This window comes from Coregonus lavaretus (genome assembly GCF_964263955.1).
Source record: "Coregonus lavaretus genome assembly, chromosome: 18".
NCBI classification, from domain to species: domain Eukaryota; kingdom Metazoa; phylum Chordata; class Actinopteri; order Salmoniformes; family Salmonidae; genus Coregonus; species Coregonus lavaretus.
In genome coordinates, this window is record NC_140005.1 from 24110924 (window position 1) to 24255102 (window position 144179).

At 42.6% G+C, this 144179-nt stretch overlaps 5 protein-coding genes across 18 annotated transcripts in view; 1 reads left to right on the forward strand and 4 right to left on the reverse strand.

The window, feature by feature from the left end:
* Positions 1-5153: 5153 nt before the first annotated feature.
* On the reverse strand, positions 5154-66783 carry LOC311145843 (E3 ubiquitin-protein ligase pellino homolog 2-like). Of its 2 annotated transcripts, XM_084182175.1 has the most exons (7): positions 66461-66783; positions 25341-25470; positions 15687-15704; positions 14267-14368; positions 10625-10822; positions 10059-10247; positions 5154-8243 (listed from the first exon to the last, which is right to left on the reverse strand). In XM_084182175.1, exons 1-7 carry the CDS (start codon positions 66535-66537, stop codon positions 7665-7667), a joined length of 1293 nt encoding a protein of 430 aa, XP_084038301.1. In that variant the 5' UTR covers positions 66538-66783; the 3' UTR covers positions 5154-7664. The 2 variants fall into 2 exon arrangements, with proteins under 2 accessions (XP_084038301.1, XP_084038302.1); XM_084182176.1 differs by lacking the exon at positions 15687-15704.
* A 7597-nt stretch (positions 66784-74380) lies between these two features.
* On the reverse strand, positions 74381-109951 carry ktn1 (kinectin 1). Of its 10 annotated transcripts, XM_084182252.1 has the most exons (35): positions 109846-109947; positions 96948-97579; positions 96477-96635; positions 96172-96270; positions 95770-96005; positions 95501-95632; positions 95219-95325; positions 93715-93859; positions 93162-93258; positions 92799-92977; positions 92401-92469; positions 92253-92290; positions 92004-92094; positions 91535-91594; positions 91384-91421; positions 91045-91135; positions 90855-90923; positions 90712-90749; positions 90510-90600; positions 90135-90244; positions 89948-90047; positions 89816-89856; positions 89597-89687; positions 88171-88257; positions 85278-85367; positions 83084-83203; positions 82890-82979; positions 82386-82478; positions 82202-82270; positions 81994-82077; positions 81294-81377; positions 79877-79960; positions 78430-78519; positions 78056-78166; positions 74381-75393 (listed from the first exon to the last, which is right to left on the reverse strand). In XM_084182252.1, exons 2-35 carry the CDS (start codon positions 97576-97578, stop codon positions 75364-75366), a joined length of 3744 nt encoding a protein of 1247 aa, XP_084038378.1. In that variant the 5' UTR covers position 97579; positions 109846-109947; the 3' UTR covers positions 74381-75363. The 10 variants fall into 10 exon arrangements, with proteins under 10 accessions (XP_084038378.1, XP_084038380.1, XP_084038381.1 ...); XM_084182254.1 differs by lacking the exon at positions 88171-88257 and having other exon boundaries at positions 109846-109951; XM_084182255.1 differs by lacking the exon at positions 88171-88257 and having other exon boundaries at positions 89816-89853.
* A 3247-nt stretch (positions 109952-113198) lies between these two features.
* Positions 113199-114709, reverse strand: LOC311145562 (mutS protein homolog 4-like). Its single transcript, XM_084181829.1, has 4 exons — positions 114522-114709; positions 114287-114402; positions 114093-114179; positions 113199-113963 (listed from the first exon to the last, which is right to left on the reverse strand). Exons 1-3 carry the CDS (start codon positions 114640-114642, stop codon positions 114174-114176), a joined length of 243 nt encoding a protein of 80 aa, XP_084037955.1. The 5' UTR covers positions 114643-114709; the 3' UTR covers positions 113199-113963; positions 114093-114173.
* A 9788-nt stretch (positions 114710-124497) lies between these two features.
* On the forward strand, positions 124498-128461 carry vcpkmt (valosin containing protein lysine (K) methyltransferase). Of its 4 annotated transcripts, none has more exons than XM_084182321.1 (6): positions 124498-124796; positions 125028-125141; positions 125328-125400; positions 125623-125742; positions 125889-126001; positions 126744-128461. In XM_084182321.1, exons 1-5 carry the CDS (start codon positions 124504-124506, stop codon positions 125991-125993), a joined length of 705 nt encoding a protein of 234 aa, XP_084038447.1. In that variant the 5' UTR covers positions 124498-124503; the 3' UTR covers positions 125994-126001; positions 126744-128461. The 4 variants fall into 4 exon arrangements, with proteins under 4 accessions (XP_084038447.1, XP_084038448.1, XP_084038446.1 ...); XM_084182322.1 differs by having other exon boundaries at positions 126749-126767; XM_084182320.1 differs by lacking the exon at positions 126744-128461 and having other exon boundaries at positions 125889-126552.
* A 14358-nt stretch (positions 128462-142819) lies between these two features.
* Positions 142820-144179, reverse strand: part of LOC311145221 (ADP-ribosylation factor 6-like) — a 3266-nt gene continuing 1906 nt past the window's right edge. The window contains exon 1 of the mRNA XM_084181446.1: positions 142820-144179. This exon is cut by the window's right edge and continues 1906 nt beyond it. The gene's annotated coding sequence lies outside the window, so the exon portion shown is untranslated.

Consider the following 144179-nt stretch of genomic DNA (forward strand, 5'->3'; position numbering starts at 1 on the left):
GGAGAACCCTATCTCTTATTTACAGACGATGATCTGCATATCATTTGCCTCGGTTACACGCTGGGAGAGAGGTAAATATCACAGCCTCCAAGTCGCCAGCTAAGGTGTCCTATTGATAGCTTGGCGTGCAGCCTCCAGCCACCTGTGGCATTTCGCATGCCAGTTCACCGGGTCTTGGACAGAAAATAGATGAGAGAAAGATAAACGAGGGTTACACCATTCAGACACAGCAAGAGAGATGCCATCTCCTGCTAGGATAATATGGTTTACAAGACAACATAGTTGAATGGCAATACATTGCATATTGCATACTCTGTCCCTCACCATGCCACATGGTCATCTTCTAAACCATTTTCAAGTAAGGCCTAGCATTTTTCCCACTCTCCCCTACTATTTGATTATTGTCCACCAGCACCTATTTTCCTCCTAAATATGTAGCTGTGGCATCAATTGATATCTTGTTTACTCACATTTTTCTATAATAAAATGGATATTATCAATTTAATTTGAGTGCTTTTGTAATGGACTGCAAATGATAATTTATGATACCCCCACCATCCTCACCCACCATTCACTGAGGTTGACTTCTTCTTCTGATCTCCTCTCAAAACTGCCCCACCCTCCTCACCTACTGCCAGCTTCCCATCTACACACCTGTCCAACAGCTGTTAAAACACACAACTCCCTACTCATCAAACACTGTTCATCTCATTACTTCAAAATATATTTTGGTGCAACATAAAATGGAGGAGTGATGTAGTCAAGGTTATCAGAAGGGAGAGGACACAGACTCGGATGTCTGTTCTGGGTTCAATCTCCTTCCTTGGGCGCCTGTATCTCCCCTTCCTTGGGTGCCTGTATCTCTGGCTGATAGGACGTGATGTATCCTGCCTCTGTCTTTGATCCTGCAGGTACGGGCCTCTGGTGAAGGCAGGCATCCTGACAGTCTGTCAGTGGGCTGAAATAATCACACACATTGTATGCCTACCTTTCTCTGTTTGTGGCGCACTCTTGATGGACCGCTCAGCAACAGCATACAGACTGTGAAGCCTCCACAGCACAGTAGCACCACACTTCCAGAGTGTCAGTCTACTAATGGGTTACATATAATTATGTCCATCTTGATGGGAAATGCTTCAACATTGTATCATCACTCCCACCCAAAATTCTGCTGTATTACTAGCTAAAGACTATACCATAGCAATGCTGTTTAGGTGAATAATGGTAGTCATTGTGACATTTAGCATGCACAAAAAAATGAAAAATAAAGTTATTTTCATGCTTTAGTCATGCCTGCAGCCTGATCGCTTTAATGTGCTGCTGCAGCAGTTCACCTGCAATAAGGTTCATATGCACTTGAATTTGTGAAGTTAACATTAAAATAGAGTATATGAACTAAGAGAAGGTCACATTCACTGCTCTTGAAGTTCTCCATGTTTTTAACATTTTTCTTTCCTGTGTCAAGGGCTGTTTATATCACTCTATTAACAATAGTAAATGTGTAATAAAGTCACATTCACATTTAGAAACTGGCACTGTGCCAGTGTCATTTATTTGCATAACCCTGCCCCACTTAAAGCAGGGCAGCCAACCAGTGATCTCCAAATTAACATTCTGTCACCGTCAGTGTCTTCTCTGTCATTCAGGAAAACAGGTGAGGGTGCAGACACATTAACCCCTCTGAACATCGATGGGATTAATGTTAATTAGGAGGCGTGGCATCCCACTGCTCTATCCTCCTCCGCAAACGGACTAAATGACATGTTATCTATTTAAATCCTTTCATGTGCCCTTAGTTTAGAGGGGAGCAAGTTATATGTGTATGATGGAAAATGTCGCTGTCATTGTACATGTTTCTACATGAATACATACACTAAAGTATGTGGACACCCCTTCAAATTAGTGGATTTGGCTATTTCAGCCACACCCGTTGCTGACAAGTGTATAAAATCGAGCACACAGCCATGCAATCTCCATAGACAAACATTGGCAGTAGAATGGCCCATACTAAAGAGCTCAATGACTTTCAATGTGGCACCTTTCCAACAAGTCAGTTCGTCAAATTTCTGCCCTGCTAGAGCTGCCCAAGTCAACTGTAAGTGCTATTATTGTGAAGTGGAAACGTCTAGGAGCAACAACGACTCAGCCGCGAAGTGGTAGGCCACACAAGCTCACAGAACATGACTGCAGAGTGCTGAAACGCGTAAAAACGTCTGTCCTCGGTTGCTACACTTACTACCATGTTCCAAACTGCCTCTGGAAGCAACGTCAGCACAAGAACTGTTCATCGGGAGCGTCATGAAATGGGTTTCCATGCCCGAGCAGGCTCACACAAGCCTAAGATCACCATGCACAATGGCAAGAGTCGGCTGGAGTGGTGTAAAGCTCGCCGCCATTGAACTCTGGAGCAGTGGAAACGCGCTCTCTGAAGTGATGAATCACGCTTCACCATCTGGCAGTCCGACGGACGAATCTGGGTTTGGTGGATGTCAGGAGACCGCTACCTGCCCCAATGCATAGTGCCAACTGTAAAGTTTCGTGGAGGAGGAATAATGGTCTGAGGCTGTTTTTCATGGTTCGGGCTAGGCCTCTTAGTTCCAGTGAAGGGAAATCTTAACGCTACAGCATACAATGACATTCTAGACGATTCTGTGCTTCCAACTTTGTGGCAACAGTTTGGGGAAGACCCTTTACGGTTTCAACATGACAATGCCCCCATGCAAAAAGCACAGTCCATACAGATATGGTTGTCGAGATTGGTGTGGAAGAACTTGACTGGCCTGCACAGAGCCCTGACCTCAACCCCATCGAACACCTTTGGGATGAATTGGAACGCCGACTGCGTGCCAGGCCTAATCGCCCAACATCAGTGCCCGACCTCACTAATGCTTGTGGCTGAATGGAAGGAGGTCCCTGCAGCAATGTTCCAACATCTAGTGGAAAGCCTTCCCAGAAGTGTGGAGGCTGTTAGAGCAGTAAAGGGGGGACCAACTTGGAATGAGATGTTTGATGAGCAGGTGTTCACATACTTTTGGTCATGTAGTGCAGCTAGCCATATAGAAATTGATGGTGTTACTTGAAGCCATTTTTAGGTGTAATGCAGTTGATTGGTGACTATGACATGAACATGTATTGGTTTGACATCCATACAAGCACATACGTTTGGCCATGTAGTGTAATTATTCTACAAAGTCAAGAAAACTGAATGACATGAGTCCCTAATTTTCACTGGTATAGCTAAATGGAACAATGGTCATTTTAATAATGTTTACATACTGTTTTACTCATTTCATATTCTACAGATATACTAAATATTATATCCACATATTGTCCATAATGTCTATACATTGTTGCTGGACCCCAGGAAGAGTAGCTGCTGCCTTCGGGATCCTTAATAAATACACCAACCAACCATATCGGCAATTTAGGAGAAAGCATGGCATCAAAATATGATTTTGATGTGCCTTCTGTGTCATAAATGTTATTCATAATGTAATAAATGTCTGCCTTTATTACATTTACATTTTAGTCATTTAGCAGACGCTCTTATCCAGAGCGACTTATAGTTAGTGAGTGCATACATTTTTCTTTTATCAAATGTTCGTACGTCTCACATATTGATATCGGCAATTTAGGAGAAAGCATGGCATCAATATATGATTTTAATGTGCCTTCTGTGTCATGTTATTCATAATGTAATAAATGTCTGCCTTTATTACATTTACATTTTAGTAATTTAGCAGACGCTCTTATCCAGAGCGACTTACAGTTAGTGAGTGCATACATTTTTCTTTTATCAAGTGTTTATTCCGTCCCTTTCATCGGTCATCTACTGCTGCCAGGTTTCCACTAGATAGCACAACCACAAAGTAAAAATTGGCTATATTGTAAACTAAAATTAGCTTTTCATGAAAACTAAAATGAGCTTTTTGGTTTTAATTTAAGGTTAGGTTAGCCCTAAGGTTAAGGTTAAGCTTGAATTAAAATCACATTTTAATTAGATAAACTGTAGAAATAGGCAAGGGTTATGACTTTGTGGCTGTGGTAACTAGTGACGACCTGCTGCCATGTGTCGTGGCACCCTGAAGCAATATGCCCATAGTTGAGGAAATAGTGTCCTCTATTGGTTTACATTTACATTTACATTTACATTTTAGTCATTTAGCAGACGCTCTTATCCAGAGCGACTTACAGGAGGTTTGTAAGGTGACCTGCACAAACAGGGGAAACAAAGATAAAGGGTCAGAATTTCCCATTATTTACAGTAAAAGCGAGGCATGTTGAAACAAGGATAGTATCAGAAAATGTTGCTGAATGGCCTTTATGTTTGCTAAAATGTAGAGTGGGCTGCCACTGATTAGGTGACATGTAAAAAGTTACCAGATTTATAAAATTAAAAAATTAAAAAATGGTGTCTAAAATTGTGCCTTTGATAGAGCCAACTCTATCAACATTTGTTGAATTAAGATTGGGAACGTTTGTAATGAGGAATGATGCAACATGTCAGCAACTATGATGAAAGAGAGCCTCAGAGAGGTGCAGTAATACCTGTTATCCTGTGGGGGAGCCAGAGACTCTCAGCCAGGGCATCTCAGGCTACTGATGTCCAAAATAAACCTTGGCCTGCTGTCACTCAGAACTGGAACCTCCTTCCACTAGTGTTTTAACATGGTCACCATTCTGTAAAAATACATCTGCTTACCTTCGCAAAGACTGTCCTAACGTAGACGTGTTCCTGAGTATTAGCGTTCAAAAGGCTTTAGGAGCCTTAATGTAAGCTTAACCCTTTACAGTAGAAGTGATTTTGATAGATATAGGCAATATACATCTAATAACCTTTACACATGATTATCAGTTCGCTCATATTGTTGTAGAAATACTAATGTATACTTACCTGACAGGGGAGACACCTTAATCATGAGGTTCACCCAGTTATGCCCGGCCATTGCACTCCGGCCATGCTGACCCCTGCGAATTCCCCAAATGTGGTAGTGAGGAACTTACAATTACCACATAATTTGTCGTAGTGAGGAACTACAGCTGCCTCTCCCTTGAAAAAAATGGGGGAAAAGTAGAATAAAAAAGATATACTAATGTGTGGCGAGTTCCTACACAGAACTGAAACCAAACAAAGACAAGCAACACTTGTTTTTAAACAAATTGTTTATTTTTGCAAGTAGGTATTGGGAGCATCAGTGCGAGCTATGACCTGTGTACAGCGTTAGGAGACAAAATGCACTGAACAGGTCCTTGGGTAAACAACAGGACCCCTCCCAAATGTTCAAGGAAGAATGTTTGTGTCAGGCAGGTACATTACAGCTGTTCCAGAGCATGGTCTATCAACGTACTGTCAGCACTGACTGGGCACTGTAGGAGGAATGCTACTGTAAGACTCCCCTCCTTTACCCTGCTACTCATTGCTTATTGGAAATTACAAACAAAGCCATTGAATAACCACCTGTTATGGTCTCACCACATCTGTCCTACTGCTTTTGGCTTCATACTACCAAGGTCTTGTCTTTACCCTCCACAGAGCAGACCTCACATCTGGAGGGTGACCTCTGCAGTCCACCAACAAAGAAGAGAACAGGACACACCACTTCTGTAGTGTTCCTGTGTGCATAGTAGACATGTGACTGTATTATTTGGCTTCTCAGTGTAACTGAAAATAATAGCTTGTGACCATCTCTTCAAACTTGTTCATTCGTTATGCAACTTGTACATAGCTATGGTAAGAACATTGCTAACAACATGTCAGTATCGTGATGCTCACTATCATAACCATTAAGCTACGATGGTTGTTTGTATATAGTGTTGAGCTTCACTCAACATATGGGCACAGTCAAACTAGCCAGCATCTAAGAGTACACACACTTGTTTCTAATTATTCAGGTTCAACTTATTTGCACCTCGTTGTCCAACATTAAAGTCTGATTTTATCTACACATAAGTATTTGACCAACTTGATCCATCTCCACAATTTGATTTGATAAATTGGGCATTGCACATGATAATATACTTATTATCTTTGTGAGATTGAGTTTAACCAAACAGCTTTGACTGTCATCCAGAACTAGACATGTTTTTTATTCTACAATAGCAGTTTGGTTTTTAATTTGTTAACAGTAACATGTTGGGTTGCAGGAAGCAGATGTTACATCATGGAGAAAACTCCTTTTATATTTGGTAATTGGTATAATCCATGCTGCAGTGACTGTGCCCTGGTTTGGGAGCGTACAAATTATTGGATAAAACCCAGCATTAGATAAAGCTACAAATTCAAAAGTGCACATTGAACACAGTATCTGTGAGTGTGGGGCAAGACCAAAGACAGCTCGCAGGTGTGAGTGGATGTGTGACTGAGTGAGTTACACTTCCAAAAGCTCATCACTTTCACTGGAGATGAAGGCCTTACTGATATGAGACACCCAGGTTTTACAGTACATTTAAAAAGGAACAGACCTAGCCATTCAGTAAAGCAATGGCATAATTTAGGCTGAAGCACCAATGGTGAGGACAATATGTATTTGAATACATTCATTGTCATGGCCCACAAGGTTGATGCCAGTGGCCTGTTGTTGCCTTTTGGTGTCTCAGTATGAGCCGGTGTCGGCACATTCAAGCACATCCGCGTGATCCAGCCCACATGCACACAATAGTTACAATAGAGAAAAATATATTAACATTTTCATTAGAAAACTGTACACAGGCCTCAGTGTAGTAAAATACTTCTTAAGAAAGAATAAAAAGGTGGAAAATAATCTATGTGGGTTATATTTCTTTATACTTTACTGTATGCAAAATGCTCTCCCTCCCTTAACCCCTCAGCAAAATTGCTTTTTTCCATCTAGTAAAAATATTCCCTGGGTTTTAATGGGAGCCCCAGGCACTGGAATACATCTCTGTACAAGAGGAGAGAAAAACACGTGTTTTCTTTTAAAGATCTGTTCCCTGAATTCATGAGCAGAGTTCAGCTCACCTCTGGAAAGGCTAAATGTTCTGGATGCCATTGCAGATCAGATCAGGGCTGAGGAGCCAATGGGGAGCACTTAACTAGTTACCCATGAACCTCGCTGGCTGGCTCGGTCCTCCTCCCAGCCAACAGTCCAGCTGTCTTGGCTCTGTGGAAATCATGCACCTCAGACCTACCGGGAATCAGACCGTGAACCCCCACCCAACAGACCCTAACTACACCTGCTCTTTGTAATCCGTTTGGAGTTTATGATCGATAACATGGGGACAAAACGTACTCCAGTTACCTGTTTTGTAGCCCTTTTACTTGAAATCTGCAGCCATTTCAGCTTGCACAGTCCAGAGTGTTAGCTCAGTTGAAAGCTGATGGCTGGCAGCTGAAGAGTATGTTGGTTTCTGTGGTTGTGCCTTAGGTCCACTGTGCTCCACGTCTCCACCATGCCACAGTCACATCACCACGCCACAGTGGCCATCCACAGGACCAGAAGCCCAAACCAAACACTGTGTGATGGACCACTGCCTTCAGGCCAATCTCCACGGAAATTAGGAACACACTTGCAGTACACCATCAGCTTTGTGATCTTTACAGTCCGGTGATTTAAAAACTGAAAAAAGCACTAAATAGTCTGAACAGTTTCACAGCATGTTGGCCCTCCTGCTTCAACCCTTCCCCCAGCCCAAGATCCCCCAGCTTAGTCGATGGGGCCCTGGAAGATGAGCTTGGCATAGCCCTGAGCAAGGCTGAGCTGGGTGGCACAGAATGGGCATGCGGCGTGGAAGGCGTGGGTGCCATGGGGCAGAGGGATCTCGGCCCAGTACTTCGCCGACTTCTCCGAGCACACGTGTCCGCACGGCACAAAGGCGTGTGTGGGGGCGCCCACGTCCACGTAGAAGGCGGGCTCGCAGCCCAGCCAAAGCGGCACGTAGGGGCCAACGGTCCGGCACATGGGGCACTCCCGCTGGGCATTGGGCTCCTGCTCCGAGCGATGGCCCCAGTTGTGGTAGCCGTGCACGTGGCCACAGGCCAGGTAGACCCAGGGCTGCTTGTCCTCCAGGGAGGAGAGGGCACGGCTGCGCTGCATACTGGGGAAGGCCAGGGTGTTGAGGCCCACAGGGCACTGGGGCCGTGCTGCGTTGATTTCCTGCCGCAGGGCCTCCAGGTGCTTCTGGGTAGGCGTGTGAAAGAGGCCGTCGGCCGTGCGCCACAGCAGGGTGGCTCCACACAGGTCTACCAAGGATCCGTCCTGCAGCACGTTGCTCTCACACTCCACCTGCAGGGGGCAACACAGCACACACACAGCTCTAAACTGAGTGTACAAGACATTAAGAACGCTTGCTCTTTTCATGACGGACTGACCAGGTGAAAACTATGACCCCTTCTTGATGTCACCTGTTAAATCCACTTCAAATCAGTGTAGATGAAGGGGAGGAGACAGGCTATAGAAGGATTTTTAAGCCTTGAGACATGGATTGTGTATGTATGCCATTAAGAGGGTGAATGGGCAAGAAAATATTTAAGTGCCTTTGAATGGGGTATGGTAATAGGTTCCAGGCACACCGGTTTGAGTGTGTCAAGAACTGCAACGCTGCTGGGTTTTTCACGCTCAACAGTTTCCTGTGTGTATCAAGAATGGTCCTACCACCCAAAGGACATTCAGCAAACTTGATAACTGTGGGAAGCATTGGAGTCAACATGGGCCAGCATCTCTGTGGAACGCTTTCGACACCTTGTAGAGTCCATGCCCTGACGAATTGAGGCTTTTCTGAAGGCAAAAGGGGTGCAACAATATTAGGAAGGTGTTCCTAATGTTTTGTACACTCAGTGTATTCAGTTACAAGGGGAGAGACTGGGCTCAACACTAGGGATTAATATTTTCCCAAAAATCTACCAAGTTTCAATAGCGGGAATAATTCATATTTATCCCGAGAAATACTGCAAAAATAATAAAGCATTTAAAACCAAGATATGGTCACAATGCAGGGTTCTCCCTAAATAAGAGGGGCGCTCGCCACGTTGTCGGCTTGGCTGCACCACTATGTAAAGATTTCAGAGCAAATGAAACTGATATTTAGTAAGAGAGTAACTATCTTTGATCGCCAATGACATTGTTGTGAATTGCGAAACAGGCAGTTCATATTTCCGAGCATTATGTTCTTCAATTAATTCAGCGCATTTCAGCAGTAGGTTATATCGCCACACAGAGCACTCTCAGGGGGCACAGAGCACACCCGGAGTATAGCTTTGTCGAATCATACAAACTTTGTAATGGCAGTCAAACAAAAGTAAAATGACCAAAGTTGCTAAACTTGCTAGATAACATCCTTCAACAAATGACAGAATATCTCCTATATTTGTCAAAATCGAGTTGATTATACCGATAGCAGATCAGCTCAGGAATAACGGGGAGATGAAGAGTGTAAATAGTTAAATATTAAGTTATCTTAACGGGGACCATATTTAAAATATATCCATTGTTCACACATTCTCTACCGAAGCTCTCATATGGGCAGCAAGTACGAGACAACGCAGAATAGCGGGGGAGATGTTATAGTGGTATTTTGACATGCATAGGCGAGAGACGTGCTTTGATGATGCAACCTATGAATCACAGAATAAAGTTAGGAATTGTCATGCGACACAAGAGTCAGGATTTTGGGTTTCAGTGGGATTGGAACTGGATAGCAAAATAGCCTAAGCTCTAGGACAGAATAAACATTTTCCCTCATGCCTCTCGTGTGTGATAGAGATGCCTATGTAGTGAATTGTGCATAGGCCTACAAAATGTGACTATCTGAAGAATCACAATGACAACTCAAAGAGGCACACGTTATTTTATAGGCTATAGCCTACAGTAGGGTTTATTAACTGCATTCGGGTTGCGTGTGCAGTCCAGCAGTGGCAATTATGTATCTGCTTTGAATTTATGAAGTAAATACGCTAGACTAAAGGCTTCCATGAGACAACCTGTTTGGATAATGTGCTATTGAATTTTTTTGTAATCTGTTGCTGCGCATGTTTATTTTGTGGAATTGCATTAGAACAGATTTGGTGAGGGTAATGGTGGAGCATTATTAGTGCTACTGACCAGTTTACCGCGGGTCTGAGCAGAACGGGTCTCTCTAAGGGTGTAAACATCCCCACACACAGAGATCTCCCTCCATACACCCGGCTTGGACTCCTCCGTGAACCCACCCCTGGGGTGCATCACCAGCACGCCATTGGTTGTAAGCCCGTCCATGTGACCATCCGGGTTCTTCCACTTGGCAGCTTTTTCCTGAGGGTGAGACGGGGGGAAAGTCACACACTAACACACTGTAGTAGGCTTACATAACACTAGTGCTAGTATACATTGTGTGCTAATCTAGTTTATTCTGCTTGGAATGCTAGGCATGCATATGCGAACCAGGCTTAGAATCTTAGCAGGAAACAAGAGGAGAAAGTAAAAACATGCTAGAAGTGTTCTATCATTCATTATTGTCATAAAATCGATACTGTAGCAAAAACATAAAATAAAACAATAACAATTTTGTCACACACTGGATAGGTGCAGTGAAATGTGTTGTTTTACATAAGAAACATTTGTATCTGAATACCAGTCAACCCCGTAGACATTCCTATCCCTGGGAGAGTGCCCTCTGAGCCCAGTCTTACCCCCAGGAAGATGTTCTTGGAGGAGTCAAAGCCAGCAGCGTAGATGCGGGCGGTGTAGGGCAGGACCCGCTCACAGACGACACGGCAGGCAAAACGAGAGATGGTGCTCTGAGTGATGGGCGTCTCCTCTCCCTCCTGACACCCAGACACAGTGTCCGTCACCACAAAGTCTATGGGGCTTTCTGTGGAGCGGCCAATCTGCAGGACAACAAAACCCGCACTGGTTAGAACAGACACACGCACCATTCCACTCTGAACAAAGTGCTTTAGAAAGTGTTTGTTCTTAGGTCAATTAGAGAATGATAGATGTGGATTTTTTAGGGCCGATGCAGATTTTTGAGGGTCAAGGAGGCCGATGGCTGATATTTTAGGCAGATATTCAATATCATTACATTTGAAAATGTTGATGACACTTTTCCAGAGACAGCCATGTATGCATTAATGCATCCATTTTTAAATCAAAACAATACATGACTTTTTTTTAACCAATCTAACTACATAACATAATGGTAATAATTGTATTTTAAATGGTAAATCTCTTGATAAACTGGGTAAATTGAGATGGCATAGGCCTACTCATAATAGAGGTGAATGCATATTCAATAGGAGTGTGTGCATGCATTGAGTTATCGAGCTTGTTTTGGCTGATCAGTGGAGTCTATGGTGCTACAGATGACAAACAATCTGTTTGCCTTCCATTTGGGACTTATATTAGCCTACTGATAAACAACATTTGCATAGAAGCATCACTCCAGCATGTCACGCCTGTATGGAAGAACATCATATAGGCACTGCTGTTAGTTTGAGAATATAAAATATATATTCAATGTAAATGGGTCCAACGTAATGTCGTGATTTGTGATCACGGATGCTTATGAAACTAGTATTTTTAGTAATTTTCGGTGATTGGGATAGTTATCGTAATATTTGCTAACAGGTCACATAGCGATCTGCTTAGTTAGCTTGCTTATTGCATGCATGTCCTTCAAGAAAAATAGAATGAATATCAATATTCATGTGGTTTGTGCCTACTAGTTGAAGATCCTTGCCATCATCTTGCTCTACATAGATAAAATATGATGTGTTTGAGTTGTGAGTCCTCCTACCATCTCTGCCTAGCATGTGCACAATACTAAAATGTCAAATTATATTTGAGGCCTGGAGCATTTAATATCCAATGCTTATTTGTATGATTTTTTTTTTTTTAACTGTCCATGAAAGTCTGCAAAAGTACATAGCCTCTAAATAATTTTCAAAGACAAGTAGGCATATCAGATTTCAAATATGTGATTACAATGGCAACATTGAAAAGTGGAATAATAAAATAATTGTGGGGAATAACAGTGTTCTTGCTGACAAGCACACTAATTACCCCACATGTACATATTACTTCAACTATCTCAACTAGCCGGTGCCCCCGCACATTGACTCTGCACCGGTACCCCCCTGTATATATAGCCTCCCTACTGTTATTTTATTTTACTTCTGCTCTTTTTTTCTCAACACTTTTTTTGTTGTTTTATTTTTACTTTTTTTGTTAAAAATAAATGCACTGTTGGTTAAGGGCTGTAAGTAAGCATTTCACTGTAATTTCTGCATCTGTTGTATTCGGCGCATGTGACCAATACAATTTTATTTTATTTGATATTTAACGCTTGTTAAGAATGAGAATTGTTCCACTGATCAGACTAAATCAAGTAAATAGATAATAAAATCTGAAGACAAGATGACAAATCTGCCCCTACACCCTAACCAAATTATTTGGATATTTGTTGTCCCAGCTCTAGAATCAAACTTACACTTTTGGGTTCACTATCTGTTTGACAAAATTATTTTTCATAGTTTCACATCAGGTCACCCTACCAAAACTTCCCTGCTAAAACATACTGTAAATCTGTCTGCTGCCTTTTCGTTGTCACAGCCTAAACGCCAATCACCAAACGATGGGACTAATGCAAGTGTGGATTAAATCGACTTTAGTACATGCGTTCAAAAGGCTGCATTGTGCAATTGGGACGGGAGTGCAACCTAATTTTGTTGACAACATTGTAAATAAAACCACTGCCCTGCTGCTGTTTTTACAGTTTTATAAACTCAGCGGAGAACATTCTCTCTATTCAGCTCCACTCTTATCTTGAGGGGCGTTTCTTTAAAACGCACATCCAATCCCCTTGATCCCTTACATAACTATCAATCATATGCTTCAATTTGTTGTGGTTCACAGTGTTGTGGCAGGACAGGACAATGATAGAAGTTCCGTGATGTTAAATTGCAGGCGTAGATGCTCCGATTTCAAAACGATTTGGAGCACAGTTGAAAAGTTAATGCACTGGACTAATTAGAAAAATAAAAGCAGTACTTTTCAATGCGTGAGATATAAGGTGTGACGTGTGAGCGTGAGAAGAGGGTCAAATGCGTGTGTCTCAAGGCCAACGCGTGAGAGTTGGCAGCTCTGCTTATTATTAGTCAATTAACTAAACAAATATTTAAGTGTTAGATTTGTCACTGTGTCAATTAATTCAATTTCTCAATACTGCACCTTTCGGTAGGAGAATGAGCTAGCTTGCTGCTGCTGATTTTCCCAGCTAGACATTCCTCGGCATTGTGCAGTGCTCGTGGCTCAGGCGGTGAGATCCAGCTGGCATAGCAACAGCTTTGCTATGTAGAGGGACTTTCTGCAAAGCCGATAGAGAAGGGCCGATAGGCCAATATCGGCCGATGTATCGGCTCGGGTCGTTCTCTAAGGTCAATGCCCGCATTCATGGGCAATTTCCTTCATAAATAGTCAATAAAACAGTTGACTTAGATGCTCCCACCACCAATGATTGCACATTCCCACAACCATAAAATAATGGTATGAGAGAATCTCAATGAAGGGTCCAAAGACAGGAATGAACAGTAACTGTTACTGTATCAATTTTTAAAAAAAGAGGCCTCCATCGGCTAGATAAGGACGCTGTCAAAGTATAAATACACCCATTTGTTATTTTATCAATCAAGGTCACAAACCAATAGAATGTGTGAATTGTAATACAATAAGATAATGATTAAATAATGATATACATTTCTGCTTCACACAGAAAAGTCAATGCTTTTCCATCTCATTTTCATAATCATTTTGTTTCAGCATTTGGCCTTGAGTTAGTTTTTATTAGCTCTTAGCTGGTTATGGCTTTCCGTTTACTTAGTGCCGTTTGCAGACACATGGACACAAAGGGTTGAATGTGAAGGTGGTGTCTGGAGCAGTCTGTTTTCCTCTGGTTGGAGTAGAGCTGTCTGTGCTGTAGATTTAGATTAATGCTAGGGGGATAACAGAACATGTCTTCACTTGAGGGAAGGAGAGTGGGGAGGGACTAAGAGAGACTGGCACAGAGACCGAATGCTACACTGCCATGTAGCAAACAAATCCATACGAGGCAGATTGACACTTCATTAAAAATTCAATAAGACAGACCGCAGTTGATTGTTGAAATGCAATATCAAATGTCTAATACTAAGCAGATTGCCTTGTAAACTCATGGTGAGTGTTCAAGAAAATTAGACTGATTTTTAGGACAGACTAATAATAAAATACATATGGCAGGGTCATCTGCTAAGCTTAAACCAACAGAGCATCTGGGATGTTGAAACGGGTGGACTTACCTGAAACATGTCTGTGTCTTTGTCATGGCAGTATTCTACCACTACTGTCTGGTTCCTGGACAGAGTGTAGGAAATACTGTGCTGCACTTTGCAGTTCACCGCCTGCAACAGCAGAGGAAGCACATCAGAAGATGCATTCTATACCATACAATGGACTGATGACAGTTATCTTACACTGAAATGCTTAATAGGATACTAGCAGTCAAATGTAAATTACGTTGTTGTATGAGCTCATTAATAATGAGCTCATAAATCTACTGAAATAAAGGGCTTCTTAAGTGCTATAGGGTGATGAAATCAGGGAAGCAGCTAACCCTACAGAGCTCGCCGTCACGTATACTGTTAATACAAGTAAATACAGTTATTTTAACAGTAACGTTCCGTCTTAGAGCATTACATTGGAGAAGCGTTCATGTTAAGGACGTGGCAAATGACTGTACCATGTTTAGAGTGTCTGTCCGTAAATCGGTAGACCGTTCTGATTAAGAGGTCCTCGTTTGCGTCGGTGAGCAGTGCCCAATAAATCATTTAATATAATTGTTAAGATGCTAAATCAAAACATGGATGTCAATGTTTGCGCTCACACGTCCAGTCTACTGCTTGTCTGCGGCAGCACGATGCCCATATTGCGAGGCTGGTTAGCTAGGACAAACAGGTGTGAAACAACAGGTGTGCGCAAAGTGAGAAAACATCGACATGTTTGGTTTTGTTTTGAAGGTGGTGGTAGTAGCATCTAACAAATTTGATTTACTTATTTTCTTGGGCACTGCTCGGCAATGCAAACGACGACCTCTTAATCAGAACAGTCTTCCGATTACTGAGATACATTTGGACATGGGAATAGTGTCACCAAACATGCAGAGGCACAGGTCGGCAAATAACTTGCAAGGTGGGTATATGTTATATTACCAAACCAGAGTTCCACTCGGGTCTAAACTGGTCTAGGAAGAGTCATGCGACCACTTAGTTTGTTCTCACAACATTAGATTAGCCGTGTGCCAGCGGCTCAGGATGGGAACTAATGCCTTCCACAACCGCGCCACCACTCGTGATGGGGAATCATTAGATGGTTGCACTAACCCTTCATTATATCACTGGACCAAAACAAAAAACGTCAGAACAGGAATTCTTGGAATGGGACAGTAGGGCTCATTATGTTCCTGTGAAGTAACACTTCCATGACAGTGACCATAAACTGTACTCTAGGCTCAGTCAACACAGGCCAGTCTATCAGCTGAGCTCCGTGAGGGGGGGATTCATTTATTTTATTTTTGTTGTAAGATTTTAAGCCTCTCAAACACAGACCAGCCACTTTACCACCACATGCCTCCCATCCCATCCACTCTAATCTAATCTAAATTCATTTCCCCAAACATCTCCATCACGTGAGCAGGGAGAGAAGGAAAAGTGGGTCACTCACGATTGCTGTATTGTGCAGCTGCAAAAAAATACAAAATACAAACAACAAAAAGGAGAGACAGATGTCAGTAGTGACAGAGGCTTGTTTTGATAACACAGAGCATGTTGCCAACATCCAACCACCTGTCTCTGTCTGGGGTTCATATTCAGTCACAGCCAGACCTGGGCAGAAAATAGTTGTTTTTTTGTAGTTTACTTGAAAATACCAACTTTTCAAATACTCAAGGTAGTCGGATATAGTTTTTACAGAGTTTTAACTAAAAGGCAACTATTTTATTTGATGTTCAAATACAGGTCTCAGAAAACCAAATAATATTTGAAGGTATTTAAATATGACAGTTAAAATAACAAATGGATGGCTGACAAATATTTGATGAAGAACCAAATGCTACAACAGTTAGTTGAATTAGTCTAAATACATTATCATTAATATAGCCTATAATTAAAATACATGAGGGACATGGAATCACGTCAACATTAGAGTACACCACTTTTGCAGCTTCAGAATTACTAACAAATATATTTTCATAATGAGTGGTGAGGTAATACAGTAATACTTTACATCAAGTTCTTACACGTGTAGTAACTATTACAATAGCAACATTGTTACATATGACTGTAAATTGCTTTATAATTGCATAATAATGGAGTTATTACATAAGTGGAATAAGGAACAGTGACTATTCCTCATGTACAGGAGTTTTAAAAAACTCAGCTCATTGGGCAATTAAAATGCAATTACCAAAGTATTATGTAAAAACATGCTAATAAAATGTTGCTCCAAAAGTAATTACAGTTGTATTACACAGGCACAATAACAATTTAATGTTAAGTGCTACTGAGAATGCTAACAGTAACAAAATATGGTTATTAAAATGTTGGAAGTTCACTCAATATCCCAAAACTGCCGGCTTGAATCAACTACAGCCAAGGTGGGTAGAAAATCATGTTAGTTTGTAGAGCTCGACCGATATGGGATTTTTGGATCCAATACCGATTTTAGAGTGGAAATGTTAATCGATAACCAATATATCTGCCAATATTTTTATTATTATAGCTGGAATGAAAAACATTTTGGGTATGGATTGTGCTTAAATCAGCCCTAACAAAATATACTCAAAGCTGATTTCTTAAATTTTAGGAAAGAACATTAATGTAAGCACCACATAAAAATTAGGAGCACCAGAAATACCTTCTTTTTTTTTTTTTTTATGGAAAAACTGTTACACTAATGCAGGGTTTCCCAAACTTGGTCCACGGGATCCCAAGGGGTGCACATTTTGGTTTTTGCCCTATCATTACACAGCTGATTCAAATAATCAACTAATCATCAAGCTTTGATAATTTGAATCAGCTGTGTAGTGTTAGGGCAAAAAACAAAACGTGCACCCGTTGGGGTCCTGATGACCGAGTTTGGGAAACGCTGCTCTAGTAAAAGGAAGATAAACTGCAGATTCCAGCAAAAAACTGCCTACGCTTTGAAAACTGAGCTGCATCATGCTAGCCAGCTGGAAAACAACGACATAGCCAAATACCAATACATTGAAAATGTGTTCTGTGTTTTCATCGATTGTAGGGCAGTAGCCACTGAATTCTGGTAGTTGTCACTTGAAAGGAAAAACTTCAAATCACAAAATTCACAGCTGGCACAGCACTGCCTCTAGCCCCAAGTGTTGCCTCAGTGAATGGTCCTTGCTATCCAGGATCCATAGGAGATTGTGTTCTGTTCCACTTCCTGAGATCTGTATTCAAAAATAATTTTTTACTATTGCTTTCTCAGATCTGTATTCAAATAGTTTTAGTCACCTACAGTGGGAAAAAAAGTATTTAGTCAGCCACCAATTGTGCAAGTTCTCCCACTTAAAAAGATGAGAGAGGCCTGTAATTTTCATCATAGGTACACGTCAACTATGACAGACAAAATGAGAAGAAAAAAAATCCAGAAAATCACATTGTAGGATTTTTAATGAATTTATTTGCAAATTATGGTGGAAAATAAGTATTTGGTCAATAACAAAAGTTTCTCAATACTTTGTTATATACCCTTTGTTGGCAATGACACAGGTCAAACGTTTTCTGTAAGTCTTCACAAGGTTTTCACACACTGTTGCTGGTATTTTGGCCCATTCCTCCATGCAGATCTCCTCTAGAGCAGTGATGTTTTGGGGCTGTCGCTGGGCAACACAGACTTTCAACTCCCTCCAAAGATTTTCTATGGGGTTGAGATCTGGAGACTGGCTAGGCCACTCCAGGACCTTGAAATGCTTCTTACGAAGCCACTCCTTCGTTGCCCGGGCGGTGTGTTTGGGATCATTGTCATGCTGAAAGACCCAGCCACGTTTCATCTTCAATGCCCTTGCTGATGGAAGGAGGTTTTCACTCAAAATCTCACGATACATGGCCCCATTCATTCTTTCCTTTACACAGACCAGTCGTCCTGGTCCCTTTGCAGAAAAACAGCCCCAAAGCATGATGTTTCCACCCCCATGCTTCACAGTAGGTATGGTGTTCTTTGGATGCAACTCAGCATTCTTTGTCCTCCAAACACGACGAGTTGAGTTTTTACCAAAAAGTTATATTTTGGTTTCATCTGACCATATGACATTCTCCCAATCCTCTTCTGGATCATCCAAATGCACTCTAGCAAACTTCAGACGGGCCTGGACATGTACTGGCTTAAGCAGGGGGACACATCTCGCACTGCAGGATTTGAGTCCCTGGCGGCGTAGTGTGTTACTGATGGTAGGCTTTGTTACTTTGGTCCCAGCTCTCTGCAGGTCATTCACTAGGTCCCCCCGTGTGGTTCTGGGATTTTTGCTCACCGTTCTTGTGATCATTTTGACCCCACGGGGTGAGATTTTGCGTGGAGCCCCAGATCGAGGGAGATTATCAGTGGTCTTGTATGTCTTCCATTTCCTAATAATTGCTCCCACAGTTGATTTCTTCAAACCAAGCTGCTTACCTATTGCAGATTCAGTCTTCCCAGCCTGGTGCAGGTCTACAATTTTGTTTCTGGTGTCCTTTGACAGCTCTTTGGTCTTGGCCATAGTGGAGTTTGGAGTGTGACTGTTTGAGGTTGTGGACAGGTGTCTTTTATACTGATAACAAGTTCAAACAGGTGCCATTAATACAGGTAACGAGTGGAGGACAGAGGAGCCTCTTAAAGAAGAAGTTACAGGTCTGTGAGAGCCAGAAATCTTGCTTGTTTGTAGGTGACCAAATACTTATTTTCCACCATAATTTGCAAATAAATTCATAAAAAATCCTACAATGTGATTTTCTGGAAGAAAAATGCTCAATTTGTCTGTCATAGTTGACGTGTACATATGATGAAAATTACAGGCCTCTCATCTTTTTAAGTAGGAGAACTTGCACAATTGGTGGCTGACTAAATACTTTTTTCCCCCACTGTATTTGGGACTATTTGTTCTAGGGGTGTGGCGTTTAAATGAGCCAATATTTTAGGCCGATAATTCAATATTATTAAAATTAGAAAATGTTTATGACAATTTCTCAGAGACAGCCATGTATGCATTAAAGCTTATTTTTGAAAATCAAATAATACATTTGACTTTGTTTTAACCAATCTAACTACATAACGGTAATAATTGTATTTGAATGGTAAATCTCTTGATAAACTAGGTAAATTAAGATGTCATAGGCCTACTCACAACACAGCTAAATGCATATTCAAATGACAGTGCGCGCATGCATTGAGTTACTGAGCTTATTTTGGCTGATCAGTGGAGTCTAGGTGCCACAGATCGGTTTGCCTTCCATTTGGGCCTTATATTAGCCTACCGATCAACAACATTTGCATAGAAGCATGACTCCAGCATGTCACGTCTGTTTGGAAGAACATCATAGATGTTAGCTGTTTATTGTCAAACACTGGATAGGTGCAGTGAAATGTGTTGTTTAACAGGGTCAGCCATAGTAGTACATATAGGCACTGCTGTTAGTTTGAGAATATAAAGCATCTATTCAATGCAAAAGCCACTGGGATTTTTGCCCATTCTTCAAGGCAAAACTGCTCCAGCTCCTTCAAGTTGGATGGGTTCCGATGGTGTACAGCAATCTTTAAGTCATACCACAGATTCTCAATTGGATTGAGGTCTGGGCTTTGACTAGGCCATTCCAAGACATTTAAATGTTTCCCCTTAAACCTCTCAAGTGTTGCTTTAGCAGTATGCTTAGGGTCATTGTCCTGCTGGAAGGTGAACCTCCGTCCCAGTCTCAAATCTCTGGAAGACTGAAACAGGTTTCCCTCAAGAATTTCCCTGTATTTAGCACCATCCATCATTCCTTTAATTCTGACCAGTTTCCTAGTCCCTGCCGATGAAAAACATCCCCACAGCATGATGCTGCCACCACCATGCTTCACTGTGGGGATGGTGTTCTCGGGGTGATGAGAGGTGTTGGGTTTGCGCCAGACCTAGCATTTTCCTTGATGGCCAAAAAGCTAACTTTTAGTCTCATCTGACCAGAGTACCTTCTTCCATATGTTTGGGGAGTCTCCCACATGCCTTTTGGCGAACACCAAACGTGTTTGCTTATTTTTTTCTTTAATCAATGGCTTTTTTCTGGCCTCTCTTCCGTAAAGCCCAGCTATGTGGCGTGTACGGCTTAAAGTGGTCATATGGACAGATACTCCAATCTCCGCTGTGAAGCTTTGCAGCTCCTTCAGGGTTATCTTTGGTCTCTTTGTTGCCTCTCTGATTAATGCCCTCCTTGCCTGGTCTGTGAGTTTTGGTGGGTGGCCCTCTCTTGGCAGGTTTGTTGTGGTGCCATATTCTTTCCATTTTTTAATAATGGATTTAATGGTGCTCCGTGTTCAAAGTTTTGGATATTTTTGTATAACCCAACCCTGTCCGGTACTTCTCCACAACTTTGTCCTTGACCTGTTTGGATAGCTCCTTGGTCTTCATGGTGCCCCTTGCTTAGTGGTGTTGCAGACTCTGGGGCCTTTCATAACAGGTGTATATATACTGAGATCATGTGACAGATCATGTGACACTTAGATTGCACACAGGTGGACTTTATTTAACTAATTATGTGACTTCTGAAGGTAATTGGTTGCACCAGATCTTATTTAGGGGCTTCATAGCAAAGGGGGTGAATACATATGCACGCACCACTTTTCCGTTATTTATTTTTTAGAATTATTTGAAACAAGTTATTTTTTTCATTTCACTTCACCAATTTGGACTATTTTGTGTATGTCCATTACATTCAATCCAAATATAAATCCATTTAAATTACAGGTTGTAATGCAACAAAATAGGACAAACTCCAAGGGGGATGAATACTTTTGCAAGGCACTGTACACACTTGGATATCCATATGTAATAGTAACCCTCTCAATGGACATCTCACATCTCTGCTTTTAAATAGAACCCTCAGTGCTGGCTCAAGAACGTTAGGTATAGATGGGGTAAATAGATCAAATCGACTCGATCAAAACAATGGAAATGCCATGGCAACAACACTCACGCCCCCCCCCCCGTGCGGGAAATATTCAGAATCTCCATGTTGCCCCCCATCAAAATGTGCCTATATTTATGTGCATTTCACACCCTTTTGGGGGTAATAATCGGAGTATAATGCTTGTATGGATGTCATAGTCACCAATCAACTGCATTACACTTAAAAACGGCTTCATGTAACACCATCGATTTCTACAGTGCATTCGGAAAGTATTCTGACCCCTTTACTTTTTCCACATTTTGTTATGTTACAGCCGTATTCTAAAATGGATTAAATTAAAACATTTTCTTCATCAATCTACACACAATACCCCATAATGACAAACTGAACAGGTTTTTTGAATTTTTTACATATTTATAAAAACAAAAACAGAAATACGTATTTACATAAGTATTCAGACCCTTTTCTATGAGACTCGGAATTGAGCTCATGTGCATCCTGTTTCCATTGATCATCCTTGAGATGTTTCTACAACTTGATTGGAGTCCACCTGTGGTAAATTCATTTGATTGGACATGATTTGGAAAGGCACACACCTGTCTATATAAGGTCCCACAGTTGACAGTGCATGCCAGAGCAAAAACCAACCCATGAGGTCGAAGGAACTGTCCGTAGAGCTCCGAGACAGGATTGTGTCGAGGCACAGATCTGGGGAAGGGTACCAAAACATTTCTTCAGCATTGAAGGTCCCCAAGAACACAGTGGCCTCCATCATTCTTAAATGGAAGAAGTTTTGAACCACCAAGACTCTTCCTAGAGCTGGCCAAGTACCCTATGGTCACTCTGACAGCGCTCCAGAGTTCCTCTGTGGAGATGGGAGAACCTTCCAGAAGGACAACCATCTCTGCAGCACTCCACCGATCAGGCCTTTATGGTAGTGGCAAGACGGAAGCCACTCCTCAGTAAAAGGCACGACAGCCCGCTTGGAGTTTGCCAAAAGGCACCTTAAAGGACTCTCAGACCATGAGAAACAAGATTATCTGGTCTGATGAAACCAAGATTGAACTATTTGGCCTGAATGCCAAGCGTCACGTCTTGAGGAAACCTGGCACCATCCCTACGGTAAAGCATGGTGGGGCAGCATCATGCTGTGGGGATGTTATTCAGCGGCAGGGACTTGGAGACTAGTCAGGATCGAGGGAAAGATGAACGGAGTAAAGTACAGAGAGATCCTTCTCCTGAGCGCTCTGGAGCAGGTTCTCAGACTGGGGCGAAGGTTCGCCTTCCAACAGGACAACGACCCGAAGCACACAGCCAAGACAATGCAGGAGTGGCTTCGGGACAAGTCTCTGAATATCCTTGATTGGCCTAGCCAGAGCCTGGACTTGAACCCGATCGAACATCTCTGGAGAGACCTGAAAATAGCTGTGCAGCAACGCTCCCCATCCAACCTGACAGAGCTTGAGAGGATCTGCAGGTGTGCCAAGCTTGTAGCATCATACCCAAGAAGACTCAAGGCTGTAATCGCTGCCAAAGGTGCTTCAACAAAGTGCTGAGTAAAGGGTCTGAATACTCATGGAAATGTGATTTCCGTTTCTTATTTTTAATACATTTGCAAACATTTCAAAAAAACTTTTTTGCTTTGTCATTATGAGGTATTGTGTGTAGATTGATGAGGGGGAAAAAACAATTTAATCAATTTTAGAATTAACCTGTAACGAAATGTGTAAAAAGTCAAGGGGTCTAAATACTTTCCGAATGCACTGTATATGGCTAGCTACAGTATGTTACAAGCTTATATGAATGGGGAGTTAGCATTTAGCACTCATTTCTTCTAACTCCGAAAAGGACTATTTCTAAATATTATGCTGCGAAAACAGCCAAATACACTACATGACCTAAAGTATGTGGACAACTGCTTGTCGAACATCTCATTCCAAAATCATGGCCATTAATATGGAGTTGGTCCCCCCTTTGCTGCTATAACAGCCTCCACTCTTCTGGGAAGGCTTTCCACTAGATGTTAGAACGTTGCTGCAGGGACTTGCTTCCATTCAGCCACAAGAGCATTAGTGAGGTCGGGCACTGATGTTGGGCGATTAGGCCTGGCTCGCAGTTGGCATTCCAATTCATCCCAAAGGTGGGGCGGCAGGTAGCTTAGTGGTTAAGAGCGTTGTGCCAGTAACCGAAAGGTCGCTGGTTCTAATCCCTGAGCCGACTAGGTGGAAAATCTGTCGATGTGCCCTTGAGCAAGGCACTTAACCCTAATTGCTCCTGTAAATTGCTCTGGATAAGAGCATCTGCTAAATGACTAAAATTTAATGTAAATGTGTTTGATTTGGTTGAGGTCAGGGCTCTGTGCAGGCCAGTCAAGTTCTTCCACACCGATCGACAAACCATTTCTTTATGGACCTCGCTTTGTACACGGGGGCATTGTCATGCTGAAACAGGAGAGGGCCTTCCCCAAACTGTTGCCACAAAGTTGGACGCACAGAATCGTCTAGACTGTCATTGTATGCTGTAGCGTTAAGATTTCCCTTCACTGAAACTAAGGGGCCTAGCCCAAACCATGAAAAACAGCCCCAGCCCATTATTCCTCCTCCACCGTGATTCATTACTCCAGAGAACGCGTTTCCACTGCCCCAGAGTCCAATGGCGTCGAGCTTTACACCACTCCAGCAGACGCTTAGCATTGCGCATGGTAATCTTAGGCTTGTGTGCGGCTGCTCGGCCATGGAAACCAATTTATTGAAGCTCCCGTGCCGATGAACAGTTCTTGTGCACTCGGCGGTCCTGTTCTGTGAGCTTGTGTGGCCTACCATTTCGCGTGTGAGCCGTTGTTGTTCCGAGTCATTTCCACTTCACAATAACAGCACTTACAGTTGACCGGGGCAGCTCTAGCAGGGCAGAAATTTGACGAACTGACTTGTTGGAAAGGTGGCATCCTATGACGGTTGAAAGTCACTGAGCTCTTCAGTAAGGCCATTCTACTGCCAATGTTTGACTATGGAGATTGCATGGCTGTGTGCTCGATTTTATACACCTGTCAGCAACGGGTGTAGCTGAAAGAGCCGATTCCACTCATTTGAAGGGTGTCCACATACTTTTGTATACATAGTTTATATCCAAATCGGATTTTAATAACCACAGAGGGCCTGTTTGAACTCAAAACTCATGACGGATGACGAATATCAGATTTTCTTTCTGTGCGCCAATGACAGCGCCCTTTTTCTTCCACCCACAGTCTGCGTTTCATTGATCTCTTTACCGCATGTAGGACTATGGTGAATTAAATCACTGACAACATTGGTAGGCTACAAAAGGCAGAATCTCAAAATGAGGTTCCCTTTCTTGCCTGCCTCAGAAGGAACAGCTATTTTCATCTATGTGTGTACAGCTGTGAGCGGAAAGTCAGCCAACTGCAACAACTTCCTCCTCACTTCACCGCACTAAACCAAGTTTAATCCAGGCCCTGATACCAGGGTGGCAGAGGGAAGGGGAGGTGAAGGTGTTGGGGGTTAATAAAGCTCCATCACTATATAACAGGCTGTACATGACCTCTTACATAAACCTAATTCATACTAATGTGGTGTGTCGTGAAACAGCAGACAGAGCAGAGCGCAGTACAGTTCACTGAACAGGCAGTCAGAGATGACACAGCCTTTATCAGCTATCTCCTAACCCTCTTCTCCCAGTGAGAAGAGCTAGCAGACTGTCAGACTACAGGGTGGGAGACTAACACAGACTAAAGGGCCTTAAGCCAGAAGGCCCAAATACAAAAAGGAGAAGTGCTTTGAAAACGTGTGCTTCTAAAAACTGCAGACGTCAGCAGCAGGCCGTCAAGCTTGTTTAGCTGACTTTGCTAGGATACCAAATGTAGGAATGCAAGAGGACAGACATGTTGTACTGGACTGGGCAGTTTTCTGGCAGACACCGCACATAGCAAAGCTAGGAGGTCTGGCTGCAGCCTGCAGATTTTGTGTAGTAAATGTCAGATCCATCAATAGAGCAACAATATTTTCTTGACTGGGATTTCAAGTTAGATACATGAAAAACATGTGTGTTAAAAAGTCAAAGAGTCAAATTCAGTGTTGGTGCTCATTCTGTTTGCACGAATGACAATCAATTTGCTAAGAGGGGTAATAACATATTCATGAGAACTCAGTCTTCATCCACCAATTACTTAGTTTGTTCATGAATATGTGGGTAGGCTAGGTTCCTGGTTTACCTTGCTGGCCTGTGGCGTGTTGAGAATATGGACGGTGCTGGGTTTAACGCCGTTGGCTTTGGTTCTCTTGTATAGGGCAAAGCGGCTTTTCCTTCTGCCCCGGTCTCCGTTGGGGAGGGAGCCATTGTACCTATCAGAGAAAGGGGGAGAAAGAATGTGAGAGCGAGTTTCTAACATTTCAGGCAAAGTGAATTAATTCCCCAAAGGGTAGATAAAGATATGCTTCCAAGAGAGAAAAGGTCTCTGAAAAAGAATATATGTTACAGAATATGCTTGTCTGTAAGTGAATACATGAATAATAATACATGTGTTCCTGGGGGTTTTGAGCAGGGCCATTTGTATCCACTTTCATTAATCCACCAGAGATCATATTAATTTTAATAGTTATCTAAGCGTCACCTTGGATTATTACATAAAGCACTTTAAAATGTGTGGTTCACAATTCTATCTTGGTGCACCCTTGTGATGCCCAGTCTCAGTCTGCTGTTACTATGGGCCGGTGTCTGCCTGGTGAATGGAGATACCCCTTCCAGAACAGACCAATACTCTACATCCACCAGCTGGCCCCTACAGCTGGGAAACCCCATGCTCTCCTTCCATTCAACACACATGCCTTCTGTTCTGTCATCCAACCCCCCCCCCACACACACAACCAACCAAGGGTCATGCAAATAAGACGGACAGTTCAGGTTGACACGTTGACTGATTACAGTATTTCAGAATCAATTATATTAATTGAATAAATCCGCCAACCTCCTTTCCTTTTTTTAGTGATTGGGCTAAACAACCAACCACTACACTGTAATCCCCAAAGCCCTTGTTACTGCAAAGACTACCACCTCCCTGCCCAGGCCACCTGTCCCCACACAGCCAGGCAGCCTGGGAAACACATGGTCTCAGTCAGAACAGGGCTGAGCTGGTCTGCTAGACACAACCCACGCACAGGGGAATACTGTGTAGCTCTGCCATCGCTGACTGACTGCACACGAGTGCGATGAATATATGAAACAGGTCACGACCGCTGCGATCAGTCCACAATAAAGCAGGATCAATTCCACTCTTCTGTTAGCCTTCAATGGCCACCCATTCACAGCGGTTATTGTCATTGGTAACAGTCAATGCCATGTCTCTAGCTTGATGACACTGGGCCATAACATCTCTACCACTCCAGTAAAGCCGTTTGGGGTCGGATTGGAAGACTGGACATAAATGCCAGTCATATCCATCATTAAGGACATGAAGTGAAGTGTGTAATGTCACCTGGAGCCCTCTTCAGCATTGCATTAGCTGGGACAGCCTCTAAATGTGTGCTCTAGCTTATTGTAATCCCTTTGCCTTTTGACCCGGGCCAGAGATAGCATATTTAGCCTCTTGATACTTAGTAGAAGGGATTAGAAGAGAGGCTCGGAGCATCACAAGCGGTTTCAACTTGCTATATGCATTTGAGGTTTGGTCCACCGAAACACATTGAGACATTTCACTGTAATAGCGAAGTTAACCTTTCTAACAATACCCTTTTTTTGTCTCAACTACTCAAATTGCACGCAGAACAGACACTACTAAAACGAGAGTATCAATGAACATTGATTCTGGGAAATGAATGTTCAGTTTGTCGCACGCGGCATTGCGGTACCAAGTACCGCTAGCAGAATTTTAGCCGAAGATATATTAGCCGTCTACTGTTTTATAAATGTGCAATAAGCATAAAACAATTATATAAGGAATTGGCAACTCATTCTCATTTTGAGAAATGAGGTAGGCCACTTGATTTCAACATTAAAAAAGGACAGGCTAACATGCTGTTGAACAAGTTGGAGACACAGAAGGCTGTGTTCATAACGGGACATAAAAAATTAAAAAATTAACTTCATATTCATCATCTCCAGCACCACCCCAACATCAACATTGTGCATTTCTATGTTTTGTAGTAAAAGAAGAGGGGAAGGTAAGTGTTTCCAATGACATTGTGTGATTTTGACCAATTGTGAGTAGGCATTGCCTACTAATTTGTTGATGACATTGGAAACACCTATCTTTCTATGTGTTTCCAATGACGTCATCAACCAAACATAGAAACTCACCATTGTCACATATGTTGATGTTGGGGTGGTGCTGGAGATGAATATGAAGTATAATTTTTTTTTTGGTTTCCCTATAACAATTCAACTGTCCTGCCTTGTTAGCTAGCAAATAGATCCAAGTTGGCTAAACTTGAAATATAAAAGATTAGCTGGCTACTCACTAGCACATGGGCTTGTGCTAATCATGGCTCTGGTTAAATTCGGAACAAAAAATTGAATTTTCAAAAGCCAGATTTGAAAGCCAGATCAGTGATTACTGCAACAAAAAAAAAGCAGGTCAACCTATTATTAAATGATTAGTTGGTATTATGATTGTGGAAGGATTATAATTAGCCTAGGTATAATTTCACAACCCAGATTTTTTTTTTAAACCTTTATTTAACTAGGCAAGTCAGTTAAGAATTTGTTCTTATTTACAATGACGGCCTACACCGGCCAAACCCGGACGACGCTGGGCCAATTGTGCGCCGCCCTATGGGACTCTCAATCACGGCCGGTTGTGATACAGCCTGGAATCGAACCAGGGGGTCTGTAGTGACGCCTCAAGCACTGAGATGCAGTGCCTTAGACCGCTGCGCCACATTGCTGACTGTTTGAAATTTAATGATTTTGATCTTTAAAAAATGGTACAACAAAGATTATTTAGAGAAAACATAAAATTAAAATAAATCGAGATATTGCCGAGCTCTAGCTTAAGGTCTTCAGCACTAGTCCAAAATGTGACAATAGCAGCATTTCTGATTCATCCTCAATAATGTAATCTTCAGTAATGTTATCTACAGTTAGTCACCCTCCTCCAGTCTTGGTGTTTGGAGGTCTATGCTCCACCTACCCGGAGATGTCCCCGTCGAATACAATCTTCCCTCACATAATCGTTCTTTAGGGGAGACTCGCACAATCAATAGGTTCAGTCCCACAAACACAATGAATGGACAGAGAGGACTGGAGAGGCTGATCAAACCCTCCTTTCATTTCCTAAACCCACTCACCCAGCCTTCCCACTCACTGCCCAGTGCCAGTGCTGCCAGCCAAAGCCAGGGAAGTGGCCATTAAAGCACAAATGCCACCACTGGGTTAAGACAAACCCGGTTGAGAATTGCAATTCAAATAGGACTTGTATGCTCTCCATTCCAGTCATGAAGATGTAACTTTTGATCAAAATCTAGACTACTCCAGAAAGGATATGCCTACAATTTTATTTTTTATGGCAGGCGTCTTTTCCCTACTATAGCCTACAACAACACACTGACCCAGAACAGTCCCGACTGAAAATGTGTATGTGTTGTGTATGGGGGGTGAGGGCAGGATTCGATACTGTGATCAAAACAGTCGCATTTGCGACCGTTTGACTTGGCAGTGAGACATACATTTTTAATTGGTCGCAAGGGTGCCAGTGAAAACAAATGTACCTGGTCACATTATATATATTTTTTTTTTATCATGATTTATTCAAACAGTAATGTGCAATTGCCCAAAAATAAAGCAACTTTCTGAAGAGGCAACAACAGCACAGGAATGCCCGTGTGTGTGTGTGTGTCAGGGCTTGCCATACAAGTCAAAGCTGTTATCAAGGGTGGCTATTGAAATATATTTTGATTTGTTTAACACTTTTTTTGGTCCTCTGTAGCTCAATTGGTAGAGCATGGCGCTTGTAACGCCAGGGTAGTGGGTTCAATCCCCGGGACCACCCATACGTAAAAATGTATGCACACATGACTAAGTCGCTTTGGATATAATAATATTATTATTATACATGATTCCATGTGTGTTATTTCATAGTTTTGATGTCTTCACGATTATTCTACACAGTAAATACAAATTGTAAAAATTAAGAAAAACCCTTGAATGTGTAGGTGTGTCCAAACTTTTGACTGGTAGTGTATGTCAATCTAGCAAACCAGGCAACTAAAAGCAACTTTCTAAACAATGTTTTGGTTAGTTTCTAGCTTGTTAGTTAGAACTGGCTAGCCAGTTCAAATAATGACCATATCATATAGCTGACAACGTCTTAACTTAAGCTAATTTGTATTCATTATTACAGGAAAATAAACTCACAACAAGATCATTATTTACAAGTTAATGACGAGCTAATTACAGAAAATAGCTTACGGTTGTGAGTGGGACAAAATAAAAGCAGGGAATTCTACAACTTGGACACTGCCTCGTTGGCCTAACATTATATCCTAATTTGACTTCGGTGCTGGTCATGTTGTTCTTCACATTACCAGAGATGGTAAACACACACTATATCAAATAAAATCTAAGTTTATTTGTCACATGCACAGAAGGTGTAAACGGTACAGTGAACTGGTTACTTGCATAGTGGAGTCTTTTTGTCATGTAGCCACTCTGGTAGGCTACATTATGATCAAAACAGCCACAGTAGCCTACTTTGCCACTGTTAAAACTAACTTAAAGCGGGTACAGCCTCAGTGTTCACAGTAAACGTGCACTGGAAGTTGCACAGAATTTTCACAAAGTTGAAGTTTGCGCTCAGCAGACCTGAAATATGCTCACTGCCCAACAAAATTAGAGGGAACATTGGTCACCAACCAAGCTGAGAACTTGAATTGCCCTGCTAATGTTTTGTTGTTCAGGCCATTATAAAAATAAAATGTTAATAATAATAATAATAATAACATTTTAGTAATTTAGCAGATGCTCTTATCCAGAGCGACTTAGTTAGTGAATGCATACATTTTCATACTGTCCCCCTGTGGGAATCGAACCCACAACCCTGGAGTTGCAAACGCCATGCTCTACCAACTGAGCTACACAGGACTTATTATTTTTTATTATTATTTGAGGTCAGCTATATGATCACACCGGTAATAGATCCGTTGTTGTATTACATTTAAATAATTTGTTTTTTCTTTTACTGGGCTGATGGTGCCTGCATCTGAGGGTCCGCCTCTCAACATCCCTCCGCTCTCCCTTTCCCCTACTGACACTGACCAAAAAGGGACACTGTCTTCCAGCTGATGGTGAAACTCGAGTCACACCGCATTATTTCTACCTCATGCACAAATTCATGTTGTTACTCCTATGAACAGAGAAAGTGAAATATTCCTCGATATTAAAAAAGACCCAAGCCGCTAATAATAACATAAGCCTATAGATACACTTTCCTACTCATTCATTACTGCTGCAGTGCTTGTTGTAGCGCTGAATGGAAATAGTAAAAATGCACATTTTATGGCTTATAAAAAAGTATTGAATACAAAGTGTTGACAGTGCTGAGTAAGAACTTAAACTCACTCATAAAAACAGCAGCTCTTTGCTGTATTCGTTGACAGTCTCTCTCTAGTCATGGTTTTAAACGTTTTGAAGTCTCTTTCTTTTATGCCCGCTACATTACTGCAGATACGGTAATCTGAGCCATCCGATTGGCCAGCGGTAGTCCTATAGTGCACTTGATTTGCTCTCCGGGCCCGCTGGGGAGGCAGAGTTTGTACCTTCGCGATCGACCGGTTGGTGACCACTGCTCTAGAAAGTTGAGTGAAGTTCAATCTTGTGCTTCTCTCTGTGGGCTGATATTTCTTCTGCAAGGCAGTCCTGGGGAGGTGCGCAGCAGTTTCGGTGCTACTGCACGCCCGCGCACAGCTTAGAGCAGGGGTGTCAAACGTCCGGCCCGCGGGCCGGATCAGGCCCGCAAACGGGTTTAATCCGGCCCGCGAGATGATTAAAAAAAAAAATAATAATAATAATATTCTTTTTAAATTTTGTAAAGTATAAAAATGCGCTGCAATTTTTCAATAAAATAAACTGCTGTTCCAATTGCGTCCACTGGATGGCGCAATAGCAATTGTGTTAAGCAAGCAGACTGTTTATACCGGGGCAGAGCAAGTAGGTCAAGCACGTGCAGCCAATGAGCTACTTTGTTTTGCCCACGATATTTATTATGGCTTCTACTTTTAACATTATGTGCTTTGGCACCCTCATTGCCCCAATATGTCTCTGTCAAAAAAGAGAAAAGTGGACGCAGAGTGCAGAGTGTTCCAAGAAAAATTGTCATCCTATTTATTCACTGAATTGAATGGGAAAGCTGTATGTTTGGTGTGTTCAGAGCATGTTGCAGTGCTGAAAGAATATAACCTTCGTCGCCACTATGTGAGTCTTCATGCCGACAAATATGACAACTTTCAAGGACAGCGGAGATGAGAGAAGGTGAATGAACTGTTGGCGGGTCTGAAGAAACAGCAGTCTGTGTTTACTCACAGCCGAGACATCAGTGACGCTGCAGTGAAAGCTAGCTACCTCATTGCTAATGAAATCGCAGTGGCTTCAAAACCATTTAGTGAGGGTGAATTTGTAAAAACATGCATGATGAAGGCAGCGGAGATTGTGTGCCCTGAAAAGCGGCAGGCTTTTGCAAATATCAGCCTGACAAGAAACACAGTTGCAGACAGGATTTCCGATCTTTCAGTGGATTTGGACAGCCAGTTGAAGCAAAAAGTAAAGTCATTTATTGCGTTTTCGGTTGCAATTGATGAAAGCACGGACATTACAGATGTTGCACAACTGGCCATTTTCATCCGCGGAGTTGATGACACATTGACCGTCACCGAGGAGTTTGTAGAGTTGGTGCCGATGACAGATACAACGACAGCAGCTGATATTTTTACCGCACTCGTCGGCGCGCTGGACAGGGTCGGAGTGGACTGGTCCCGCGCTGTCAGCCTGGCTACAGATGGTGCGCCCTCAATGATCGGGAAAAAAGCAGGCGTTGTGACAAAGTTCAGAGAGAAAGTGCAATCTGCAAATGGAGGACGTGATTTTTTGACTTTTCACTGTATTTTGCACCAGGAGGCTTTGTGTTGCAAGTCATTAAAGATGGATAACGTCATGAAGGTGGTCATCCAAACTGTTAATTTCATCCGATCCAGAAGCCTGAATCACCGTCAGTTTGACAGCCTTCTCAGAGAGAAAGACCACATCTATGGCCTGCCATACCACACTGAGGTAAGATGGTTAAGCCGAGGTGCTGTGCTGAGGCGTTTCTTTGATTTACGAGAAGAAATTGAACAGTTCATGGAAGAAAAGGGCAAACCAGTGTTAGAATTTCATTCCGCAGAATGGATGCAGGACCTTGCATTTATGGTGGATGTTACAGAGCACCTGAATAACTTGAACAAACAGCTGCAAGGGCGCAACAAAGTTGTCACGCAGTATTGACAGCATACGTTCTTTCAAGTTGAAGCTGTCATTGTGGGAGACGCAACTTGCCGGTGGTGATGCAGCTCACTTCCCCTGTCTGAAAAATGTGTGCGCGACCCAACATGTGGCAGACATGAAGCGGTTCAAAGATAAAATAACGGGACTGTTACGGGAGTTTGAGCAACGCTTTCAGATTTATGTTTATATGTTTTTATGTTGATGTGCTATTGTTTTTAATTGATTTTATTTTATTTGTATATTTAACCTATTCTTGACTCTGTGGTTCTTGCACTTGTTTGGGGAACAGGATTTCATTATTTTTATCTACATTTCTGCCTGAGAAATGACACCCTGATATAGTTCTGTGATACAGTTCTGTTAATCACTGAGGCAGTGTGTGTTTGTGTGTTCTTTTTCTTTAGAATTTTCAAATAAACTTGACGTGTTTTATGATTAATAGTGATGTTGTGCTTGTACTATTTTGGACACACTGTCCTCATGCTCCAGCTTTATGTTGTATGTTGATCGTATTAAAACAAAGAAAACAATCTGAAGTTGTTGTTTTTAAGTTATATATACACCATGATTTTTCCGGTCCGGCCCACTTGGGAATAGATTTTCCTCCATGTGGCCCCTGAGCTAAAATGAGTTTGACACCCCTGGCTTAGAGGGAACATTGGTGGTGGGCCATTCTTTATACACACGGGAAACTGTTGTGTGTGAAAAACCCAGCTGCGTTGCAGTTCTTGACACACTCAAACCGGTGGCGCCTGGCACCTACTACCATACCCCATTCAAAGGCACTTAAATATTTTCTTGCCCATTCACCCTCTGAATGGCACACATACACAATCCATGTCTCAATTGTCTCAAGGCTTAAAAATCCTTCTTTAACCAGTCTCCTCCCCTTCATCTACACTGATTGTAGTGGATTTAACAGGTGACATCAATAATGGATTCACCTGGTCAGTCTTATGGAAAGGGTACTAAATTCACCAAAATACAAAGTATACAAGCAGTGTACACTATTTCCGTGCTTTTAGGGCCCATAATACAATTCTTCAGAAAATGGGCGTGGCTTCGCAACATTTTCAGATTTGAAGAAAATGGCGGAAAATATGCAGCCGAAGTCTGACGAGAGCGCATACAAATTCATTGCTTTGACTAATTATGACAAATGTTAAGAAAATGTTGAGCAATGTAATAATGACTTTTCAAATAAGTTATGTTACGCGTTATGTTGGCTCTGAATTTGTTAGCTACGCTATCCTTACGAACCGCATAACATTAGCATTACAGTTAGCTAGTTACCGTCCTAACGTTAGTTGGCTACTAATACATCGAACTTGCCAGGCAGTATATTAAATAAACTCAGCAAAAAAAGAAACCTCCTTTTTCAGGACCCTGTCTTTCAAAGATAATTTGTAAAAATCAAAATACCTTCACAGATCTTCATTGTAAAGGGTTTAAACACTGTTTCCCATGCTTGTTCAATGAACCATAAACAATTAAGGAACATGCACCTGTGAAACGGTCGTTAAGACACTAACAGCTTACAGATGGTAGGCAATTAAGGTCACAGTTATGAAAACTTAGGACACTAAAGAGGCCTTTCTACTGACTCTGAAAAACACCAAAAGAAAGATGCCCAGGATCCCTGCTCATCTGCGTGAACGTGCCTTAGGGATGCTGCAAGGACGCATGAGGACTGCAGATGTGGCCAGGCAAAACATTGCAATGTCCGTACTGTGAGACGCCTAAGACAGCACTACAGGGAGACAGGACAGACAGCTGATCGTCCTCGCAGTGGCAGACCACGTGTAACAACACCTGCACAGGATCGGTACATCTGAACATCACACCTGTGGGACAGGTACAGGATGGCAACAACAACTACCCGAGTTACACCAGGAACGCACAATCCCTCCATCAGTGTTCAGACTCTCAGCCTATTGCGGACAGAGGCTGGACGGAGGGCTTGTAGGCCTGTTGTAAGGCAGGTCCTCACCAGACATCACCGGCAACAACGTCGCCTATGGGCACAAACCCACCGTCGCTGGACCAGACAGGACTGGCAAAAAGTGCTCTTCACTGACGAGTCGCGGTTTTGTCTCACCAGGGGTGATGGTCGGATTTGCGTTTATCGTCGAAGGAATGAGCGTTACACCGAGGCCTGTACTCTGGAGTGGGATCGATTTGGAGGTGGAGGGTCCGTCATGGTCTGGGGCGGTGTGTCACAGCATCATCGGACTGAGTTTGTTGTCATTGCAGGCAATCTCAACGCTGTGCGTTACAGGGAAGACATCCCCTTCCCTCATGTGGTACCCTTCCTGCAGGCTCATCCTGACATGACCCTCCAGCATGACAATGCCACCAGCCATACTGCTCGTTCTGTGCGTGATTTCCTGCAAGACAGGAATGTCAGTGTTCTGCCATGGCCAGTGAAGAGCCCGGATCTCAATCCCATTGAGCACATCTGAGACCTGTTGGATCAGAGGGTGAGTGCTAGGGCGCAGAATAACTGATGGATTTACAAACGCTCAACACCTGTTGAATATGGCAGGTGTCAGTAAACGTTGGCAAAAACAAGCGTAATTAAATTGTTGCCAGCAGCACAGTTACAGTCACCAATGCTCTGGATAACATGAAAACAGCCTAACCAGCTCTGCTTGGGCGAGTAAAATGGTCAGTGAGGTGTTCTCTCATTTGTCTCTGGAAGTAGCTAGAAAGCTAGCCAATGTTAGCCAGTTAGCTTGGGTGTTTGACTGCCGTTGTGAGGTCAGAACACTCGGATCAACCCTACTTCTCGGCCAGAGCGTCCAGTGTACGCTCCGAGAGCGAAACGCTCCGAATTTACAAACGGACAATCTGACAACGCTCTGGATTTGCGCACTCTGGCACTCCAGATTGAATTTACGAACACACCCAAAATCGTAAAATGTCTAGCTAGTCATTTGTTATGCTTACAAGAGGTTGCATAGCAACAGCATCAACTTCCGGTAGACAGGTGAAGTGCTAGCACGCTCAATTGAAAGTATACTAAAATGAACTAATAGTATATACATTCATTAAGTATGTAGTATACAGTATGTTAGTATTGGTATTCAAACACAGCTCAGGTGTTCCTAATGTTTTGTACACAATGTATAGACAGGTGTGTTTCTTTCTAAATCAAGTCCAAACAATTGAATTTGCCACAGGTGGACTTCGATCAAGTTGTAGTGATCAAAAGGAAATTGGATGCACCGGAGCTCAATTTGGAGTGTCATAGCAAAGGGGTGTGAATACCTATGTAAATTAGATATTTCTGTACTTTTTTCATTTTGTCATTATGGGGTATTGTGTGTAGATGGGGGAGAAAAAAAATATATGTAATCATTTTGAATTCAGTCTAACACAACTCAGTCAGGGTCTCAATTTACTGTTAAGAGTCAGAATAAAAGAATACACAAGGTGCAATTATGAAATTTGGTTGTGCATCAGCGGTCACTCAATTAGTCCATGTCAGCTAAAATTTTTTAGATTGGTAAATTAGTCTAGCGGCCAGTTATCTAAACTTTACCGACCGGAGTGGGGCCCATTTATTATCAGGCATCATATTAAAAACATTTGCCTCCATCTTATGGCAAAATTTGTAGAATTGCAGGAAATTATCTGTAAAACTGCTAATTTCTCTCTGCCCCATGGCAAAATGTGTAAAATTGCAGCAAACTTGCTTTAAAACGGCAACATTTTCTCTATGCCCCATGGCAAAATGTGCAGAATTGCAGGAAATTAACTTTAAAACAACAAAAACATTTATTCCTATCACGAGGAGGGCCGCTAACATTTTTGCTCGCAAGGTGGGGGGGATGGATGTGGGTACGCAGACCGACGAGCCACTGCAGCCCCTCATGAGTTTCGATGTTTTGTGGCTCCCACCCCCATCAAAAGTTACCCATCCCTGCTCTAGAGGATTTTGCAGAAAAAAATATGTAACTTTGAAATCCGCAATAAATACATTTCGCACATTATTTTAAGTGTATTTTCTTTACTGTTACAGTAAATCTATCCAAATCAATGTAAGAACACAAGGGCATGCTAATTAAAAAAGATGGCTAGTCATTATTAGCCTGGTTCTGTTTGGAATGCAGGCAAACTATGGGACACAGGCCAGGTCATTATCAATTATTATATTTATTTTTAAAAATTGTGCGACTTAATCATGTGCTGGTGCCACCAACTGAAAAGGTTGGTAGCCCCAGTGCCGCCAGTGGAAAAAGTTAGTGTAAAACCCTGGGTGCAGGGGACAAGGCAGAAACCCCCATCCTTACAGGCCTCACATAAATATTTGAAATGCAAAAAATGCTTTTAACAGATGCTCTATACATGAAATTGACCAACGCACCAAACACCAGAGAAATGACTGATGCAATGTTTCATACTCTCTCCATAAATGTTTAATAACACCTTACAATGAAAGCACTGAAAGGCCACATGTCTTCTGAAAACAAAATAGGAAAAAAAGTATAGGTAGTTGTGCCTGAAGCACAATGAAATGTTGCCCAAGGAGCATAGTTACTCAGCACTTCTGAATGAGAGTGTAACATCTACACTGGCAAAGACAGACCATTAATAATGAATGTCCCACCCAACAGGCTCTGAAACGCATCACTAAGAAAAATTCAGATTAAAGTGCTTTCTTCGCCCCAGGGGGGATATTACTACACCACAAGTGTTTCAGGAGCTAATACGTGGACACACACACACATTACATCTATGGCACCTAGCTACATGACCGAATTAGTGAGAATTTCAACAAAAGCTGTATAGTGTAGGCCTACTTACTGTATAGCATGCAATTGTGTGTAAAATGTAAGACACATGTCTACTGATGTTTTGGATTTTCTTAAAATGTGTCAATGGGAGATGTTCATTGAATTAAGGAGTCTTAAAATTCCCTAAATGGCATTTGTATCTAAAATGATAGAGAACATACTTTATAACTTTAATTGGGTGGGTAGTCCTGTCAGTTCACCTGACAAACAATAGATGCTATGCGAGAATTCCACATAACAAATCTATTTACACTACATTTCAATAATGTGGTCCTCAAAATACATAAATCATTTGAAAACAATGTGGCAGTTGTTCCCCATGTCGAAAAACCCCAATACTGTCCGTTATGATATTAAGGCGTTATGAGCCCAACTGTAAAGCAAGTGCCGTGGTAAGAACGTCAAATCTGTGGGACAGCTCTTTTAGTGAAACTGGTGTGATCATATTTGCTCTTTGCGATGGGTATTCTTCAACCTATGAGAGTAAGATCGATGTGACATTGTATTGCCAAGAAGTATGGTGTCAAATCAGCCTCAAGTCCATTGAGCGCGAGATGACACTGTTGAGCAAGATTAAACATCAGTGAGCAAGCAAACACTGAGACGAGAGCACAGAGGATGTGCCCTGCGAGCGCTAGTGTGACTGAGCGAGCAGAACATAATTGCCGCACACAAAATATTAAGCAGAGATTTTTGTTTTGCAGAGATATTTACTACATTGTCAAGACTCAGAAGTTACTGCGCTCTCACAAATACAACACATCCCCACATGGATTTCTCTTCTCACACCAAAAAATCTTGCTCTCGCAACTGCAATTATTTTATTACAGGGGAAAATTCTAGCCAATGAACATGGTCGTCACTAGTTAACACCGCCACAAAGTCATAATTATTATGGCTAAACCCCACCTATTTCTACAATTTCTCTTAAAATCTGATTGTAAAACTAACCTTAAACCACACTGCTAACCTTATGCCTAACCCTAATTTTAAATTAAGACCAAAAAGTTAGTTTTTGTTTTCATAAATTTTTTGGATACAGCCATTGACTGCGGCCGTATTATCTAGTGGAAGATAAAAAGGTAAGCTCTATAGTTTTTCTGTAGAGAACCTAACCAACCAACTATGATTTGGTAGCAATTTGGTCTTCTGTTATTAAAGCAGGCTATTGATTAGGCAAGCTAGGTTAGCATCAGCTAGCAGCTAGCTAACATTTAAGCACATAAAAGTTACCAGTATCTTTGGTTTAACCAAGGGCATTGTAGCTAGCGAAGTTAGATGGGTTAGTAGAGAAAGAGGACTTGGAAGACCAGCATGACTGGGCGGGAGAGGGAGGGTGAGAACAGACAGGGAAGGCTCTAACTGGGGAAGATGCCCTTGATTAAGATGGGATGAGGAGGAGCCAAGAAAGATCAAACTCCAAAAACTACACTGAACAAAAACATAAACGCAACAATTTCAAATATTTTACTGAGTTACATACAGTTCATAAGGAAAATCAGTCAATTGAAATCAATTCATTAGGCCCCAATCTATGGATTTCTCATGACTGGGAATACAGACATGCATATGTTGGTCAGAGATGCCTTTAAAAAAAAAAAAAAAGTAGGGAGTGGATCAGAAAACCTGTCAGTATCTAGTGTGACCACCATTTGCCTCATGTAGCGCGACATCTCCTTTGCATAGAGTTGATCAGGCTATTGAATGCTGTCCCACTCCTCAAATGGCTGTACAAAGTTGCTGGATATTGGCGGGAACTGGAACACGCTGTCGTACACATCCAGAGCATCTAAAACATGCTTAGTGGGTGACATGTCTGGTGAATATGCAGACCATAGAAGAATTGGGACATTTTCAGCTTCCAGGAATTGTGTACAGATCCTTTCGACATGGGGCTGTGCATGATCATGCTGAAACATCAGTGATGGCGGTGAATGAATGGCACGACCATAGGGTACCACAGTATCGGTCGTAATAACCATGAAACCTAGCGGTCAAACAAGGAAATGGTTCCATTCATTTTTCCCATAGGGGATTTTGGAAAGACTTAAAATAAGGGCTGTGTTTCATGTAGGCTTACCCTGGGGTGATGTTTTGATAACCGTGTAAATATCTAGGACAAGGTGACTTTTATCAATATATTCACCTGTATTTACACTCCACAAAGTAAATGCTAATGTGGCTATCATAAAGAACTACAAATGCAATGATCTAGACGAGACTGCCGAATCGAGGCAAAGATAAGAATCTCTGGATTAACTAGCTAATGTTTGCTAAATTTAGCAAGGAATAAATTGGCTACATTTCATTTAATTAATCTTGTGCAAGTTTAAGTTTGACATTATACCTGTTAGCAAAGGTGCTAGCTAGAGATGACGTGCAGGAGCTTGCTGGGATTTGTAATCTTGCATTGTGTCTCCTTTGATGCTAATTAGCATTTTCAAATCAGAGTAAAGAGTCAAATATATTGATGCAAGTCACCTGAGATTTACATGGTTATCAAAACGTCCCGCCAGGGTAAGTCTACATGAAACACAGCCCTTATTTTAAGTGTTCCTAAAATCCCCTATGTGAAAAATGAATGATGGAAAAACGATTGGAACCATTTACCTGTTTGACCACTAGGTTTTATGGGTATTATGACACCTCCACTGTGGGGCTCTACGGGCCTCAGGATCTCATCACGTGATCTCTGTGCATTCAAATTACCGTTGACAAAATGCAATTGTGTTCATGGTCCGTTGCTTATGCCTGCACATACCATAGCCCCACCGCCATGTGGCACTTTGTTCACAATGTTGACATCAGCAAAACCGCTCGCCCACACGATGCCATGCACGCTGTCTGCCATCTGCCCGGTACAGTTGAAACCGGGATTCATCCGTGAAGAGCACACATCTCCAGCGTGTCAGTGGCCATCGAAGGTGAGCATTTGCCCACAGAAGTCGGTTATGACACCGAACTGCAGTCAGGTCAAGACCCTGGTGAGGACGACGAGCACGCAGATGAGCTTCCCGGAGACGGTTTGACTGTTTGTGCAGAAATGTTTTGGTTGTCGAAACCCAGTTGTTTCATCAGCTGTCCAGGTGACTGGTCTCAGACAATCCCGCAGGTGAAGAAGCCAGATGTGGAGGTCCTGGGCTGGCGTGGTTACATGTGGTCTGCGGTTGCGAGGCCGGTTGGATGTACTGCTAAATTCTTTAAAACGACGTTGAGGGGGCATCTGTGGCATTGTGTTGTGTGACAAAACTGCACATTTTAGAGTGGCCTTTTATTGTCCCCAGCACAAGGTGCATCTGTGTAAGGATCATGCTGTTTAAATCAGCCTCTTGATATGCCACACCTGTCAGGTGGATGGATTATCTTGGCAAAAGGAGAAATGCTCACTAACAGGGATATAAACAAATTTGTGCACCAAATTTTTGAAAAATACATGTTTATATTTTTGTTCAGTGTAAATAGCCAATATTGTAAGCCGCTAACTGCATACTTTGAGATGGTCTATTTGAAATAAGGATTTGATTACTTTTACTCCAGCAGTTTTTGTGCAGTTACAATAAAAGAGAATGACCGCTAACCATCATCTCTTTCTCCATTCCCCCTCTCCATGCAGGCCCACTTTCACTATGTGGTGGGGAAGTTGTTCTGTGCTTAGCTGAGCCTAGGTACTCTGTTCCAAGTACCTAGGCTCTACTCTATGCACAGCACTCTGGGGACTTCCTGCAGGTAACCATGACTTCTATTAAATCACCTCCATAAATTAAATCATTAGCGGTACTGAGTGTTCCTGTAATTGCATTGACGATGTATGGAGGCATTGTTATTAGGACATTTGTCACGTAAAGAGGATGACATGTTAATGACTTTGACCAACTGCTTTCTATTTGGTTAGAAATATTGTTCTATACAGAGGATGGTTCTATATAGAATGTGTACAAGTACCTTATGTAATTGGATAGCTCTCCACAACTAGGGTTGGGCCTGAAATGCCAAGGGGGATGAATACTTTTGCAAGGCACTGTATGTCTGACAAGGTGGAGTCTGGCTTCTACTTCACCACCCTGGACCATTACGAGGCAGAGGACGCCAAGTTTGGACCGGTGAGTCACCTTTGACCTTGACGTAACTTTCTTGTAAGGCTTTTGGGGTCATGGGTGTTCCCCAACTCATCGTGTGCCTTACACAACTCAGCACCTATGTAGCCCTCCACCTTCCTCAGGGGAATCCTGACCAGGGGTATCAAACTCCAATGTCTATGTACCTGTTGTGTTGGTGTAGTTACCAGACCAGTTGGAGGCGGTGACAGTGATGTGTCCCAGTGTGACCAACAAACACCCGCTGTGCCATCACCATGCTAGATGATGACAACCAGACGGTATTCCTCCACTCTGGATCACGGTAAAAACACACCGAGTCGCTCGCTCTCTGTATGTTTGATTTGCATGAGAGAGTGTAATGGGTCTGTATATTTAGGACATACGCTGTGTATATGAGTCTACTCAGTCTGTATACACCCTGTATTACATGCCTGTGTTTTGTTGGCACACACTTTTCTTGTATGTGATTTAGTGCAGTGTTTTGTGACGTCCCTCTCTCGTCTCCTCAGATATTTGGTGTGCTCCCCAGACCAGTGTTGAGGCAGGGATGGACTACACTGTTCGTCTGAGCTTGCCCCTCTACTCTGTCCAGTCCCCATACACACTCATCGACTTGGTTAGTTCCCCCCCACCCCCTTAATTCCATCTTCTGGATCATTCTGTCCTCTATAGATTGTGCTGATGCCCCACTGTAAGTTCACTGGTTCTAAGGGAGGTGACGTGGCCACCAACAGTGCCTGGGACACATTCCAGTGTTACCACTGTCTGAAGAACAGCTAGAGCGTAGTCAAGAACCCTCCACAGACATCTGCCGCAACTTCATCTTTAGCGTGTCAGCTCTGCTGCTCCACGGAGCTAAAAGGTATGGCACCGCATTCCAAACAGTCATGTAGGACTGCTTAAATATCCTTAAACATAATTGTATACTCATTTAAAGTGAGCTCCAAAAGTATTGGGAAAGTGACACATTGTTGTTTTGGCTTTGGATTTGAAATGGTACAATGACTATGGAGGTTAAAGTGTAGACTGTCAGCTTTAATTTGAATGTATTTTCATCCATATCAGGTGAACCATTTAGAAATTACAGCTTTTTGTACATTGTTCCCACATTTTAGGGGACCAACAGTATTAGGACAAATTGACTTGTGTATTAAAGCAGTCAAAAGTTTAGTATTTGGTTCCATATTCATAGCACACGACTACATCAAGCTTGTGACTCTACACATTTTTGGGATGCATTTGCTGTTTGTTTTGGTTGTGTTTCAGATTATTTTGTGCCCAATAGAAATGAATGGTAAATAATGTAGTGTGTCATTTTGGAGTCACCTTTATTGTAAATAAGAATAGAATGTTTAAGTACTTCTACATTAAATGTGGATGCTACCATGATTAAGGTTAGTCCTGAATGAAATTGTGAATAATGAGGAGTGAGAACGTTAGACACACAATATGCTAACCTCTCACCATTACAATAACAAGGAAGGTTAGCATTTTTTGGGGGGGGGTATGATATTTATGCCTATAACTTTCTCACGCATTATTCACCGTTCATTCAGGACTAACCACGTTTCCATCCACAGTTTTTATGCAAGTAAAGTCATACTGTATAAAAAACATCTCGCCAGCTGTGATGGAAACAGGCAGTTTCGTTACAATTATATAAAATGCCGACAGATAATATGGTGGGATCTTTGTGCGTTTAAAATTAATCACATCTTTATGCACAAATATTGATGTAATAACCATTATATCTAAGTAAACTTGGAGTCACGCGATGATATGGTGTGTGGTCCTCCCACGACGACTTGGGAAACCATCCAGTTTATTAGGCTACAGATTAAATAATTTATGATGAAAGTGCACAGTGACCTTGATGCTCCTTTCCAATAAATATTGAGTGTCTTATTCTGATGACATGATGATCGATGCTTGACTGCCGTTTGAGAAAAAAAATAATATCCATAATAATCTCATCATGTAGACTAGCCTACCTGCTGTTGGCTAGAGCGCACGTGCCAAGACCAGAGTAGGCACATTTGCTATTTTACCGTTTGTGTGAGTTAAAAAACGCAATGGAAAAACACAGAACTTTAGATTTTTGTAAACATACGTGAAAAAGTACATTGTGTGCACTACGTCATCACACACACTGACTTTTATCTGCAACAAGACTGTTTGGTGGAAACACCACTAGCAGGAAAACGTGCATATTATCTTTATGCAGATTTTTGAATATTCGCATGAAAATCTGTTGCCAATTGGATGGAAACCTAGCTACTTTTGGAGCCCACTGTATGCGTTTAACTAAAAAAGGTATATGGAAAGTTTCTTATGGCTCAATAATACTGACGAATGGCGTGGATTGTCCCACAGTGGCATCTGCAATTTCATAGAGGCAAACATGCAACAGCTCTGTGCCATTTTATCTTTCCTCACATCTTTTGTGCCTCTTTTTTTTAAACCCAGAGGACCCAAGGTTCCTCCCCTCAGACCTCCAATGGGATTTGAGAAGGTTGAGAGTAGAGAGGAGTTGAGCTGAGATTAATTTGGACAGATCATGTCATTGTTTTAGGTGGGATCTTATGTTGAATGATACATTTGTTATCTGTTTGTCCATATATCTTTGTTCTACTTGTGCTTGTTGATAACATTTGATCTGATGAGACTCCCTATGCGATTTCACTCCTGTATTACTGCCTGTACTCAATAAAACTTATAATGCTAAATTGAAATAATTGGTTCCCAATCAGACAATTACTATAAAACAAATCTGTTTTCCTCAGTTAAAATGGTCGGTGAATGCGTGGCGTTGCCCGCAGTCATCCTTTGAATGCTGTGTGTACCATGATGACATGTTAGCCTGAGTTTAGCTGGTTAAAATCATGCATTTCAATTATTTATTTGGCAGTGGTTATGTGCTGTTAATGTAGCAGGTTCTCCCCTTCGTGTCGCCATACAATTCAAAATCCCCATACGCTGTGTGTGTGCCCTAAGGCTTAATAAATACCCTAAATATTCTCCCTAAATATTGATGCCGAAAAGCTGTTGCATACCGTTTTGTTTGAACAATAGTAGGAGAAAAGACCACCAAATTAAGTTTCAACTGCCCAAGGACCAGGTTAGACTAACCTCATGGTTTCAAGCTATTTCGCCGCAATGATGATGGAAAACTGTGGTCTCCAGTTACGCAATACACGTGTGTGTTCGAAGCACTTCATTACTGTTAAGTCGCTAACGCTTGTTTGTATCTAACTAGATATGTGTATTGCATAAAGCTTGCTAGTTAGCTGGTAGTAAGGACTAGTGAACTGTATCCGTCCAAATAACAGCTATATTATTTTGTATTTGGATATTTATGCAAACCTGGAGATTTCACCAAGTAGGCTACTTTGGGCAATTTGGTAGAGTTGTCCAGAGGTGGGACTGAGTGACAAGGTTCGAGTCTCAAGTCAAGTCCAAGTCGTGCATTCGAAGAGCAAGTCAAGTGATGTTTTTTTTGTGAAGTAAAAAATTAATCCATACATGCAATGACTGCAAATCTTTGCATATTTATTGAGGCTACCAGACAGCCCTTTTCATTATTTTGTCTACAACACACTTTGATCATGTAATTGTAAAATAGAGAGACCTTGTAACAGTCTTAAGGGCATGAAATCGGCAGAAAGCAAGGCAGGTTGACGTGCTCAGAGTGTAGAATTGTTTACAGGTCTTGGTGATTCAATTGTAAAATATACAAGTAGATTTACAAAATATACACAGCCCAAAAGAAATAGCTTCTGTATCAGGCTTAGCATGTCCTATCTGAAGGGACACAGTGGAGGGCAAGACTACACAGCCTCCCCTTAAAAAACCAAATCGAATATGTCTAACAGGAGCTCAAAACAGGTACACACTGTATAAGCACTTGGCCCCTCCCAGGACCATACAATTACCCAATTGGCAATTACAACCAATAAAATGGTTCTACAACGTAAAAGGCAATTTCCATATCCCTTGTTACATTGGTACATTAGTCTTAAATCAGACGTAATGATATTTCATCACCATTCAAATATGGAACAATCATTTTCTCTTATTCAACATACTGACTCCAAAGCGTGGGGCGCAGGCCACCTAGCCTCTTTCTAAAACGCACTGAGGCGCAGGTGCTCCTATTACACACAACCAGAATGACAGAGGCATAGGGCACAGACACAAGGAACACCGACATAACCCGGGAAATATGAACAAAGGAAACCATACAGTAAATTAAATAAACAAAACATGAGCCTTGTGAACATTCATTTGCACAAACATTGCGCCCACTCAGAGGTTAAGAAATGGTAGGCTAAACAAAAATGTATCGTATGAAACAGAAATGTTTCAGTGTTGCAATAAACAGTACGGCTTTAGAATTATATAAATGCTAGCAATTATTGTTGGATTAGATGGAATATAGATTTAGCACATATGCATTTAAATGTGTGAAAGCAACCGCAAACATTTCAACAAGAGAACAAAGCGCTCTCCACTGGTAGGAGATTGCCGTGATAGTGGAGAGACACGCCTACAGTGCGCCCTCGCCACAATAATTTTACATACAAAAGTTTTGAGAATGACACAAATACTAAATTTTCACAAAGTCTGCTGCCTCAGTTTTGATGACAATTTGCATATACTCCAGAATGTCATGGAGAGTGATCAGATGAATTGCAATTAAATAATTGCAAAGTCCCTCTTTGCCATGAAAATTAACTTAATCCCAAAAAACATTTCCACTGCATTTCAACCCTGCCACAAAAGGACCAGCTGCCATCATGTCAGTGATTCTCTCGTTAACACAGGTGAGAGTGTTGACGAGGACAAGGCTGGAGATCACTCTGTCATGCTGATTGAGTTAGAATAACAGACTGGAAACTTTAAAAGGAGGGTGGTGCTTTAAATCATTGTTCTTCCTCTGTTAACCATGGTTACCTGCAAGGAAACACGTGCAGTCATCATTGCTTTGCACAAAAAGGGCTTCACAGGCAAGGATATTGCTGCTAGTAAGATTGTACCTAAATCAATCATTTATGGGATCATCTAGAACAGGGGTGTCAAACGTACGGCCCGCGGGCCGGATCAGGCCCGCAAACGGGTTTAATCCGGCCCGCGAGATGATAAAAAAAAAATATATATATATGTATGTAAAGTATAAAAATGCGCTGCAATTTTTCTATAAAATAAACTGCTGTTCCAATTGCGTCCACTGGATGGCGCAATAGCAATTGTGTTAAGCAAGCAAACTGTTTATACCGGGGCAGAGCAAGTAGGTCAAGCACGTGCAGCCAATGAGCTACTTTGTTTTGCCCGCGATATTTATTACGGCTTCTACTTTTAACATTATGTGCTTTGGCACCCTCATTGCCCCAATATGTCTCTGTCAAAAAAATAGAAAAGTGGACGCAGAGTGCAGAGTGTTCCAAGAAAAATGGTCATCCTATTTAATCACGGAATTGAATGGGAAAGCTGTATGTTTGGTGTGTTCAGAGCATGTTGCAGTGCTGAAAGAATATAACCTTCGTCGCCACTATGTGAGTCTTCATGCCGACAAATATGACAACTTTCAAGGACAGCGGAGATGAGAGAAGGTGAATGAACTGTTGGCGGGTCTGAAGAAACAGCAGTCTGTGTTTACTCACAGCTGAGACATCAGTGACGCTGCAGTGAAAGCTAGCTACCTCATTGCTAATGAAATCGCAGTGGCTTCAAAACCATTTAGTGAGGGTGAATTTGTAAAAACATGCATGATGAAGGCAGCGGAGATTGTGTGCCCTGAAAAGCGGAAGGCTTTTGCAAATATCAGCCTGACAAGAAACACAGTTGCAGACAGGATTTCCAATCTTTCAGTGGATTTGGACAGCCAGTTGAAGCAAAAAGTAAAGTAATTTATTGCGTTTTCGGTTGCAATTGATGAAAGCACGGACATTACAGATGTTGCACAACTGGCCATTTTTTCATCCGCGGAGTTGATGACACATTGACCGTCACCGAGGAGTTCGTGGAGTTGGTGCCGATGACAGATACAACGACAGCAGCTGATATTTTTACCGCACTCGACGGCGCGCTGGACAGGGTCGGAGTGGACTGGTCCCGCGCTGTCAGCCTGGCTACAGATGGTGCGCCCTCAATGATCGGGAAAAAAGCAGGCGTTGTGACAAAGTTCAGAGAGAAAGTGCAATCTGCAAATGGAGGACGTGATTTTTTGACTTTTCACTGTATTTTGCACCAGGAGGCTTTGTGTTGCAAGTCATTAAAGATGGATAACGTCATGAAGGTGGTCATCCAAACTGTTAATTTCATCCGATCCAGAAGCCTGAATCACCGTCAGTTTGACAGCCTTCTCAGAGAGAAAGACCACATCTATGGCCTGCCATACCACACTGAGGTAAGATGGTTAAGCCGAGGTGCTGTGCTGAGGCGTTTCTTTGATTTACGAGAAGAAATTGAACAGTTCATGGAAGAAAAGGGCAAACCAGTGTTAGAATTTCATTCCGCAGAATGGATGCCGGACCTTGCATTTATGGTGGATGTTACAGAGCACCTGAATAACTTGAACAAACAGCTGCAAGGGCGCAACAAAGTTGTCACGCAGTATTATGACAGCATACGTTCTTTCAAGTTGAAGCTGTCATTGTGGGAGACGCAACTTGCCGGTGGTGATGCAGCTCACTTCCCCTGTCTGAAAAATGTGTGCGCGACCCAACATGTGGCAGACATGAAGCGGTTCAAAGATAAAATAACGGGACTGTTACGGGAGTTTGAGCAACGCTTTCAGATTTATGTTTATATGTTTTTATGTTGATGTGCTATTGTTTTTAATTGATTTTATTTTATTTGTATATTTAACCTATTCTTGACTCTGTGGTTCTTGCACTTGTTTGGGGAACAGGATTTCATTATTTTTATCTACATTTCTGCCTGAGAAATGACACCCTGATATAGTTCTGTGATCTGTGAAACAGTTCTGTTAATCACTGAGGCAGTGTGTTTGTGTGTTCTTTTTCTTTAGAATTTTCAAATAAACTTGACGTGTTTTATGATTAATAGTGATGTTGTGCTTGTACTATTTTGGACACACTGTCCTCAGGCTCCAGCTTTATGTTGTATGTTGATCGTATTAAAACAAAGAAAACAATCTGAAGTTGTTGTTTTTAAGAGAGATAGATATATATATATATATATATCGTGATTTTTCCGGTCCGGCCCACTTGGGAATAGATTTTCCTCCATGTGGCCCCTGAGCTAAAATGAGTTTGACACCCCTGATCTAGAACTTCAAGGGGAGAGGTTCAACTGTTGTGAAGGCAGCGTCAGGGCGCCCAAGAAAGTCCAGCAAGTGCCAGGACCATCTCCTAAAGTTGATTCAGCTGCGGGATCGGGGCACCACCAGTGCAGAGCTTGCTCAGGAATGGCAGCAGGCAGGTGTGAGTGCATCTGCACGCACAGTGAGGCAAAGACTTTTGGAGGATGGCCTGGTGTCAAGAAGGGCAGCAAAGAAGCCACTTCTCTCCAGGAAAAAAAAAATAAAAAATCAGGGACAGACTGATGTTCTGCAAAAGGTAGAGGGATTGGACTGCTGAGGACTGGGGTAAAGTCATTTTCTCTGACGAATCCCCTTTCCGATTGTTTGGGGCATCCGGAAAACACCTTGTCCGGAGAAGACAAGGTGAGCGCTACCATCAGTCCTGTGTCAGTAAAGCATCCTGAGACCATTCATGTGTGGGGTTGCTTCTCAGCCAAGGGAGTGGGCTCACTCACAATTTTGCCTAAGAACACAGCCATGAATAAAGAATGGTACCAACACATCCTCCGAGAGCAACTTCTCCCAACCATCCAAGGACAGTTTGGTGACGACCAATGCCTTTTCCAGCATATACTCCAGAATGTCATGAGTGATCAGATGAATTGTCAAAAGTTTGGACACACCTACTCATTCAATGGTTTTTCTTTATTTTTCCTATTTTCCACATTGTAGAATAATAGTGAAGATATCAAAACTATGAAATAACACATATGGAATCATGTAGTAACCAAAAAAGTGATAAACAAATCAAAATGTATTTTATATTTGAGATTATTCAAAGTAGCCACCCTTTGCCTTGACAGCTTTGCACACTCTTGGCATTCTCTCAACCAGCTTCATGAGTTAGTCACCAGGATTTCAATTAATAGGTGTGCCTTGTTAAAAGTTATATTTGTGGAATATCTTTCCTTCTTAATGCGTTTGAGCCAATCAGTTGTGTTGTGACAAAGTAGGGGTGGTATACAGAAGATAGCCCTATTTGGTAAAAGAACAAGTCCATATTAGGTAAAGAGCAGCTCAAATAAGCAAAGAGAAAAAACAGTCCATGATTACTTTAAGACATGAAGGTCAGTCAATACGGAAATGTCATGAACTTTGAACGTTTCTTCAAGTGCAGTCGCAAACACCATCAAGCGCTATGATGAAACTGGCTCATGAGGACCGCCACAGGAAAGGAAGACCCAGAGTTACCTCTGCTGCAGAGGATAAATTCCTTAGAGTTAACTGCACCTCAGATTGCAGCCCAAATAAATGCTTCAGAGTTCAAGTAACAGACACGTCTCAACATCAATTGTTCAGAGGAGACTGCGTGAAATCAGGCCTTCATGGTCAAATTGCTGCAAAGAAACTGCTACTAAAGGACACCAATCAGAAGAAGAGACTTGCTTGGGCCAAGAAACACGAGCAATGGACATTAGACCGGTGGAAATCTGTCCTTTGGTATGATGAGTCCAAATATTGGATTTTTGGTTCCAACAACTGTGTCCTTGTGAGACGCAGAGTAGGTGAACGGATGATCTCCGCATGTGTGGTTCCCACCGTGAAGCATGGAGGAGGTGGTGTGATGGTGCTTTGCTGGTGACACTGTCTGTGATTTATTTAGAATTCAAGGCACACTTAACCAGCATGGCTACCACAGCATTCTGCAGTTATACGCCATCCTATCTGGTTTGCGCTTAGTGGGACCATCATTTGTTTTTCAACATGACAATGACCCAAAAACAATTTTTTGGGTCATTGTCATTTTTTTTATTTCACCTTTATTTAACCAGGTAAGCCAGTTGAGAACAAGTTCTCATTTACAACTGCGACCTGGCCAAGATAAAGCAAAGCAGTGCGATAAAAACAACAGCGTTACATATGGAATAAACAAAACGTACAATCAATAACACAATAGAAAATCTATATACAGTGTGTGCAAATGTAGTAAGTTATGGAGGTAAGGCAATAAATAGTGCAAAATAATTACAATTTACTATTATGGCCTAACACTGGAGTGATAGATGTGCAAATAGAGACACTGGGGTGCAAATGAGCAAAATAAATAACAATGTAAATAACAATATGGGGATGAGGTAGTTGGGTGGGTTAATTACAGATGGGCTGTGTACAGGTGCAGTAATCGGCAAGCTGCTCTGACAACTGATGCTTAAAGTTAGTGCGGGAGATAAGTGTCTCCAGCTTCAGAGATCTTTTCAGTTCGTTCCAGTCATTTGCAGCAGAGAACTGGAAGGAATGGCGGTCAAAGGAGGTGTTGGCTTTGGGGATGACCAGTGAGATATACCTGCTGGAACGCATACTACGGGTGGGTGTTGCTATGGTGACCAATGATCTAAGACTTGGACCGCAGAGTGAAGGAAAAGCAACCAACATGATTACTTTTATACTATCCCAGGTATTCCTTAAAGAGGTAGGGTTTCAAGTGTCTCCGGAAGGTGGTCAGTGACTCCGCTGTCCTGGCGTCGCGAGGGAGCTTGTTCCACCATTGGGGTGCCAGAGCAGCGAACAGTTTTGACTGGGCTGAGCGGGAACTGTGCTTCCGCAGAGGTAGGGGGACCAGCAGGCCAGAGGTGGAAGAACGCAATGCCCTCGTTTGGGTGTAGGGACTGATCAGAGCCTGAAGGTAAGGAGGTGCTATTCCCCTCACAGCTCCGTAGGCAAGCACCATGATCTTGTAGCAGATGCGAGCTTCAACTGGAAGCCAGTGGAGTGTGCGGAGGAGCGGGGTGACGTGAGAGAACTTGGGAAGGATGAACACCAGACGGGCTGCAGCATTCTGGATGAGTTGTAGGGGTTTAATGGCACAGGCAGGGAGCTCAGCCAACAGCGAGTTGCAGCAATCCAGACGGGAGATGACAAGTGCCTGGATTAGGACCAGGCAAAAGGCCAAATATGCATTTCACTAGCCTGATCTGTTGCACGTTTCTTTTGCAAGAGCGATGCTGCGGCTACCATCTCTGGATGCACGGAGAGTACTCAACGGAAACACGAAATGGGTCTCAAAATGTTTCAAAACCTGGCCAGATCATTTCATGTCATCAGTCTCAAATCAAAGTTGAGTCCCGAGTCTCAAGTCAACAAAATGGTGACTCGAGTCAGACTTGAGTCAAAGTCATGGGACGGCTGACTTTTTAAATGAAATATCTACATAGGCGTACAGAGGCCCATTATCAGAAACCATCAGTCCTGTGTTCCAATGGCACGTTGTGTTTGCTAATCCAAGTTGATCATTTATAAAGGCTAATTGATCATTAGAAAACCCTTTTGCAATTATGTTAGCACAGCTGAAAACTGTTGTGCTGATTAAAGAAGCAATACAACTGGCCTTCTTGAGACTAGTTGAGTATCTGGAGCATCAGCAATTGTGGGTTCGATTACAGAATTAAAATGGCCAGAAACAAATAACTTTCTTCTGAAACTCGTCAGTCTATTCTTGTTCTGAGAAATGAAGGCTATTCCATGCGAGAAATTGCTAAGAAACTGAAGATCTTGTACAACGCGGTGTACTACTCCCTTCACAGAACAGCGCAAACTGGCTCTACCCAGAATAGAAAGAGGAGTGGGAGGCCCCGGTGCACAACTGAGCAAGAGGAGAAATACATTAGTGTCTAGTTTGAGAAACACACGCCTCACAGGTCCTCAACTGGCAGCTTCATTAAATAGTACCCGCAAAACACCGGTCTCAAAGTCAACAGTGAAGAGGCGACTCTGGGATGCTGACCTAGGCAGAGTTGCAAAGAAAAAGCCATATCTCAGACTGGCCAATAAAAAGAAAAGATTAAGATGGGCAAAAGAACACAGACACTGGACAGAGGAAGATTGGAAAAAAGTGTTATGGACAGACGAATCGAAGTTTGAGGTGTTCGGATCACAAAGAAGAACATTTGTGAGACGCAGACCAAATGAAAAGATGGTGGAGGAGTGCTTGATGCCATCTGTCAAGCATGGTAGAGGCAATGTGATGGTCTGGGGGTGCTTTGGTGGTGGTAAAGTGGGAGATTTGTACAGGGTAAAAGGGATCTTGAAGAAGGAAGGCTATCACTCCAATTTGCAACGCCATGCCATACCCTGTGGACGGCACTTGATTGGAGCCAATTTCCTCCTACAACAGGACAATGACCCAAAGCACAGCTCCAAACTATGCAATAACTATTTAGGGAAGAAGCAGTCAGCTGGTATTCTGTCTATAATGGAGTGGCCAGCACAGTCACCGGATTTCAACGCTATTGAGCTGTTGTGGGAGCAGCTTGACCGTATGGTACGTAAGAAGTGCCCATCAAGCCAAGCCAATTTGTGGGAGGTGCTTCAGGAAGCATGGGGTGAAATCTCTTCAGATTACCTCAACAAATTGACAACTAGAATGCCAAAGGTCTGCAAGGCTGTAATTGCTGCAAATGGAGGATTATTTGACAAAAGCAAAGTTTGAAGGACACAAGTATTATTTATATTAAAAATCATTATTTTCTAACCTTGTCAATGACTACATGTCCTATGCATTTAGCTACAGTGGGGAAAAAATGTATTTAGTCACCTACAAACAAGCAAGATTTCTGGCTCTCACAGACCTGTAACTTCTTCTTTAAGAGGCTCCTCTGTCCTCCACTCGTTACCTGTATTAATGGCACCTGTTTGAACTTGTTATCAGTATAAAAGACACCTGTCCACAACCTCAAACAGTCACACTCCAAACTCCACTATGGCCAAGACCAAAGAGCTGTCAAAGGACACCAGAAACAAAATTGTAGACCTGCACCAGGCTGGGAAGACTGAATCTGCAATAGGTAAGCAGCTTGGTTTGAAGAAATCAACTGTGGGAGCAATTATTAGGAAATGGAAGACATACAAGACCACTGATAATCTCCCTCGATCTGCGGCTCCACGCAAAAATCCCAGAACCACACGGGGGGACCTAGTGAATGACCTGCAGAGAGCTGGGACCAAAGTAACAAAGCCTACCATCAGTAACACACTATGCCGCCAGGGACTCAAATCCTGCAGTGCCAGACGTGTCCCCCTGCTTAAGCCAGTACATGTCCAGGCCCGTCTGAAGTTTGCTAGAGTGCATTTGGATGATCCAGAAGAGGATTGGGAGAATGTCATATGGTCAGATGAAACCAAAATAGAACTTTTTGGTAAAAACTCAACTCGTCGTGTTTGGAGGACAAAGAATGCTGAGTTGCATCCAAAGAACACCATACCTACTGTGAAGCATGGGGGTGGAAACATCATGCTTTGGGGCTGTTTTTCTGCAAAGGGACCAGGACAACTGATCCGTGTAAAGGAAAGAATGAATGGGGCCATGTATCGTGAGATTTTGAGTGAAAACCTCCTTCCATCAGCAAGGGCATTGAAGATGAAACGTGGCTGGGTCTTTCAGCATGACAATGATCCCAAACACACCGCCCGGGCAACGAAGGAGTGGCTTCGTAAGAAGCATTTCAAGGTCCTGGAGTGGCCTAGCCAGTCTCCAGATCTCAACCCCATAGAAAATCTTTGGAGGGAGTTGAAAGTCTGTTGCCCAGCGACAGCCCCAAAACATCACTGCTCTAGAGGAGATCTACATGGAGGAATGGGCCAAAATACCAGCAACAGTGTGTGAAAACCTTGTGAAGACTTACAGAAAATGTTTGACCTGTGTCATTGCCAACAAAGGGTATATAACAAAGTATTGAGAAACTTTTGTTATTGACCAAATACTTATTTTCCACCATCATTTGCAAATAAATTCATAAAAAATCCTACAATGTGATTTTATGGATTTCTTTCCCTCATTTTGTCTGTCATAGTTGACGTGTACCTATGATGAAAATTACAGGCCTCTCTCATCTTTTTAAGTGGGAGAACTTGCACAATTGGTGGCTGACTAAATACTTTTTTTCCCACTGTATATTTCCTATTCAAACTCATTTCATGTATGTTTTCATGGAAAACAAGGACATTTCTAAGTGACCCCAAACTTTTGAACGGTAGTGTAGGCAAGCTAACAAGCTAACTTTTCTAAATACTTAGACTGTTCAAGGGCAGGCAAAGACTGGAAGTAGTTACGCAACATATCTAAGAGTAGCAAATTAGATCAAGATTAACTTCTCGCTAGCCAGCCAGCTAACCGGCAAAAAAAGCTAGGGGGAAACAAACAGTGATAAAAGTATATTGCTACAGCTTTACGGTCAGTGTTAGCAGGTCGGGTAACAAATTAGATAATCGTGCAAATAATTTGTTGTCACAGCCAAGTACGGCTGGGCAGTATACCGTATTTTACTACACACACACACGTATTGATGCACAAACCGGTTTGGGTTTTTACTTTAACTTTTATAACGGTATTTGAATGTTTGGTTTCATTATTACTTAAACAGGATACGAGTGGGACATAAAGATACAGTCCATTAAAAAAAAATTGGTGGCACCTTACACTTCAGTGTTGTGATGCAAAAATTCTAGCAAAATGTATAGCACATAGAATTAAAAAAGGTATTTCGGACATTATTCATTCTAATCAGACATGTTTTTTACATGGACGATACATTGGAGATATTATTATTATTATTATTATTATTAAGCCATTTAGCAGACGCTTTTATCCAAAGCAACTTAGTCATGCGTGCATACATTTCTACGAGATAATATAAGGCAGGTACTGGAAACAATAGAACAGTATGACAATCTGCGAAACCAGGCCTGCTATTCATAGCAGACTTTGAAAAGGCATTTGATAAAGTACGACTTGAGTTTATATATAAATGCCTGGAGCATTTCAATTTTGGAGAATCTCTTATAAAATGGGTTAAAATCATGTCTAGTAACCCTAGGTGTAAAATAGTAAATAATGGCTATTTCTCAGAAAGTTTTAAAAACTGTCAAGAGGAGTAAAACAAGGTTGTCCATTATCGGCATATCTATTTATTATGGCCATTGAAATGTTAGCTATTAAAATCAGATCCAACAATAATATCAAGGGATTAGAAATCCAGGGCTTAAAAACAAAAGGTGTCATTGTACGCTGATGGTTCATGTTTTCTTTTAAATCCACAATTTGAATCCCTCCACAGCCTCAGAGGATCTATATACATTTTCTAACCTCTCTGGATTACAACCAAATTATGACAAATGTACTTTATTACGTATTGGATCACTATAAAAAATAAAAATTTTACATTACCATGTAGCTTACCAATAAAATGGTCTGATGGTGATGTGGATATACTTGGAATACATATCCCAAATTAAATAAATGATCTCACTCCAATACATTTTAATAGAAAGTTAGCAAAAATAGATAAGATCTTGCTACCATGGAAAGGTAAATACACACTGATTAACTCTTTAGTATTATCCCAGTTTACCTATTTGCTTATGGTCTTGCCTACACCTAGCGAACAGTTTAAATTATGAGAAAAAAATATTCAAATTTTATTTGGAACGGCAAGCCAGACAAAATTAAACGGGCCTATTTATATAATGAATATGGAGGACAGAAATGATTAAATATTAAAGCATTACACCTATCACTAATAGCTTCAGTCCTACAAAAGTTATACTTAAATCCGAACTGGTTCTCTAGCAAATCAGTAAGATTGTCTCACCCCATGTTCAAGAATGGCCTTTTCCCCTTTATTCAGATTACAACCTCTCACTTTCAGTTATTTGAAAATGAAATAATCTCCCAAATATCACAATTTCTAAAACAAGCCATAGAAAGTTGGTTGCAATTTCAATTTAATCCTCCAGAAACAACAGAACAAATAATGCTGCCAAAAATAGGTATAATCTTCGTAAATGATATCATAGGTAGGACTGGTGGAGTTGTCGCACATGCAGCTAACAAAAACATATGGAAATGTCTGCTCTACCCCAAAATACAACCAAATAATTGCAGCACTACCGCAAAAATGGAAGAGGAAAGTGGAAGGGGGAAAAGTAAGGAACTTGTCTGTCGGCCCTGCATTAAAGAATATAATTGGTTAAAGAAAATTGTGATAAATAAAAAACTATACCAGTTTCATTTAAGTAACAAAAGGTATGACAGCCGTCCCATATAGATTGCAAAATAGTTGGGAAGAGATTTTTGACGTACCGATTCCATGGCATAGTGTTTATGAACTGATACACAAAACGACGCCGGATTCAAAACTGTTCAATTATACAAAATTCTTGCTACCAATAGAATGTTATTTATATGGGGGATACAATCTTCCCAGCTCTGCAGATTTTGCTGCGAAGAGAGAATCATTAGATCATTTGTTTTGGTACTGTCCATTTGTAGCTTGTTTTTGGTCACAGGTCCAGCAATGGCTGAAGGATTGCAATATTTACCTGGCGCTAACCCTGCAGATAGCACTACTGGGTGATCTGAAAAGTCATAGTCAATCGATCAATAATATTATAATACTATTAGCAAAAATGTTTATTTTCAATTCACAATCTGTAGAAACAATGAGAATAGAAGGGTTCAGAACATTTGTGAAACATCACAGTACAGTTGAAAACTATATGGCAAATAAAAATCAAATATGGATGTGTTAAGAGATGGGAGGTGTTGAATGGAGCTGAAGGATGGGACTAATAACAACAACAACTAATAACAACAAGATAACTATTGTAAAGCATCGTGTCCATAGTAAGTATATAGGTTGAGAGCTTTTGTGAAAGAGCACAGTTAGAAAGATATGGCATATAGATGCAAACCGGATGGACATCATGAAAATGATCGGAGAGGTTGAGGGTAGAGGGAAATATACAGTGGGGAGAACAAGTATTTGATACACTGCCGATTTTGCAGGTTTTCCTACTTACAAAGCATGTAGAGGTCTGTAATTTTTATCATAGGTACACTTCAACTGTGAGAGACGGAATCTAAAACAAAAATCCAGAAAAACACAATGTATGATTTTTAAGTAATTAATTTGCATTTTATTGCATGACATAAGTATTTGATCACCTACCAACCAGTAAGAATTCCGGCTCTCACAGACCTGTTAGTTTTTCTTTAAGAAGCCCTCCTGTTCTCCACTCATTACCTGTATTAACTGCACCTGTTTGAACTCGTTACCTGTATAAAAGACACCTGTCCACACACTCAAACAGACTCCAACCTCTCCACAATGGCCAAGACCAGAGAGCTGTGTAAGGACATCAGGGATAAAATTGTAGACCTGCACAAGGCTGGGATGGGCTACAGGACAATAGGCAAGCAGCTTGGTGAGAAGGCAACAACTGTTGGCGCAATTATTAGAAAATGGAAGAAGTTCAAGATGACGGTCAATCACCCCTCGGTCTGGGGCTCCATGCAAGATCTCACCTCGTGGGGCATCAATGATCATGAGGAAGGTGAGGGATCAGCCCAGAACTACACGGCAGGACCTGGTCAATGACCTGAAGAGAGCTGGGACCACAGTCTCAAAGAAAACCATTAGTAACACACTACGCCGTCATGGATTAAAATCCTGCAGCGCACGCAAGGTCCCCCTGCTCAAGCCAGCGCATGTCCCGTCTGAAGTTTGCCAATGACCATCTGGATGATCCAGAGGAGGAATGGGAGAAGGTCATGTGGTCTGATGAGACAAAAATAGAGCTTTTTGGTCTAAACTCCACTCGCCGTGTTTGGAGGAAGAAGAAGGATGAGTACAACCCCAAGAACACCATCCCAACCGTGAAGCATGGAGGTGGAAACATCATTCTTTGGGGATGCTTTTCTGCAAAGGGGACAGGACGACTGAGGGGAGGATGGATGGGGCCATGTATCGCAAGTTCTTGGCCAACAACCTCCTTCCCTCATTAAGAGCATTGAAGATGGGTGGTGGCTGGGTCTTCCAGCATGACAATGACCCGAAACACACAGCCAGGGCAACTAAGGAGTGGCTCCGTAAGAAGGATCTCAAGGTCCTGGAGTGGCCTAGCCAGTCTCCAGACCTGAACCCTATAGAAAATCTTTGGAGGGAGCTGAAAGTCCGTATTGCCCAGTGACAGCCCCGAAACCTGAAGGATCTGGAGAAGGTCTGTATGGAGGAGTGGGCCAAAATCCCTGCTGCAGTGTGTGCAAACCTGGTCAAGACCTACAGGAAACGTATGATATCTGTAATTGCAAACAAAGGTTTCTGTACCAAATATTAAGTTTTGCTTTTCTGATGTATCAAATACTTATGTCTCCTGAGTGGCGCAGTGGTCTAAGGCACTGCATCGCAGTGCTAACTGTGCCACTAGAGATCCTGGTTCGAATCCAGGCTCTGTCGCAGCCGGCCGCGACCGGGAGACTCATGGGCGGCGCACAATTGGCCCAGCGTCGTCCAGGGTAGGGGAGGGAATGGCCGGCAGGGATGTAGCTCAGTTGATAGAGCATGGCGTTTGCAACGCCAGGGTTGTGGGTTCGATTCCCACGGGGGGCCAGTATAAAGAAATATGTATTCACTAACTGTAAGTCGCTCTGGATAAGAGCGTCTGCTAAATGAGTAAAATGTAAAATGTTATGTCATGCAATAAAATGCAAATTAATTACTTAAAAATCATACAATGTGATTTTCTGGATTTTTGTTTTAGATTCCGTCTCTCACAATTGAAGTGTACCTATGATAACAATTACAGACCTCTACATGCTTTGTAAGTAGGAAAACCTGCAAAATCGGCAGTGTATTAAATACTTGTTCTCCCCACTGTATATTTGTAAAATATATAATTATTGTAAAATTGACTGTGTCCATAAAATGTATAAGCTAGAAATAGATGCCTAAGCGTTGTTGTTCACTAGTTTACTCCAATTAGGGAAGGGGTGGTGAGGTTGGAAAGTAATAAAGGGAAATATTTTTTGTTTCTTTTATTTTTGCGAGAGAAAAAAATAAAAAAAACATATGGTTAGAAGCTATCTGCAGTATTAAAGCTGATCTATCCCTCAAATAAATAAATAAAATATATATATACACACACACACCGTTCAAAGGTTTGGGGTCACTTAGAAATGTCCTTGTTTACGAAAGAAAAGCAATTTTTTTTGTCCATTACAATAACATCAAATTGATCAGAAATACAGTGTAGACATTGTTAATGTTGTAAATGTCTATTTTAGATGGAAATGGCTGATTTTTAATGGAATATCTACATAGGCGTACAGAGGCCCATTATCAGCAACCATCAGTCCTGTGTTCCAATGGCACGTTGTGTTTGCTAATCCAAGTTGATCATTTTAAAAGGCTAATTGATCATTAGAAAACCATTTTGCAATTATGTTAGCACAGCTGAAAACTGTTGTATTTGCTTCTTTAAATCAGCACAACTGTCCTTCTTGAGACTAGTTGAGTATCTGGCGCATCAGCAATTGTGGGTTCGATTACAGAATTAAAATGGCCAGAAACAAATAACTTTCTTCTGAAACTCGTCAGTCTACTGAAGATCTCGTACAACGCTGTGTACTACTCCCTTCACAGAACAGCACAAACTGTCTCTAACCAGAATAGAAAGAGGAGTGGGAGGCCCCAGTGCACAACTGAATAAGAGGGCAAATACATTAGTGTCTAGTTTGTGAAACAGACGCCTCACAGGTCCTCAACTGGCAGCTTCATTAAATAGTACCCACAAAACACCAGTATCAACGTCAACAGTGAAGAGGCAACTCGGGGATGCTGACCTTCTAGGCAGAGTTGCAAAGAAAAAGCCATCTCTCAGACTGCCCATCTTAATCTTTTCTTTTTATTGGCCAGTCTGAGATATTTGTCCTCTTGCTCAGTTGTGTACCGGGGCCTCCCACTCCTCTTTCTATTCTGGTTAGAGCCAGTTTGCGTTGTTCTGTGAAGGGAGTAGTACACAGCGTTGTACGAGATCTTCAGTAGACTGACGAGTTTCAGAAGAAAGTTATTTGTTTCTGGCCTTTTTAATTCTGTAATCGAACCCACAATTGCTGATGCGCCAGATACTCAACTAGTCTCAAGAAGGACAGTTGTATTGCTTCTTTAATCAGCACAACAGTTTTCAGCTGTGCTAACATAATTGCAAAATGGTTTTCTAATGATCAATTAGCCTTTTAAAATGATCAACTTGGATTAGCAAACACAACATGCCATTGGAACACAGGACTGATGGTTGCTGATAATGGGCCTCTGTACGCCTATGTTGTTATTCAATAAAAAAAATAAAATAAAAAAAAGCAGTTTCCAGCTACAATAGACATTTACAACATTAACAATGTCTACACTGTATTTCTGATCAATTTGATGTTATTGTAATGGACAAAAAAATGCTTTTCTTTCGAAAACAAGGACATTTCTAAGTGACCCCAAACTTTTGAACGGTAGTATGTATGTATGCATATATATATTTTCAAAAATATTTTTTATTTTAAAGTTGGCACTAGGGTTGAGTATTTTCCCGGTATTTTACAAACGTTCCATCTTGAGAAAAAAAATAAAAACGTTTCTCCCGGGTAACCCGGTATTTCCGCCCAAAACCGGAAGTGTAATTCAAAAACTTATAAATAGGCCAATGTCTGGATTTGATTAGAGATTTGAAATACATTTCAAGCCTGACTACCTGAGCCTGATGATACATATTAAATACATTTTAGAAGCCCTACATCAAATATATTATGAGCCCAAGCCCAAAAATGCCTAAATGATTGTGCCATTATCCAATACATACACTGCTCAAAAAAATAAAGGGAACACTAAAATAACACATCCTAGATCTGAATGAATGAAATAATCTTATTAAATACTTTTTTCTTTACATAGTTGAATGTGCTGACAACAAAATCACACAAAAATTATCAATGGAAATCAAATGTATCAACCCATGGAGGTCTGGATTTGGAGTCACCTTCAAAATTAAAGTGGAAAACCACACTACAGGCTGATCCAACTTTGATGTAATGTCCTTAAAACAAGTTAAAATGAGGCTCAGTAGTGTGTGTGGCCTCCACGTGCCTGTATGACCTCCCTACATCGCCTGGGCATGCTCCTGATGAGGTGGCGGATGGTCTCCTGAGGGATCTCCTCCCAGACCTGGACTAAAGCATCCGCCAACTCCTGGACAGTCTGTGGTGCAACGTGGCATTGGTGGATGGAGCGAGACATGATGTCCCAGATGTGCTCAATTGGATTCAGGTCTGAGGAACGGGCGGGCCAACCATAGCATCAATGCCTTCCTCTTGCAGGAACTGCTGACACACTCCAGCCACATGAGGTCTAGCATTGTCTTGCATTAGGAGGAACCCAGGGCCAACCGCACCAGCATATGGTCTCACAGGGGGTCTGAGGATCTCATCTTGGTACCTAATGGCAGTCAGGCTACCTCTGGCGAGCACATGGAGGGCTGTGCGGCCCCCCAAAGAAATGCCACCCCACACCATGACGAATTTGCCAATCTTGGTGTTCCCTGGCAAATGCCAAACGTCCTGCACGGTGTTGGGCTGTAAGCACAACCCCCACCTGTGGACGTCGGGCCCTCATACCACCCTCATGGAGTCTGTTTCTGACCGTTTGAGCAGACACATGCACATTTGTGGCCTGCTGGAGGTCATTTTGCAGGGCTCTGGCAGTGCTCCTCCTGCTCCTCCTTGCACAAAGGCGGAGGTAGCAGTCCTGCTGCTGGGTTGTTGCCCTCCTACGGCCTCCTCCACGTCTCCTGATGTACTGGCCTGTCTCCTGGTAGCGCCTCCATGCTCTGGACACTACGCTGACAGACACAGCAAACCTTCTTGCCACAGCTCGCATTGATGTGCCATCCTGGATGAACTGCACTACCTGAGCCACTTGTGTGGGTTGTAGACTCCGTCTCATGCTACCACTAGAGTGAAAGCACCGCCAGCATTCAAAAGTGACCAAAACATCAGCCAGGAAGCATAGGAACTGAGAAGTGGTCTGTGGAATACAACAGGTGTAGAACTTACCGTGAAATGTTTACTTACGAGCCCTTAACCAACAATGCAGTTCAAAAAATAAAAAGGAATAATTTAATTATATTAAAAACCATTTTTTTCTTTTTATAATAAAAAAACAATGCAGTTCAAGAAAGAGTTTAGAAAATATTTACTAAATAAACTAAAGTAAAAAATAATAAAAAGTAACACAAAATAACAATAATGAGGCTATATACAGGGGGTACCGGGTCAATGTGTGGGGGGTACAGGTTAGTCAAGGTAATTTGTACATGTAGGTAGGGGTAAAGTGACTATAATAATGCATAGATAATTCCTGTTTACAAGCAAAAACTTGAAACAGGAAGTACAAGTGATGCGCTCAACACAGAAATGGTCAGATGAAGCGGATGCTAAGCTACAGGACTGTTTTCGCTAGCACAGATATGAATATGTTCCGGGACTCATCCTTGAGGAGTTTACCACATCAGTCACTGGTTTCATTAATAAGTACATCGACGACGTAGTCCCCACAGTGACCGTACGTACATATCCTAACCAGAAGCCATGGAAGCTAAAGGCTAGAGCTGCAGCTTTCTAGGAGTGGGAGACAAATCCGGACGCTTATACGAAATCCTGCTACGCCCTCCGACGAACCATCAAACAAGCAAAGTGTCATTACAGGACTAAGATCAAATCCTACTACACCAGCTCTGACGTTCGTCAGATGTGGCAGGGCTTGGAAACTATCACGGATTACAAAGAGAAAACCAACCACGAGCTGCCCAGTGACACGAGTCTACCAGTCAAGCTAAATGCCTTCTATGATCGCATCGAGGCAAGCAACACTGAAGCATGCATGAGAGCACCAGCTGTTCCGGATAACTGTGTGATCACGCTCTCCGTAGCTGATGTGAGTTAGACCTTTAAAAACAGGTTAACATTCAGACGGATTACCAGGACGCATACTTTGAGCATGCTTTGACCAGCTAGCAAGTGTCTGTAATACCCACATGTTTCAAGCAGACCACCATAGTCCCCATTCCCAAGAACGCCAAGGTAACCTGTCTAAATGACTACAGCCCCGTAGCATTCGCATCTGTAGCCATGAAATTATTTCAAAGGCTGGTCGTGGCTCACATCAACACCATCCTCCCAGACACCCTGGACCCACTACAATTCTCATACCGCCCCAACAGATCCACAGATGACGCAGTCTCTATTGCACTCCATACTGCCCGTTACCAACTGGACAAAAGGAACACCTACGTGAGAATGCTGTTCGACTACAGCTACATTAAACACAAGTGCCCTCCAAGCTCATCACTAAGCTAAGGACCATGGGATTAAACCCCTCCCACTGCAGTTGGTGAGGGTAGGCAACAAGACATCCGCCACGCTGACCCTCAACACAGGGGCTCCTCAGGGGTGCGTGCTTAGCCCCCTCCTGTACTCCCTGTTCACCCACGACTGCGTGGCCGCACGCGACTCCAACACCATCATTAAGTTTGCTGATGACACGACGGTGGTAGGCCTGATCAACAACGACGATGAGACAGCCTACAGGGAGGAGGTCAGAGACCTGGCAGTGTGGTATCAGGACAACAACCTCTCCCTCAACATCAGCAAGACAAATGAGCTGATCAAATCAACGGGCTGTAGAGGAGACAGTCGAGAGCTTCAAGTTCCTCAGTGTCCACATCACTAAGGACCTATTATTGTCCAAACACACCAACACATGAAGAGGGCACCACAACGCCTCTTCCCCCTCAGGAGGATGAAATGTTTTTGGCATGGGCCCTCAGATCCTCAAAAAGTTCTACAGCTGCACCGTTGAGAGCATCTTGACTGGCTGCATCACCACTTGGTACGGCAACTGCTCTACATCCGACCGCAAGGCGCTACAGAGGGTAGTGTGTACGGCCCAGTACACCACTGGGGCCGAGCTCCCTGTCATCCAGGACCTCTATACCAGGCAGTGTCAGAAGAAGGCCCTAAATATTGTCAAAGTCTCCAGCCACCCAAGTCGGTCTGTTCTCTCTGCTACCACCCGGCACCAGAGTGCCAATTCTGGGACCAAAAGGCTCCTGAATAGCTTCTACCCCAAAGCCATAAGACTGCTGAAGAGTTATTAAATGGCTACCTGGACTTTCTGCTATTCACCACCTACCTACATGTACATAGTTAGTACTTCAATCAATCACTTAACCAAACCTACATGTACAGTTCGAGTCAAAAGTTTGGACACACCTACTCATTCAAGGGTTTTTCTTTATTTTTACTATTTTCTACATTGTAGAATAATAGTGAAGACATCAAAACTATGAAATAACACATATGGAATCATGTAGTAAGCAACAACAAAAAAATAAGTGTTAAAACAAATCTAAATATATTTTCTATTTCAGATTCTTCAAAATAGCCACCCTTTCCCTTGATGACATCTTTACACACTCTGGGCATTCTCTCAACCAGCTTCACCTGGAATAGTTTTACAACAGTTTCGAAGGAGTTCCCACATATGCTTAGCACTTGTTGGCTGCTTTTCCTTCACTCTGCCGTTCGATTCATCCCAAACCATCTCAACTGGGTTGAGGTTGGGGGATTGTGGAGGCCAGGTCATCTGATGCAGCACTCCATCACTCTCCTTCTTGGTTAAATAGCCCTTACACAGCCTGGAGGTGTGTTGGGTCACTGTCCTGTTGAAAAACAAATGACAGCTCCACTAAGCCCAAACCAGATGGGATGGCGTATCACTGCAGAATGCTGTGGTAGCCATGCTGGTTAAGTGTGCCTTGAATTCTAAATAAATCACAGACAGTGTCACCAGCAAAGCACCCCCACACCATAACACCTCCATGCTTTACAGTGGGAACTACACATGCGGAGATCCTCTGTTCACCCACACCGCGTCTCACAAAGACACACGGCGGTTGGAACCAAAAATCTCAAATTTGCACTCCAGACCAAAGGACACATTTCCACAGGTCTAATGTCCATTGCGCATGTTTCTTGGCCCAAGCAGGTCTCTTATTATTATTGGTGTCCTATAGTAGTGGTTTCTTTGCAGCAATTCAACCATGAAGGCCTGATTCACACAGTCCCCTCTGAACAGTTGATGTTGAGATGTGTCTGTGACTTGAACTCTGTGAAGCATTTATTTGGGCTACAATTTCTGAAGGCAGGTCCACTCTGGGTCTTCCATTCCTGTGGTGGTCCTCATGGCTATTTGAAGAATCTCAAATATATGTTCATTTGTTTATCACTTTTTTGGTTACTACATGATTCCATGTGTTATTTCATAGTTTCGATGTCTTCACTATTATTCTACAATGTAAAACAAATAAAGAAAACCCACTGAATGAGGTGTCCAAACTTTTGACTGGTAATGTACATATTACCTCAATCATTCACCCCAACTACCTTATTTTATTGTGTTACTATTTCCTTTTCATCTTTGTTAATTTTCTTACTTTTTAACTGCATTGTTGGGTAAGGGCTCGTAAGCATTTCACGGTAAAGTCTACGATTTTCGTATTCGGCGCATGTGACAAATAAACGTTGATTTGAATTAGTTTAGTATCGAATTATTTGTGTACATGTAAACGTTTTGTCGAAAGCTAAATCAACGTAAACCATGAATATTTCTTCACAGAAAAGAGAAGTTAACTCCAGCCCGTGTTTTGAGTGCTGGAAAAAAGTTCTGGCGTTCACAAACATAGCCTCGACTTTTTCTAATAGCCTACCAAATGTTAGCTAGCTAAACTTGTTGACTTTAGAAAATACACAATCCTTTCTTCAACTTACCCTAATACTACCATCTCCCCGTATTTTATTGGGTCTTTTGTCGGGGCGCAGTGCTCCTCCTGGCTTGGCGAAAACATGAGGTTTCTTCTTACTTCAATGGACAGCAGGCGCCCCTCGATCTCAAAGCACTCGCCCAAATTCAGAAGGAAAAGATCACAAGAAATTCCCTTCAAAGGGTGTAAGCAGCTGCCATTTCACACTATATCACGTCGCAAACGTCTTTACAACTATATAGCGCAGTCTTTCTTAAATTAATCGAATATATTTTATTTTTTGTCAGACATGTCACAAGCGAGTCGTAATTAAAGCAACTTGCCAGTTCAATCCGCTCTAAAATCGAATGCATAAACAGCAAGGCGCAGGGGTGGACCATACCATTCAGCTGTCCTTTACTTTATATAGGGGGGACCTTTAGACATATTCCGCACATCACTTTTTTTGGACCCATTTATTTACCAAACACTTTATCAATGTATGCTGATATATTGATTTGATCTTTTATTTTTCATCATTTCATTTCTATAATACATTTTCATCAAAGAAATTCGACAAAGTAGAACAGACTTCCCTTGTTCGATATCTCACATGGGCATGGTTAGAATGAAGCCTTCTATTATGTAAACAAAGAGTACAATCTGGCAATTCTTAAAGAGATCATAGCTTTCAAGTTTCACACTGCCACATTCACATTATTTTGAAAGAACAGAACGTTTGAAACTCACGCGTTTGTAGGCCTATTTTTTCTTATTTTCAGACCATAATAGCGTAGACTTAGACGAGACCTGTCCAATTATGGGCAGGGGGTCCAAGTGGATTCCTATGTTAATATAGCTTGCAGGGTGCACCAGTGCTGTATGATTCTTTAGGCTGGAATGCGGTGCCTGGACGTGTCCGTAAGGGGAGTATCCCAAAAACGCATCAGGAATGTATTTTTTTGTGGACAGAAGTAGGTGGCAGTGCACATGACTATGGCTAAACATATTGACTTATTATCAGAATGCAGGATACAACTGAGCAGACAAAATGATATCCTCTCAGTTTTGTGTTGAGAGCAAGTGATGCAAATGTAAATACTGTGGACTGCTGTGACTAACTAGAATGAGGGGCCACAGGGATCGAATTAGACCGTTCTCTCTCTGGTCAAAGAAAAGTCAGCAGTTCAAAAATATACATTAGACACCCGGGTGGTGTCATTAGACACAATGCTGCAATTGGGTGACTATAATGGGAGAGCTGGGGAAATGTTCCCTTTCAACATTAGTTAGGCTACCCCCAGGAGTGAATATTTCTGACCTACACCTTCCAGCATCTAGCCTCACTTAAATGTGATTCGCTGTAACCCAATGGTGAGGTTCTGACCACTCATCAACTTACAGTATATGCAGCTAACGTGTCATGGGCCTGTTTTACCCGTCTTCACAAGGCATGAATATTACACACTTTCCCCACCCCACTTGGAAACCTGCCCCTTTATGGCATACACTGCTGTCTCCTGCAAAAACAGCCACACAAAAGCCCATGAGTCATCCTATCCTGTTACATAGGTACCTGTATGTGTTGAGCATAAAAGAAAGGACAGTGCCATTCACTATCCAATGCTTTTCTTGAAAGTCTTACTGAGCTAAGAGTGGCAGAAACCAAACCAATGTTAAATGAATCTCACATTTTCAACTAGGAAATCCCTCCGGTCCCCCTGTCCCATATGTGAAATCAAATCAAATCATATTTTATTTGTCACATACACGTGTTTAGCAGATGTTATTGCGTGTGTAGCGAAATGCTTATGCTTCTAGCTCTGACAGTGTAGTAATATCTAACAAGTAATATCTAACAATTTCACAACATAGACCCAATACACACAAATCTAAGTAAGGAATGGAATTTAAGAATATATACATATATGGACAAGCAATGACAGAGCGGCATGGACTAAGATACAGTAGAATATTATAGAATACAGTATATACATATTAGATGAGTAATGCAAGATATGTAAACATTATTAAAGTGACTAGTGTTTCATTTCTTAAAGTGGCCAATGATTTCAATAGGCAGCAGCAGCCTCTAATGTGCTAGTGATGGCTATTTAAAAGTCTGATGGCCTTGAGATAGAAGCTGTTTTTCATTTTCGCTGTCCCAGCTTTGATGCACCTGTACTGACCTCGCCTTCTGGATGATAGCGGGGGGAACAGGCAGTGGCTCGGGTGGTTGATGTCCTTGATGATCTTTTTGGCCTTCCTGTGACATCTGGTGCTGTAGGTGTCCTGGAGGGCGGGTAGTTTGCCCCCGGTAATGCGTTCGGCAGACCGCACCACCCTCTGGAGAGCCCTGCGGTTGCGGGCGGTGCAGTTGTCGTACCAGGCAGTGATACAGCCCGACAGGATGCTCTCAATTGTGCATCTGTAAAAGTTTGTGAGGGTTTTAGGTGCCAAGCCAAATTTATTCAGCCTCCTGAGGTTGAAGAGGCTCTGTTGCGCCTCCTTCACCACACTGTTTGCGTGGGTGGACCATTTAAGGTTGTTAGTGATGTGTACGCCAAGGAACTTGAAGCTTTCCACCTTCTCCACTGCGGTCCCGTCAATGTGGATAGTGGGGTGCACCCTCTGCTGTTTCCTGAAGTCCACAATCATCTCCTTTGTTTTGTTGACGTTGAGTGAGAGGTTATTTTCCTGGCACCACACTCCCAGAGCCCTCACTTCCTCCCTGTAGGCTGTCTCGTCATTGTTGGTAATCAAGCCTACTACTGTTGTCTCGTCTGCTAACTTGATGATTGAGTTGGAGGCGTGCTTGGCCACGCAGTCATGGGTGAACAGGGAGTACAAGAGGGGGCTGAGCACGCACCCCTGTGGGGCCCCAGTGTTGAGGATCAGCGAAGTGGAGATGTTGTTTCCTACCTTCACCACCTGGGGGTGACCCGTCAGGAAGTCCAGGACCCAGTTGCACAGTGCTGGGTTCAGATCCAGGGCCTCGAGCTTAATGATGAGCTTGGAGGGTACTATGGTGTTGAATGCTGAGCTATAGTCAATGAACAGCAGTCTTACATAGGTATTCCTCTTGTCCAGATGGGATAGGGCAGTGTGCAGTGTGACGGCGATTGCATCGTCTGTGTATCTATTGGGGCAGTAAGCAAATTGAAGTGGGTCTAGGGTGACAGGTAAGGTAGAGGTGATATGATCCTTGACTAGTCTCTCAAAGCACTTCATGATGACAGAAGGGGGGGCGGCAGGTAGCTTAGTGGTTAAGAGCGTTGTGCCAGTAACCGTAAGGTCGCTGGTTCTAATCCCCAAGCCGACTAGGTGAAAAATCTGTCGATGTGCCCTTGAGCAAGGCACTTAACCCTAATTGCTCCTGTAAGTCGCTCTGGATAAGAGCGTCTGCTAAATTACTAAAATGTAAAAATGACAGAGGTGAGTGCTATGGGGCGATAGTCATTTAGTTCAGTTACCTTTGCTTTCTTGGGTACAGGAACAATTGTGGCCATCTTGAAGCGTGTGGGGACAGCAGACTGGGATAGGGAGAGATTGAATATGTCCGTAAACACACCAGCCAGCTGGTCTGCGCATGCTCTGAAGACGCGGCTAGGGATGCCGTCTGGGCCGGCAGCCTTGCGGGGGTTAACATGCTTAAATGTCTTACTCACGTCCAGTCATTGTCACACCTTTCTGATGAATGTGCCACTAATACACTTCTGTCTGCAACCCTCATCAACACTTGGCTGTCTCTGTCCTGTTTTCACAAGGCTCTGCTTGGCTAAGTGCTCCATTCCTCCTAACTCTCCATTGTCAATAGCACATTTCAAAGTGCAATAACAGTTAACACAAAAACAAAAGGTGGAGGGGGGGCACGGTAGTCTAAGGAGTGTTACTCCATATGTAATGCATCACCAAAAACAGTTCTGGCAGCTCTGAGACCTTATAGTGGCAGGACTGTGATGTAATTTTTTATGTACTAATCCTGTCTATCTGTAAGTAATACTGCATCCCGCTTTAAACCATAGCATTTGTTGGTTACATTCATGGTTCTGCATATCAGGCCATTAATAGTACTGTTACTACAGATAAACCTCCTTGTGGGACGAGGTGTGAATGAAGGAGTCAGGCGCAGGAGGTAAAATACCAAAGTCCAGAGTTTATTCCGTTTACATAAATCAAACGCCCAAAGCGTCAAACGAAACTATTACAAGGGAAAACATCCACCTTGGCATTAGCACAGTGAATAGTAGCTCAACCGAGCTACACGCTCTCACAACAAACAATCACTCACAAAGACAAGGGGAACAGAGGGAACACTTATACACATACTAATTAGGGGAATGAGCACCAGGTGTGTGTGATTGACAAGACATGACAAGTGGAGTGATGAGAATGGGATCGGCAGTAGCTAGTACTCCGGTGACGACGAACGCTGAAGCCTGCCCGAACCAGGAGGGGGGGCAGCCTCGGCGGAAGTCGTGACACCATGTCTGTCTGTATATTAGGATCAAACTACTTGGGCTATGAACACCAACTTTCTGCCCCCCAGGCTAGTCTTAACAGCCTGGGGTATAATGACTATTTACAGCTCTTTTGTGTGAGACAGTCTCTGTCCCTCCATTTCATAGAGAGTGTATTGTCTGTTTAAAAGAGCAGTGTAAGACCCCCTTTCCATATACCCCCCCCCCCCCCCCCCCCCCTCCACCCCCACCACCAAACACACACACAAGCGCACACACACGCGTGCACACACACACACACAAATCAAATCCAGTTTTATTCGTCACATACACAGTTTAGTGTACACATACACACACTCAGAGTGGGGGGATCAAAGGATCTCTTGCACATACCACACTGATGGGAAGCAGATGCAGAGAGGGAGCTGCTCTGTTGAGGTGGGTCTGGCCTGAGTGTGTGTGTACAAAGTCAGATATTTCTTGGTAATAGGCATGGAACAGAGACTCAATACAAGAAATCACGCAATAGTGACTAACTGTATGAGCCATGATGACGTAATGAAGACAAAGCTCCTTTTTACTGCCTTCTCCCTCCCCTCCCCTTGCATCCTCCTCTGTGGTTAAGTTCCCTGGAAGTCTTACAATGTGAGAGAGAGTGTGTACGTGTGTGTTGTTAAGAGTTTTTGGGATGTGGGATGTGATTGTAGTAGATGACTATTTCAGCTATAGTTCCATAACTTCACATGGTCCTCATTTAGACTCATATGGACATTCCAACAACAGGCATGAGTCATAATTTAAACAGAGAGTGAGACATGCTTCACATTAAAATGGATGCATGTGTATAAGAAATTCAGTTTTGGGGAGTAGTGAACTACATGTAGTTCAACTAGTAATTTAATTACATTTTGCAGTAGCTTGGTGGTAGTTTAACTAAATTCCAATCTTGGTAGTGTTTTCAGTAGTTAATAACTTTTTTTTCATGTAGTGGTGTAGCTAACTACTGGAAATACACACAACTTTGAATTATTTTAATCCAATAAAATATGGGTGATGTAGGCAAGACTTTCCTTGCATTTTCAGCATCAGACCTGCCTTATTCTCACTTGAAACACTTTTTGTGTGCCTAACGCTCACTTTTTTTGTGTTTAATAGGCTAAATTACACATTATGTTAACATCTGATTGGAGAGTGATCTGTTCTTGCAATTTGTAGTCTATGACATTTTAGATTTAGATATGATGATGATATGATAATAATGATATGATAGATATGATAATGTTTATATATGATAAGTAGTTTGGATGTAGTTAACTACTTTTTCAAAGTAACTTTAGTTAAGTAAACTATATTAATTCTTTAGGATAGCTTTAGTGTAGCTAAACTTCTTCCAGTGTAAAGGATAGCTAAACTTCTTCCATTTTCAGAGTAGCTTCCCCAACTGGAGAAATCTAGAGACTGGATTCCTGGAGATCTGCAGCATAGGAAAGTGAAGCAACTGTGTTTATTCCATAGGTTGCATACAGTGAGGGAAAAAAGTATTTGATCCCCTGCTGATTTTTTACGTTTGCCCACTGACAAAGACATGATCAGTCTATAATTTTAATGGTAGGTTTATTTGAACAGTGAGAGACAGAATAACAACAACAAAAATCCAGAAAAACGCATGTCAAAAATGTTATAAATTGATTTGCATTTTAATGAGGGAAATAAGTATTTGACCCCTCTGCAAAACATGACTTAGTACTTGTGGTGGCGGCAAAACCCTTGTTGGCAATCACAGAGGTCAGATGTTTCTTGTAGTTGGCCACCAGGTTTGCACACATCTCAGGAGGGATTTTGTCCCACTCCTCTTTGTAAATCTTCTCCAAGTCATTAGGGTTTCGAGGCTGACGTTTGGCAACTCGAACCTTCAGCTCCCTCCACAGATTTTCTATGGGATTAAGGTCTGGAGACTGGCTAGGCCACTCCAGGACCTTAATGTGCTTCTTCTTGAGCCACTCCTTTGTTGCCTTGGCCGTGTGTTTTGGGTCATTGTCATGCTGGAATACCCATCCACGACCCATTATCAATGCCCTGGCTGAGGGAAGGAGGTTCTCACCCAAGATTTCACGGTACATGTCCCCATCCATCGTCCCTTTGATGCGGTGAAGTTGTCCCCCAAAGCATAATGTTTCCACCTCCATGTTTGACAGTGGGGATGGTGTTCTTGGGGTCATAGGCAGCATTCCTCCTCCTCCAAACACGGCGAGTTGAGTTGATGCCAAAGAGCTCGATTTTGGTCTCATCTGACCACAACGCTTTCACCCAGTTCTCCTCTGAATCATTCAGATGTTCATTGGCAAACTTCAGACGGCCCTGTATATATGCTTTCTTGAGCAGGGGGACCTTGCAGGCTCTGCAGGATTTCAGTCCTTCACGGCTTAGTGTGTTATCAATTGTTTTCTTGGTGACTATGGTCCCAGCTGCCTTGAGATCATTGACAAGATCCTCCCGTGTAGTTCTGGGCTGATTCCTCACCGTTCTCATGATCATTGCAACTCCACAAGGTGAGATCTTGCATGGAGCCCCAGGCCGAGGGAGACTGACAGGTCTTTTGTGTTTCTTCCATTTGCGAATAATCGCACTAACTGTTGTCAACCTTCTCACCAAGCTGCTTGCCGATGGTCTTGTAGCCCATTCCAGCCTTGTGTAGGTCTACAATCTTGTCCCTGACATCCTTGGAGAGCTCCTTGGTCTTGGCCATGGTGGAGAGTTTGGAATCTGATTGATTGATTGCTTCTGTGGACAGGTGTCTTTTATACAGGTAACAAACTGAGATTAGGAGCACTCCCTTTAAGAGTTTTTTGTTGTTATTCTCTCTCACTGTTCAAATAAACCTACCATTAAAATTATAGACTGATCATTTCTTTGTCAGTGGGCAAACGTACAAAATCAGCAGGGGATAAAATACTTTTTGCCCTCACTGTACAAAGAGCACATTCCTAAAATTACACCCACCACATGACAGTAAGATGTTTGTCTTGAAAGGGGACAGCCTAACATTATTCTGCTTATTAGTCAGTCACGCACCCCTTAGCACATTGGTCATCAGTGTAAAAACCTGAGCTGAGGGAATGGCCTTCCTTTTTCTTTGTAGTGATCAAATTGAATGCCACATTGCAGAGATACAAGATCATCCAGCCCAAAAGTCAACCCCTAGCCTCAGCCCGTTACTCCTAGACTGACTGATGGCTCTTCATAGGTCTGAAAGTATCAGATAGGTGAAAGCAACAACATAAAATACTTCACTCAAGCCTCTGGTAGGCAAAGTAGTACACTACATTTCAAGGTAGTTTCTAGATGTGTTTATGGGTTGATTTTGTATGTGTAGGATGGACAAAATTTAAAAATAAGCAGAGGGATAAAGTCTGGGATATTGGTGCCCCACAGTGGTATGACAAAGGAAGTGCAGTCAAGAGAAGCAGAACTGAACACAGGACACCAAGCAGATTTATTAAGCATCCCTTTTATTAACGGTCACCTTTTACAAAAACGAAATGTTCTGTGTTAATGAAATTAGCAACAATACAGCGAGTGTTGATAACAGATTATATGGGACACCTCTTCCTAAAGTAGTTACAGTAGGATTAAAACCTCTACTCTGTAGACCTGTCCTACTGCTCCCACAGCGAGGCCGGGTCACAGCACCCCTCCTACTGGCTCTGCACTTACAGACTTCCTCCATGCATCTCCATGGTTACAGTTACTTAGTGACCCGTCTGACATGCTGGGACCCTCCCTTATGCCCTTGCCCCTCCAAAATACTCAGCCAAAGTATGCATATACAGTATCTATGTATTCATGAATCAATGCACATTTACAGTATGTGAGTTTTCAGCAAAGGAGTCAAAGAGAACAATTGTAGTGTAAGGTCAGCAGGTCCTAACAGTTACTTTAACAATACATTTTTCCTTTTTAACTTAAAAAAGGAAAGAACCCAAAGTTCATTTAATAAAGTAGGAATCCACTTCATCACCCTCTGGACAAAGAAAACTAACAGGAAAAACTACATCTGTATTCAAAATTTTCCATTGAAAAAAGGGGGAAAACGGGGGGAGATGCCACAGTCTGACATGTGTAGGATGTCTTTAGCGCTGGCTGTGCTACTGTAGGGATCATGGAATGTGGTGGGACTTTGCAGTAGTAAGGTCTAGTTTGGTGTCCGGAGTGTGTGTGTAGTGTGAGGGAGCCCCTCTCCTCTGGGGCCCAGCGAGTTCTCTCCCTGACCCTGCTGAGGAGGAGCAGGTGGAGGTCAGAGGTTAGAGGTAAGCGGCGGGCAGGGACAGAGGATCAGCAAGAGGCTGCCTACAGTACAGGTGAAGGGGAAAGAGAGGAGTGTGACAGGAGAGGAGAGGCCATGATAGGAGAGGTGGTGGGGAGGTCGGGGGTGGTCTTTGTAGTAAGGTTGGGAGTGTCCATCATCCCCTCCCTATGCTTCAGGCGAGTCTTTGTCCGATTCCTGCAAAAAAAAGCACAGTTCAAGACCTCTTTAGTGTTACAAGGAAGAATTGCTTGCCAGTTACACCCCCGATTTAACAGATGTGCTTGCTGAAAACCAAGTACAATTTAAGAAACTGTTCACACTTATTATTATTCTCCTTCTGCTGGAACCTGTCAAAAAAAGTTACCAACACCAAATCAACTAGCACTAGTATACTACTTATACTTTTGACACTAAATCCAAATTTGCATAAATTCCAATGTATTTCAACAGCCATAGACTTGAATGGTAAAATGTTGCGCCGTGCCTAGACTTCAACCATTTATGCTTTTTGAACTATAACCATTTAAAAATGTTCCTAAAAGCTCCATGGGCTTCAATGGGAAGTATTTGGATCCGCTACTGCTCTGGAACCGTTAAAGCAAACAAACACCAAACCAACGTTGACATGTACAGAATGACTCAACTTAAATTGCTTGTCAAAAGACTGTTCATGCTATTTGCACATTTGAATAATAACAGTTAAACATTTGCATAAAAGCTCCATAGACTTCAAAAGGAAAACATTTTATTCACCACTGCTCTTGATCTGTTTCAGCTACAATCACCAACCCAACGTGGAAATGTGCAGACTGACTCAACTTAGATGGCTACAACACAGCTTCTTGCAACCATTCATAAGCTATAGAGATTGTTGTATCTCCATTCATTTCAACGGTGGAATGCAGGCTTCAACATTCTAAACTGAAATCAATGCCACAACTTTCAGAATGTTGAAACTAAACCATTTTGAGAGCTTAAAAACACATTATATGGCTTATGATGCTATGGTACTCACTCTAGCCTACTATACTAGCCAACAACAGTGCATTTGGAAAATATTCAAACCCCTTCACTTTTTCCACAGTCACGTTACAGCCTTATCCTAAAATTATTTTTTTGTTAAATTCTCATCAATCTACACGCAATACCCCATAAAGACAAAGCAAGAAATGTTTGCAAATGTATTACAAATAAAAAATGGAAATATCATATTTACATAAGTATTCAGGCCCTTTACTCAGTACTTTGTTGAAGCACCTTTGGCAGGGATTACAGGCTCAAATCTTCTTGGGTATGACGCTACAAGCTTGGCACACCTGTATTTGGGGAGTTTCTCCCATTCCTCTCTGCAGATCCTCTTAAGCTCTGTCAGGTTGGATGGGGAACGTCGCTGCACAGCTATTTTCAGGTCTCTCCAGAGATCTTCGATCGGGTTCAAGTCCGGGCTCTGGCTGGGCCACTCAAGGACATTCAGAGACTTGTCCCGAAGCCACTCCTGCGTTGTCTTGGCTGTGTGCTAAGGGTCGTTGTCCTGATGGAAGATGAACCTTCGCCCCAGTCTGGGGTCCTGAGCGCTCTGGAGCAGGTTTTCATCAAGGATCTCTCTGTACTTTGCTCCGTTCATATTTCCCTCGATCCCGACTAGTTTCCCAGTCCCTGTCGCTGAAAAACATCCCCACAGCTTGATGTTGCCACCACCATGCTTCACCGTAGGGATGGTATTGGCCAGGTGATGAGCGGTGCCTGGTTTCCTCCATTCAGGCCAATGAGTTCAATCTTGGTTTCATCAGACCAGATAATCTTGTTTCTCATGGTCTGAGAGTCCTTTAGGTGCCTTTTGGCAAACTCCAAGCAGGCTGTCATGTGCCTTTTACTGAGGAGTGGCTTCCGTCTGGCCACTCTACCATAAAGGCCTGATTGGTGGAGTGCTGCAGAGATGGTTGTCCTTCTGGAAGGTTCTCCCATCTCCACAGAGGAACTCTGGAGCTCTGTCAGAGTGACCATCAGGTTCTTGGTCACCTCCCTGACCAAGGCCCTTCTACCTCGATTGCTCAGTTTGGCCAGGCGGCCAGCTTCTTCCATTTAAGAATGATGGAGGCCACTGTGTTCTCTGAATTTTTTTGGTACCCTTCCCCAGATCTGTGCCTTGACGCAATCCTGTCTCTGAGCTCTACGGACAATTCCTTCGACCTCATGGCTTGGTTTTTGCTCTGACATGCACTGTCAACTGTGGGACCTTATATAGACAGGTGTGTGCCTTTCCAAATCATGTCCAACCAATTGAATTTACCACAGGTGGACTCCAATCAAGTTGTAGAAACATCTCAAGGATGATCAATGGAAACAGGATGCACCTGAGCTCAATTTCGAGTCTCATAGCAAAGGGTCTGAATACTTATGTAAATGAGGTATCTGTTTTTTATTTATAATGCATTTGCAAAGAATTCTAAAAACCTGTTTTCATTTTGTCATTATGGGGTAGTGTGTAGATTGATGAGGATTTTTTATTTATTTAATCAATTTTAGAATAAGGCTGTAACGTAACAAAATGTGGAAAAGGGGGTCTGAATACTTTCCGAATGCACTGTATATCCCACTATAATAACTACACACCTACAAACCGCCCTAAAATAGGTCACTATAACTAACCCATAGCCTATGAAAACCATATTCCTACCGCTGTCACTACCACTACTACTATTTCACAACCATAAATAATGCAAGACTAGCAAGCACACACATTTACTTCAGTAAATGTCCTTTTCAATTTGTACATTGATTTTTTTCTATATTTTAAAGCCTTCTTTCGATGGCTGTATTTTTATATTGTGGATCCATAATAAATACAACGTCGTACCGCCTCCTGTCTCTTGGTGAGTTGCCGGTTGACGGCCTGTAGCAGCTGCTGCAGTTCCCTCACAGTTTGGTTCAGCCCTGCCGTCTTTTTCTCCTTCCTGTCAATCTCCTCCTGAAGGACACAGTGACGGGTTAGTTACTACCCTCTAGTCACTTTTAATATAACTACACCTACTTGTCAATAAAACAACCCCTATTTAAAGACTGGTTAGATTCAATACACAACTACATCTACTAACTATCAATACTACAACTACTAGTAGCGAGATACCTTTGTTTTTACCATGAATTTACACTACCTAGATAATAAGTGCAACGGACTGTCTTTAACATACAGCCACAAACAGTTCCCCTTCCCCCTCCAGTAAGTCTTACGTGTGATGAGAGGTTGCTGTTCTCTATCAGGTCACCCTGGCCAGTCTCTTTGAAGAGCTCCTCCTGGATCAGGTCCAGAGACTGCTGGGCCTGAGGTGGAGCAGGGTGGGGGAAATTACAAGAAACATTTAAGCTTACATTTCAGGTAATATAAGTGTGTTCAACACATCCACATATTAAAATGCTCAGTGTGTATTTAGCTCCTAGTAGGGATGCAAATCTTGGTCAAAATAATTCCAAACAGTAAAATTACGTGACCAACAGAAAATACTATTAGAGATCTGTATATAATGATGAGATGCGTATGTTTCCACCCTAACAATGAGAGTTGGCCCAAGGCAGGAAGACAGGCGACAAGCTTAGGCCCAAAATAAGCCCATAGAAACTTTTTATTTTGGACGGATTTCACTCTCGCTTTGCCTCTTCCTCTCTGATACTATGCATGCACAGGACATTTTTCATTAAGACCTTAATGGAAACATGCAACAATAGCAAGCCTATCATCTTACAGTTCAAAAGGCTATAGCCTATTATTGAACATGCAACTGCTGTAATGAAGCAGCTAATAAAACATCATTTTCAAACATTGGCCAAAATGCAATTAGCGGAAAACACAGCTCTATCCTAATACGAGCAGTTGTGACTGATTTAAATCTCAGTTAGAAACTTAGAAAGAGGGGGAATCTAATAGCAACAACTATGATGGGTTGCTAATATGACTAGGATTGTGCCTTTGGCTTCTGGACAACGAAATAAAGTTATGAAAACCAATAGAACAGGAGAGAAATGCCAGTTAATGGCATGAGGAAGTCTTTATAAAATAATTGCATCTACGTTTCTACAGATGGATTTTCGCAAGGCTACTTTGAAGCAAGGTAAGACATGCCTCATTATTTGAAGTAAACTAAAACATTCAGGTTTCAAACAATTATACTGCCTCAAACTCACATTGCAAAGTGGTGGGTGACGCGTTGATAGTCAACAGTAGGCAGGCTATAGCCTATGCATCCGAACGGCGAATTGGAGGCGCGCTTTAATTACGAGTTGAGATTGAGAAATAAAAATAGCTCCTTTTAATCGTGGCCAGAATTGTTATTTGTTGCACAATGACTGGGCTTACAAACGCAGGTTTCATTTCGGTAGCCTACAGACTTTTTGAGCGCTCCTCAAACTAGGCTTGGTATGCTGTGCACGTGTGATAAATAAGATGCATGACGACTAACGAAAATACACACTCGCCAATTTAATACCACACAATTATGCAAATTAGACCGATAAGCATGACTGGTGAAATGTATTTTCGGCGGCTAACCGTTAACATCCCTAGCTCCTAGAGTAAGTTGTTTCTTTCTAGACTTGGACTGGTGACTAATTGTTTCTCTAACAGCAATGTAAATCCAAACAAACTAAAGGTAGTCCAATCCTGAGAGACAAGGGGCCGTCTTACCTTATAGAGATCTCCAGCCACCTTCTGCCTCTCACACTCCTCGGTCTCCAGTTTGGACAGAGTCTCAGTCAGCTGGGTCTTCAGCTGCAACCAAACACCAGAGATGAGACAATTAACACATGACAATGACAGCCCCACTCCTGGTGAAATCTGATCTCAAACTGTTTGGAGGGGGGAATTTGCATAACTGAGGTGGTATTCAAATATTTATACCAAGACAAATGACAACATCTCTGTTTTGCATACACCAACAGTGGTTTCACTTGGCTTTTAGAGTGGTTGAGACATGTATAAATAGCTACTTATGGCAACTGATGTCAGTTATGTCTCTACTAAACTAGCTATTTAATGATTAGCTAGAGACTGATAAAGATATTAAATGTTGTATTATCAATGAAAAACCAGCAGAGATGTTTTAGTTATCCTTGAAGATGTTCACAGACAGAGGGAGGCAAGACGAGACAGACAAGACAACGAGACAGACATTGAAAATGTTCCAACTGTGTGTGGAGGCAGAAGAATGATTAAGCGATGAAAGTGTGTGTGCAGTTGAAAGCATATAATGTATCCCCAAAGATGGCTGACATGGAAAAGCTTATTGTGCAGGAGTAGCAGTAAGCCACTATAAGCCTGTTAGTAGTAGTGATGGCATAGTAGATCATGTACAGAGTGGAAACAGTAGTGTGTGTTAGTTTTCAACTCTCTCCCTCTACTGCACCTGCTATTTCAACCTCTAAATGCCCGGCTATGAAAAGCCAAGTGACATTTACTCCTGATGTACTGACCTGTTGCAACCTCTAAAACCACTGTGATTATTATTTGACCCTGTTGGACATCTATGAACGTTTGAAGATCTTGGAGAAAAATCTGGCCTTAATGGCCATGTACTGTTATAATCTCCACAAGGCACAGCCAAAAGGGGACTGGCCACCCCTCAGAGCCTGGTTGCTCTCTAGGTTTCTGCCTTTCTAGGGAGATTTTCGTAGCCACCATGCTTCTACATCTGCATTGCTTGCTGTTTGGGGTTTTAGGCTGGGTTTCTGTATAGCACTTTATGACATTTGATGATTGATTGTTAGTCTGTCCTATCACAGAGTAAGGGTGGTCCATCATCTATAACCTATGATACTAATACTCCAGTCTAACGTTACACTAAGAATATAACTGGCTCCTAAAAAGCAAAGAAAACACACCTTATGCATGCATCTTGTATATAAAAACAGTTTAGCCAATGTTGCATTTGAGCTTATATCACTACTGTATCCATAGGTTGTAGATAGATGTACTGACTCCCAGAGGACTCGGAGGACCCTGTATTCTCTAGGCAGGTGGTGACCCCAGAGATAACGTTGGGTGGTGCAGTAGGGAGGAGGGACAGGTTATGGAAGCTCTGCCTATATGGGTGAGCAAGGCTTACCAAATTCAGCTCCTCATTCTGCCTGACTGCTTCTTTATAAGAGCCATCAAGTTTGCTCTGCAGTTCAGTCAACAGATCTTTGAGCTGAAATGAAGTGTGAGATGTTTTTAACGGGTAGCTGTGGGATCCGGGGAGCCAGTGGAAAGAACGCTACACAGTTGAAGCAGGGGAACGGGGTGGTCGATCGGCTGCTAGGGCGAGAGTGTACTAGCCTATAGCATCAAGCTGTTTGGTTGGTTTTTCTACCTTTAATCAATGCTCTACAAGCATCTACATAAAACACATTCTCAATCAATGGAGGAATTATGTGGTGATATGAATGACAATGTTTTTGTTCTGTGTAACTGCAGTGACTCCAATGTTTTAACAACAACAGGGCAGACTCAGTCTGATTTGTTAGTGTGAGAAATACAAGTTCTGTAAGTTATTGTGTAAAGTGTGTAACCATTTCAACCAAATTCTATAACAGAACATACCAGAATGAACTGTGTGGTGTATGAACTATGAATGTAATGTGCAATTGTTGCATGTACAAACACAATGGTGGATACCACAAACAGTAAACACAGAGACATGCACCATAAACATACAGTACACTGCCACCCACAAACAATGCAGAGGGGAATGACTACATAGATGGATAATCACTATGACATGACTGAGTATGACTGGTAGATGACAGGAAGTATAGTCAGCTCACCTCTCTGACCTCTGTCACATAGGTGGCGCTCTCACGCTCTGCTTTCTCCAGCTCAGACTCAAGGTGCTGCTTGTCTTTTATCAACTATGGAAGAACAAAACAAGGAATTTTGACCTATGAAAATCACTTACATTTAATGAGTCAACTGATGTAAAGTGACTAATACAATTGCTGAGAGATGTGTTAAGTGTGTAACTGAAGGACTGACGTTGTCCAACTCCCCGCTGTCGCTCAGTCTGTCTACCTCCTGCTCCAGTGCTGCAACTTTCTCGCTCATCTAGGAAAGAGAGGGCAGGAGAGTGACCATAAGCACCACACATACCAATTATATTGTGGTTAAAAGGACAATATAAATACAAATTGAGTTTGATTGAATGGTCTTCAGTGTTCACCTCTTTCAGCTCTGTCTGTGACAGATCCAGCTTCACCTTCCAGCGAGACTCCTCCTTCTCCACACTGCTCTGGAGACGCTGAAGGATGCCCTCCTGTGGACAGTAAAGGGTATTACAGGTTAGTTTAAAAGGCACAATCAAATAAAATAATTGTATTTGTCACTTGCGCGGAATTCAACAGGTGTAGCCATTACTGTGAAATGCTTACTTACAAGCCCTTAACCAACAATGCAGTTCAAGAAATAGAGTTAAGAAAATATTTACTAAATAAACTAAAGTAAAAAAGAAAAAATAATAAAAAAGTAACAAGAAAATGACATTAACAATAACAATGCTATATACAGGGGGTACCGGTACCGAGTCAATGTTATCGACAGGTTAGTCGAGGTAATGTGTCATGTGACTATGCATAGATAATAAACAGCGAGTAGCAGCAGTGTAAAAACAAAAACTGAGGCCTTTATAGCATTATCTACAGGACACTGACAGAGAGCATCTCCTCACCGTCTCAGCCAACACTTTCTTGTACGTCTCACAATCTTTCTGTAGAACCTTCTGGGCCTCTTCAGATTCCTTCAGCTTTTCAGCCAATACCTGGTGAAAGGAACAGCACTGGTTACACTTCTTTCCACCTCAGTTCTCAGACATTTGAAAACATACAACTATTTTTTAAGAAACCGTAAAGGCTGTGACGTCACCTTGGTGTCCTCGGAGCCCTCTGGAGCTGGTTCAGGTGCTGCTTCAGGGGCAGGGTTGGGCTCTGCTGCTGCGGCCTCTCTCACTGCAGTCTCAAACCTCTGCAGCCACTCCCGGTGGTTCTGAGAGAGAAGACGGTAGTGAAGATAGAAAACTATAGGACATGAAAATATTAACTTATAATTGAATATCACATCATGTGGTCCTCTGTAGCTCAGTTGGTAGAGCATGGCGCTTGCAATGGCTGTATAGTCGGTTCAATTTCAGAGACCACCCATATACGTACAATTTATGCAAGTATGACTAAGTCGATTTAGATAAAAGCGTCTGCTGAATTGCATATACATATACATATATATACATATACAGTGGGGAGAACAAGTATTTGATACACTGCCGATTTTGCAGGGTTTCCTACTTACAAAGCATGTAGATGTAATTTTTATCATAGGTACACTTCAACTGTGAGAGACGGAATCTAAAACAAAAATCCAGAAAAACACATTGTATGATTTTTAAGTAATTCATTTGCATTTTATTGCATGACATAAGTATTTGATCACCTACCAACCAGTAAGAATTCCGGCTCTCACAGACCTGTTAGTTTTTCTTTAAGAAGCCCTCCTGTTCTCCACTCATTACCTGTATTAACTGCACCTGTTTGACCTCGTTACCTGTATAAAAAGACACCTCTCCACAACCTCTCCACAATGGCCAAGACCAGAGAGCTGTGTAAGGACATCAGGGATAAAATTGTAGACCTGCACAAGGCTGGGATGGGCTACAGGACACTAGGCAAGCAGCTTGGTGAGAAGGCAACAACTGTTGGCGCAATTATTAGAAAATGGAAGAAGTTCAAGATGACGGTCAATCACCCTCGGTCTGGGGCTCCATGCAAGATCTCACCTCGTGGGGCATCAATGATCATGAGGAAGGTGAGGGATCAGCCCAGAACTACACGGCAGGACCTGGTCAATGACCTGAAGAGAGCTGGGACCACAGTCTCAAAGAAAACCATTAGTAACACACTACGCCGTCATGGATTAAAAATCCTGCAGCGCACGCAAGGTCCCCCTGCTCAAGCCAGCGCATGTCCCGTCTGAAGTTTGCCAATGACCATCTGGATGATCCAGAGGAGGAATGGGAGAAGGTCATGTGGTCTGATGAGACAAAAATAGAGCTTTTTGGTCTAAACTCCACTCGCCGTGTTTGGAGGAAGAAGAAGGATGAGTACAACCCCAAGAACACCATCCCAACCGTGAAGCATGGAGGTGGAAACATCATTCTTTGGGGATGCTTTTCTGCAAAGGGGACAGGACGACTGCACCGTATTGAAGGGAGGATGGATGGGGCCATGTATCGCGAGATCTTGGCCAACAACCTCCTTCCCTCAGTAAGAGCATTGAAGATGGGTCGTGGCTGGGTCTTCCAGCATGACAACGACCCGAAACACACAGCCAGGGCAACTAAGGAGTGGCTCCGTAAGAAGCATCTCAAGGTCCTGGAGTGGCCTAGCCAGTCTCCAGACCTGAACCCAATAGAAAATCTTTGGAGGGAGCTGAAAGTCCAAATTGCCCAGCAACAGCCCCGAAACCTGAAGGATCTGGAGAAGGTCTGTATGGAGGAGTGGGCCAAAATCCCTGCTGCAGTGTGTGCAAACCTGGTCAAGACCTACAGGAAACGTATGATCTCTGTAATTGCAAACAAAGGTTTCTGTACCAAATATTAAGTTCTGCTTTTCTGATGTATCAAATACTTATGTCATGCAATAAAATGCAAATTAATTACTTAAAAATCATACAATGTGATTTTCTGGATTTTTGTTTTAGATTCCGTCTCTCACAGTTGAAGTGTACCTATGATAAAAAATTACAGACCTCTACATGCTTTGTAAGTAGGAAAACCTGCAAAATCGGCAGTGTATCAAATACTTGTTCTCCCCACTGTGTGTGTGTGTGTGTGTGTGTGTGTGTGTGTGTGTGTGTGTGTGTGTGTGTGTGTGTGTGTATATATATATATATAAAATATCATAGATCCTCTGTAGCTCAATTGGTAGAGAATGGCGCTTGTAACGCCAGGGTAGTGGGTTTGATCCCCGGGACCACCCATACGTAAAAATGTATGCGCACATGACTAAGTCGCTTTGGATAAAAGCGTCTGCTAAATGGCATATTATTATATTATGGGAGCCCTTACCTGTTCAGTGGGCAGAGGCACGTTCGGTAGCAGTCTGTGCAGAACATCTCGACACTCTGCCTGGGCTATCTCCAGGGCCGTCTGGTTCTCCTGAAGAGGAGGAAAGAGAAGAGGACATTCAACATGGACTGCACTCAGGGCTCACACACACATTTGGGGAACCGGTACAGTAGTTAGCTAAATAGCCTCAGGACACTACCTCTGGTTGCTTGGTTTCACTCGTCTCATCTCAGAGCGCATACAGGAGCATGGCCTCTGACAAGCACAACTCCCTCGCCATGACATTCCAGTGAACAAACAGCTAACATTTACAATGGCTCAATTATTTAGTGTGCGCTCCAAGCAAGTATTCATACGCCCCACTGTTCAGCAGACACACATCCACAACCACGAGACAAGTTCCTCAAGCTTTAGACCACACCCTACACAGGTTCACTTATTTAATATTTTTTATCCTCTCGAGGAGGAACATCAGTCACTTGTGTTCATATAGTTGCAGCACAGTAATGCCCATGAGAAGCTAACATTCTGCCCAGAGACAGACATCCATAGATCACCACACATACTTACATTTACATTTTAGTCATTTAGCAGATGCTGTTATCCAGAGCGACTTACAGTTAGTGAATGCATACATGGTATTTATTTTATTTATTTTTTTCCCTAATACTGGCCCCCCGTGGGAAACGAACCCACATCCCTGCCGGCCAAACCCTCCCCTACCTTGGACAACGCTGGACCAATTGTGCGCCGCCCATGGATCTCCCGGTCGCGGCCGGCTGCGACAGAGCCTGGACTCGAACCAGGATCTCTAGTGGCACAGCTAGCACTGCGATGCAGTGCCTTAGACCACTGTGCCACTCGGATAACAAAAACCACAATGTTGGTACCGTTAAGCACATTAGCTGCACAAGGCTTGAAACTCCCAGAAGGAGAGCGATGTCCTGTATAACCCCTTTACCCTCCGATGGAGTGAGTCCTGTAACAGACAGCTGGCACATTCACCTCTACTCTCATTAACACCTTGTGTTGTGATCAGAATATGCTCTACACTACGACATATGCTTTAGAATGTGTACAAGCATGCACTTTCCTGAGCGTACACAACAGGTGTCCAGAAACTCTTACACTCAGCCACTCAGCTTAAATAAGGTCATTTTTACTGTACCAAAATGGCTGAGAGCAGCTGCTGGGTAAATCAGTTCACTATGTACCCTGTCTGCTGTATTGACATGGAGAGGAACGGGGGTCACCGGCGGTTTGAGCTAAGGAAAAAATACACTGAACCCCCCACAACTGTTTATAGTAGGAGAGCAATGTGTTAGTCTATGGTTTACTAGTGCATCCCTAAATACATATGGCTAAGCAAAGGGCCATGGCAGATCAGATTCTCACTGAAGAGGGGCGGCAGGTAGCCTAGCGGTTAAGAGCACTGGGCCAGCTACCGGAAGGTCACTGGTTCAAATCCCCGAGCCGACTATGTGGAAAAAATCTGCTGATGTGCCCTTGAGCAAGACACTTAACCCCAATCGCTCCTGTAAGTCAAAAATGTAAGAAGACAAAAAAATCCATAGGAAACAACTGGGTGGATATAAAACAGCAGCTAAGCTGAGGGGCTGTCTGGTTTCTAATGGTTCGATGCAATAACATGATAGACATATCCACACAGAGTACAGTACCACCATAGTTCTATAATAAATCACTGATATTCAGTACGTGTTTTGTTGCTTCCAACAATTATTTTACACAAAACAATTATGTTGACTAATTACACATATTCTGGACATTATTTTTCAAAAGGCTATTCTGCAAGATCAAATTGATTTAGAAAATCTTAGAATAGAATTTCATTAGAGGCTGATGGCTGTAATGATGACAGTATATACACAAAGCAGAATGGAACACATGCTGGATTGGGGAGAGAAAATGAGGAAAGCACATGGCAGGGAGAGAGAGGAGCATCGTGAAGACCATGGATCTCAAACTTATTATGACCATCTACATGAAATCTGGAGTCAGTCACTGCATACTCATTTTCAAATGTCAGTTTCTTTACTATATATTGGAATTGATGTAGTTAAAATAAATAGTTGTATTGTATAAGACAAGAAGAATGTGTCCTTTTTTAGTTTTTAAATTTCCCCCCCAATTTCGTGATATCCAAATTGGTAGTTATAGTCTTGTCCCATTGCTGCAACTCCCCTACGGACTCGGGACAGGCAAAGGTCGAGAGCCATGCGTCCTCCGAAACACGACCCCGCCAAGCCGCACTGCTTCTTGACACACTGCTCGCTTAACCCGGAAGCCAGCCGCACCAATGTGTCAGAGGAAACACTGTCCCGCTGGCGACCAAAGTCAGCATGCAGTCGCCCTGCCCGCCACAAGGAGTCGCTAGAGCGCGATGGGACAAGGAAATCCCGGCCGGCCAAACCCTCCCCTAACCCGGACGACGCTGGGCCAATTGTGCGCCGCCTCATGGTCTCCCAGTCACAGCCGGCTGTGACACAGCCTGGGATCGAACCCGGGTCTGTAGCGACGCCTCAAGCACTGCGATGCAGTGCCTTAGACCGCTGCGCCACTCAGGAGGCTGAAGATTGTGTCCTTTAAGAGGTCAATACATTCTAGCGCGGAATAGCAAGCAGAACTCAAGAAGAGCAGTGTTAAAATTCTACATAAAAATACATTAGTCTTTGCGAAATTCCTGAGGGGAATAGCTTAATGGAGACAGACTGCCAATTATTCAGGGCCAGAATGCAGAGGGAGAGGAGAAATGAGTATGCAGCAGCATGTATGAATGATGGAGTAATCTCACTGGTCGATTATGGCAATAGCTGTTTGGGGATGCATCAGATTTTCAATCTAGAGTGAAGCAGACTGGAAGTGGGGTCCGAACCTTGAGGGCCTTGCTGAGTTTCCCCTGAAGCATGGACTCGGTGGCTGCCAGAGCCTCCATAGCGCTCCAGTTTTTCACCCGAAGCTCCTGGTCAGTTTCAGAGAGATATCACTTTCAGTTCAGCCTCAGGGAAAAGTATGCAGTGACCCACAAACACACTTTATATAGGGATGAACAGAGAACCATTAGCAAAAAATGTTTACTCTCCTTTTCTGCACGGCTGTCCTGTCCTATCCTGTTTCGGAGTCTAGGTTTAAAGAAAATCCTCACTGCATTTTACCTGTAAACCAGTCGAAGGGTCAAGCTCAACTTAACATGAGTTGGCCATCTAATGATCGAGTCTTTAGAAGGATCAGATACTAAACTGTATTGTCAAAAACAAACAGTGAAACAGCTCTGATAGGAACACAGTAGAGGTCTTTGGCATAGACAAACTGAAATAACGTGAAGAATGAGAGCTGCAACTCACTGTCAAAAAAGTCCAATGTGTCTAGATAGGAAACGCCAAATCACATAATATAGAGCTAGTCAACAAGGTAGCTGTCTGTCTCTGCAAAACCAGGTAGCTGTCTGTCTCTGCAAAACCAGGTAGCTGTCTGTCTCTGCAAAACAAGGTAGCTGTCGGTCTCTGCAAAACAAGGTAGCTGTCTGTCTCTGCAAAACCAGGTAGCTGTCTGTCTCTGCAAAACAAGGTAGCTGTCTGTCTCTGCAAAACAAGGTAGCTGTCTGTCTCTGCAAAACCAGGTAGCTGTCTGTCTCTGCAAAACCAGGTAGCTGTCTGTCTCTGCAAAACAAGGTAGCTGTCTGTCTCTGCAAAACAAGGTAGCTGTCTGTCTCTGCAAAACAAGGTAGCTGTCTGTCTCTGCAAAACAAGGTAGCTGTCTGTCTCTGCAAAACAAGGTAGCTGTCTGTCTCTGCAAAACAAGGTAGCTGTCTGTCTCTGCAAAACCAGGTAGCTGTCTGTCTCTGCAAAACAAGGCCGTTGTTAAGCGGAGCATTCACACGCACAGACATGCATGCTGACACACAGAAATAGTCAGTCCTTGTAAACATGGCGAAGGACAGAGCAGAGTATACTGACTGCCCTAAAAAACTGTACTGTTTGATTGTAGCAAGCCTTAGCCAGCATAAGCATAGAATAGCAAATTAACTGCTCTAAAATGTAAATGTATAATTGGCTTGAATAGTTTAAAGTAGATTAATAAATATTCCTAGTCTGCAACAAAATGCAACCTAACCACTTTGTAAAAGGAATAGAGGGAGATTATGCATGGGTAGTGTGACATCACAGAGAGGTGTGGTTTAGGGAAGCACATCAAGGATGAGGTCTGCAGATGTATCGCAGGGCTAGACTGGAGATGTGGAGGGTACACTGGTAGTGTGGGCTGAGGCAGTAGCAGCACTGTCTGCAGGACAGGACACCTACGTTGTTCTTATTCCTGTGAAGCTCCAGGGACTCCCTCAGCTTAGCCAGCTCTCCCTGGAGATCAGACACCTGCTTCTCCTTCTCTGCCAACCTGGAGGACAGAACACCACCACACATACATTACCACCACTACCAATCACAACACTGCTGGGTGGCCCCATGCCAAGGGACACCTACTGTATATTGAAGGGAATTCTGTGAAGTATTGCAGTGACTCACGCTGTCAGCAGTTCTGGGCTTGGTGCCTCTGTGTGGGTCTGCTAGAAGAAGAAAAAAGTTGTTAACTTTTCTCTCACTCTCCCATTCAGCCAATAAAGGTCACCAATAAACTGTTTCCACCTCTTCCCTCACCTGTCTCTGCTGTAGTTCCTGCACCTTGTCGCTCACCTCCTTGGCCCTTGTCTCCAACTCACTCTGTAGTGTCTGGATCTCCTGGTCCTTCGCAGCAAGCCTGGACAAAGACTGTGTGTTAGTCTAACATCTCAGAGTACAATGCAGTAGAGTAGGTCAGAGTGGAGGGATAGTCCAGTAGACTTACTGTGTCTGTAGTTCTAGGAGCAGGTCTCTGGCACTGGTGGTGTCCTCAGCCTGCTTCTGTCTCAGCTGCTCCATGTCAGCCTGCAGCCCCGCCACCTGCTGCTCCAGAGACTGCAGGGACAACACACACACAGTCACATCAACACCCAGCAGGGAGACACAGCACAGTACAATCCAGAATCAAAACTGTAACATTGGGCAAAGTCAAAACACACTATATACAATGTTTAAAACGTGAAAACATTTTCATTTCACATTTGTTACAAGTCTGGCATTACAAAATCACATGAATCAAAATGCAGAGTACATTGCCATATGATGTTTCTGACATACAGCTGAGAGAGAGAGTAAAAGAAGTAGAACTATGAAAACACACCTCAATGGTCATCCCATTGCTGGAGCCACTCGCCTGTGCTGCCTGTAGGCTCTCCTCCATTGACTTAATCTGCTCATCTTTCTCTTGGATCCTTTAAACACAGAATGACAAAACTTATTGAACACAGAACAAATTATCCATGAATGTGGCAAGATGTTTCATAGCAGTTGCTAGACAAAAAGTGGTATTTTTATTGACTTACTTGCTCTGTAGACCTTCCACTATCAAATCAGATGATGTCTGTGTAGGAAAAGACAAGAGGAAAAAATGAAGTGAGAATCCAATGAGGGAACGGGGTCGAGACTCTCCAAAATAAAAACACAGCAGATCAGTGTGGGTACTTACCTGTTCAGTAGTCTGAAGCATTAAAGCCTCCATCTCTCGTTTCAGAGCATTCTTCTCTTCTCTTACAGTCTGACAGACAGACAAAGCAATTTGATTTTAAACAACACTTGAACAATATTTGTCTACACAATGATCACCACAGTGATGTCAGGCGGGTCAAGCTCATTCCCGACCCTTGACCCCTACTCACCTTCAATTCCTCCTCCTTATTGGCCACCTCAATCATTCCCATCTTCAGTAGGTCCTCCACAGTCTTGATTTTCTCCTCCCGCTCTTGAACACTACGGGGGGCACAACACAAACACAGAGACACATGGTGAGACAGGGTCAACGTGAATTATAGCATTGTTTTCTGGTGTGGTCTTAAAACCACGTTTCTAAATAGAGGCAAGAAGACGACAGTTCATCTACTTGTAAAACTACCCACCACTAAGGATCATATTAGTGCACATTTTATGTAACTAGATACAATGGGAAGCAGAACAGTCAACTCCCTGGCAGGATCTAAACTGCTTTAAAATGCACACACCTCTTCTGGAACTGGTCCAAGGCCAGCTGAGAAACAGTCTAGAGGAGAGAAGGAGAGCGAGAGAGAGAGGTTGTCAGAGGGTGTGCATACTGAGGGACTGGTATCACAGCAGGAGTTCCATCTAAGAAAACAGGCGTTTTTCACTTCTGACCTGTTCAGAAATCTGATTCTGGAGATCTGCCTTCAGTGCCATGTTCTCATTGTGCATGGCCTGTGGAGAGAGAAGAAAAAGATAAATGAGGGTGAGGGCAGGAGGCCCAGTCAACAACATTAATATCATATGAAGGAGATATCTTACTATTAAGTTGACAGTATGTATGTAGGTCTACAGTAGTTTGATAATATCTTTTTACTAATACAAATATTTCCATCTAATTCACTTTGATAAATGGACAAAAGGGGCCCAGAGGGATTGTCATATTTCTGTTTTATAACTATTAGCTAATATGCTTCACGAAGACAGAAATTGTATGTACAGTAAGCCCTTCAAATCAAACCACCGTACTGTGTGCAGCATTCCTACAGCTCAACACATTCCAGCCAGTTAACAGACCATAATATACAGAGCTGGTGTAATAAATGGGGGTTTAGACAGTATTATAGAGTTTTACTGTAGGTACCTGCATGTTATTTTCCCTGATGGCGCCACTGCTCCTCTCAGTATTCAGGGAGTCCTCCAGACTTTTCCTCTGCAGCTCCTTCTCCGCCAGCCTGGACACAACCACACATGACCGGAGTCAGCAACACAACCCATAGGACAGCGAGAAGAGTCAGAGAGGACATTATATGGAACAAATGGACATTCAAAGATCAGGCTAAGCACATGTGCAAGTGGGGTGGGCATTCATTTCGACTTGTAAAACACTTACAGCTTCTGCAGCTCCTCAAAGTGGGAGACAGTAGTGGCCTGAAAGAGGAGGGAAGACAGTAGTCACAACACACTCACATACCGGTATACAAATAGAAACATATCGACTCTTGTTGATGAACTAAAGGGTGAAACATGCTCGTCCATACCTGGGAGCTCAACTGGGCCTGCAGAGTCTCAATCTGGGCCTTAAGGCCACATTTTTCACTCAGGAGATCCTGTTAGGAACAAAGGAGGTTATTTTCAGTGCATACCAGAATATCTTTGTGCAAAAAATATAAATATTACAGAAATACTTAAAAAGAAGCCTATTGTTTTATCCCCCAGTTTCTCATCCAAGCCGTTTCACCCTTTTTAACTACCCCTCTCCCTTGTTTCTGAAAGGTTTGCGAGTGTAAAGACGACCTGTCCACACCTGGCACAATAACCACAACATCCAAGTATAACTGTCAACTGTAAATCATTGGTGAATGCACACACTAGGGAACGTGTTATTGTTATACACATCACATCTGTCATTACAACAATAAGGGCTGTGTTCCCCTACCTGGACCTGCACTGAGTCTTCAGCAAGGCTGTGCTGGGACACCTCCAGCAGCTGCATCACCTTTTGCTCCACCTGGTCCTTGGACACGATGGTGTCGGTCAGGCTGCTGTGCAGCGTCTGGATCTCCTTATTCTTGTTGCTCATCTCTGTCTCCACCGCCAGCAACTGGCTCTGCAGCTCTGAGAGAGGAGAGGCACACCAGATAAAATAACTTACTGGGTATAAAACACAAGCCACTTATACATGTGGTGCTCATGAGAATGGTGCTCAAAATTGGCTTGCAAATATTCTTAATACTTATTAGCAATGGGAGGTGCATTAGCTTGAGTTTCAGAGGTCTGTTTATAGAATCTCTGTGATCACCTTCTTTAGCAGCATGAAGTTTCTCCCTCTCTGCGTTGACATTGTGGAGGTAGTTCTGGAGCTCCTCCCAGCCGCGCTTAGCGTCCTGCAGTTGAGCCTGGTGACCACGGGACACCATGACATTTAGCATTTTAACAGTGTACATACACTGACAACCTCTCACTGTACTGTACTGTGCTTATGGTGATGACAAACACAGGAAAGGCCAACCTGGGTGTGCGTTGCAGGGAAGCAGTGTTTATACTGAGCACAAAGCTTCAAACAGCCCTAACTTCCTGAGCCAACAAATTCTCCACTTCCTTGTTCTATTACACACCACCCAGCCCTCCTTAGGATGGACAGAAACAGGCCCACCCAGCCCTCCTTAGGATGGACAGACACAGGCCCTCCCACGGTTACAGTGAGAAACCCTAAACAGTCCAGTCCTCACCATGAAGGAGAGATTCCTTTGTGTTTCATCTCTGTGGGGCAGCCTAGTGAACTATGAGCTGAATAAATAACTAAATAAGATGCCTGTGTTAGGCACGGGCCCCTCCCCTGACAGACAGCATACCTCTAGCTGAGACACGTTCTGCTTGTAGTTGACCTCCAGGGACTTCCTCTGGTGCTCCTCCTGCTGCAGCTTGTTGTTGTTCTCCGCCAGCTCTTTCATCAGACCAGAGTACTCCGAGCGCAGCTGGTTCAGCTCCGATGACTGCCTGCCATACACACCACACCGACTATTACAACCCACACACTCATCAATGCCATGCCTCAAAGACAACTAGTATTCCTACGATGCGATACAATACCAAACAAGGCAACAGTAAACATGTCATCCCCTAATCAGTGTCATTTTGTAAATTAAGGATCTCTATGACAAAACGCATCATTCACCCAAGTTTCGTCAAAATGGGGCCAGTGGTGTCTGGCTATGTTATGTGTGATGATTGTGAGGCGCTATACAAATTCGACAGTCACAAGACGGGGACTTCAAATAGGCCTATGGCACGTCAAAGGAACTGTATCCTACTGTTAAGATGGGTTAAATGGGGCCTCCCGAGTGGCGCAGCGGTCTAAGGCACTGCATAGCAGTGCTAGAGGCGTTACTACAGACCCGGGTTCATTCCTGGGCTGTGCCACAACCGGCCGTGGCCAGGAGTCCCATAGGACGGCGCACAATTGGCCCAGCATCGTACGGGTTAGGGGAGGGTTTGGCCAGGGGGGCTTTACTTGGCTAATCGCGTTCTAGCGACTCCTTGTGGTGGGCCGGGTGCCTGCAGGCTGACCCCGGTTGCCAGTTAAACTGTTTCCTCCGACAGATTGGTGTGGCTGGCTGGTGGCTGTTAAGGAGCGCGGTTAGGCGGGACGCATGACTCCACCTTCACCTCTCCCGAGCACGTTGGGGAGTTGCAGCGATGAGACAAGATCGAAATTGGGGAGAAAAAGGGGGTAAAATACTAACAAAAAAATACAAAAAACATGCGTTAAATCTGGACACACTGTAGGTCTATAACCTCTCTCACAGCCTTAATATTTACTGCTGCAGAATGAAGCATTTCTTGGAGTAAAATGATACCAAATGTAGGCAACATTTGGACTTGGGAACAGGAGCAGAGAAATATGATTTATTTATTTCAGCATCTTGAGAGAATGCGAATGCGCAGTTAGATACCGTCTGTAGAGGTGCTATCTTTATCAGCATCATAAATGCTGACGGTATTTCAACCACAAAAATATGCATCCAAGCCAAATTGAAATCTCATCAGAAACATGTTGGGTCGTTTTCACAGCTTTCTATTTCCTTACAAACCAGTCAAACGGATGTCATTTGGAATTTTTGAACAGAAAATCTTTCCAGTTGTTTTATTTTTTATTGCATATAGTGCCACCATCTGACCAATCAGTATAATTTTGTAAATGCCGGATCTCTATGGCAAGACGCATCGCTCACCCAAATTTCGTCAAAATCGGGCCAGTGCTGTCTGAGGTATCGTGTGTGACTAACGTACGAACGTGGGGGACAACAAAGACCTTAACATTTTTACAAACTAGGAGGGCTGGGAAGTGGCTCTCACTTGTTCTCCATCTGGTTGGTGGCAGAGCTGACTGCGTCTCTCAGGATGGCGTTCTCCTGCTGCAGCCTGGCGATCTGACCCTCCAGCTGCTCCCTCAGCTTCTGGAACTACACAGTACACAACACTGGGAGTCAATACCACCTAACATACAGCATCGGAAACACTACTCTGTATACTGCCTTAGGACTGATGTCTGAGTATTAAGCATGACAGTAAAGGGTGATGGTAGTTGAGGTTTGGCCTGTTAAGGTAAAGGTTGTATTAGTGGTGGATGGTGGTCACCTTCATCTGCATGCCCTGGAGCTCTCCCTGGGCTTTAGCCTGCACGACGTTCAGCTCCTTCTCAATTGCCCCACGCTGGTCCCTCAGAACAGCCTCCGCTCTAACAGTCTTCTGCTTCTCCTGCTGCAGCTCCTAACAGAGGGATGGGCAGAAACAGCAGCAGAGTGAAATGTCACCAAGCCACAGGTAATCAACCAGTGATGTAGTCAAAGGATATGCTTTATTGTACTGGTATCTTAGGGTTATCTTATGAGTGTGTGCAGCTGTACCTTGCTGAGCTGCTGGACCTTGTCCTTGGCGATGGAGGCCTCTTCCTGCAGAGTGGTGAGGAGCCTCTCTCTCTCCAGGGATGAGGGGTCAGCCTTAGCTGCAGACTTCTGCCAGGCGTCTAGGGCAGAGGGGTTCTTCTCTTTAAGCACAGTGACCACACTCACAGCCTCTGCCTGTGACAAGGCCAGACTACCCAGGCTCACCAGCAGCTCCTTCAGCTTCAACTCAGAGTTCTCTGCAAATACACACATACAGGTAGAGGATTAATTATATTACGTGTTGTATGGTAGCTGAGTGTGGAATAGAATAGTGCAGTGTAAATACATTTACAAAATGTCACTGTTCATATGTGAGGTTTAAACATGGTATAGTAGCTATATGTTGGAGTGTAGGTTTCGCACCTTTGTTGGCCTCGTTCTTCTGTTTCTTGCCACTCCCCTTGGAGGGCGCATCATCATTGTGGTTGGCAGAAGCCGCAGAGTCAGCCTGGACATCATCCACTAGGGATGGGGGAGACAGAAGCACATGGTCATATCTGGTACCAGACAAGACACAAAAATCGAGATACAGTTGGCCCAAGGATTTCATTTTCAAAAAAGGCAGATTTAGATTTCTTCTGCTTTCTGCTAGCAGCTTCAAACAATGTCTCTGAACCTGCTCTGACTCTGATTACACTGCAGTATCAGTAAGTATTCATCATCCTTACCATGCTCAGTCTTCTGCTTCTTGGCAGAGTTCTTTTTCTTGCCACTGGTTGTGGTGGTGGCTAGGGGGGCAGCACTATCTTGGGCTTTGGTTTCCATCGGCACCGGAGCCTCCTTTTTGACTGGAGCTGGAGCCTTCTCCACCTTCATCTCTTCCTCCACTAGACAGGAACGAACAAGAGGACAATTAGGTTTTAGAGATACGAGGAAAAAATATGCCATTATGATGGCCTTTTGATAGATACATTTGTGTAGAAGGTATTTTGAGGTTAATGGCCATTGTAACAAACTCCCTCCCGCTCCCTACTCATACTGTGCTTTAAATAATCAGATTTGATTCGGGAGAATAGATGAGCACTCAGACACTGATGAGTGGCCTCAGGGAAGACACTAGCCCCGTTTGCAGACACAGGCAAGCACACCAGGCACCACACATCCTCATCCTACTAAAGCCACTCTGGCCTTCTACTCACCAGACTCTGTCTTCTGCTTCTTCTCCTTCTTCTTCTTGCCAGAGGGCTGGGATGGGGTCTGGGCCTGGCATGGGGGCTGAGGCTGGGGGTCAGGCTGGGGTGAGGGGGGACTGGGTTTAGCCATTGGGGCAGGGGACTCTGCTTTGCGGCCAGCTTGCTTGGTGCCGTTCACCTCAGGTTCCTCGGCAGGGGGAGCGGCTGCAGCTTTGGCGGCTTTCTTCTCCTTCTTCTTCCTCTCCCTCAACCCTGCAGGGGCCTCGGCTGGCGTTGCCACAGGGGCAGGAACCGGGGTGGGTGGCGCCACAGGGGTAGGCTCCTCCTCCTCAGCGGTGGAGCTGCTCACTGCGTCAGCCACGTCGAAGTCCCGCAGGTCTTCCTCAGACTCTCCTCCTCCCCCTCCTCCGCCACCTCCTCCGCTACTGCTCTCCTTCTTCTTGCTCTTTTTCTTGTCGTTCTTCTTGCGGGTGTCTGGTTTGGAGGGTGGCAGCTTGAGATCTCGTTTCTGCCTGGCTAGCACCTCGTCATAAGAGGTCTCCTTCATGAAGAGCCAGAAGAAGAGGAAGATGAGGGCGATAACCAGGGAGGGGGCCAGGATCACCAGGTACTGAGAGTCATAGATGTCCAGCGCCATTCTGAAGAGAGACAGAGCAAGAATAAGTCATGAGTATCATGCACATAATAAGCCAACTGTCAACATGAGGCATTTAACAAATGCTTCATAGCTGCAAATAATGCATAGCAAAATAGCTGATCAGTTCATGCCTAAATGTCCTATAGCTCTTCTTTGTTGCCACATATTTTAGATTTAAAAAAGTTGATTCTCTCACACAGACTAGTTCAATTCCAAACTTCAAGGCCAGTCAGACACTGGCACAGCCCCATCCATGCCAGGGCAGCCCAGTGAAAGGGAAATGGGGTAACGTGATATACAAGATTAACAGCTCGGGCGCTTCAAGACATCCCAGATCAGCCTGATACGAATACCTGTCGTGCCAGAACACATTCCACCTCGTGCCCAGTGCCTCCCTGATAAGAGGACGCTGGCGCTGCTGCTGACACATCCTCAATACTTTATGGGTTTGATATACTACAGCAGAAATGCTAATGCCTTTTCCACACTGCATACATTTATTGGTAAGAAATATGACAACTCCTGGAGGTTATCTGCAGTCAGAGGGAGACAGCCCTGTGCAGAGTGAATATGCATGTGTGTGTGTGTGTGTGTAAGGAGGGGTAGATTAGCATGTACAGAGGACGCCTCTGTGTCTTCCCTCACCCGTCGTCCTATCATCTCTGTGACTACACTGTCCCAGCCCACAGTCTAATACTTTCTTTACACACACACACTAGCTACTAAAGTTGGTAGCGCACACAGATAATGTACTTAAGAGAAACAATACGCACTGAATTTATCAGTTTATCATGTCCATAGTGTGTATATTAGCTAGATGAAGGACACAAAATGGACATCCTGATTGATTGATCCTCTCCATGGTCAATTCTCTCCCCTTCCTCAATGCTCCTCGTGGGTGACATGACACTCTAAACTCAATAGAGGGCTTTGCAAGGGGCAAAAATACACCCACGTGTAAATGTCATCCCAATGCTGCAGCTGCCTACTGAGAGGTGAAAGGGGAAACGGCTCTTCTCCTGGCAGGCCAAAGACACAGCAATATGCCATCGTCAAGCAAGGTAAAGCCTACGCATGTCCCCTAGCACTTAGACAGGATTCTGGACATACACAGTGTACAAAACATTAGAAACACTTGAGCTGTGTACAAATACCCATACTACATACTGTATATTACATACTTAATGAGTATATACTACATACACACTGTATACTGTAAACGAACGGTATTATTTTAGTTGAGCGTACTAGCACTTCGCCTGTCTACCTGAAGTTTATGCTGTTGCTATGCAACCGCTTGTTAGCATAACAAATTACTAGCTAGACATTTTACAACTTCGGGTGTGTTCTTAAATTCAATCTGGAGTGCCAAAGTGCGCGCTGGGCGTTCGTAAATTCAGAGCGTTGTCAGATTGTCCGTTTGAAAATTCCGAGTGTTTCGCTCTCAGAGCGTACACTGAACGCTCTGGCCGAGGAGTAGGGTTGATCCAAGCGTTCTGACCTCACAACAGCAGTCAAGCACCCAAGCTAACTGGCTAACTCGCTAGCTACTTCCAGACAGAAATGAGAGAACACCTCACTCTGACCATTTTACTGGCCCTAGCAGAGTTGGTTAGGCTGTTTTCATGTTATCCAGAGCGTTGGTGACTGTAACTGTGCTGCTGGCAACAATTTAATTACGCTTTTTTTGCCAACGTTTACTGAAACTGGCCATATTCAACAGCTGTTGCGCATTCGTAAATTCATCAGTTATTCTGCACTCTGGTATTCTCAGACAACAGTGCTCTGAAATCTGAGTAGATAGCCAGAGCGAATTTATGAACGCACCCGAATGTCCATTGAGAACACACGACTATACCGCTAAGCTAAGAATGACGGGAATAAATAAAAGTCAATAAACATTGGGTAGTTAGTAAGATAGCATATAGTTAATATACTGGCAAGTTCGATGTATTAGTAGCCAACTAACGTTAGGTTGCTAGCTAACATAGCGGCGGTACATACTGCTGTAATGATATGCTATGCGATTCTTAACGATAGCGTAGCTAACAAATTGTCAGCCAACATAACATGTTAGGTTATTTATTTGAAAAGTAATTACTTTATTACATTGCTCAACATTTTCATAACATTTGTCATAATGTTCATTTCTTCAAATCTGAAAACGTTGTGAAGCCACGCCCATTTTCTGAAGAATTGCATTATTGGCCCTAAAAGCACAGAAATATTGTCCACTGCTTGTATACGTCGTATTTTGGCGAATGTAGTACGACATCCGGGAACTTTTGGCATACGAACTATATCCATACTACGACCAATAAGCATACTACATACTCAAATAGTAGGGTTAGTGCGGTTAGTATGAGTATTCGAACACAGCTCTGCTCTTTCCATGACAGACTGACCAGGTGAAAGCTATTATCCCTTAATTATTTATTTTATTTTATTTTTAGTCATTTAGCAGACGCTCTTATCCAGAGCGACTTACAGGAGCAATTAGGGTTAAGTGCCTTGCTCAAGGGCACATCGACAGATTTTTCACCTAGTCAGCTCTGGGATTAGAACCAGCGACCTTTCGGTTACTGGCACAACGCTCTTACCCACTAAGCTACCTGCCGCCCTGTCCTTGTCCTTGTTAAATCCACTTCAAATCAGTGACCATGTTTACTTGCCGCACAGTATTCCGGATAGTAGCTCATATCCCGCTTAAGGTCTTATTTCGGGATAAGCAGTTTACATGCACCTTTGATATCCCACTCATGAGTATCCCTGTAACCATGAATAAACAGAATATTCCTAATTTAAGTATATGGGTTAAATAGGAAATAGAATAGTGACTGAAATATGGACACTGACTGTCGGCCTATAAACCTCTCACATGTTTATATAATACAATATGAACTCCTGCAGAATTATACATTTCTTGCAGTTAAATTATACAACAAAACGTTAATTTTGTCTTGGGAACAGGAGTGGAGGAATAGGATTTCTTTCTTTTAGCTTCTCTTGAGAAAACATTAACGTTATGTAATGTGTCATCTTTGACACTGTTATGCAAGTATTTAGTATTTCAACCACATAAAATATGCACCCAAGACGAACTGAAGTCTTATCAGAAACCTGTTTGGTCTTTTTCTCAGCTTTCATTTCCTTAAAACCAGTCACACTGATGTCATTTGGACATTTTGCACAGGACCAGTCTTTCCACTGTTTTGGAATTATTGCGTTTTCTACTCGGTCCCTAAACGAAACAGACAATTTTACCAGTGTTAACTAGATTACTAATGCATTCATTCTATTGATGTAAGACATTCTGGTGAGGACTACTTTATTTAGATTTCTGGGGCAACAAGTTATGACAGAAGAGAAGCTGCATGTATCAAACTATAGTTGACAAACAAATGGCTACCAAATGTCGGAAATTATAAGCAGAAACTTGTCTAAATTAGGGGTATCTAGTAGTAAATTAATTATAGTAGGCTAAGTTATTATGGTGGATCGAACTGCGCCAGGTAGCCTACTTTTTGAAGTAATTTGTTTGACAATCAGATGAAAACAATCACCCATGATATGCGAAACTGAGCCTGTGCAGACTGCAAAAACAACAGTAAACGGGATAAGATGTTTACATGCCACAGTATCCAGTCTTAGCTCATCATTTCCCAGGCATCTTATCCGGGTTTCTCATAACCGGGATACAAGCCTTTTCGGGTTATTGTAAATGGGATATGATGTTTACATGTGTCAACTCAAAAACAGAATACTTCAGTATCCCGAATAATAACGGGATATTGGTGTGAATGTAAACGTGGTCAGTGTAGATGAAGGGGAGGAGACGGGTTAAAGAAAGATTTTCAAGCCTTGAGAAACGGATTGTATGTGTGCCATTCTAAAGGTTAATGGGCAAGATAAAATATTTAGGTGCCTTTAAAACAGGATATGGTAGTCTGTGGTAGGAAAGGAGATGAGAAAGGGGACTAAGAATCGATGCAAACATAGTTGGCTCTATTTGTTTCAGGAAACCACAATAGCAGAAAGACAATATAGTGGTAAAAACTGGCCATGAGAATAATTACGTTGCCAAATAACATTAGAAGGAAGAAAATGCTGTCCAATAACCATCTGAACAGAGATTGTTTTACTCAGTCAGGCATCACTTTATTTGTACACTGAGTGGAAATTAAAATATTTCAGCCCTGGGCCATGTTCTTGTTTGAAGTGTACAATTTTTGTCAAGAATACAAACAGTGGCGCCAACAGTGGCTGACCGGACAATACCCTCTTACTCTTGATTTAGATTGGTGTCAGCAATAGCACATGACTCAGCTCTCTCTGTCTAGCACGTCTCCTATGCTGGGCCTCTTAGTTAGGCCCTAATTTGGATTAAGCAGATTACCGATTATAATACATTAAGAATAACTTTCCGCTGCAGTGCTTCTCTGGGCCTGATGGGCTTGAGGTCCCACAGTCAGTTTCATCTAGGCCTGTGAAACCTCTCCCATTATTTCACGCCTGACACACACACGAACACACATACTCCAGCAAGCAGCCAGATAGATATCCAACAACTGTCATCATGTAAGGCTAATTTACCATTCACTTGTTCCTCATTCTGAGAGATTGCTTCAGACCCTTTTCAAAGACAAAACTTCTCCAAGTATAAAATAATTATATTCAAGTGAGTTCTCACAGAGCACTAATTCATCTGAGTAATTCCATGGTAACAGAATTACACTGAGACTCAGATTATTCACTTTCAAATGTGTGCCAAACAAAAAACATTGATTTCAAAGTTTAACAAACCATACAACTCTTTGCACAATGACTACATTTAACAATTTACACAGTAAAAAATAATAATCTACATTTACAGTCAAATTTCCTTCAGTTTTATTCTGTTACAACATTTTATCTGCACAGTTCTTCCTGTAAATGTGTTTTTGTAAAATTCTGTGGATATTGTTAAGTAGTCCTTGTGCATAGAGTTCTATGGTTTGTTAAACTTTGAAATCAATGGCTTTTGTTTGGTATAGATATTATGAAAAATCAGAGTCTCCGTTCCCATGGAATTGCCCATATGCTACATTTTGTGTGGTTGTTGTGGTTAAAGGTGAATTCAAGCCAATATTTAAGTGTTATATATATATTTTTATTTATTTATTTATTAGGGTCAACCCCTATGCAGTAGGCACTGTTCTGAAGGATTATGCCACCTCACCAATTCCCTAATTACCCTCTGGACACGCCCCCTCTCCTGCCAACTCACCACACCTGAACACACTCTGATAATCAGCATTCCTCTCCCTTCCTAACCTATATAAGCAGCTTGTTTTACCTCATTGTTTGTGGTGGCATGGGGCGACAAGTCCTTTGGTGGGCGTACCGGGTGCTAAAGTAGGGGCCTGTTATGTGAGAATTGTATAATGCTAACTTTGTAGCCTGTAGGTTTATTGCCAATCAGAGAGTTTGACACTACTTTCCTTAGAATACCTCCTTTGTCTTATCTTCTGAGTTCCATAGATATTGGTAATGGCCTTTGTTTGATTAACATGTTTTGTTATACTTTATCAGTTCTGGCATAGTCTTGTATGCTAATGTGTTCTCTTTGTATTACCTCTAGATCACAACTTGTATCAAACTTACCTACCGACCTTAAGCCATCAAATCTCCCCCATAGTTGCGCAACAACCAACCTGTCTATTCACATTGCGAATAAAAGGTCACACAAAGAAACAATGACAAACATGGGTGCAAACATTGATTAGCAAGAAGATGGACCACTACCCATTTCAGCACCAAACCAGAGCACCCACCCTCAGTTACTTCAGTCTTGTCCTGCAAGCCCAGAAAACAACATAGTCGGGACAATTGGAGCTGTGACAGTTAAGACCTCTTAAGCAGAACAGAACACTAGGCAGTGTGGCCAGGACGGAGGTGGGGTGAGTCGCATCATGCCTGCCTGCTTGCTTTCAACACCGACTATGCCTCAGACTGGAGGGTGCAATCTTTTCCCATTGCAGCAGGAGCCATATCCTAGCATGGAAATGAGCCTGGAAGACAAAGCTCTCTCGGGTCATTAGCTCCCCGGAATCCAGCCACTTGGCTAGCCGGACCTCCTGCTTTGACCGAGACAGTCCTCGGGAACCCCCTTGATAAACTATCTGTCCAAAAAGAGAACAGAACGTGGCGACACAGCCTTTCAAAGCACACTACACCTGACCTGTAGCTTGTCATATCTGTTATAGTACCATCTGTGTTTAGTAGTAAATAGGCTTGGGCGGTATACTGGGGTATTTGGGAAAAATCCACATAATAAATGTCAATACCAGCTCATGCTTTTTTAGACCAATACAGTCAACTATTTACTGAAAATTCATTACACCCTCATCTATGTATTTCACATGACTGGGAATACAGACATGCATCTGTTGGTCACAGATACTTTTTTTTTTAAAGTAGGGGCGTGGATCTGAAAACCAGTCAGTATCTGGTGTGACCACTTGCCTAATGCAGCACCATACATCTCCTTCAAATAGTTGATTGTGGCCTGTGGAATATTGTCCCACTCTTCAATGGCTAGAACTGGCACACGCTGTCGTACACGTCGATCCAGAGCATCCCAAATATGCTCAATGGGTGACATGTCTGGTGAGTATGCAGGCCATGAAAGAACTGGGACATTTTCAGCTTGCAGGAATTGTGTACAGATCCTTACGACATGGGGCTGTGCATGATCATGCTGAAACATGAGGTGATGGCAGCGGATGAACCGCTCGCCTACACGACGCCATACATGTGGTCTGCAGTTGTGAGGCCGGTGGGATGTACTGCCAAATTCTCTAAATGTATGTTAGAAACGAACATTCAAATCTCTGGCAGGCATTTCTGCAGTCAGTATGCCAATTGCACGCTCCCTCAACTTGAGATCTGTGGCATTGTGACAAAACTGCACATTTTAGTGACCTTTTGTCCCCAGCACAAGGTGCACCTGTAATGATCATGCTGTTTAATCAGCTTCTTGATATGCCATACCTGTCAGGTGGATTGATTATCTTGGCAAAGGAGAAATGCTCACTAACAGGGATATAAACTAATGTGCACAACATTTAAGAGAAGCTTTTTGTGCGTATGGAACATTTCTGGTATCTTTTATTTCAGCTCATGAAACATGGGACCAACAATTTTACATGTTGCGTTTAAATATTTGTTCAGTGTATTTGAAGATTTAATAAATTTTTATATTTGTAGCTACTTTTAGTTAATACCTGCAGTCAACTGGGCGGCAGGTAGCTTAGTGGGTAAGAGCATTGTGTCAGTAACCGGAAGGTCGCTGGTTCTAATCCCCGAGCCGACTAGGTGAAAAATCTGTCGATGTGCCCTTAAGCAAGGCACTTAACCCTAATTGCTCCTGTAAGTCGCTCTGGATAAGAGCGTCTGCTAAATGACAAAAAAAAAAAAACTTGTGCAATACCTTAGGAGATAAAGCAGATTGCGTTCTTCATTTCACCAGTCACATTATGAAGTTTACCGTAGTTCCCCAGAACCGTTGAGCCAGTCACATTTGTAAATAGCACAATGGGAGTTGGCGGGAGCTGGTGAGTCCATAGTGTTCTATATCTATCTGCGAGTCTGTTGTGCGGCCCACATGAGGTGATGAAGTTACACTTGTATGCAATTCACTAAATGTTTGCCATCATAATGGCTTTCTGCCAGAAGTCAAAGAGCTCTGGATGAGTTGTCTCTACAGCTGTCATTTTTTCCCCTGTGCTTCCTACTAGCGTTTTTTTTTCTCCAGTTCTTCTCCCCTCTTCCTTCAGAAACACATGCATCAAAACTTTGTTCATTTGCACACTCTTTCACTTGTAAATGTCCACACCTCACCGAAAATGACATTCAGTAGCTACTAGCTATGCTTGTAAAATATATAAAATGAGCTGGATTTGCCATTAGTTTGTTTAGTTTGTTCGTTTTCGCTCGTTAGCATTTAGCTAACAGTGTCTTTGATTTCACTATTAGTTTGTGCTAATTTTGTTACCATTCTGGTAAGAGGCCCAATGGAATTGTATTTCATTTTTAGCGCCCCCTTGTGTGCTATGTGGGTAATACGTAAATCCAGGGATAAGAGGACTGTATGACAATATGAAAATCTGGATACCGCCCAAGCATAGAACTGAAATTCGTTTTTACTCTGCTAATGCTTTTGACATTATCGATCAGTCTGCTGATGGAAAAACGTGTTATGGCTTTACACCCCCTGCTATATTGTGGATAAAGAGTTACCTGTCTAACAGAACAGAGGGTTTTCTTTAATGGAAGCCTCTCCAACATAATCCAGGTAGAATCAGGAATTCCTCAGGGCAGCTGTCTAGGCCCCTTACTTTTTTTCAATATTTACTAATGACATGCCACTGGCCTTGAGTAAAGCCAGTGTCGCTATGTATGCGGATGACAACACTATACACGTCAGCTACTACAGCGTGAAATCAATGTAACACTTAACAAAGAGCTGCAGTTAGTTTCAGAATGGGAGGGAAAGGAATAAGTTAGTCCTAAATATTTCAAACTAAAAGCATTGTATTTGGGAAAAATCATTCACTAAACCTCAACTAAATCTTGTAATAAATAATGTGGAAATTGAGCAAGTTGAGGTGACTAAATTGCTTGGAGTAACCCTGGATTGTAAATTGTCATGGTCAAAACATGTTGATACAACAGTAGCTAAGATGGGGAGAAGTCTGTCCATAATAAAGAGCTGCTCTGCATTCTTAACAGCACTATCAACAAGGCAGGTCCTACAGGCCTTAGTTTTGTCGCACCTGGACTACTGTTCAGTCGTGTGGTCAGATGCCACAAAGAGGGACCTCGGTAAATTGCAATTGGCTCAGAACAGGGCAGCACAGCTGGCCCTTAAATGTACACGAAGCGCTAACATTAATAATATGCATGTAAATCTCTCATGGCTCAAAGTGGAGGAGAGATTGACATCATTACTTGTTTTTGTAAGAAGTGTTGACATGCTGAATGCACCGAGGTGTCTGTTTAAACTACTAGCACACAGCTCGGACACCCATGCATACCCCACAAGACATGTCACCTAAGGTCTCTTCACAATCCCCAAATCAAAAACAGACTATGGGAGGCGCACAGTACTACATAGAGCTATGACTACATGGAACTCTGTTCAACATCAGGTAACTGATGCAGGCAGTAGAATCGGATTTAAAAAACTGAAAAATACACCTTATGGAACAGCGGGGACTGTGAAGAGACACACATGCACATAAGACACGCACTCCACACACATGTACACATGGATTTTGTATTGTAGATATGTGGTGGCCTGAGGTAATACACTGAATGTGTTGGGTAAGGTGTTATGAAATGTAATGTCATGTAGTATTTTAAACTGTATGTAACTGTCTTATGTTGCTGGACCCCAGGAAGAGTAGCTGCTGCCAATGGGGGATCCATAATAAATACAAATACAGTATATTGGTACTGTAGGGCCTATATTCTCGAACAAGCCAAAACATGCATAATTTACAACTTACAAATAAACCCAACAGAGATACTGATTACTTTTACATGCACAGTAATAATTTGATATTAAAACTGATTATGGCAGTAGGCAGATTATGCAATAGTCATGTAAACACCTTACTCTGCTTATCTTAAATCGGCGTAAAGGTCAAGGATACGCCAATTAAAACACCTGGTTTTCTGAGCAATCATTAGAATTATTAGGACATGTAAAAAACATTAAATCGGCATTCCAGCAGTATATTTGATCTGTGCATGGGGAGAAGCACCAGCCGAGCAAGACTCCCTCTTCACTGTGTTTGGAACAACGTAAGGTATGAGTCTTAGAAGTAGTTTTCACATACAGACTTTAGATGTCCGTACTCAAATGTTTTGCAAAAATAACATGTTCGCTGTGGTAGAATGTTTATTTTGATTGCCGATTTTCTGCATTTATCAGTGCCTTCAGGTAGCCTGATTTCAGATGTCCATGTAAACAGGATTATTAGGGAAATTGTTCTTGCAAAGCATGTGAACGTTTTAATCGAACTATTATATTAATCTGACTATCCACAATAATCGTGTTAGTGTAAATGTAACCGCACTCATTGCGATGGTGACATTGATTAGAACCAGCCATTACATTCCTCAGTATCCAGGTTAAGCAATGAGGTTTACTGTAGCGTGGGCAAGTTCAGTATCCCACAATGCTCCTTTCTGGAGCTAGAGGCTGATAAGGTAACTCAGCAGCCAGCCCTGTGAGTGCACACAAATAGAACTACCCCCTCAAGCCATATCTGGAATAAGACTCACAAGAGAAGGCATCCATTCACACACGCACACTGTCCTAACTGACCAATCATTACTGATGTAAGGAAAAGGACCTGTGAGTCAGCTAACCACTGACAATTTCTCTACTCAATTACTTTTAAAAGGAGCATATCAAATACTTGCACTGGCCTCTTTGAAAGTGCAGGGGAGTGGTAAAAGTGATTGGTCCGAAATGCCTCAATCTGTAAATCATTCAATGATCTATTCTCTTCAATGGTCTCCTTTATGAAAAATCGAGATATGAGACACTAGGGGTGTGGGAGGGGAGAATGTGGTACATCTCCCCATTTTTACATAGCCAAAGGATGCAGGAAGAGGAGGACTGAGCCTCACTCAAAGGTGAAATGGTGTGGTTCTATGAATGTGCTGTATACAATACAAACAACATATTGGTCAGTGAAGTAAGTAAGACTGGTGGAAATACGGAAGTATATAGCCTACTGTAAAAATACTTCCTCATGGCTGCAACATAAGGCGAGCATTTCCCAAATGTCATGCAATACATTTTGCAGATGGCCCCTGTCAACACAAGTCACTGTCTGTGTAATAAATAACAGAGCACTTGGGGGATTTAGGTAACCCAGTTAGAATGTTAAATATGACAAGCAGAGAGCATCTTCAAAATACCTGTAGTTAAACACAAACCTCAAGGATCACTCATTCTTCAATCTCAATAGCTACTACAGATGGTGTGACAGAAATGCACACAGATATGAGGCTCAGAACAATCACTATTAGAGATCATTACATTAGAGATCTAATGATAAGCCTAACAATTCAAAACAGACATCCCGCTGTCCATGGAAACAGTAACGTTAATGCTGCATAGCTTGTAATGATGTAAACAGCTACCTAATGAAACTATTCTACAGATAACGTAGTAATTTCATTTACACCTAAAAATGGCCTACAAGGGATGTTTGTGGCATGCTTAAGAACAGTCTAGTAGCGTATGTTCTAAGCACAACTCTAGCTGGTATTACATAGTGCCTAGCCCAAAGCTGATCAGTTCCGTTTCAAGCGAATAAAATGTTCAGTCTCTGCTAACATGTCATGCATGGCCTTTCACGTAACTTAGCTAGCCAAGTAAGCTAGCTCGCAGCACTGTGGTTAAATATTGCTCTGCTATTAGCTAACGTTATCACTACTACTAGTGACACTAGCTAATCATAATGCGAATGTATAACTATCGTTAGCTTGGCTAGCATCGTACACCTGTGTTGGTGGACACGACAGCGAAATACTTCTGGACACGATATAATGACGCGATGGCTACGAACCTGCTAGCTACAAAGCCGTGCTAATGTCATTATTTGACTAGGGGCGCACATGTTGGTGGCTAGCTAATGGCTAGCTAGCTAACCACTCCAGCTTTTCCAATGACGCCTACCTCACATTAGCTGTAGACACAAACGGGGTAGGCCATATTTTTGGGTCAGGGCGTTTATCTAGTTAGCTAGGTTGTTGTCCAAGAAAACCTAGTTAGCTAACAAGAAATGAAGTGAACTTGCCAGCTCCACCGGTGTCACCGTGCTACGAATCGTGACATTTGCGGAAAGGCTTGTCACTCACTGGCAAGATGTCTCGAGATGCACGAACACAGCTAACGTTATTCTTTTTTTTTTTTATATATATAGGTGAAATGATCTAGTCTGAACCACACATACGTTATTTTACTAATAACGTTTTAAAAAATCACAGCTGATTTTGGCTTTATTCTAAAACCCAACCAATCCCAACAAAAGGCCTCGCCTATAAAGTGACCCAGCCCCCTCTTCTGAAATCTCTGACCCACTCTCGAGTCCCGATTTTCAGGCAGTGCAAGGCCCAGATAACGGTCTCAGCTACGAAAAGCCTTGAATGACTAGCTCGGTTTTAAAAGAACGAATGTTGTATGACAAAATGCAATGTACATACCTGTGTATTAGTGCCGAAGTTCCCTAAATGTTGAAATGAAATGGCGAGTTTCCCGGAGCAGCTCCAACCCAAGCCCGTATCTTGTGTTTCGGTTTCGCGGGGGCGGGTCGGTCTGTCTAAGCGCACAGCGTATGATTCAATGAAGGGATGGGACTGGATAAGAGGACGTGGAGAAGGCAGCGCCTCTTGCTCTAGGGTAGCCTGGAAACAAGACGTTGAATTTCATTAATTCTATGTCGGGCATTAATGAGTGATAAGGAAAGTTTCCTCTCAAGACCTCTACAAGCCAACATGTTGAAAATGATATTTTAACTTACTTACCGGTTGTCTGTGCAGTTGGTCGTTTTGCAGGTAGGAATGTGAGACAATATATCCATAGGAATGGATAATTACAAACTTTTCAAAGCACTGGTAGTGCATTCAGATTTCTATCACCTGAAGCATGGCCAGAACCATGTAAACACCTGCAGGAGCTCAGCAAGTCTGCATGTATTTTCATCTTCTGACAGAAATGCTTGAGGTGATAGAAATCTGAATGTACTACCAGCGCTTTGAATAGTTGTAATTATTCTTATATATTCACACATTCCTACCTGCAAAAACCACATGGACAACCAGTAAAGTAAGTTAAAATATCATTTTATTCAACATTCTGGCTTGCAGAGGTCATGAGAGGAAACTTTCCTGATCCAAATGCTAATTTATGCCCAACGTAGAATTAAATTGTCAGGTTTCCAGGCTAGCTCTAGGAGTTTTAAACCTACATGGCTGTTTACATTTGAGCCCCTGTCCCACTTAATGTCAAGTTAATAATGGTCCCTTTTGGAAAATATACAAATATGAATCTTTATTAAATATTACAGATAAACATTGAGAAAAATATAGTACACCTAACAACGTTATTTAATCAAATTAAATTGTCACATGCGCTGAATACAACAGGTGTCGACCTTACCGTGAAATGCTTACTTACAAGCCCTTAACCAACAATGCAGTTAAGAAAATAGTTACTAAATAAAGTAAAGTAAAAAAAAAAGTTACAATAAAATAACAATGAGGCTATATACAGGGATCATTTAATATTATATAGGAGATAATTTATAGTCAAACAGCATCACTCAAGTCCACAAGCTTCCTCAAAATTCCTCTCAAATCAAATGTTATTGGTCACATACGCGTTTAGCAGATTTTATTGCGGGTGTAGCAAATTGTTTGTGTTTCTAGCTCCGACAGTGCAGTAATATCTAACAAGTAATATCTAACAATTTCACAACATATACCCAATACACACACATCTAAGTAAAGCAATGGAATTAAGAATATATAAATATATGGACGAGCAATGTCAGAGCGGCATAGACTAAGATACAGTAGAATAGTATAGAATACAGTAATTACACTACCATTCCAAATTTTAGGGTCACTTAAATTTCCTTGTTTCCGAAAGAAAAGCATTTTTTTTTGTCCATTAAAATAACATCAAATTGATCAGAAATACAGTGTAGACATGGTTAATGTTGTAAATGGCTATTGTAGCTGGAAACGTCTGATTTTTAATGGAATATCTACATAGGCGTACAGAGGCCCATTATCAGCAACCATCAATCCTGTGTTCCAATGGCACGTTGTGTTTGCTAATCCAAGTTTATCATTTAAAAAGGCTAATTGATCATTAGAAAACCCTTTTGCAATTATGTTAGCACAGCTGAAAACTGTTGTGCTGATTAAAGAAGCAATAAAACTGGCCTTCTTGAGACTAGTTGAGTATCTGGAGCATCAGCAATTGTTAGTTTGATTACAGGCTCAAAATGGCCAGAAACAAATAACTTTCTTCTGAAACTCGTCAGTCTATTCTTGTTCTGAGAAATGAAGGCTATTCCATGCAAGAAATTGCCAAGAAACTGAAGATCTCGTATAACGCTATGTACTACTCCCTTCACAGAACAGCGCAAACTGGCTCTAACCAGAATAGAAAGAGTGGGAGGCCCCGGTGCACAACTGAGCAAGAGAACAAATACATTAGAGTGTCTAGTTTGAGAAACAGACGCCTCACAGGTCCTTAACTGGCAGCTTCATTAAATAGTACCCGCAAAACACCAGTCTCAACGTCAACAGTGAAGAGGCGACTCTGGGATGCTGACCTTCTAGGCAGAGTTGCAAAGAAAAAGCCATATCTCAGACTGGCCAATAAAAAGAAAAGATTAAGAACACAGACACTGGACAGAGGAAGATTGGAAAAAAGTTATGGACAGACGAATCGAAGTTTGAGGTGTTCGGATCACAAAGAAGAACATTTGTGAGATGCAGACCAAATGAAAAAGATGCTGGAGGAGTGCTTGATGCCATCTGTCAAGCATGGTGGAGGCAATGTGATGGTCTGGGGGTGCTTTGGTGGTGGTAAAGTGGGATATTTGTACAGGGTAAAAGGGATCTTGAAGAAGGAAGACTATCACTCCATTTTGCAACGCCATGCCACACCCTGTGGACAGTGCTTGATTGGAGCCAATTTCCTCCTACAACAGGACAATGACCCAAAGCACAGCTCCAAACTATGCAAGATCTATTTAGGGAAGAAGCAGTCAGCTGGTATTCTGTCTATAATGGAGTGGCCAGCACAGTCACCGGATCTCAACCCTATTGAGCTGTTGTGGGAGCAGCTTGACCGTATGGTACGTAAGAAGTGCCCATCAAGCCAATCCAACTTGTGGGAGGTGCTTCAGGAAGCATGGGGTGAAATCTCTTCAGATTACCTCAACAAATTAACAACTAGAATGCCAAAGGTCTGCAAGGCTGTAATTGCTGCAAATGGCGGATTCTTTGACGAAAGCAAAGTTTGAAGGACACAATCATTATTTCTAACCTTGTCAATGACTACATTTCCTATGCATTTTGCTATATTTCCTATTCTAACTCATTTCATGTGTTTTCATGGAAAACAAGGACATTTCTAAGTGACCCCAAACTTTTGAACGGTAGTGTACATATGAGATGATTAATGCAAGACATGTAAACATTATTAAAGTGACTAGTGTTCCATTTATTAAAGTGGCCAGTGATTTCTAATCTATGTATATAGGCAGCAGCCTCTAATGTGCTAGTGAAGGCTATTTAACAGTCTGATAGCCTTGAGATAGAAGCTGTTTTTCAGTCTCTGGGTCTCAGCTTTGATGCACCTGTACTGACCTCGCTTTCTGGATGATAGCGGGGTGAACAGGCAGTAGCTCGGGTGGTTGTTGTCGTTGATGATCTTTTTGGCCTTCCTGTGACATTTGGTGCTGTAGGTGTCCTGGAGGGCAGGTAGTTTGCCCCCGGTGATGCGTTGGGCAGACCACGCCACCCTCTGGAGAGCCCTGCGGCTGCGGGCGGTGCAGTTGCCTTACCAGGCGGTGACACAGCCTGACAGGATGCTCTCAATTGTGCATCTGTAAATGTTGGTGAGGGTTTTAGGTGCCAAGCCAAATTTCTTCAGCCTCCTGAGGTGCCTTCTTCACCAAACTGTCTGTGTGGGTGGACCATTTCAGTTTGTCAGTGTCAATGTGTACGCCGAGGAAATTGAAGCTTTCCACCTTCTCCACTGCGGTCCTGTCGATGTTGATAGGGGGGTGCTCCCTCTGCTGTTTCCTGAAGTACACGATCATCTCCTTTGTTTTGTTGACGTTGACTGAGAGGTTATTTTCCTGGCACCACACTCCCAGAGCCCTCACCTCCTTCCTGTAGGCTGTCTCGTCATTGTTGGTAATCAAGCCTGAGCACGCACCCTTGTGGGGCCCCAGTGTTGAGGATCAGCGAAGTGGAGGTGTTGTTTCCTACCTTCACCACCTGGGGGCGGCACGTCAGGAAGTCCAGGACCCAGTTGCACAGGGCGGGGTTCAGACTCTCACCTCCTTGTCATCGCCCCCATTCCACCCTGACCTCCCCTTTCTCATTCTTCCTGTCTCCATGGACACAGGCTCTCCTGCGACCTGCAGCTCTGCTTCATAGTGTATTTTCAGGCCGTTCAGCTAGATGTGCAAGCTGTGAGTGTCCAGCATGGAGTTCCTGGCTGTCTACAGGAGCCGGGTGGCCAGGTAGTACACTGCTCTCTGCCGTTGCATTTCCGGATTACTGTGGTGCTTGGCCTGAGACAGGGTAAGACGGAGGATGAAGACGACAGGTTGACAGACCAGCAGGGACCACAGAGAATAAGATGATGGAAGGTAAATTTGATCTAAATAACAATAAGAAATAGCCTACTGGAAAAAGCATACCAAGAGCTGTTGGCTGACTTGAGGCAATCGCCTTTGCTACTTGGATTATGGTTGTAGGCAGTGCAGTCATCTCAGCGGCACTCAGACCTGCAAGTTAAACATTACAGTAAACCTTTTACCATTTAGGTGAATGATTGTAAAAGTCCATACCATATCACTGCATCAGTGGCCAGTATGTATTGAAAATGTACCACCTTCATTTCCACCATGAAGGTTGAGGAGTTTGTTTCAAAGTCGTCATCCACCCCGATTCTGGTGAAAATCTGTTCAGCAATGCAGAAGGAGGCATACTCAGCAGACACAAAGAAGCCTAGGAAAGATCAGACTCATTATATGAATAACCTGTGAGTAAGCCTGTTGAATAGTTACAACACTGGCACACTGAAAATGAAGTAGATTTTGAATAAAGTTTGTGGTTTCTCCACCCACCTATCTGAGCCATGATCTGGCACAGCGCCACCTGTTTGAGGTAGGTGGACTTGCCGCTCATGTTGGGCCCAGCGATGATGACAAAGTTTCTGCCCTCAGAGATGTAGCGGTTGTTGGACATGGGCTGCTGGCCAGCGATGTGCTCCAGAATGGGGTGACGACCCTACTTGATGGCCAGTGTGTCTGTGAACTCAGGACACACTGCAGGCACAGAGCAGGATAACAACTTCAGGAAGAACAATTACATTGTTGGTAAATAAAAATGTTTCCTCTGGGTTGAATTGCTGTGGATGAAATTCAGTTGGGCTTGTTATTTTTTTTACACATTTTATGAGAATTCCAAACACTACTAGCGTACAGTACAAACAGACATCTACAGTTGTTGTGTCATGCAGAGAGATTGGTCTGATCAAATACAGTAACAGTTACGTAACCAGGGACATCTGAGAGTGAGATGAATGATACAGAGACAGAGAGGGCCGGCATTCAGCACATGTCCCTACAGAGATCCTTTCAGACAGCTGGGGGCCAGTGGTCACCACCCACATTGCTATGGGGGCTGCTGCCCAGACAACTGAAGCTAGCAAGGCAACCAATGTTACATAGAGAGCAGAGCACAGCAGCCTCTTTGTCAATCAGAGAGGAGAAGAGAGGGTGCTGCTGCTGACACACTGTATTCACTCATGCTGCATTGACTGGCTGCGATGTGAGAAGAATGAGTGGGTGGTTGTTTCTTCAGATACTGACTAGACTCAGAGAGGTCAACCAACTCCAGGGATAGCTTGAATCTGACTGGATCATATGGTTAGCGTGTCTAAGAATTTGAACACACTGTTTTTGTGTTCTATTGCAGAAATGTTGGGTGAAAATTAATAATTGATTACATTTCTTCACTTTCCTGCTTGACTTACCATAGTCTGAGATGGGGCATGCATTGGCTAGTGACAGGTGGAAACAGGACAACATGATCTACAACACTACAACAAACCAAACAGCCCCATCTACTGGGTAAATTATCAGTCAATCCAATTTCCCCCAGTTTTATTTTGTGGCACATGATAAATACAGAAATGAAGGGTAGGTTGGTCAATTAGATCAAAGCAAAGAAACTCTATTTTTCTCAAACTATCGTCAAGTCCGACACCTTGGACAAGCTCACGTTTAAATCGCATGATAGCCAGTGTGTGCTATGGCAAAAACAGTGTTCTTTTTAATTTTTATGGCTAAATAATTTAACCGTGCACCAGGACTACCTGTTACTGTGATTCCTGAACTGCAGAGCCTGTTGGAGTAATTTTCTAATCAGAAATTATACTTTTGTTACATTGTTTGCTAGCACAGTTGTTAGCGACTAGCTAGCTCTGTCTCATTGACCACCAAACGTTGCTAAGCTACTCACTTAATATAACTTTTTTCTCAAAATGTATGTTAGCTAGCTAAATTAGCAATGTTATAAATACAACTCCCATCTGCTGTCGACATCAGGATACGATTCGAGAGCACTAGTTTGCTCCAAAAGTGGTTATAGCTTTCACTGCATGCTGACAGTGAATTCAAAGCCATTCAGTGGCTAGGTATGCTACAACTTTTACCAAGTTCCCGTGAAGCAATTATAATGACAGTCCACCACAACATACCGAAGAGTTTCCTGATTAGCAAGGGGTAGTCTGTGTTTAAACTCATTGTGTATTAGAAACACCGTTTGCATCTTTGTGAGGGGACTTCGCCAGTGGTTAAATGGGTAATTGGGCTTCCTGGGGAAAATTATGGCAGAGGTTGCAACAGTAATTAAGGGGGGCTTAGCGAAGGGTCAATTGTGAGGCTATTTAGCTGCTCTTTACTCACACACAGGACATGTGGAATCACAGCGATCATTCATCATCAGGTCTGCTGTGGTGAAGCGTAGTTGTTCTTGTGCTTCGTCACAAGAACAACTACAGGACAGCCAAGGGTATGAAAATGCATTACTATAGAGAATGCGGACACGTGTTGGTGTAATATAGAGCCAAAGAAATTCTGACAGGTACAGCCCATTTTAAATAATGAACATGAAGCAATATGACACTTTGTAATGGGGTTCTCTCACTTAAAGCTCTGTATAACCCATTCATCATTGCAATAGTCCAACACTGCCAGTTATAGAGGTGTTCATCAAATAGGCTATTAAAGGTACCTTGATGAAGTCAGCTGGGAGCTTCCCATCTGGTGAAGCCACCCCTCCAGTTTCATCTGGATGAAGAAGCCTCGAGCTGTGCTGAAGCTGGTGTGCATCGGCAAGCCATACATCTCCCCCACCTGGTCAACCAGCCCTGTGCATCAGCAGGGTTAACTTTGTCATGGATTTGCACATTGAGAAGGATTTATACATCATGGACATTTTTTAATAAATTAGGGATAATCAGATGTTAAGAAGTGATCAATCGTCATATGATATTTTAAAACATAACCATCAGGCAACTAGTGAACACCTGCAATGTCATCCACAATTTCAGTGTAGGCTCACCGGGAGATGTCCAGGAACTGTTGATGTTGGGGCGCACAGCATAGCACTTCTGTGTACGCATGTTGAGGCTCCCCTTCATGTACCTGGTGTCGTCATTAATCACTGTCTTGACCTTCTCCAGGACCTTAGGAGATCACAACGTGATCAATGGAAGCAACGTGCCTGAGAGGTGGTCTAGCTAGAGGCCTGTTAATTGAAAATCCACTTCGTTTAGCGCTAATGTTATTCAATGCGTCAGGTAGCCTAGCGGTTAAGAGCATTGGGCCAGTAACCGAAAAGTTGCTGGTTTAAATCCCCAAGCTTGCTAGGTGAAAAATCAGTCTGTGCCCTTGAGCAAGGCACTTAACCCTAATTGCTCTGGATAAGAGTTCCTGCTACATGACTCAAATGTAAATGTAGAACATCAAATCCTACCTTGTTATCTTCCAGTGAGCTGCTGTAAGGCCTTCAGCAGAGCAGTATTACAGTTCTTCAGCGCCATCTGTTCACACAATACATTTGACATTTTAGTCATTTAGCAGACTCTCTTATCCAGAGCGACTTACAGGAGCAATTAGGGTTAAGTGCCTTGCTCAAGGGCACATCGACAGATTTCTCACCTAGTCGGCTCGGGGATTAGAACCAGCGACCTTACGCTCTTAACCACTAAGCTACCTGCCGCCCCTGCATAGAAAAAGGCACATGGTACAACAGTAATGATTGCAAATATATTATAAGCACACCGAGCACTTACCCTCAGTGGTGGTACCAACTCCAGAGTATGCTTCAGCTGAATCACGTGTAATGTTTGAATCTGCGACTTGAACCGACATTGAGAAGAAATTTGACAGATTCTAACCATTTACTCTCACTGTTACATAATTCTGCCTCTGAGTACTCCTTTACCGTCAGGAAATCATACCATTGATAGGAGCAATATAATAGTTTATATAAATCAAAACTATATGTACCGTTTCCTGCTTGGGGATCTGGACAAGAACAGAGAGCAGTTGGTCTATATCCAGAAAATGTCCAATGGCTGCAAGCACAGTAGAAATTAGAAAAGGAAATATACACCCAGTGTTGCCAACTAATTATCACGGGAAGTTGCTAGAGGCAGGTCGATTTGTTGCTAAAAGTTGCTAAATGACGTTGTGATGTCATTGCGTGATGACGTCATTTCGTCATAACGTAAAACTGCGTCATTACGTAGAATACACAATAACGTTACTCAAATTGACTGGCCATCTCGGCGACAAATATGATTTGACATTTGTTAGTTTAGATTTGTTTGTTTATTAACACATTTTTATTTGTAAAAGTAATATAAACACAACACATTTTATTTGATCAGATATTTTTATTTTTAAACATAACACATTGAATTATTGAACAATTACACATTACACATTATTGAACAATTACATTTTATTTATTTTCTTATTAACTAGTAAACCGACACATTCTGAACAATTATAGTTTTAAGCTGTGTATTGGTAGTTAGTTAACATGCTACCTAACTGATCAACAATTATAGGTACAAGCTAATAACAAGGTATATATGCTATCTTATTGAACAAGCTACTTAACTCAATGATGTGTGCGCTAGGCATCTCTCTCCATGTTGTTGTTCTGCTTGGCTGGCCTGCTGCTGCCTGTGCACGAGCTGAGCGCCTGCTGCTGACGTCACTCACAATGCGCTTTTGCAGCCAGGCACGTGTGTTGTGACTGAGTGTGTGACAGAGAAAATCGTGTTTGTGTCATTTAGAGGGAAAATGCGTGCATTTTAGCATTTTAGTCACTTTTCAAAAGTTGCTAAACGTTCCAAATAAATTTTTAAAAGTAGCTACATTTGTTGTTAGGTGCTGTTTGAAAAGAAAGTTGCCAGGGTAGTCTGAAAAGTTGCTAAATCTAGCAACAAAATTGCTAAGTTTGCATCACCCGTAAAGGACGTTACGCTGCTTGCTTAGCAAGTAACACTTCATCACGATTCAACCCATACCTGCCGCAAACTCGAGACCTCTGCCTGGCTAGCATACGTAACCGCACTCCTGAAGCGTCTTATCAGTCCGCGCCACACGAAAAGCTCGCAATTTGCTAGTGGGGACACTTCAGGTTGAGGAGTGAGTTTCACACATCTCCATGTGCTACATAAACTCACACTCATCTGTACAGGACAGCCAAACAACATTGAACACCTATCTCTGTAATATAAAGCCAAAGAAGAGCTCCTCCTCGTCCTGTAACAGCTCTTGAATGGTGTCTAGTCGGATGTTTATCGTATCGACATCCAAGAGAGGTTATTTACATTTACAGTGGGGAAAAAATGTATTTAGTCAGCCACCAATTGTGCAAGTTCTTCCACTTAAAAAGATGAGAGAGGCCTGTAATTTTCATCATAGGTACACATCAACTATGACAGACAAATTGAGAATTTTTTTCTCCAGAAAATCACATTGTAGGATTTTAAATGAATTTATTTGCAAATTATGGTGGAAAATAAGTATTTGGTCACCTACAAACAAGCAAGATTTCTGGCTATCACAGACCTGTAACTTCTTCTTTAAGAGGCTCCCCTGTCCTCCACTCGTTACCTGTATTAATGGCACCTGTTTGAACTTGTTATCAGTATAAAAGACACCTGTCCACAACCTCAAACAGTCACACTCCAAACTCCACTATGGCCAAGACCAAAGAGCTGTCAAAGGACACCAGAAACAAAATTGTAGACCTGCACCAGGCTGGGAAGACTGAATCTGCAATAGGTAAGCAGCTTGGTTTGAAGAAATCAACTGTGGGAGCAATTATTAGGAAATGGAAGACATACAAGACCACTGATAATCTCCCTCGATCTGGGGCTCCACGCAAGATCTCACCCCGTGGGGTCAAAATGATCACAAGAACGGTGAGCAAAAATCGCAGAACCACACGGGGGGACCTAGTGAATGACCTGCAGAGAGCTGGGACCAAAGTAACAAAGCCTACCATCAGTAACACACTACGCCGCCAGGGACTCAAATCCTGCAGTGCCAGACGTGTCCCCCTGCTTAAGCCAGTACATGTCCAGGCCCGTCTGAAGTTTGCTAGAGTGCATTTGGATGATCCAGAAGAGGATTGGGAGAATGTCATATGGTCAGATGAAACCAAAATAGAACTTTTTGGTAAAAACTCAACTCGTCGTGTTTGGAGGACAAAGAATGCTGAGTTGCATCCAAAGAACACCATACCTACTGTGAAGCATGGGGGTGGAAACATCATGCTTTGGGGCTGTTTTTATGCAAAGGGACCAGGACGACTGATCCGTGTAAAGGAAAGAATGAATGGGGCCATGTATCGTGAGATTTTGAGTGAAAACCTCCTTCCATCAGCAAGGGCATTGAAGATGAAACGTGGCTGGGTCTTTCAGCATGACAATGATCCCAAACACACCACCCGGGCAACGAAGGAGTGGCTTCGTAAGAAGCATTTCAAGGTCCTGGAGTGGCCTAGCCAGTCTCCAGATCTCAACCCCATAGAAAATCTTTGGAGGAAGTTGAAAGTCTGTGTTGCCCAGCGACAGCCCCAAAACATCACTGCTCTAGAGGAGATCTGCATGGAGGAATGGGCCAAAATACCAGCAACAGTGTGTGAAAACCTTGTGAAGACTTACAGAAAACGTTTAACCTGTGTCATTGCCAACAAAGTGTATATAACAAAGTATTGAGAAACTTTTGTTATTGACCCAATACTTATTTTCCACCATCATTTGCAAATAAATTCATTAAAAATCCTATAATGTGATTTTCTGGAGAAAAAAATTCTCGTTTTGTCTGTCATAGTTGACGTGTACCTATGATGAAAATTACAGGCCTCTCTCATCTTTTTAAGTGGGAGAACTTGCACAATTGGTGGCTGACTAAATACTTTTTTCCCCCACTGTATAAGGAACATGTAACCATTTACTCTTCGAGTTCTTCCCTGTGAAATCAGATCTCCCCTTCAGCTGCTTGATTAAAGATTTTTTCCATTATACAATTAAAAAGTCTCTGCCTTAATCTTTGGATAAAATGTTCCACAACATTAGTAACCAATCAAAATCAGCCAATTGGTCTCTTGCTGCAACCACATTACATAACATTGCAGCAATTTAGAATTACTGGACTAGACAGTTATTCCTTGCGACAGTATCAAGCAGAGGTATAAGGATAATTCAGCCATAAGTAGCAGCTCATACACTACCAGTTAAAAGTTGGGACACACATACTCATTCAAGGGTTTTCTTTATTTTTACAATTTTTTACATTGTAGAATAATAGTGAAGACAAACTATGAAATAACAAATATGAAATCATGTAGTAAACAAAAGTGTTCAACAAATCAAAATATATTTTATATTTGAGAGTCTTCAAATAGCCACCCTTTGCCTTGGTGACAGCTTTGCACACTCTTGGCATTCTCTCAAGCAGCTTCACCTGGAATGCTTTTCCAAGTCTTGAAGGAGTTCCCACATATGCTGAGCACTTGTTGGCTGCTTTTCCTTCACTCTGCGGTCCGACTCATCCCAAACCATCTCAATTTGGTTGAGGTCGGGGGATTGTGGAGGCCAGGTCATCTGATGCAGCACTCCATCACTCTCCTTCTTGGTAAAATAGCCCTTACACAGCCTGGAGGTGTGTTGGGCCACTGTCCTGTTTAAAAACAAATGATAGTCCCACTAAGCCCAAACCAGATGGGATGGCGTATCGCCGTGGTAGCCATCACAGACAGTGTCACCAGCAAAGCACCATAACACCACCTCCTCCATGCTTTACGGTGGGAAATACAGATGTGGAGATCATCCGTTCACCCACACCGCGTCTCACAAAGACACGACGGTTGGAACCAAAAATCTCCAATTTGGACTCCAGACCAAAGGACACATTTCCACCAGTCTAATGTCCATTGCTTGTGTTTCTTGGTCCAAGCAGGTCTCTTCTTCTCCTTTGGTAGTCGTTTCTTAGCAGCAATTCGACCATGAAGGCCGGATTCACACAGTCCCCTCTGAACAGTTGATGTTGAGATGTGTCTGTTACTTGAACTCTGTGAAGCATTTATTTGGGCTACAATTTCTGAGGCTGGTAACTCTAATGAACGTATCCTCTGCAGCAGAGGTAACTCTGGGTCTTCCATTCCTGTGATGGTCCTCATGAGAGCCAGTTTCATCATAGCGCTTGATGGTTTTTGCGACTGCACTTGAAGAAACTTTGAAAGTTCTTGAAATTTGACTGACCTTCATGTCTTAAAGTAATGATGGACTGTCGTTTCTCTTTGCTTATTTGAGCTGTTCTTGCCATAATATGGACTTGGTATTTTACCAAATAGGGCTATCTTCTGTATACCCCCCCTACCTTGTCACAACACAATTGATTGGCTCAATTGCATTGTGTTATTTCATAGTTTTAATGTCTTCACTATTATTCTACAATGTAGAAAATTGTAAAAATAAAGGAAAACCCTTGAATGAGTAGGTGTGTCCAAACCTTTGACTGGTACTGTAGTTCAAAACAGATGCATAAATATCTTGTCCATAGTCTCGAGATGGTGAGGTTGGGTCGATGGCTGCTCTGAGCAGTGTCATATCCTGCTCTGTCAGCGGGCACTCCAAAAAAAAAAGGACCTAATTATATTTTCATAGTGGCTCCTTTAAATCTATACCTCCACATTGCCAGGGAAGGTGACAGGATACTGTGCTTGTCCCATTTCCCATAGCTGGTTGGGGGTCAGATTTTGCCTGGTGTGCAGAGAATGTTTATCCCATTCATTGGTAAAGGTGTCTAGGTCTGCTTGGAGGCACGGGAGGAATACATAGTGCGCACAGAATAGGTGAAGGCTGTTTGACAGGTCAAGGGAGCCCTCATCTTCCAAACTGTGTAGGACATTGTCAAATATGTTTGACACGGCCACCCACACGTCCCGCCATAACTGTTCAAACCGAGTGGCGCAGTGGTCTAAGGCAATGCATTGCAGTGCTAGCTGTGCCACTAGAGATCCTGGTTCGAATCCAGGCTCTGTCGTAGCCGGCCACAACCGGGAGACCCATGGGGCGGCGCACAATTGGCCTAGTGTCATCCAGGGTAGGGGAGGGAATGGCCGGCAGGGATGTAGCTCAGTTGGTAGAGCATGGAGTTTGCAATGCCAGAGTTGTGGGTTCGTTGCCCATGGGGGGACAGAATGAAAAAAATAATAATGTATGCACTCACTAACTGTAAGTCGCTCTGGATAAGAGCGTCTGCTAAATGACTAAAATGAGAGAACATTTGAAGCAACATAATGAAACATTCAACATCATACCCAGTCCTCTGTCCTACACAACTCATTACTATTATTGTAACCTTTCTGAGCATAAGGAATGTAACTGGTCAAAGTATTCTAAGGCACTTTGCATTTCTACTTCACCGTCTCCTGTTGAATTTAACTTTTTCTAAACAGTTTTCTTCAATGCATGTGAGATTGAATTGACATTGGATTCTATAGCTAGGTTTCCATCCAATTGGCGACCGATTTTCATGCGAATATTCTAAAGTCTGCATAAAGAAAATATGCAAATGTTCCTAACAGTGGTGTTTCCACCAAACACACTTGGGGGTCAGATAGTGTAAATGAAATCCATCACAGCTTCACGCACTGTAGGCTGTACAGGAGCTTGGCCTCCCCATCGCCTGTGAGAACATATAGAAATTGTAATTTTAAATTATGTCAACCAACCAGCTGGTATCAGTCTCTCTCTCTCTCTCTCTCTCTCTCTCTCTCTCTCTCTCTCTCTCTCTCTCTCTCTCTCTCTCTCTCTCTCTCTCTCTCTCTCTCTCTCTCTCTCTCTCTCTCTCTCTCTCTCTCTCTCTCTCTCTCTCTCTCTCTCTCCTGACAGCAAAGCCAGCCAACCATGTAACTACTTAGGTAAACATATTAATTACCTGTTGCCCAAAGTTCGGCCTAAGTGTTGGTAACTGGTCAGCCATGTTAAGAACATGGGCCACTGCGGGGGAAGATTTGGCGCGTATTGGTAACGTCAGGCCGTCTGGTTAAGTAGCCAATAGAAAACATTCCTGTATATTATGTTCATTGATTGGGTTAAGATGAACAGTCACTCCAAACATCCATTATTTAAACCTTCCTCGAAAATATCATGTAAAATTCAATACATATGGCGTCAAATTGGCCCCATACAATGCCAGGCAAAGTTCACCCACGAACGATGCTGCGTTTGTCATCGCGAAGGCAAAGCAAACATTAAAATGATTTGCCAGGGCCATGTTTGTCCTGTCCACACATCATCACGACTGTAAATCGCTTTGGATAAAAGCGTCTGCTAAATGGCATATTATTATTATGTTTCATCATCATCATCATCATCACCATCTGGTTGCCAAGTTTGTTGCCAAGGAGGGTACCACTACCAAGCAACCTACCAACTTCCAAGAAGGTAAGGGAGCAAGGAGCACTAAAACCACCCGGTGGGCGGTGCTACAAGTCACAGTGTACGTAATGAGGAAGCGGGAAACAACTGCAGAGAACAAGATGGCGGAGCAAACATTACAACACGATAATTATTTTATAAGAGACGTTGAGAAAAACGACGGATCTGTCTTGAAAATCAAACAGTGCTTTAAAGGAGACGTGGGCTGTGTGGTGTGGGATGCAGCAATCGTGCTGTCAAAATATTTAGAAACTAAACCGTTTTATGATCCTGGCTCGGGTGTGAACATGTGGGCTAACAAAAAAATTATTGAGTTAGGAGCAGGAACAGGAGTAGTGGGCCTTATGGCAGCATCTTTGGGGTGAGTAATGTTAAGTAGCTACTAAATGTTATTGTGAGCTTTTATCTATATAAATAGTTGACCAACTATTTGTTTAACTTCCAACTAAAGTCAACTACCTAACGTTAGTTAACTATAATGTTTCTGTCCAGCTGAACTGTATATACATAACTAGCTATCGAATGGTCTGATGAAATAATTTCAATCATAATTAACATAATCTCTTCCTCCATCTCTCTGTCTGTCCTGTAGAGCTCAGGTTACTGTGACAGACCTCGAGGACCTGCAGTCTCTACTCCAAGTCAATATCCAAGACAACCAGGCACTTGTCAGCAGTGGATCCATCACAGCCAAGGTACTAAAATGGTCTGTACTGTACTTATCCCAGTACTTGTTAGTTAATATAGAGATTGTATTACCTAAGACAAGGCAAGCTACAACTAGTCATCACAGTAGGCTATAATGTGTAAGCAAACAATGGATTTTCTATAGATGGGACATGTGATCTAGCCTAGTTCATGTCTCAAATGTGGAATTCTCTTATCTTTAAAGGGGTGAAAATGTGTCAGAGTTTCTACCACACCCACATTTTATCCTGATGGCGGACTGTATCTATTATGAACAGGTGTTGTACTTTCTCATTTACTGTTGTGATACTGAATTTGTGCAATTTGAATATTTGGGGGGGTAATACCGTGGCTCAGTTTTTGTGGGACTTGCTTTTTATTGCCTATACAACTGCCCAACACATTCAGTAATAGAACACTATTGATAGTGTTACTTTTAGTTCAATACATGGGCGAAAAATTACTTTGTTGTTTAACTGTTTACCGTCTGTTGTACTTAGTCTGTGAAGCCACTGGTGGAAACCATGAAACACCTGGTTGGACCTGAGACCAGCATCATATGCTGCTATGAACAACGCACAGTGGGTGTCAACCCCAAAGTGGAGAAGCAATTTTTTGAGGTGAGAATTCTGTCTGTCCTCGTTACCATATATACTGTTGTGTAAGGAAATGTAGTTAGCTGTTATATGTAAGCTTTTCATGTATCTTGTGGAGACCATCTTCCTCTTCAATGACGTGCTGTTCCTCTGTTCTGTTGTCCAATCAGTTGCTGCTACAAGACTTCCAGTCTGCGGAGATCCCTTTGGACAAGCAGGACCCAGAGTATAACAGTCCTGACATCCGCATCCTTCACATTCGCAGAGCTGTCTGAGTGAATGAGTGAGTGTCTGTGGATATGTGGTTGTCAGGGTTGTGTTATACAAATAATTGAATTGCACTCCTAAGGAGAAATGTCATGTACAGTTCACCTGACGGGAATTTAAATGGGATGGACCCCAGGGGAGAGCACTAATATTGAAAGAACTCATTTGAAAATCCTTCCTCGATATATCCATGTTGTCTTAGTTTGGACTATGAGTTTTATCAGACTGTGATACTCATTGCACCATGATTCTAAAACAATTCCCAGCTAATTAGAGGTAGACTCCGCGATATGACTTAGGTGCACAAAGTAAACAAACAGCATAGTGGATAAATTTCCGCAGCAACTGGAAGTGTTGAAGCGTGAGGCTAACTTCTTAGCTGTTTTGGTCCCGTACCTACCGCTCTCTAACAGCGAGAAGCAAACTCCTACACGTGCAGATACTGTGTGTGACTGTTTGAGCGAAGTCTTGCATCTCGCTCATCGCAATTCCTGCGGTGCTGATCGTGGCAAAGTAATTTCGCTGAGTCTACCGTTGAAAAGGAAAATAAAACATTATCCTACAGAACATGTTTTTCTCATTGCAGTATTTAACTGTTGGAACACATTTGTGGGATGATTCATTTTTAATAAAAGTTCATGAAATAAAGGAATTCTGACATTTGTTAATGATTTTAGCTCATTATAGAATGTCAAATAGACTACCAAACATTAGGAACACCTTCCTAATATTGAGTTGCACCCCCCTTTTGCCCTCAGAACAGCCTACATTTTTCTGGCCATGGACTCTACAAGGTGTCGAAAGCGTTCAAGAGGGATGCTGGCCATGTTGTCTCCAATGCTTCCCACAGTTGTGTCAAGTTGGCTGGATGTCCTTCGGGTGGTGGACCACTCTTGATACACACAGGAAATTGTTGAACGTGAAAAACCCAACAGCGTTGCAGTTCTTGACACAAACCGGTGTTCCTGGCACCTACTACCATACCCTGTTTAAAGGCACTTAAATATTTTGTCTTGCCCATTCACCCTCTGAATGGCACACATACACAATCCATGTCTCAAGGCTTAAAAATGCTTATTTAACCTGTCTCCTCCCCTTCATCTACACTCATTGAAGTGGATCAATAATGGATCATTGCTGTTACCTGGATTCACCTGGTCAGTCTGTCATGGAAAGAGCAGGTGTTCTTAATGTTTTGTATACTCAGTGTAATATAATATGCCATTTAGCAGACGCTTTTATCCAAAGCGACTTACAGCCATGTGTGCATACATTTTTACATATGGGTGGTCCCGGGGATCGAACCCACTACCCTGGCGTTACAAGCGCCATGCTCTACCAATTGAGCTACAGAGGACCACATGTATCATGTACAGCAGCAGAGTGCTAGTGTGTAGATATACAGTGTCTTCAGAAAGTATTCATACCCCTTGACTTATTCTACAGCCTAAATTAAAAACATTTTTCTCTCACCAATCCACACACAATACCCCATAATGACAAAGTGAAAACATGTTTTTAGAAACATTTTCACATTTATTGAAAATGAAATACAGAAATATCTCATTTACAGTATTGACACCCCTGAATCAATACGTTAGAATCACCATTGGCAGTGATTACAGCTGTGAGTCTTTCTGGGTAAGTCCAAGAGCTTTGCACACCTGGATTGTACAATATTTGCACATTCTTTTAAAAATTCTTTAAGCTCTGTCAAGTTGATCATTGCTAGACAGCCAATTAAAAGTCTTGCCATAGATTTTGAAGCGGATTTAAAACTAACTAGGCCACTCAGGAACATTCAATTTCGTTTTGGTAACCAACTCCAGTGTATATTTGGCCTTGTGTTTTAGGTTATTGCCCTGCTGAAAGGTGAATTTGTCTGCCAGTGTCTGTTGGAAAGCAGACTGAACCAGGTTTTTCTCTATGATTTTGCCTGTGCGTAGCTATATTCTGTTTATTTGTATCCTAAAAAAACTCCCTAGTCCTTGCCGTTGACAAGCATACTCATAACATGATGCAGCCACCACCATGCTTGAAATTATGAAGTGGTACTCAGGGATGTGTTGTGTTGGATTTGCCCCAAACATAACGCTTTGTATTCTGGACATGAAGTTAATTTCTTTCTCACATTTTTTGCAGTTTTACTTTAGTGTCTTATTGCAAACAGGATGCATATTTTGGAATATTTGTATTCTGTACAGGCATCATTCATTTCACTCTGTCATCTAGGTTAGTATTGTGGAGTAACTACAACGTTGATGATTCATCCTCAGTTTTCTCCGATCACAGCCATTAAACTCTAACTGTTTTAAAGTCCCTAATGGCCTCATGGTGAAATCCCTGAACGGTTTCCCTCCTCTCCGGCAACTGAGTTAGGAAGGATGCCTGTATAATTTGTAGTGACTAGGTGTATTGATACACCATCCAAAGTGTAATGAATAACTTCACCATGCTTAAAGGAATATTCAATGTCTGCTTTTTTTTACCCATCTACCAATAGGTGCCCTTCTTGCGAGGCATTGGAAAACCTCCCTGGTCTTTGTGGTTTAATCTGTTTGAAATTCATTGCTCGACAGAGGGACTTTACAGATAATTGTATGTGTGGGGTAGAGAGATGAGGTAGTCATTCAAACATCAAACTTATTATGTGACTTGTTAAGCACATTTTTACTCCTGAACTTATTTAGGCTTGTCATAACAAAGGGGTTGAATACTTGTTGACTCAAGACATTTCAGCTTTTCATTTTTTATTAATTTGTAAAAAATAAAATATATTCCACTTTGACATTATGGGGTATTGTGTGTAGGCCAGTGACAATCTCAACTTAATCCATTTTAAATTCAGGCTGTAACACAACAAAAAGTCAAGGGGTGTGAATACTTTCTGAAGGCACTGTAGATAGAAGCAGACAATCACTATTCTCTGTGATGTATTGAGCTATTTGTTCAGGGTGTGCGCCCTGTCCAGCCCTTACACATTGGTGCACAACATGGAGCGCTGAACATTAAATCACGCTGATTTAATACCCTGATCGTTCTATTGTGCATGATTAGTCATGGATTACTGGACTCCATGCAAACAGCTAGCTGGGGAACAGGCCTGGTGGATGGGAATGGTTCTAGCCATGTTCTCTCAGGTGACCTGCTTCTAGAATTGGCATCCACTGCCTTTCGTATGCCACAAACAGATGGGTCCATTAAACCAGTGTTTCCCAACAGCACACGTTTTTTTGTTGTAGCCCCGGACAAAAACACCCGATTCAACTTGTCAAAGGCTTGATGATTAGTTGCCAAATAGAATCATCCGGTACCACAACAAAAATATGTAGTGTTGGGGGTAGTCGAGCACACAACCCTCAGATGAGGCCCACTCACTTCTGTCATCATGAAGTGCTTTGAGAGGCTAGTTAATGATCATATCACCTCTACCTTACCTGACACCCTAGACCCACTTCAATTTGCTTACCGCCCCAATAGATCCACAGACAATGCAATCGCCATCGCACTGCCCTATCCCATCTGGACAAGAGGAATAACTATGTAAGAATGCTGTTCATTGACTATAGCTCAGCATTCAACACTATAGTACCCTCCAAGCTCATCATTAAGCTCGGGGCCCTGTGTCTGAACCCCGCCCGGTGCAACTGGGTCCTGGACTTCCTGACGGGCCGCCCCCAGGTGGTGAAGGTAGGAAACAACACCTCCACTTTGCTGATCCTCAACACAGTGGCCCCACAAGGGTGTGTGCTCAGCCCCCTCCCTGTTCACCCTTGACTGCGTGGCCACGCACGCCTCCAACTCAACAAACAAGTTTGCAGACGACACAACAGTAGTAGTCCTGATTACCAACAATGACGAGACAGCCTACAGGGAGGAGGTGAGGGCCCTGGGAGTGTGGTGCCAGGAAAATAACCTCTCACTTAACGTCAACAAATCAAAGGAGCTGATCGTGGACTTCAGGAAACAGCAGAGGGAGCACGCCCCTATCCACATCGACGGGACCGCAGTGGAGAAGGTGGAAAGCTTCAAGTTCCTCGGCGTACACATCACTGACGATCTGAAATGGTCCACCCACACAGACAGGCTGAATAAATTTGGCTTGGCACCTAAAACCCTCACAAACTTATACAGATGCACAATTAAGAGCATCCTGTCGGGCTGTTTTACCGCCTGGTACGGCAACTGCACCGCCCGCAACCGCAAGGCTCTCCAGAGGGTGGTGCGGTCTGCCCAATGCATCACCGGGGGCAAACTACCTGCCCTCCAGGACACCTACAGCACCTGATGTCACAGGAAGGCCAAAAAGATAATCAAGAACAACTACCACCTGAGCCACTGCCTGTTCACCCCGCTATCATCCAGAAGGCGATGGCAGTACAGGTGCATCAAAGCTGGGACAGAGAGACTGAAAAACAGCTTCTATCTCAAGGTCATCAGACTGTTAAATAGCCATCAGTAGGCGGCTTCCACCCGGTTACATAACCCTGCACCTTAGGGGCTGCTGCCCTATATACATAGATTTGGAATCACTGGCCACTTTAATGTTTACATATTTTTGCTTTACTCTTCTCATATGTATATACTGTATTCTATTTTATTCTACTGTATTTTAGTCTATGCCACTCCGACATTGCTCGTCCTAATATTGATATATTTCTTAATTCCATTATTTTACTTTTATGTGTATCGTTAGATATTACTGCACTGTTGGAGCTAGAAACACAAGCATTTCACTACACCCGCAATAACATCTGCTAAATATGTGTATGTGACCAATAAAACTTGATTTGAGGATGATTTTCATAGAAATTACCAGTCACTTCCATTTCTGAGCACTAGGGGGCAGTAGTTGCTCACAATGGGAAACAGTGAGCAAGTTGTGCTGCTTAACATGACAAGGTAACATTTCTAATTCTGAATGTAGATGTTTAATGTTGATTTGATTAAGATTTAACATATGAGAAGCTAAAGTAGACATTTACCATAATTAATACAATGAGCCACCATATCATGTTACATGTCATAGTTATTCTATACTCCATACTGTAGTTCAATGTTCATGCATCACCAAGTAGATCCAGCAAATAGCCAGCTTTCCCGAATGGCCTGGCCCTCTATGCAGGGGGAATTCCTCACCAAGCCCCAGATTAGTAGGAAGATTCTCTTTTTCAAGCATAAACCATGAAGCGCTCCCACAGGCATGCATGGGCCCCCTCGCAGCCTTTCATGCAGATCTCTGTTTACATAGTGGGGCTGTAGTGTTGTTGGTTGGCAGGTCTGCCTCCAATGCCCTCTCTTAATCTATATGGACTCAATGACATTTACAAACATGCAAGTGGGGGTTAAACTCCATGTTAAGTGCTTGCTGAGAAATTACTTTGTAAAAAAAAGTAATTTGTTATATAAATCAAATTTGGCAGATGAACTAATGATGATTAATAGGGATAGTAATCAAACTATACCAATCATTGTCTGGGTTCAATCAAGTGATCCACTTAGCAGTGATTCTAAAGAGGGTCGAGAAAAACCTACTATCCTTAAACTACCATCTGTGATGTATACTATTCACTCCCCTGAGTTTGGTCTTGTGTTTGTTAAAGTAGGATATTTGTATTTAAACAAACTTCTCAGATTTCAAATGCATTGCAATCTAAAGTGAATACCAAGAGATTTGTTTTAATCTAAAGCGGTCGGACAGAGAATTAATTAGTTCTCCATAATCCAATTTTGAGTGATTAAACAGTGGCTTTACTATATATTTATCTTTGTCACAGTTGTAAACATATATTATTATAATTGTTATTGTTTCATTCACACCTGCACTGTTGGGGTCTCGGCGCTTAAGAATTTCACTATACACTGCAACTACATGTGCATGTGACTAAATAAAAAAATGTAACCTAATCAGTATACACACACCTCCCTTTCCTATCAAAAATATACTTGAGAGACAAAAAAAAGGGGTGGATATCAGAGCCTTTTACAAATACACATACTGTACATTCCAAAATGTCCTAGTCACAAACACACATAGGAGACAGAGATTAAAGTGTGCGTGTTAGTTGAATGAATCACAGACCACCACCCTCAAATCCCTCAAGGCCTTCTTGGCTGATAATACATAGCCTCTAGGTCCTTCCACTCAACAGGAAAATGCAGGAGTGATGTGGCAATTGCACAGAGAGATGAATTGCCATTTGTTGCCTTTGCTATAAATAACCAAAACAGATAATTTGAGATAATTACTCCTAGTGGCTCTCTTTCTCCCTCCGTATGCTCTCCAAGTGCCACTGGACTGTAAGGATCAAAGTAGTAGGGCTTCCTATTCAATCCCCTCTTCTCCTTGGCCAGGATATGTTTAGCCTAATTACTTTGACACAGAGCCGGTATTGAGTGTCATCCTCCTCCCCTCTGGGTGGTGAGGACAGGGCAGAGGGATGGAGGGGGAAGTCCAGTACATGGTATCATTGAGCAGCATTTCAGATTGTCTCTCTCTCCTCTCCCTTGCAGTTTCTCCTGCTATAAAATGTTAAAGCTTACGTTCTCTGAAAATGTATCCTCTTTTTGGTTAATTAGGCTAGCACTACAGGGGAATACAGTAAGAAGGCTTTCACTGAAATGAGAACAGCTGCCATGGCAAGAGGAGCTCTGCGATTCCTGCATTCTGATGATGAACTTGTCTTTTTGGACCTGAGTGTTTCATTTTATAGTTATACTGTATGTGTGCACCTGTCCGGTGTATATGACAATAAACAAATATATATTTTTAATGGTATAACAATTTTTGACAAGCAGAAATATTACTGCTTAAAAAAAACAATAAGGACTGCTGGTGGCCAATATTTAGGAAATACTATTAGTATTCAGAGGCAATTCTGCCAACTGATGGCTCTATTACTGGAAAACCTCAATGTGGAGCAAAGTTTTGTAAACCTGCCTACACAGTTACTGTGAGATACAACTCCCAAATACCACTTCCTCTGTTTCACAGTTCTGAAGTCATAATGATGATGATCATGTGATGGGGCTACTGTTTCCAGTCTTGCATGCAGGTCATCATCCTCAGGTTAGGGAGTGCTCTGTAAAGGTGCTAGACATTCTGGAGCACATTCCCAAACCTCTGCATAAATTCCACAGACAACGAGAGAGAGAGAGAGAGAGAGAGAGACTGCTGCATCACAGCCTAGTGACACAGAGGAGCCTTTGTGTTATCCTCATCAAGCTGCTGCCACTTCAGCCCAGTCAGGAGACGTTGTCGCTGCTCCACAAAAGAACACACATTTTCTCGACTACTTAAGAATAGAAATCAGATTGAGATGATTAAAAATAGACCGGTACCAGTAGTGTAAAAGTGGGGCTCCTATGATACAGTGGAGGCTGGTGGGAGGAGCTATAGGAGGACGGGCTCATTGTAATGGCTGGAATGGAATTAATGGAACTGTATCAAACATATGGAAACCATGTTTGACTCAGTTCTATTTATTCCATTCCAGCCATTACAATGAGCACGTCCTCCTATAGCTCCTCCCATCAGCCTCCACTGCTCTAAAGACCTCCTCCCTCCCCATTGTCTGTACAGACCAAACTCTCTGATTTCAGACTGGCAGGCCCATAGACTCATGTGCACAAAAGCTCAAAAATTATCTGACAATGTTCTAAATAGAGCATAACATTTTATTGTGATGTTTTGTATTTGCATTGTGTGCAGCAGTGTCCCTGTCTTGGATAAGAAGGCACAGATTGCTGATTATTTGCAAAGCTCAGTTCTATAAGAAAGGAGTGTACAGTGCCAATGGAGCATAGCCCAATTCTAGAGAATGAATGGATGGAGCAACGGCAGTAAAACTAGCTGATGGAGCCACAGTGCTGACTCTACCCCTCCCTGCAGGCGGACGGGGGTGGCGTTAAGACAGCTGTGCTGCAGCTGAGAGAGGACATGAATGAATCCAACACTATGAGAATATTGTGAACACTAGCCCTCCCCATTCCAGTGCTATTGTGCTCCAGTCCCTGTCTGTACCCACTGCGTGCAAACATCATATACTCATGCTACTATAGTACAGCAGGCAGTAGACATTTACTATACACTTGGCAGAGACTCTCACTGGGGGAGGGCTGATGGGGGGCATGTCATTACCTCTCCCCAGTCTGTAGTGAGGCTGTGAGCAGAGCAGTGCAGTGCAGGGCCGGCTGTGGCTCTCTGGGGTTTCTTCAGGGAGTAAGAGGCTGTTGTATAATGGGGGAAGGGGAAAGTGGGATACCTAGTCAGCTGCACAACTGAATGCATTCAACGTGTCTTCCTCATTTAACCCAACCCCTCTGAATCAGAGAGGTGCGGGGGGGGCTGATTTTTCCCACCTTGACGGCTCGGGGATTCGAACCAGTGACCTTTCGGTTACTGGCCCAACACTCTTAACTGCTAGGCTACCTGCACACTGTCACTGAACTTATATGCGTATGATAGTTACTCAACATAGATAATGAAAGACAGATATTCAAAGCCCTTGTGAGTCAGTATCAGTCAATTAACCTCAACTGAGCATGATACGTTTCTGTGTTCTATATGCAAATCTAAGTGATCCCATTATAACTGAGGTGGACTGATATCACACAGGGTAGGTCAGTGCTGCACCTCTACTCAATAAAGGTGCAGGGCAAATACAGGCCTTCTGACTCAAAAGACCTGATACAAAGACAAGAGACACATATACTATACACACAAGCACACATACCCACAAAAGACAGAGGGTAAAACATCCAACTAGAAAATGATAAGTGTGTAATACACTAGATTTATAAATGTGTTAATGTCCCCTCAACAACAGGTGTAGTCTAGAGTGCTGTTCTTCTTACTGTACACCACATCTCAAGGAGAATGGGAATCAGGCACTTCTCTTTACCCATGTCCTGTACAGCTGGTCAAACACAGTGCTCTCTGCATATGAGGCTAGACATTCTAGGACAAACTCTGTATAAATGTGTTTTTCTGTGTGTTTACACCCTCACACAGCTGTGATAGATATACTGCAATACCCCAGAGGGCCTATACAGACAAACGTGAGGCTTTCACATAATAGGATATAAATAGAAGCCCCCTACCGGGTTCCTTACAAAAGAGTGTTATGTGAGTCATAATGCATTGCTGTTCATGATTATGGGTCAATGCACAAGCTGCCAACTAGACTGGGCTCATTGTTTGTTTAATGGATCAAATTGCTATGGTGGTTAACAGGCTCATGTCACCATCTCAGTACACTAAAGAGCACTGACCACCAGTCGCTAATCATTTATAACAGGACTTTATTCAACCCCTGCCTCCCTACTATTTGCTTTTTCCCTCTGTCTCTCCCTCTCATGGTCTCTCCCCCTCTCTCTCATAACTTAACCTTGGTCCTAAGATATGATTGGAATGTATTCTGTAGCTATGCCCAGTGTGCATCTATGACTTTCTGGCCCTAATTCTCACTAAACTGGTCCACTGCATTTCAATATTTACTATGTATTTAAACCAAAATACATTCAGCAGTGATAACCAATCCTCAACCTCAAGTCAATACTTTGCTCACAGACAGCAGCTGTATGTATTTTTTCACTCTGGTCTGCTGAGAGCTTGCACGTATGACTTCATTCAAGCCTCTGAGCCCCGGCAGGAAACCCAAAGCTAACTTCAAAACCACTTCCTGTCCCATCTTTAAACTGAGCACCTCTGTGTGTGTACATTATTGACAGTGTATCAGTAGAGGTAGCTATCTCATTGTGGGTTGGGATTACCAGAAGAGAGAGGTTCCCTACTGGGGGGAATAATGGATGTTTTACTGTCCTTGAGGATAAGCAGTTACCCAACAGAGCTTTGTGCAATGTGGTTTTGAGTGGGGCTCCCTCTACCACTTGGCAGATGTAAAATAATCTGCCTTAGTCACTGTGTGTGTGTGACTCACAAACCACACTGCTTATCCCCCTGGGTGTGGTGGCTGAACGTAAGCTCCAGCGTTGGGCCATCAGGTGACTACACTCAGCCCAAACTAAGAGCAGAGGAGAGTTGGCCAGAGGCGAGTTACTCACAGGGCCTGATGCTTTACTAAGCCTAACACCACAGACAGGGGTGAGGCCTGAGTGCATGTCTACAATGCTGTACTACTCAACATGTTAATCCACATGTCGTTGTTGAAATATTCCTGTTAAATATTTGCCTAGAGGGCAAAGACCTCAACCTGGCCATGAGTGCAATATGAAATTGTTCACAGGTTTGTGTTCTCTTTCGTTTTCTTCGCCTTCTTCCCCTTTCCACGTAGTATAGAGGAACTCCACTACGGGAAACAGTTCAAACTAAATTACCTCAGTGATACCAAAACCACTCCACTGGCCCCATTAGGTCGTTACCATACCCACCGGCCCAACAAACAGGGAAATCTGGCCTGCTGATGAATAGGTCTTGCACATTCTTGGAGAAACCAGTGAAAGGGTGTGCACGTCAAGCTGTTCCCTTTGCATATAGTTATGCCCTCGCCCTCCTGCTATGTCAGTTTACGATACAGAAGTCAAGTGCTCAACACTTTGCCAGTTTCAATGGGGAGATACTTATGATCGAGCCTTCACTGGCATGGTTCCAAGAACACGTGGCTGTACAAAACTGGTAACACAAGTTCAATGAACACATGCCTCCTGATCCTTTTCCATATCCCTGTCATATGCAGTGGTTTTATTGGGTCCTGGAACACTGGCACTACACATGCTCCATAACCACATCTATGATCATTCCACCTTGTGTGCTAATAAGGGTCTTCTGGCAGAGCATCTAAGGCCAATCCCAACTGTTGAGACATCTGACCATGTAACATCTACCAAGTAAATAAACATATCCCTTCCACAAAAGCATGAAAACACATTGCTAGCCATGTTTTCCTCTCAGGAAGCCTCTGGGATTTCAGCCAACCTCAGTGGGAATAGAGAGGGGGGCAGGGGGGTCTCATCTTCACAGAGGAATGGTCGTAAAACCTGTCTGACTGTCTCTGTCCTTGCCCTCAGGGAGGTATGGTTGTCATAAAGGTTGTAGAGATCATCTGGTAGTAATGAAGAAGGGAGAACCACAGTAGTCATTACTGCCCAATTAAACTGCAATCAGTGTCCTAATGGAGGCCCTTGACTGAGCACCTACTGGGAGGAGGGTGACCGAGTGCATGTGTTGACACCAACACACAAGCACACTAACTGCGTCTGAGGAAATGCAAGTAAGTATACACTACCGTTCAAAAGTTTGGGGTCACTTAGACATTTCCTTCTTTTCGAAAGACTGGCAGCTTCATTAAATAGTACCCGCAAAACACCAGTCTCAACGTCAACAGTGAAGAGGCGACTCCGGGATGCTGACCTTCTAGGTAGAGTTGCAAAAAAAGCCATCTCTCAGATTGCCCATCTTTAATATTTTATTGGCCAGTCTGAGATGTGGCTTTTTCTTTGCAACTCTGCCTAGAAGGTCAGCATCCCAGAGTCACCTCTTCACTATTGACGTTGAGACTGGTGTTTTGCGGGTACTATTTAATGAAGCTGCCAGTTGAGGACCTGTGAGGCGTCTGTTTCTCAAAGTAGACACTAATGTATTTGTCCTCTTGCTCAGTTGTGCACTGGGGCCTCCCACTCCTCTTTCTATTCTGGTTAGAGCCAGTTTGCGCTGTTCTTTGAAGGGAGTAGTACACAGCGTTGTACGAGATCTTCAGTTTCTTGGCAATTTCTCGCACGGAATAGCCTTAATTTCTCAGAGCAAGCATAGACTGACAAGTTTCAGAAGAAAGTTTTTTTGTTTCTGGCCATTTTGAGCCTGTAATCGAACCCACAATTGCTGATGCTCCAGATACTCAACTAGTCTCAAGAAGGGCAGTTTTATTGCTTCTTTAAATCAGCAGAACAGTTTTCAGCTTTGGTAACATAATTGCAAAAGGGTTTTCTAATGATCAATTAGCCTTAAAACGATAAACTTGGATTAGCAAACACGTGCCATTGGAACACAGGACTGATGGTTGCTGATAATGGGCCTCTGCTAGCCTATGTAGATATTCCATTAAAAATCAGCCATTTCCAGCTACAATAGCCATTTACAACATTACCAATGTCTACAATGTATTTCTGATCAATTTGATGTTATTTTAAAATTGACATAAAAATTGCTTTTTTCTAAAACAAGGACATTTCTAAGTGACCCCAAACTTTTGAACGGTAGTGTATGTTTAAGTGTTTTGGGTTACATCACATTTGCTTGTGGCATACATCTCTCCAGTGCCCGTATCATGTGGGTCGATGTCACCTGACCTGTCTGACCGAAACTGAATAAGCCAGAATCAGTCCATGGTCAACTGAATGTGTGTGGATGTGTACACACACGTGCATGGATAATTACCTCGGTTTGTCCTTAGCTCCGCCTCCTTCGTCTCCACTTACAGGTTGATACTTTTTGTCATGAGTCTTGTCCAGGGGAGAATGGCTGCCCCCTCTCACTGAGGATTTCAAGTTGAAGGCCGACCGCAGTAGTGCATGCATTGTTTCCAGAAAACAGGATCCCCCATTGTAGGAAATGGCAATCTTCGCAGTCAATATTCGTGGATATATAAAAAACATGAAACATAATCATGGTACCAATAATTGCTTCTATTTCACCAGATATGTCCTTGAACCGATTACTTTATAAATCTCACAGACGAAGTTAAAAGGTTAATTTAGTTGCTAATGTCTGCCTGCAGTACCTCTGTCAGCCTTCAATTTGAGAGATTAAATGAGTGGGCAGCACTGAGCCTGCAACATCACTTCCTAGAGTAGCTCCAAAAACAGCTCCATGAAGCAAGATTGTGACACGCTGAAATTACACTTCCTGATCTTCAAATGCACCACTGAGCTTTTTCATAGGAAACAATTGTGTGACGTCAACGATGCTTCGTCCATTTTTTTATTTTTTTTTTTTCCAGTCTATGGTCTTGTCCTGAGCGATTTCCGCTTATCTGTAGATAGGCTAGCTGCAATGTCAAAATTGGTTATATTGTAAAAATTCATGAAAACAAAAATTGGCTTTTTTGTCTTAATTTGAAGGTTAGGCATTAGGGGTAGCAGTGTGGTTAAGTTTAAAATCAGATTATGAAATTCATGGTACACAGTATCACTTATTGCTAAATGTCTAAAACCTATAAAGGACACTCTGTCCCCTGCTGGGCTGGTGAGAAAGGAAATACCCGTTGCTGTTGAATAAAATGAATAAAACTAACTAATCTTCTGTTGCCCAAAACCCCAGGGCCTACCCGCATCAATCCTGTCTTTGTCAGGACTGTAAACACTCCCTTTATTGTCCTTAATCAGCTTTAAAAATGGGAAAACTAAAGCATTCCTTCCATTGCGCCGCCTCAGTGTCTGTCTCTGTCTCCAATGGAGTCCTATTGCTGGTGAATTGCAGTGATTTTTTATTTATTAAAACAGGGCACACAGGACTAATCATATTCATAGATCCTGTGACCACAAGAAATAAGGCCTCACCACAATAAGCAATAATAAAAATATATATATATATATATATATATATATATATATATATATATATATATTTTTTTTTAGACATTTAGCAGACGCTCTTATCCAGAGCGACTTACAGGAGCAATTAGGGTTAAGTGCCTTGCTTAAGGGCACATCGACAGATTTTTCACCTAGTCGGCTCGGGGATTAGAACCAGTGACCTTTCGGTTACTGGCACAACGCTCTTACCCACTAAGCTACCTGCCGCCCCTACTACTCAATATATTATAAGGATGCACCACAGTGAATGCACTATTTGTATTTACATTCACATTGCTATTTCAGGCAACCAGTTAATATACAAACACTCAAATCAGTATGTTTTATAGATATGACATCAAGAGAAATGCAATCCAATCAGTCAGATAATTAACAATAAAGAACCGATATGAAAATGATTGATAATGTTAAAAATGACAGTTGACCATGAAAACGTAAGAGTTGGAGGGGCTTGGTCTGGCTTTACTTGCCCTGCCCTATAACAAGCATTTGTGGGGTTCGAACAATTCTATTAAATGTATTCATCAGACCCCGCCTCGCCACTGCAGTTTAAAATAGGGATCAATAAATATCCCAGGAGAGGCCTGCCTTCTCTCTCTGTGGCACTGCCAGATATTGACGCTGTGGGACGCTGCGAGTCATCTGTCCTTCAACATCGATCGGAGGGGGATTGCTCTCCTCCCACTGTTGAGGGATGCCCATCACACAACCCAGGCTGATGTTCTACCCATACCATCCGTCCTCTGTCGAGGAGACCTATCCCCTGGCCACTCATTTTGGACTAGCTTTCCTTTTCGACAAATTACAAGCTGAAGTATGAAACTCGTCCTTTGGCCAATTTGAGCACCCCTTTCCTTCCCCATTCCTGCTCAGGGTCAAATTTCCCCTAATATGTAACTGTGGTGGTGCTATTTTTAAACAAGGCACCATTCATCAACCTCCATCATTTCTGGACATCAGTCCTTTCCCACACCCCACTCCACCCACAACGCATTCAACCACAATGACCACATCCTCTCAACAGCAGCCACCCAGTGCCAGAGAACCCACCAACAACCCCTTCCTGACCAGTAGCAACTAGCAAGCAAAGAGGAATCAACTTTGGAACTCAAACTTGTCTGCAAGTTTGAGAGACCGTTTGACAACACAGCTGAAACGTGTTCATCCTTTTCCATCTCCTAAGAATGTTCATGGTATGCCATATATTCTATTGAAAAAAACTTTAATTGCTTCTGAACAGTAAACATGTTTATATCCACTAACTCAGCTGTGTGAGGTGCATAGTTGCAGGGGCATAACTTCCTGAAGCTAAACGATCAGATGGTGTCCCATGTGATGCGACACCACTACCTGGGCTTCCGCATAGTGTCAGTCAAAATACACCAACCAGGAGCGGTTCATATTAGACAGTCAGTCAAACGAAAGCCATATCATGTATTGCTACTGTATGACAACCTCCCGTTGCCTGGGCTATAATTCACTCATGTTGTGGATCTGTCCTATGACTTTTTTAGGTTTAAAAGTCAAGCCTGTCTCTCTCCGTCTCTGGGCTTTTGACTCTCAGTGAACTCCTCTCCTCCTGAACCAATAGGTTGACTACAGACGATGGCCTTGGTGCCGCTCTTCAGCATGTGCCAATCAGATAAGCTCATGCTGGTTCTTCGGCTGATCGAGTCAGTGTGTCTGTGTATAAAGGCTATAGTCTCTGGTCCTATTCTTTTGACTCTTGTAATGAGGACTACTCAATAAGACTCATTATGTCAAGACTTGGAAAACACCTTGGGGTGATTCAATTAGGAAATGTCTTTCTGGGTCTCACTTGGCCAAGGCACCATTAATGCTTGGTGTGAGATAATATAGAGATGAATGAGTAACTAGAGACATGGTCCCATTGTGACCTTCCATTTTATTCCTTAATCTACATTTACCTCTAGGCAAAGATAAAACACCCAATTTGAAGAATTGCAGTTTAACCAATCTGGTGGACATTTTACAAGATTCACAGGACCCCAGACAAGATACAAACCAGCATGCAGCTGGATTGCTTACTGATTCTAACTGAAGAGGACAACAACTTGGTAGCAGATGTTGGTCTGTTAATAAATCAAGTCTCAGCCCAAAACCTTTGACAAAACGGTACAAAAACCACGAGAACTATATTACCTTTTTTTTTTGTAATCTTTGTTTGCATCATAGTATGTTCCTTCTAAACAAAGGTTGAGGGGAGGGCAAAAACAATGAATTTGCAGCCTGTTTTGAACCACAAGCAGAGGGAGTAACAGCTGACAGCCCAGCATCAGTTCAATAGAGCACAAACAAGTGACCACAGAATTCAGAAACAGCTGTATTGCTCCAACATTTGTGCAGCCTGTCAGTCAACCAAACCCCAACGCAGGCTAGTCATGTGGCTCTGTATTTATTCCACTGAGACCATTTGGACTTCCTGTTTTGTACATGGGGTAAAAGGAAAAACATATTTCCCAATTCAATGGTGGCAAACAGAGCGACAATAAAGGCTTTGAGGGTGGACAGCTACATAAACTGCCCGAAAAGTCTCAATGCAACACTTCACCAACAAGACATTGTGTTCTTCACATAACAGATAACAGAATGAGTCATTACCTAATGTGAATGGAATGCTGAAAAAACACAGGAAGGTTACATTACAGCAAAAAAAAATTGGACCAATTCACATCAGAGTAGTTCATTCATCTGGAGGGAAATTGCATTCTTGGTAAAAGTTAAGTTTGCCACACCTTGAACAACAGCTTTTAGTTATGCAGTTAAAATAGGTCTCAACATATACTGGCAATTAGCCTACTTAAAAATAACAAATCTTTAAGCACAGTATTGAAGCCCTGAAGGTTTTTTGTGTTGGATATTTTAACACCTGGCAGTAATATAATAATATGCCATTTAGCAGACGCTTTTATCCAAAGCGACTTACAGTCACGCGTGCATACATTTTTACGTATGGGTGGTCCCGGGGATCGAACCCACTACCCTGGCGTTACAAGCGCTATCAGTCTGCATCACATCAAAAGTGTGAGCTCTGCAAATCATTCATCAAGGGGGTAAATGTTCACATAAAGCAGATAATAATTTCCCCAATGCAAGGGTTGTCAACTATAAGCAAAGACCAATCACAATCCTATCTCTAGCATTCTGTACATACTTTCTTATGATGGATTTTGAGTCCTAGGGAAGCTATGTATTATGAGAGCTGTGTCCCTTTAACCACTTTAGGTCAAGTTCAGGTTGATCAAAACAAGAAAATTAGACATTTAAAATGACTTTTTTTAATTAGACATTACAATGACATTGTTCTGTACATGGTTCTCCAAGTCAACATAGAAATAAGAGAGCTGAACCAAAACATGTAATAATTTCAACAGGGAGCTGCTCTCTCCCATTGAATGACAGGTCCACTCTGCTGAAGGGTTACTATACTTCTGTACTCATGCTGCAGATACAGGCTAGTAAAAGGTCTCGCATCCTGAGACATATGAATAGTAGTAGGTTGAGAGCTCAGAGCTGAATTACATTCCTTTGGAAATATTGAGTCCATTGGCTTCATAACCATCAATGTTACCATATAAACAAAAGCTGCATTCTGAAAAGCATGTTTGAGTTACCAGAGGCCTTTTTCAGTTTAATGCTTGAGCACAATCTGGGATCAAAACATGAGTACACAAAAAGGCCAATTAATTCACAATATAGACCACTATAGGGAATCACTTGTGCAAATGGGTTCCAGATGGCGAGTCTAAGCACTACACTCTGGCTGTGTCCGAAATCTGTCTTGCCTTCTACTTACTAACACGGCATACTGTGTACTAACTGTACTAAATACTATTTAAAACATACCGTTTAGTAAGCAACAAATATCAACATACTGGGCTCATCCATACTGAGAATGTGTTATCTAATGCTGAAATTGCATTGATTCCTGCCATTCGTTCATTTTGGTAAAGGGCATCATATCTGATTAGCTGTTGTCAAACACACTTGGGTCTCGAAAAACGATTATCTTCCTCAATAGTGTGCAGCGAATTCTACTAGATGAAATGCCCGAAATGAGTATGACATCCTGGCATTTAAAGCATACTCAATTTTCGGCATTGCACATACCATAAAAGTATGGGTATTCGGACACAGCCAATGTCTTTCCAGACATAATTTTGTCACAACAATGTCCAGAATGTTGACAATTAAATGTACGCAATGGTGAAAAGTTTAAATCACATCTTGCAGTGTTGTGGTCAATACAATCTAAAACAAATACCTACATTTGCTACATGGTTTCTGTATTAAAAACATGTTTAATATAAGGTGTTGTAATTGTCCCAAACAAGCTAGACTAAACACCAGACTTTAGTTCTGAAAGGAAAAACTATGAATCAGACCCTTATGTTACCCACAATCCAACAGTATCTTAAAAGCATAAATGAACCAAGCCTTAGCCCTAATGAAAAGATACAAATCCAGCTCCACTAGAAAATATATAAAAATGGGATAAAGAATAGGCAAAGTTGGTAATCTTTGTAGCTTTAAATTATGAACACATTTAATTGATATTCATCAAGCCACATAATGTGACATGGGCTTGCTACTGAGTAGAAGCTAACCCTTATTCATGACAC

What these genes read in the sequence shown, in the direction of transcription:
- LOC311145843 (XM_084182175.1), bottom strand. Translation starts at nt 66,537, where the DNA reads ATGTTTTCGCCAAGCCAGGAGGAGCACTGCGCCCCGACAAAAGACCCA. An exon ending in GGGGAGATGGTAGTATTAGG is followed by an intron (nt 25,471 to 66,460) that starts GTAAGTTGAAGA and finishes TTTCTCTGATAG; the next exon opens with GTACAATGGCTCCCTCCCCA. An exon ending in AAGACACAGACATGTTTCAG is followed by an intron (nt 10,823 to 14,266) that starts GTAAGTCCACCC and finishes GTTGTCCTGCAG; the next exon opens with ATTGGCCGCTCCACAGAAAG.
- ktn1 (XM_084182252.1), bottom strand. Translation starts at nt 97,578, where the DNA reads ATGGCGCTGGACATCTATGACTCTCAGTACCTGGTGATCCTGGCCCCC. An exon ending in ACCAACCAGATGGAGAACAA is followed by an intron (nt 93,860 to 95,218) that starts GTGAGAGCCACT and finishes TGTGTATGGCAG; the next exon opens with GCAGTCATCGGAGCTGAACC. An exon ending in AGCCCAGAACTGCTGACAGC is followed by an intron (nt 89,688 to 89,815) that starts GTGAGTCACTGC and finishes TCTGTCCTCCAG; the next exon opens with GTTGGCAGAGAAGGAGAAGC.
- LOC311145562 (XM_084181829.1), bottom strand. Translation starts at nt 114,642, where the DNA reads ATGTCCAACAACCGCTACATCTCTGAGGGCAGAAACTTTGTCATCATC. An exon ending in CCAGATCATGGCTCAGATAG is followed by an intron (nt 114,403 to 114,521) that starts GTGGGTGGAGAA and finishes GATCTTTCCTAG; the next exon opens with GCTTCTTTGTGTCTGCTGAG.
- vcpkmt (XM_084182321.1), top strand. Translation starts at nt 124,504, where the DNA reads ATGAGGAAGCGGGAAACAACTGCAGAGAACAAGATGGCGGAGCAAACA. An exon ending in ACAGCCAAGGTACTAAAATG is followed by an intron (nt 125,142 to 125,327) that starts GTCTGTACTGTA and finishes TTATCTTTAAAG; the next exon opens with GGGTGAAAATGTGTCAGAGT. An exon ending in TGGAGAAGCAATTTTTTGAG is followed by an intron (nt 125,743 to 125,888) that starts GTGAGAATTCTG and finishes TTGTCCAATCAG; the next exon opens with TTGCTGCTACAAGACTTCCA.